The sequence below is a fragment of the Leptinotarsa decemlineata genome, unplaced genomic scaffold (genome assembly GCF_025532065.1).
Source record: "Leptinotarsa decemlineata unplaced genomic scaffold, Ldec_3_MD MMD2_tig00026282_RagTag_RagTag, whole genome shotgun sequence".
NCBI classification, from domain to species: Eukaryota; Metazoa; Arthropoda; class Insecta; order Coleoptera; family Chrysomelidae; genus Leptinotarsa; species Leptinotarsa decemlineata.
The window spans coordinates 17,097,903-17,226,898 of record NW_027412668.1 but is presented as its reverse complement, the minus strand read 5'-3'; the positions used below and the strand labels follow the sequence as shown (position 1 = coordinate 17,226,898).

Here is a 128,996-nt window from a genome sequence, read left to right as displayed (position 1 = left end):
GTGCGAGCTAATCCTATTTATGCTATACAGGTAAACCATCCAGGCATATCAACCTAAATTAATTTTACAATTTTGCCTTATCTATTATTTTACAATATATGTTTATATAAAACAATTTTCAGCTATATATAATTTGGATAGGCAATATTGTGAAATCAATTTTTTATATAGCTGAAAATTGTTTTATATAAACATATATTGTAAAATAATAGATAAGGCAAAATTGAAAAATTAATTTAGGTTGGTATGCCTGAATGGTTTACCTGTACCTATAGCATAAATAGGATTAGCTCGCACTAGTCCTTAGTTTCAATCTTCCTCTTTGAAGATGATCACTTGGTGATCGAAACACGTGTCGAGGTGTTGAAAATAACGATTTGGTGTTGGGAAAAAACTCCAGTAATATTCATCCCTATTTTAGTTGTAACAACCAAGAAACCTAGAAAATTTGTCTTTGCTAATATGACGACATTCATCAGCAAAAATGTATCGAGGATAATTTCAAACTTGGGAATCCATAGGGTGATTCGTCACAGTTATCGAAAAATGAACGGAAAGCCCTATAAATTATGATAGAAACTATTAAACGAGCAAATGGTTTACTGTGGAAGAATAAATATAGTTCAAAAAACTAAAAACACGATTTTAAAGAACATCGAACTAAAAAGTTTAAAATATTTTTTAAATAAGCTTGAAAGAATAACGAACAAAAAATACTAGTATTATTGTAAAAAAAGCGACGGGCGCTTGATATACAAGAAATATGGCACAAAGCGCCCACGCTTTTTTCACAATAATACTAGTACTTTTCGTTCGTTATTGTTTTAGGCTTATTTAAAAAAATATTTTCAACTTTTTAGTTCGATGTTCTTTAAAAGCGTGTTTATTAATTTTTTTAAACCATATTTATTTTTCATTTTTTAGTTTCGTATGCTATAAAAGCGTGTTTTTAGTCTTTTTGAACTAAATTTATTTCATCTAAACTTTGGGATCAATCAGCAGTATATTGTTTGAAAAAATGACTATTGATAGTTTTCAATTCTGGAGAGGAAGCCTGAAAATCAGCTACCTAGCCCAAGGCAGAAGGCGCGCAAAGGAGGGTTTCAAATAAGGCAGCAGTCGCGCGTGTGAATAAAAAAAATCTTCTTTCAAATGAAAAATACATGTGAAGTGAGTTTGAATTATATCAAGAAGGTTACGTACGGCGACATCTGCCTGAGAATAGATTAAGCAATAATGTCGATATATCAAGGAGATTACGTGCGGCGCCATCTACCCGCGAATAGATTAAGCAATAATATCGGTATATCAAGGAGATTACGTACAGCGCCATCTGCCTGCGAATAGATCAAGCAATAATGTCGATAATTCTGTCAAATACAGATCCCGAGCCTGAGAGTTACAACATACGTGACACATGAAACAAACATACATACATACAGGTGAAGCTTATAAAAGCGTGTTAATCAAAAAGAAGCATTATTTCCCGACTCTAAAACATTAGCAATGAAAGGGTTACTGTGTTTGAAAAAAATGAAGGGACCTCCAGTTTGCTTCCGGGTATTGTAAGAAACGAGATGAATACTTAGAAAATAGCTACACCAAAGTTGTATCCAAGGAATACATGATACGAGTAATACGAGTAATGCATAATATATTGGCTAAAAATAATACAAAAATATATCCTGAAGAATATTTATTTTAAAGTATAAAACGATTATTTCAGTAACTTCCCTGAGGTTCCTCTTTATTGTGTTCAATTATACTCATGATTGAATTGAAATCGATACATTTTCATTAATTTATTTTATTACAAACGGACACATACACTAAAATATAAGTTACAATGAATACTAATACAAATTCGGTTTTTCCCAACTACTCAAAAATGATTAAAGAATTCTATATGAATGAAAGAATGTATTTCAGCATGCTGTGCTTGGTATCTGGTGATATCTATCTCTTGAAGGATTTAAAGTATCATCATCAGAACATGTCATGTCGTAATTTTATTATACATAAAAAACTTGAGAAAAGTATTATCCTATATGTATATCAGGTTAGTGAATGATCTCAATTCATTTTTGTTTTAACCAAGAATATTATCGATAGCACTGAATCTATCAAATATGCTGCACCATTCAGGACGCAAAGGGACCCATGGCCAATCCAACCTATAAAAGGAAATCAGAATAAATTCAAAGTTTTATGAAACATATTTTGTATACAACAGAGAAATTCCACAATAATAAATATTGTGCTGTAAGTATTATACTATGACCTGTTGGTTCTACAAAGCACAGTTGAAAAAATGTTAGTTCGGTCATGAAGTAGTTAATTCTTATATTCATTTAATTTTTGGCACACAAATCAAATAAATTAAAGACTTGATGAAATAACGGGCATTATTTCAGCCATTCAAAATCCTAACGACTCATATGTCAGAAGCATATGTCGAAAATGCAATGTTTTGAAAACTTATGTCGCCTGTCTATCTGTAACAGTAAATTTTTATGAATATCGGGAAAAAACCCGTTTTCAATTTGAAACGACTACAATCGTTGTTGAAGAACCATATGTTTCTCATTGATCGTTCTTTGAAAAATATTTGAACACATTTCATAATACTAATTCTTGGGAATTATGCGAAAATAAGTTGATATCAGTGAATTTCTTCAGAAATTTCCGTCAAGAGAAAATATATACAAAAAACTGCTTCATTGAAACTCTATTTTACTTATTAAAAGTATGCCTTAACGTTTTGAAATTTGACTTTGAAAAACGCGCGTATTTTAAAATTAGAAATCGAATCATTTCTTCCAGGTTAGACGTCTTCCGGAGGATTCTCAGTGTTTGTTTCGGATATTTCAATCAATTCACACAAACATCAATGAATTATACACATAAATCGGTAGCCAAGCGGTTCGGTGTGGGTGCTTTGTTCACTCACTCGAATTGACTGCCGTGCTGGTCGGTGGTTCAAGCCCTAGTCTGAACGATCGATCTTCACTTGCTACCGACAACCCGTGTTAGGAATCACACGTTAAAAGGTAAGACCTCGTTAATCCTTGGCTCGCACAAGTTTCGACTTCTGAGGGTTGTCGTTCGTAGGGGTGCGACAGCTGGTTAACGGAAAAACAGATTTAAACTTGCATCACTCCTTCCATTGGTGGAAATGAAAGTACGACTTCATCGGGTTCAGACAGACAGATAGACGGAGCGAGGAACTTTGATAATATTTATTGATGAATCGTCTTCCAAATAAGTTTGGTAGCTTTTTTGGTTGGATGCAAGTCCGAAATCTGCTTCATTTATAAATATTTCATCAATGTGATTCCCTGTTTTCTGGTACAAACTCAATCTGGGGCAAGGGGCGACTAAATGAAGTGTATAAAGTTCTTACTCCTATAATACATAATTATCAATTCATTTGAATCAGTGTACTCATTCACAGTTGACTCAATTATAAAAACCACGAATACGATGAAATGAGTTTTTTCATGAACCATCTACGAATGGCTAACCCCATAAAATGTTCACAATTTTTGTACGGGCCAAGAAAAAACGTAAAGCGTGGTTTTCCTTTTATCATACACTTAGAATGCATGGTATTTCAAATTCGATCCTCACCATTGGGATCTCGGAAACTATGAGAGATACGAAGATGGGTAAATTGTGGCAAAGTTGCGCATTTACCTAATTAACAATATGCCGTTGAGAGAGTTCTGAAATTCCGAGTATATCCGGAGATATCTGAAAAAAACAGAAATTTCCGAAAATAGATTTTATTTTTTTCTAGCTTTATTTTTCCATGGATTCGAAAATAAATTGCACTTTCACATTGCCACTTTTTTCCTGCTACATAATGGTGTTTTCAGATTTTCTGTCCGACGTTTCATCTTCCGGCCACCATCATCAACTTTATTATTTCTTATGGGCGCTACAGTGGATTATTTCTGTTTTGAATAATTCTTATCATAATAGGCTTTGACTTTGATGTTTCTGAATTTGACTTTCAATTTTTTACACTCAATGACATTTTGTTATTGTACAAGTCATTGAATTTTTGGCAAATAAAGGTTTTCACGAATGAAGAAAATAGAGATATGATACAAATTCATTACAAATACGATAGAAACGGTGTTAGAACATCGGAAATGTATTGAAACTTGTATTCCAAAAGACGACAACCATATCGAACTATGTTCAAATTATTGGATCAAAATCTCACCGAGTTTTATTCATTTCAAAAGTCGAGGAATAAATACGGAGAGAGAACGGACCAAGAAACTAAAGAAAATTTGATGAATGAGGTATGTATGAGGTAAGTTTGACATTGTATCCTTTTCAATAAAAATTATTAATTTGCAGATAAACATGAACCCGGAAATATCTACACGTCAAATTTTCCCCGGAATGAATATTTGTCTTACAAATGCTTGGAGACATCTCAAGAAAAGCGGTTTAAAATGTTACAAAATACACATATCTCAAAAATTGCATCCAGCTGATCCCAAAAGGCGATTAGAATTTTGTAATTGGCTGATAAAAAGACATGATTTTCCTGTTTTCTTGGAAAATATAATTTGGACAGATGAAAGCACTTTTACGACTTGTGGGATATTCAACCGAAATAAGGAACACATTTGAAGCATAAACAACCCCAGGCAGTTCCGAGAAATTCGACCTCAAGTGCGATTTAGTATTAACGTGTGGGCAGGAATTTGAAAAGAAAGAATTTTGAATCCTTATTTATTTGACGGAATTCTGAATGGAGAAATCTATCACCAGTTTTTAATGTCGATTTTCCGAGACTATTTGGATGATCTACCTGGTTAACTATAACAACATCTGGTTTCAACATGATGTCTTTCCACCGCACACTACCAGACGAGTATCTAATCATCAAAGCAAATCTGAAAACACCATTATGTAACAGGGAAAAAGTGGCAATGTGGAAGTGCAATTTATTTTCGAATCTTTCGAAAAATGAAGCCAGAAAAAAATAAAAACCATTTGCCGAAATTTCTGTTTTTTCCGAATATATCCGAATATACTCGGAATTTTAAAACCATCTTCGTATGTCCCATAGTTTCCAAGATCCGAATGGTGGGGATCGAATTTGAAACACCCTGTATAATTAATTTTAACAAATATAATAAATTCATTTTCAACTCAAATATTTTTCATTTCATCAGAAACTAAGTAAACTCACCGATCTCTCCGAGTCGACGTGGGTATATTTATGTTCGGCCAAATAACCGTGCCAATAGTGGATAGCAGTTGCTCCTACTGCTACCCACAGCAAAAGACCAATTATATTCATCAGAATATCTGTGAAGTTGCTGAAAAAATAAAATCAATTTAAATCATGTTTTGAAACCAATGTTTTGTGTTTTTAATTCTCAATCTGAACACGGCGTAAAAAGTAGTTTCCAATAAAACTCTCGGGGAGATTTTTTAATATAAAAAAAGTCACGTTAGTTCAATGTTAACTCCGAAGTTTTACTATAAAGTGCACGATTATTTGACTTGTGTAGGTACAAAAATTTTACACGGTAAATATTCGATTTGAGGGCTGCCGGCGATTTTGAAAAAATTTTTGAGTGTCCTAGTTACCTACGTTGATACTTAGATTACGAATCCGAAAGAAGCGCTCTCCCTTATTGACAAAGTTACGGCCCTTCAAAGTTCAGAAATGGGCAACTTTTCAGCGTTCCTTTTCACAAGATAAACTATTTAATAACAAGCGTTTATTCACTAGGTCACCTTTACACCTTATTCCTCCTTCCTTGACACTTTTCACTTCAACAATCAATGTTTTTCCAATAAAAATGTTAAAAAATGTACGGAGCTGCGTTTTGGTTATATCTCTGTATTTTACGTTTTTAAGGTTAATGGTATCGTTGGTACGACTGATGCAAGCATTCGTTTTTAAATTGTTTTTACAGAAAAATGTTGATTTTCCTATCGAAAAGTGTCAATTAAGGAGGAATAAGATGTAAAGGTGACCTAGTGAATAAATGCTTGTGTTTTTTAATAGTTCATCTTGTGAGAAAGAAGGCTGAAAAGTTGCCCTTTTCTGAACTTTGGAGGGCCGTAACTTTGTGAATAAGGGAGAGCGCCGCTTTTTTTCTATCAGATTCGTAATCTATGCATTAAAATAGGTAAGTACACTCAAATTTTTTTTCAAAATCGCCGGTTGCCTTTTCCACAATCTGCTGATGATATAACTCATATTTTTTTGTCTCTTAGACTATTTCCATTTACTAAAATCACAATTCAGAACCTCTGGCGTAAAATAATTCTATTGAAAACGCTTATCCTTCACCAGATCAGAAATGCTGCCTCTCGACGAGTTTTTCGCTAACCAAGTTATCATTATCAGGAGATGACAAAAACTATTTCTGGAAGGTGATTTGATGTTTTTATATGTATTATTATCTAGTGTATCCCTAGTGTTTTTTTATTTTTTCTATTGTTTTTTGCCACCTGACTTTACCTTCACCTATTATCTACCTGAAATTACGTAAAAGTGCAAACTATATGCTGTTAGGAATGAGACCTTCATCATCGATCTCGTTCCACATTTTTCGATTTCTAAACTTTCGAAGTCATTCTAAAAACTTGTTGTCATGAAGGAGAACAATTTCAAGCATTTCTCACTGATACTGTAGCCATTTTCTATGGCATACTGAGCAGTACTGGACTTATCTGGTCGATGAAACTGAATATGTGAAACACGTTCCCTGTAACGAGTTATAACATTCCACTTATTTTGACCAACATATGCATGATTGCAGTTCTTTGATTTTCCGTAGTTATGTCTTTTGTCGTCTCCACGAGCAGTTTTGAAAAACATTTTGTGTAACATTTTCAAAAAAAAATTAACTAATTCGTTGATGTATTTTGGTTCGTATGTATGAAGGATATGAAAGATGCCGTTACTTTCAGCTTTCTCTTTGAGAACTTTTTTCTTGATACCATACCTTTCTTTGCTCAAGGAATACGAGACCAGCCTATGGGCAAGGAGATATAGTACATATATTTTTTGTTGTGGACAGCTGTCAGGAATATATCTGAAAATGATTGGACTATTCCTATATAAGATGAAAATCCATACCTAACGTATTAAAAAACACTTTATTGTGAAAATTTCACTAATGAGTTTTACAGAAACCCAACACGTGTTTCACCATATGATGGCTTCTTCGGGCTTGTCTTTACTAACATGATCTACAGGATCTACATGATCAATGCTTACAATTTTACAATTTGGAATGAATTAAATTGTCTGAGCTTATGTCCCAGTTTCCACAATATTCAGTAACGGGAAGTTATTCAATTCTTATTGATCATTCAGTTAATTACTCGAATAATTGAATCTATTGATTTCTAAACATTCTAGAAGATTGAGTTTCAAACGTTTCTCTTCTAAAGATGTATCACGTCGTATTCATGATTGAATTCGTGTCCTTCTGCTAAAAGGTGGTCTCTTTATTTACAAAACTTTTCAAATGCTCTTTAATTCTTTGGGAAAGTGCTCTCCTGTTTGACCAATATATAGTTTTGAGCAAGAGCCACATGTCAGCTTATATACTCCTGATCTATCCGACACCAAAGTTTCTGTCTTAATTGTTTATAATAAATTTACATAGACTATTATTCGTTCTGTAAGCTACGTTTACGCATTCTTTCTCCAAAAAACGGACAAAATTATTGGTGGATTCACCCAAATATGACAATGTCCTGTAACTGACGTTATCGCATCTTAAATTTGGGTAGATCTGGTTCATGGATTGCTTTTTTAGTTTTTTGGAAAGAATGGAGTCAATAATATCTTCGTTATAACCGTTGTTGACCGAGGTTTGTTCAATCAAACTCAACTTTCTCCAGAAATGACACTCAGACAGTGGAATATTCAATAGTCTGTGAAGCATACTATTGAATGCAGCAACTTTTTGCTGGTAAGGGTCTGTGGAGGAGTTATATATGATAATGTCCGTTTAAAATGGTTTGTGAAAATGGCAATTCATATTTATTGTTATTTTTCGTAATGGTTAAGTCAAGGTAATTTTCTGACTTATGTACCTCCCATTCAGTGGTGAATTTTTTTGACGGGTGGATGGAATTGACATATTCAACGAACTTGCCTTATTGGCTATCTATACCAGTAAAACAGACTAAGATATCATTTACGTATCTGTAGTTATAATTAATTATTATGAATTTCATATTCTATGTTATCTATTAAAATTAATTTCTGCCAGAAAAGGACTCAAAGGGTTCCCTATTATTATTCTTTCAATGCATGAATGAAAGTTGTCGTCAAACTGGAAATAATTTTAAAATAGACAAATAGTAAGTGAATCTGTAATCTGAATATCTGAAAGTCGCTTCAGATATTCAGATTGTTTTTGATATGGGGAAATAACGAAGATACGTCAAAAGATACCAAAATCCCACCATGTTGCAACCTTATATCTATTTCTTTCATTTTTTATACGATATCCCATATTTTCTGTACTGATAGAGCTACTCCATTTCAAATATGGTTACTTTGCTCAACTCATGAGAACGTATACATATCAGGGCCGGATACAGATCTGGATTTCATGTTTCGGAATTTTTGGGGGAGGAATATTTTCAGGGGGAATGATTTATATATGAAAGTATGCGTGTGTATATCACAATGCTCATTTGAAATGTATAGAATGTTCAAAACAGACACTGTTCCCAAATACTAGAACTACAATAATCTTCTCGACGCGCGTTTCACCATCCAAGTTGGCGCCTTTGGAAGATGAAGTACACTAATTTTCTAAGACTTTGGGTAGAAAATAAAATTATCAATATATTATGGAACAAGTCAGATACTGTGAGAGAATTGATAATTCAATTGAGAACGGTCCCTATAATAAAACAACAAGGAACCCATTGCCGTAGATAGATGATTTCAGTGAATTCAGTGATTTCAGAAGTGAAGAGCGTACTCAAGAGGTGTCGATTTCAGATCACACCGATTTTGAGGAGGTTTCCAATCCTGCAGTTCCTGAAATATATGATCTACCAAAAATTCACAAAATTGGCAAGTCGGTGCAATCAATTATCTCCACCCTAAGTTCCCCTGCTTATGAAATTGATAAATGGCTAACCAAACAACTTGAAATTCTCTTAATAAAATTTTGTTAATTCACATGATTTCATAGAGAAGGTTGAAGATGTAAAGTTGCAAATGGAAAGACTTTAGTAGCATATGATGTGTTCTCATTTCCAAGTGGCCCGATACCAAAAACTACTGAATATTTGAGGGATCTCCTGAGGGTCAGTGGTCGCAGTTAAGAAGTGGATCAAAAACTACATAAAACTAACAAAAATCTGTAGGGAACAGAACTGTTTCCAGTTCGACAACTGTTTTCAAAACCAGAACGAAGTCACTGCATTGGAAAACCCACTATTCACCTTTAAAGCTACTCTGTTCATAAGCAGATTTGAACTAGAACCAAAAGAGGAGTTAAATCGTTTTCCACAGATTTAGAACCAATATGGATCTAACATATTTGTATCAACTTTCAACAACAGATGCCCTAACATTAGGTCTATATATGGTGTCTATAAGCAGAATAACAGTACTTTAAGATAGTTTCCTGATGGCTCAACACAAAATGGCAGGACCACACTTTCTAGTCCATAGGCTTGATATGTTCTCCATCAGTAAAGAAATATTACATATTGAGAAAAAGTTAATCAGGGACATAGCTGAAACTAACGGGTCTCCTTCAAGTGAAGTAGATAATTCAATTATTAAAAGTGAACTCGGGGAGAATATACAACTTTTCGAAACGACATCAAGTCAAAGTTCCGTATAAATCAAGATACAGTAACGGATTTGATCGAATTTTCAAAAAGTTGAACCTGAAAGTAGCCTTCAAAACTCCTTGTCCACTCCAACAAATGTTGAGTTGGGTTAGGAGAATGGCCATAGAATGAATGAAAAAACTCTGAGGTTACTGAGATCGGTACATGACACTAGAGTTTTGGATGCTTTCGAAGCCTGACAATGGCAAAGTGTGGCATTAGAACTATGAACAGTGACAAAATTCACATTCCAAAAAGTCCATTGTTTATCTTAAGATGAATCGCTCTGTTAAAATGACTGGAAAATTTCACGATAAAAGTCCTCGCAAATTTCTAACTGAAATCATTGATGGGTATCTTATAGTTAGGTTAGGTTAAGTCCAAAGTGAGATATGAATGTAAACCGGTTCAGAGTTAAGAATTGGTGTATTTCATCTCCCGAAGATGCCAACCTGGTTAGTGGAACGCGCGTCGAGAAGAGTAATGCAGTTCGACTGTTTAGGGAAAGTGCGTGTTATGGATTCATTCTACTTTCAATTTCAGTATCAAATGTGTATGTCGGGGGGGGGGGGACAATTACAACCATTACCCCCAATAAATTTGCCCTCAGAAAAGAGAAACCTGTTAATGAGCGCACATACGATCTCATCCACATTATTTTCATTTCATTCATCTTAGATTCAACAATCTCGCAAAACATATTTTGATTGATACCGCTTGTTCATCAATAAATAATGATATACAAATGAATTGAAGAAAAATCCGTCGTCTATATCAATATTATGATTCAGATTTCAACTGTTTTCCAACAGATATAATCTACTTACGAGTATATAATAATTACCTTACGAATCTTCATAGAGTGATTCGTTTGGTCATTTTTAGAAAAAAAATTCACATGAACATTTGTTTGCAGTCTCTTCGTTTCTGAAATACAGAACGTTGAAACTGAAAAACCTTTATTTATGAAATATCATAAATATTCTTGAAACAATTCACTATCTGAAGCTTCATACCGTAGTTAGAACACACACTGTATATTGTATAGAGGGGTTCATTATTGAACCCCTCTACATCAATATTTTCTATTATTGCTTTTGTTAGTGTTATCAATTAATTTATTGGATTCTCTTCAGCTTGGTTTCGTTTTGTGACGAACTTTTCGATTTTATAATCAACACATAAAAGGAAATTTTTATTTCTTCTTTTATTTCTCTTACTTCAGTAATCCTCAAATGATGAAATGAACTAGGAAAATCGGTTCGATCTGATCGTAATTTCATATCATCACCGAAGTTCCAACAATGCTTTAACTTGGATGTAATAATCGTGTTGACACAATGTATCAATATTAACACCAATATTAATTCAATAATCATTAGGGTCATTGTGAAGAAAAAACTGTAATTACAAACAAAACTATCACAACGTGAAATAAACTCTATGAAACACTGTTTTTGTGAAAAAGATATCGGAGATATCATCATAAGGCTAATATATTCCATTTGCATGAAAGAAAAGAAACATAAAAAAAAACTCCCATCGAATTTTAATACTAGTCCTTATTCGCGTAAGTAGTGCATTTGTTCATGAAGATTGTCAAAAGAAGAGTATTATTATAATCGTAATCAACTATTACTATCTTGAAACTTCAACCAAGATATTGTTGGATTCAAAAACTTGAAGTTAATTTGATTTAATAAAGGAAAAATTGTCTTACTATTTGTGATCCAAAGTGGCGAAGCAAAAGCTGATCATACTGACAATGTTATATATTATATAACCAACAAAAACACCGGAGGCCACGATTTCTGCATCCGGATTCTTCTCTTCGTTCAAATTCCATGTTCCACCTACTCCCAAAAATTCCCCCTGGAATCCTGTTCGATATAAAATTAAAACGATTATATTGATCACCTGAAAAAATCAAATCAAAGTTAGACTATTTCTAAATGGAAGTGGAATGTTTGAAAATAATCAGTTGGAATATTTATAATTATCGTACGTTTACATAATTCAGTGTATCCGAAACACTGGAGCTAGTATCAGTTAACCTACGATATTGAATGATATTTACAGCGGAGTTATGGAAATATATATGGGACAGAAGATCCAGCAAATGAATTTCAGAAACTTGTCTGTGGAAAATTTAGCAAGGCCTCTCTCCCACGTTTGATAAAACGGAAAAAATCCAAACCTTGGATTACTGAAGGACTTGAAATTTTTTTGAAAAATCTAAGGTGCCTACTTATCATTGAAAAATTCCACTGTGACCATATATTTTTTGTCACACTTCAATAATTTTCGTCCTATCTACAAACAAACTATTAAACTAGCCAAAGATCACTATTATACTAATAGACTAAATGAAGCAGAAAATAAAGTGAGAAGAATGTGAGCTATAGTACAGGACTCGAGAGGAAATGAGAAACAGAACCATCCGGAAACGAAGATAAACCCAAATCAGTTGAATGATTCACAACACAACAAAAAAATGTTTTGAATGTTTCCTACACTGAATTAGTCAATTTCTACTAATTTTGGGGTGATAAAAACGAAAATAACAATGAAAAATTTTTATTAGCTCTGGTTTTTGAGATACACAGTACTTAATCTTAAAAGTAGTTATACTATACGTGAAAAGTGAAAGTACATAAAACAATATTGTTATGTTTCTTTTAGAATATTTTAAGTACAAAATTAATAAAAAAAACATTATTCTTAGTGTTTTGACAAATAAAAGAAGTTTGTACCACCAAATTTCAATTAAGTCCATCCGATTCATTGTAAGATCGCTGTCGTTTAGCTTGTCTTTTATAAAACACTTCTGGAGCATCCCTACACACAGACCAGCAGTAGTCTGCAAGCATTGCTTCATTCCAAGGGCCCTGATATCTCTGTTCCATTAAGGCAATGACTTGATGGAATCTTTCTCCATGTTCGTTACTCACAGCTCCACAGTTTTGTGGGAAGAAATTAAGATGAGAGTGAAGAAAATGAATTTTTAAGGACATGTTGATCCAAGTTGGTGGTAAGCTTGAAGAAGCTCTTTAACCAATGCTGTGAAGTTATCATCTCTTTTGTTACCTAAAAACCCATGAACAACCCCCTTAAAGGCTTCCCAGGCTCTTTTTTCATTTCCTGTTAAAATCATGTCAAAAGCAGGATCATTTACGATTTCACGGATTTGAGGCCCAATAAAGATGCCTTCCTTGACTTTAGCATCACTCAACCTGGGAAACTTTGCTCTCAAGTACTTAAAAACTTGTCCTTCCTGGTCCATGGCCTTCACAAAGTTTTTTATTAGTCCCAACTTAATATGTAATGGGGGAAGGAGAACATCCTTAGGATCTACAAGAGGCTCGTAAACTACATTTTTCTCATTAGGGTTCAGGTCTCGTGTAGGCCAGTTCATTTTTTTATAGTGAGATTTTCTATCCCGACTATCCCACAGACACAAAAAACAACAGTACTTGGTGAACCCTAATTGCATTCCTAGGAGTATAGCAATGACTTTCAGATCACCACAGATGTGCCACTTGTGTTGTTCATATTTGATTGATTGGAGAAGTGTTTTCATATTTATATACGTTTCCTTCATAAACAGTCTCCATTCAAATGGAGTGTGATCCACATTCAAGCAGTCCATCAAACCATTAACATCAGAACAAACTACGAGGTTTTCTTTTTTCTCAAAAAAAGGAAGCAAATCTTTTTGACGCTGTCTGTACTGAGATATTTTCACATCATGTTTTAGAAGATTCCACTGTTGTAGTCTTGACCCTAACAGCTCAGCCTTTTCCTTAGACAAGCGAAGATCTCTTATAAGGTCACTCAACTCTGCTTGACTAATTCTGTGCGGATCACTAGACCTATCGCTTACCTCAAAATCAGGGTCATAGGATGTAGAAGGATGGGTTGCTCCTTCTAAACAGTCTTCATCATCTTCCTCTAAAATTTCATAGTTTTGGGGTGGAGAAGGGACTGGCAAATTGTCTGAGTGTGGTACAGGCCGAAGAGCAGATGGGAGATTAGGGTATTTAACCGTTCCTCTTTTCTTCATAGATAAACCTTGCTTAATGGGAGGAGTTAAGCAGAAATAACAGTCGTCTGTATGATTGGTAGGCTCACGCCAAACCATAGGTACTGCAAAAGCCATTGCCCGGTTTTTATTTTTCAGCCACTCTCGCAATATGACGGAACAAGAATTACAACATATATGAGGAGCCCATGATTTATCTTGGTCCCCAACTTTCACACCAAAATAATGTTCATAGGCTGTCTTAACGATAGGTGTCATTTTACGTTTCTGAGCCTTAAATGTTATTTCACCACATATATAGCAAAAGCTATCGACAGAATTCACACACTTTCGAGGCATTTCAGATCAGCACTTAAATTAATTTAAAAATCAACTTCACACGATAATTTCAATAGCAACCACGTGCGTACAATTGACAAACTCACATAGGTTATGTTTACTACTTAAGAACAGCTGATGAGAGGGGTGTTATGTAAACAAACATGTGTACCAACTGTTGGTGATGAAATATTTCATTTGTTGAAAACTCAATATACATATATATAATATAATGATACTATATCTTGAAAACAAGAGCTAATATATAATTTTTATGGTCACTTTCGGTTTTAACACGTGGAAATACATTAAAATCATCTAATTTCAACCCCGAAACAAAAACTTTGTTGTGTTGTGTTGAACAATAATAGCCAATAGCCAACGATATCATTCCAATAGTTGATCCGCTTCAACATTTGAGTAAGGTAAGCTCTCCTATGAATTCCTTGTTTTGATATGACACAGATTTGAGTGAGTTGAATTTGGTAATGAAAGAAGTGGAGAACAAAAACCCTGCTGGTGAAGACAACCTATCAGCAAAGTTGTTTTTTCAATTGCCTGATGAAGCTCTTCAAGCTTTAGTAATAGCTATGAACTCGTCGTTTTCTACTGGTGTTTTTCTTCCTAGTTTGAAATCAGCAAAAGTAATACCGCTTTACAATGGAGGTGCCATTGATGGCCCCAGCGATTTCAGATGGATCTCAATTTTATCAACGTTATCAAAAATCATTGAAAAACTAATCGAAAGTAGGATAGTGGGATTCTTGGAACAACATTAGCTCCTGTACAATTTCGAAAACGTCTACACGACCCTAAATGATGAAGAAGTGGCTGCGGCAGTATTTATGGGCCTTTCTAAGACATTTGATTCCGTGGAACATAAAATTTGCTGCTAAAACTCTTCCATTACAGATTCCGGGGAACCGCCTTCGAATAGTTCAGATCTTATCTTACTGGTAGGAGTCAAAAAATAACATTGAGCAACAACACTCCTCAGGGGTCAGCCCTAGGCCCAATTTTATTCTTGCTATATATTAACGATATAGCAAAACTTGATATATCTAGAGCATTTACCCTGTTTGCGGATGACACCGCATTACTTTGGCATAATAAAGATCCTGGTACTTTGACTCGGTCTACCCACTCAGATTTAGGAAGAATAACAAAATGGTGTGAATCGAATATGGTATCGCTAAATGTTTCTAAAACAAATCTGATAACATTCATGTAGGACTTAGAACAAGTAATACTAGGTGAACGCATGATTGAAACTAAGCCTGTAACTAAATTTCTTGCTATATTCATTGACAGTAATTTAAAATTTGATACACAAATAACTGCTATAAGAACGAAATTATCCTCTGGTTGCGTTGCCATAAATGTCGTATCTCGTGAACTCGGATTTTCAGCAGCAATAACTGTATAATATTCACTTATGGAGCGTCATCTCCGGTATGAAATTCTTGTCTGTGGCTCAGGCAGCCAGATCCCGATGCAGATTATATTCGTTATTCAGAAAGGAGCAGTAATAAACCTTGTTTTGAGAAAGTGCTTCTGCAGTTTGGAAGAGTATACAAATTATAGTCTTTCGGTATACCACGATATATAACGATTTATATCAAGTAATTTTGAAATTGTGTTGTTTCACTGACAACATATTTGTACATTTTTTTCTTATCTTCGATGGTTATTTTATATATTTTTCTCGATAGTTTTCACTTTTGATAGTCTATATAGTATGTATCAACTGCAATAAACTACCTGGTTCAATCCCATTGTATAAATCCTCTCTGAGGGACAAAATTACCAGCTTTCATATTATTCTGATGTGAAAGGAGGGATTACACAATGAGATTAAACCAGTTATTATATTGCAGTTGATAAGCCAACACCATTTACAGTGAAACATACTGTACCAATAGTTTCCCAAAACTGTTCAGAAAAAATATTGATTTGTAAACTCTTTTGGTTCTCCCTTCCTTCCTTCCTTGACCATTTTCCATACTTTTGAAAAATTACTATCACCTATGAAACCTGTCAGGGATACTATTCAGATCCTTAAAACAAAGCATAGCAATTGACAAGCCTTGTTTATCTTTGATATTCGTGGATTGTCTGTCGAGCCCATGAGAAGAGATGTTACTGCCTTCAATTACACAGGATGATCCTTCAAGGACAGGAACCATGATGCAGCAATGCATCATGGTTCGCATACACCTGCGACTTGAGAAAACTCCATAAAAAAATCTAACGAGGTCAAATCGCACGATCTCGGTGGCCAGTTCACAACTCCTCCACGTTAGATAACCATCCCCTCAAATCACTCGTGCAGTATATGTTGGTGTCTAGATCATCCAATTCGGACCAGAAGAAGTTGGTAATCAGAGACCTGTAGTGCTCGTTGTTGACAATGATGGCCTGGGAAATGTAGTTCTCATAGAAATATGGACCGATGACGCCGCCAGCTCAAAATCCACACCAAACAGTGACTTTTTGATGTGAAACATCTATAGCCGCACATAAAACCGATTGCTGGCGTGGCGATGCATGCCGTGGCGACGGATCATCATGCATAAGCGACTGTGCGATTCTCTTCCCACTGGTTCGGCGTTACGCTATCTCTCTCGCCACACTGAGCTCGGATGCCTATGATGACAGTTATGTTAACTACAATATCAATAACTTGTGTTTACTAAATAAATATTTTTTTAATAACTAAGAATAAAAAATGTCTGAATGTGAAAGTGATAGGCGTCCTGTCATCAGTAAGTTGATTATATTTTTGTATTTTATAATTGAAATGAGTATTTATCTGTGCATTAAGCCCGTGTATGTTTGATCAGTCTCAAGAGTCAGTAACTGTAAAATCTACTTTCTTGGTAGATCAAAATTTACACAATTATCATAGCATATAATATTTTTAAATTGATTAATAATTAATTTCAATTTCATTCAGTTAACTAGTTCAGTGACATGAAACAAACGAATGTCGTTTTTATAGGTATTGTCTGGGAAATTTGGTTGTTGCAATGTTTTTTAATTTTTTTTTGAATATGTATCTAATATGTCTGATATTTTTAAAATAGTAATATTATCAACATGAAAAAACTACTTTTCGAGCCCTGAAGAAGAATTTACTTAAAAAACAATTGCTTTTTTAAGAAAAAAATGATCCTGTTACCCCACCAACCTTTTTTCAGTTCAATTTCATTCTTATGAAAAATAATGCACTAAAACATTTTTCAACCCTATAATGATTGTTCACTGTATATCATAATTTCAATATTTTTTAAAAACTTCAACATTGTTGACTTCATAAAGTTTCACTAGCTTTGTCAATAAGGATTTCTTGGACAATAAAGCATGATTGATTGATTGAAAACACTTGCTAGAAGAATACATTTCATAAAGACTGACAAAATTGTATTTCAAAATCAACTGCTGGCAAGTCGCGCCCAAATTTTTTTTCTTATTTGTTATTAACAGGAACATCAAAATATTAATTATTTGAATAATTTTTTAATGATGGTGAAATTCATATTGAATCATTAATTATTGATATTAAGGAGTATAGTTCAAGATCTTTAAAAATATATTGAAATAACTAGCTGAGATTCTTGAGTTCGCTTGTATTATAAGGCCACATTAAAATTTTTTCATGTATATTTCAATCACGCTCTTGGATCTAATGCGGAATGGTATCGTCCCAAATTCGACAATTTTGTTTGTTCACCTACCCATTCATCCATGAATGGGCCTCTTCGCTGAAGATGATTTTCTGATGAAAATTAGGGTCGTTTGCCAACTGCTCCAGATGAGCCCATTCAACAAACATACGTCGTTGTCTCTGGTCGTATACCTTCAGCTCCTGGGACAGTTGAATTTTGTACTGGACGAGGCCCAAGTCACGACGCGAAATCCGCCAAGTTGTGGTCTGTTTTTGTGAGCGACGCGAAATCGACTCGGATTATCCTGCACACTCTCACAGACAGCAGCGATGTTTTCGGCAGATCTTACGCTTCGTTGGCGTACAGGTGCTGGTAGATCGTTCACTGAACCAGCAGACTCAAATTCATCTATCACAAAGCGAATATTTCTCTCGGTACCGTAAAACGGGCGAAGCATGCCCGTATATAACACCCATTTTGATAAAAGACTTCATTAGTTGCACATCTTGTTGAATGCTATACCCATTCATGGTGATGGCGAAACAGACTGAATAAATGACAATAGATTTGACAGATGTAGCTTCAACAAGATGGCCGTTATCAATTGTCAAAGTTGGGAAGTCCTGTTGGGAGAACCTATACTTAAAAATTATCTGAATATACTTTTTCACCTATTTATTAGACCTCTTGTTTCGTTCACCAAAAGTCTTTATCACCTCATTCTTGTTATGTAAGTATCCTCGCCTTTCATTTGACAGATCAGTTTTAACGAAAAAAATGCTTGACAGTTATCATACTTTTCAATTTTGTATCTCACATGCCTGCTATTATTATCATTATTATTATTGTATCTGAAAGTAGTTTCAACATCCTACTATTCTACTAATCCCAAAAATATGTAAGTAAATATTGATACAGCAGTGTACACAGTGGATGTTACCACAACTGTACATATGTTGGATATTTAATAGTCCCAAAATTTGGATCAAGGTCAGGTTTTTTCAAGATTAAAAATCACTTTCAATACTGAGTTGATCAGTGAAGATGAAACAATTCATAGTAGGCGTCAAATTTGAAATTTTCAACTATCATTACACCGATAAACATTTCTTCTCTGCCCTCTTAAAAGTATGCATCACATAAATATATTACATTTTCATTATGAAAATGTAATATATTTATTAGTAGATTGCGTATGATTCAAAATACAATAGCCACTGTCGACTGAGAAATGTTGTACTTATGATGCACTGTTTGGAACCTTTGGTGTAATAATGAATATTACTGGAGTTTTTTACCAACACCAAATCGTTATTTTTAACACCTCGACAGGTGTTTCGATCACCAAGTGGATCACCAAAGAGGAAGATTAATCTTCCTCTTTGAAGATGATCACTTGGTGATCGAAACACGTGTCGAGGTGTTAAAAATAACGATTTGGTGTTGGGAAAAAACTCCAGTAATATTGAGAAATGTTGTTTTATTTGTAGTAGATATTGACGTCTGTTAATAGTTAGTAGTTAGTAGTTTATGGACTTCTGGCAGAATCTTCTAGGATTGGCTCACTCCAAGGCGTTTATTCATCCTTCGAAGCTTGATACCAAACAGTTGTTGGACTGCGATGTCTAACAGGCCTTCTTACAGGTCACTTTCATTTGAATCATCATATGCAGAAACTCGGACTGTCGGAAGACAGTATGTGTCGCCTCTGTTTGGAAAATGGTGAAACAGCAGAGCACATACTTTGTGCCTGCCCCGCTGGAGACCGAATCAGGTTTTTAGAGTTCGACAGAGCCGTACTCTCACAATCTGACCTGAAAGCTACTCACTATGCAAACTAATCGGCTTCGTTAAGAATCTGGGTTTATTCGTGTTAGGAATCACACGTTAAAAGGTAAGACCTCGTTAGTCCTTAGCTCGCACAAGTTTCTCAACTTCTAAGAGTTGTCGTTCGTATGAGGGCGACAGCTGATTAAATTTTAAACAGATTCAAACAGATTTTGTCGAGTGTGAATAGGTGTGAGCCACAATTAACCCTTGCGGGTTGCGATGAACGGTCGAATAGACCCACAGATTTTGGAAATAACATAACCTAACCTAGTAGTTGTAATACTTTTTTTATGCTCCATTGAAATTTGTTGAATTCTATAGATTTTCTGTACCTACATTTAAGTATACATTTATTAGCTCATTTACAGTGTGTGACCAGATTTATTCAAAACTAACATTTATTGTGCGATTTCTTCATTTCTTCCGGGACAATATGAACTGTGGAATGTATTTGCACTATTTGCAGTTTTGTCATGTTTCGATAGGAATATGTTAAGAATCATTCAGTCGTTAAAAAGATCATTTCTGATTCCGAGGTAATGGAGTCACATGTAAGACCATCCAGGAGTATGTAAGATCAGGAGTATATAAGCTGATTTGTAGCTCTTGTCCAAAACTGTATATTGGCCAAATAGGGAGAACATTTTCCCAAAGAAATAAAGAGCACAGAAGTAGTTTTGTAAATAGAAAGGCCAATTCCACATTTGCAAACCATCTCTTAGAGTTCAATGATGAATACGACGTGTTACCTTTAGAAGAGAAAAGTTTGAAACTCAATCTTCTAGAATGTTTAGAAATCAATAGATTCAGGAATTCAGGTAATTTACTGAATGATCAATTAGAATTGAATAACTCTCCATTACTAAATATTTTTTCAAATGTGGAATCTGGGATATAAGCTCAGGTACCTACTTCAAATTGTAGAATAAGTTATATCAAGCATCGAATATGTAGAATTAGTAAAGACACGCCCGAATAAGCCATTGTATGTCGAAACACGTGTTGCGTTTTTGTAAACTCATTTAGTGAAAATCTCACAATAAAGTGTTTTTTGAATACGTAAGACCATCTAAATGGTAGAAAATTATCTCAAACATTATTTTCATGGAAAAAGAATGAAAAAATTATCTTCAAATTCGTGCCGAGCTAGATCACTAGACTTATTTTAAGTCATTGACACTTGAAAAATATTGAAATGTTGCACTGATATACCTGAACAATTCTCAATAAATTTCTCAAACGTATTATTTTTATTCGCTAGTGTATAAACCTGGGTTCACTGAAATCTATACTTAGAAGACTTCATTTTCATCCATAATTTGATAATGTATTGAAAGTTTCAATTACCAAAAAGTATTACTACAAATTCAATTTCACTTAATTCAGAAACCTATTTCAAGGATTTGTTTTCTATGTTCACTTTGCAACAAGAAAATCAATAATTATACAATAAAATAAATTTAAAAAACCTGTTAAATTTTACCAAAAATGCGTAAAATTACAGAACCATTTGAATAAAATGAAGCAAAACGAATATATAACAGTTGATGACAGGTCAGAATCTACTGCAGTGAAAGTTTTCGATAGTAAAAAAAATATATGTATTTTTTACTTGTAGAAAGTCAACAGGATATAAAATGTGAATTTTCACTGTTGTATTTCAGATTATAGACAGTGCATCAACTTTTGAAAAGCTTATTCTTTTTCAGATCGATATTGAAATATTTTTTCATATGGTGTACACTTCTTGTCAGGCACTGTAAAAAATATTACTCTTACTGAACCCTTATATCTTGAATAGAGCGCAGATAAAGCAACGTTACGAATAGATGTTTACCTTATGATAAATTTTATCAAATGACTAATGAAATATTGACTCTAGTAATATTACTCCATATCACAAATATGTTGTCCGAGATTATTGCTCATCATCGAAATGTAGTTATATTCAACTAGATTCCTTTCAGTATTCAGTAAAATATCAATTTTATATACGAGGGTGGTTCAGAAAACCGGGCCCAACAATATATATATATATATATATATATATATATATATATATATATATATATATATATATATATATATATATATATATATATATATAAAAACTTCAATTCATATAAAGAAATGGTTACGACATACGGAACGATATATATTACACGATATAGTTATCAATAAATTACAATTACATTTATAATTATCCTTACTCGTATTTTTCTATGTTATTATGTGAAATGCAGATTTCATTTCCATTTAACTTTTCCAATACTTTATATTAATATTTTGTCTTATAATCTTTCAATTTCTACATTTATAATCTTATAGTGTCGTTTTAATCAGCTTTCATATTCTATACCTACTCACGTTTTCTGAAGTTTGTATTTTACTAGTTATTATTATATGATATTTTTCCAAAGTGCTCATCTACATTTAAAATCATCGTCACTCGTAATGTTATATTACGTTATTTAACTTTAACAATATTTTATATTATGTTTTATTTTATATTCATTCAACTTCTACTTTTCCACTAAGTCTATTCACCTCTCAAGTTATTTCTTCACACATTACATCAACATCTGCAATTATACATTCCACAATTATACAAAAATTCTAACATCATCACGCACAAGCTGTATCCAATTCAGCTTCAGTGATTACCCTCCAGGAGAGGAAAATATTAAGAGGAGATAGTTATTGGTTCACAGATGGATCAAAAACACATTCCGGTTCTGGTGCAGGTGTTTTCAGTCGCAGACCCAGGACAAAGTTATCTACCTGCCTAGGAATTTATGCGACTGTATTTCAAGCGGAAATTTACGCTATTGAATTGTGTGCGGAGAGATTGGATAAATCCAACCTCGCTCACAAGTCAAAAATATTCTCGGACAGTCAAGCAGTGTTGGAAGCTCTTGGCTCCTACCGAGCAACGTCTAAATTGGTAGCAAACTACCAAAAGCGACTCTCCTCGATAGAAAGGCTCAACAGATTGTCTCTGGTATGGATTCCTGGCCATACTGGCCTGGAAGGCAATGAAGTTGCTGAGTCTCTTGCAAAAGAGGGTGCTGCAAGCGGCTTCATTGGACCAGAACCTGTCATTGGCATCTCTTTGGGCTTTGCCAAACAAACACTGAACATCTGAATGGCAAGAAGATTTATGGACTTCTGGCAGAATCTTCCAGCATTGGCTCACTCCATGGCGTTTATTCACTCTTCGAAGCTTGACTCCACATAGTTGTTAGACTACAGTAGGGATGAACTACGATGTCTAACAGGCCTTCTTACAGGGCACTGTCATTTGAATCATCATATGCGGAGACTTGGACTGTCGGAAGACAGTGTGTGTCGCCTCTGTCTGGAAAATGATGAAACAGCAGAGCATATACTTTGTGCCTACCCCGCTTGGGACCGAATCAGGTTTTTTGAGTTCGACAGATCCGTACTCTCATCATCTGACCTGAAAGACAACTCACCATACAAACTAATCGGCTTCGTTAAGAAGCTGGGTTTATTTGGCCGAGTGTGAATAGGTATGAGCCACAATAAACCCTTGTGGGTTGTGGTGGAGGGTCGAATAGACCCACTCACTTTAGACCTACCTACCTACCCTTTATTCATTCATATGTATATGTAAATTTTATGTGACAAATATTTATAACTTCAATTTGTATTTGGTGAATAAACATTACATTAAATGTAATATATATAAATATATAATATAATATAATCGCTCGTTAAAATAGTCATCAACTGCCGACATCAATGGTCAATATTTGACCATTGAGTAATTTTTTCAAGTTAAGGAACGGAAAATAATCCGAAGGGGCTAAATCTGGCGAATAGGGTACATGCGGTAGCAGTTCGTTATTCGTTAATTTTCGTCATTGCTATAATGGATTTGTGAGCTGGTGCATTGTCTTGATGAAACAACCCTTTTTTCTTAGCAAAATGCAGCCATTCTTGCTTGATTTTACCACTCAAACATTGCAATAACTTGGCATAGTATACTCATTTGATAGTTTTACCTTTTTTGAGATAGTCGATGAAAATTATACCACGCTCATCCTAAAAAACCGATGCTATCACATTGCCTGCAGATGAAACGGTCTTCGCCTTCTTTGGAGCCGGTTCTCCCTCTTGAGTGCACTGTTTTGATTGTTTTTTGTCTCGGGTGTAAAGTGATAAACCCATGCTCGTACGGCCTCGTTTAAACTCTGCTACCCAATATTGTACTGTTGTGAACGAATCCAGTAGAATCCAGTTCAGCTTTTATATTAGTTGGGCTGAGGCCTTTTGAATAAAAGTATTGTATCACATAACGACGGCTAATTTTCTACATTTTCACAAATTCAACGAAAACGTTTGCTATTGATAGCTGCCAAACAAGTATTCAACAACGCAGCGTCTTCAAACTTGGAAAATATGCTTTATAGATTGTGTACTCGTACTTTCTAATACGGTTATATTTCTCAAACAACTACTGCCATCTCAAGGTCAGGCTCGGTACTTCTGGGACCCCCCTGGTATTACATCAATTTCTAAAATTTCATTGAACCAAGTAGCCTAATTTTGAATTCATCAAGGCACATGATTGTGAATTTATTTCTTTGATTTCAATTTATTATTAGTGAAGAAAACATGATCTCTTCTGCTTCTCCATCATTGAATGAAAAATGTGGGAAACTTTCAAAGATATGTAAATGTCACATATGTTTATTTCAGATACAAATTGAAACAACTACTTTCATATGAACATTGTTTTCATAACATTGCGCCAGTATGTCAAATCATTCAGTTAGTTAAATTCAATCTTAAGCGTTTTTATTGTTATTTTTCCTCTCTTTGGAAGTTTTCCAAATGTCTTATTCAATAATGGAGAAAAAGAAAGACTAAAGATATTTTCTTCCATGAACTAATCTCTTCTAAAAAAAATCGCGTTTCAATTCAAATGCATATTGATTTGTATCTTCTAGAAATTGTGTATAATTTTCCGTGAAAAAGTTTTCCAATTAATTCGCAGTGATTTCATATCCAAGTAACAATTCAGTATGAGATTTTCATTTTGTTGGATTTTGAAATCAGTTCACAAAAAATTTTACAGTTATGTGTTGAAAAACAAAATCTCTTTTCAAACCCTCGATAACTTTCCAAACTATCACGTTTATTTTGACTTTCTTGACTTATTAGGTGATAACAGTTGTCAAAAAGAATTCCATGCCATTGATATGAACAACAAATGGAGAGAAAAGAATATTTTATAAGTAATGAAATTTTTCATGATACAAAAAAAATTTAAATCGAAATGACCTGTATTTTAAAGTTTCATACTATCCTTTCATTTCACTAACCAATTCAATTCCTTCATTCCGAATAACACTGTAATATGTCCATAATTTTTCAGAAGGTGCTTAATTTATATTTTTCCTATTTTTGGAAAAAATATTAAACAATACACCAATAAATATATGGTGTTGTTTGTGTTATTACGTATCGAAAAGTTTTCAACGAAATAACATAGAAAACAATAATTTTCATGCAGTGTGAGCCCACTCAAAAATAAATAAAAATAAAATATTTCTCTCTTTATAGAAATTATTGAAACTTTCTGTATGACAAATTTAAAAGTGTGTATTTCTTCAGTTATTTTTGACTGGAGTTATTTCTGATTGAATAATCTTCTATTCATTTCTAATCTACTCATTCATTTTTGGTTTTCGTTTATATTAGGCACCATGAACCTTACTGAACATGCATAAACTGCTATCTAAATGAAATAAACAAGGTTCAGAACGAATAAAAGATGTATCTAACTATCTGATTTTGGAACTGATGATTTTCAATATATATGGGAACGAAATAAAAAATTAGAAATCACTAAATTTTGATAGATGTTTTAAAATGTTTCACTTGCGGATTGAAATATTTCAGTCTACGCCCTATTCTGGTGTAGGTACAGATAAAATTCTATACTTCTAATAAACGTTACTCACCAATTTCAGCAGTTTTATGAAAAGGGTACCCACTGTTTCCATACTAGTCATTTTGGCACAAGTTTATCTTCAGTCAACTTTGAAAAGTCACAAATATTTCTGTTAGGCACAAAGCACCTGCTATGGAACAAAATGAGGTGAGTAAGTTGGTACAGATAATCACGTTATCTCGACTGATAAGATTGTTTTGGATTTGTACAGCGTTCTGTGAAAAAACGTAATGATAACTAGGCGGGATGTATTTTCAGTCATCGTATAATAAATTTCGTGACGAATTCAATAAACATTTCTGATAAGCACCTCTACCCAACGAAGATTCTGTGAGTTCGAATGGGAAACAAAAAAGTCAGATATTGTTTGATAATTGTCATTTTGAGACTATTGTAGTCGTCCCTTATACATAATATCAACCACTCTTCAATAAAAGAGGGTGACAACATATCCCCTTACAAAGACGCCATCTATGGGATCAAAAGAGAACTCAATTCTCGCATATAAAAGATATTCGAGGATCAGGCGGTCTGGCGAGATCTGCCCGGCAAAACCTTTTACCAATAATAGGTCGAAGAAGCGTAAGGGCTGCCGTAAACGCTCCAAGATATGTACCGAATAGGTATAGTTCAAGTGAACGATATAGTGCAACCTACCTTGCAACAATAGTTAGAGAGCTAACTACTTTCGTTTGTTGTCCACATTGAACCGCACTTGGAGCCGAACACAGCAAGCATAGAGCTAGTGACGAGACTTGGGGGGCAAGGGAGATTGAGACCTCGTCCTTGAGTCATTTAAGTACAGTTCCAAGTGATTCTTGAAAATGGCTCCAAAACAGTAGCCGAAACGTCGATATATATATATATATATATATATATATATATATATATATATATATATATATATTATCAACTAGACTGTTGAAAAAACCAGACATCACCAGAAGATGGCAAATGAGACTTTGCCGAAACGTTGTGAAAATAATCCTTATGGGGAGAAAATACACAGAACACGTAGCGAAACCCGAGAAAACAGCTCATTATATATATATATATATATATATATATATATATATATATATATATATATATTTCGTCAAACAAGTGTTGCCCATCTTTATACTTGGCTGCACCGCGCTGATGAGGCCAATAGCCAGAAACACGTGTCCGCGGTTTGCCTCCCTTTTTTGGAGTGTTGTGTCCACGAATTGTTTCATTTTTTATTTATATATATATATATATATATATATATATATATATATATATATATATATATATATACAGATGGTAACACAGATGGTAGTACTGTCATCATCTGGCTCTACTCAAACTGAACGTGTCATCCTGTTGTATGTCCTTTTATACGGTCCGAACACCTCAGGTACGCCAGGTACTTTAGGAAAATTTGCCTGTATTTGGATTACATCATGTACTATTCTTTGTGTTGGATCGTCTCTATGTTTACTGTTTCTAGGAGTCTGTATTCATTTGTTTAGTATATTGAATGTTAGGTCTTGTTGAGTTTTGATTTGTACTTGTTCCTCGATAAGTGATTTATGACTTCTAAATTTATGGATGTTTAAGTTTTTCCAAATGTCCATGCGGTTTTCCTTATTTCACTTGTTTCATGAATTTTATGTTCTCTGGTGGGGGAAATTATGTTTGTTTTGTATGGCGTGTGTTGCGAGGTTTGATTTATATACTATTGGGTTTATGTATGCTTTTTTGTGCTCATCGTACCTTTGGATCAGTTTTTTTATGGTTTAACCGATATAGCATTTGTTTCAGTCCGAGCATTGTATACTGTAGATCCTGTTTTGATTTTTGTCTTCTTCTTTTCAATAATTCTTTATTTTTTGTGTTATTTCTGTGTTTGGCTTTTATGTGATATTGATGTTTATGTGATGTTGATGTTCAGTGGCTTGAAGACGTTTGTTAGTTTTTTGGTTCGGTGTCCTACGTACGTAAATGCTGTCCATCGTTGTGTTGTTTTGTCTCATGGGGTGGCTTGATCCTTGTTCTGTATTTTTCTTGATTCTGTTTTCTAATTTATCTATTGTCAAGAACTATATTACACTATTCGCATCCAAATTTGGAATCAATGTGTTTTCAAACCATTCCTCAAAAATATTAGCTTACATGTTCTTATGATAGTCAACATTGCAGTTTTTTTTCACATAATTTCAAAGAACTCGGAACCCATCCTGTACTTCTTCCGCAATGCACAATGATTATTCGCGATCTTTTGTTTGCAGACATGTTAGGCATACACATTCTTGAACCATCAGTCCACCCTTCCGTAACTGTGTCGTGAGTGTCATACCAAGTTTCGTTCAAATAGAAAATTTACCGTTGTTCTTGTCTATATGTTATTCGTTCTAATTATTCAATTTCTTCCTTATGATTTCAGTTGTAGAAATCTCATTGCTTTTTTAAAAGTGGTATATTGTTTTTTCAATGATTTTATCAGATGAACATCCAAAGGTTTTGGTAATCCCGTATCACATCGGGTTTTGTGTTCATGAGGTTTGTTTTCGACTATTTTACGTACAGTTGAGAAAGGAATTTCAGTCAAATCTGATGTTGCTTTTAATAATTTTTTACCTAGAAACCAAACTTGTGATGTAGATTCTTATATACATTGAAATATATTCTCTGAGTTTCAATATTCAAATGAATCCGAATCTTAGTCACTGGTATCTTTTTTTCGCATTGTTCACTATCGCTATTGGAATCACTTCACAGGAAAAAGTCTGCGTTGTTATCACACTCGTTATTACTATTAGTACTTGTCCAGATAACACAAATTTTAAGTATTTATAACTGCGTCAATATCGATTTTCAACATTCAGATCGCGATCAGTTCCTAAACTGAAGGCTATAACCATCCTTGCATTCTATTCAACACCGTAACATCACTTCAAATTAAATTTTATGACTCTTCAGCCAATCATAAAACTTGGTTAGTAAAAATTATCCAATACGAACCCGCCAATTCTTCAGTCCATGTGGAGTAATTGGCAGCGGCTTCATTTCTCTGTATTGGTTTTTTAGCCTTTGGGAGCGCCGACACCTTCAAGTATTCACAATACCGTTCACTTCGACTATACATATTCCGAGAACTTGACCTGAACATACACTACGTAGACGCATATATGAGACAACACGCAGAAGACGCGTTTTACAGAATTCGAGCGCACGACAATCCAGCGCTAAGCGATCTACACAATGCACTAAACAGAGATGACCCTAGATTCCGGGAGAGAGACAAGAATAGAAGGCCAACCAACCAGAATCAACGACCACCTCTCAGAGTCGCTGTCAGGCGGCTCCGGTAAGTATAAAAATTTTTCTAACAGATAACAAAGACTTTCTTTTCAGGTTCAACGAGAAACACTCGACAGCGATCTCTTTTTTAAAACATTAGTCTCCGGTTAGTTTTGGGGGACCCCATGCAAAAAGTCAGTTAGGAAAGCCAAGATAAAACAATACATTAGATCAGAAAATAAAAGCATGCATAGGCTGACTTTCGAACAAAGAAGGTCAGATGTCAATCTTGCTGAAGTGCCCATCAGTAAGTCGAGGACCGCTCCGGAGGAGCGGGAATGGATGTACGAGATGGGATGTTCTGCTCACAGTAACTGTGTGGGGAAGATTTCAACCCAGGGCACTTAACCGGGAGAGGGAATGGGGGGCTTCCAAGGCGGTCAGTTGCAAGGACAAAATTCGACATCGACCACCGACGTTATTCGGGCTTCCAGTTAAATACTGCAGCTTTCAACTAGCTGAAAGTACAATGCATTTATGATTCAGCGTTGTTTCGACCTGCCTTAGTGTTAAGACCACAAAATGATCTTGTAATTTTTTTTATGAGTGTCATATCATTACTGTTTTTGCAACTAACAATGGCAGTGATTAATGCTGGGTACAAATGTATTTTCAAATAACGATGAAAATAAAATAAAAACAACAATAAAAATAAATTGGCGCTCCGGGGCGACTTCATTGATTCCAGTGGTGCATTTGCTTTTTCAGCTGCAGGAAAACCCGGAAAAACCTGCAGCACCACATCATCTGAAGATCTTGATCTAACAATGTCTTCTCTTTTATAAAACAAAATGTAGGGTGTCTCCAGAGGCTCCAATAAATTCAATGCATCGCCAGAACACACGATTATCGTCAAACTTAAACCAGTCCGTTTCTTCTTTGACCAAGGCGTAATAATGACCACATTCAACGCCAGAACCATAGTGAACAATGACTGCATGAATATTATAATAGTGGTCTGCTAGGTTGAAATATTCATCAATTTCGAACCTTCCAAAGAGTTTCTTGCTTCCGTTAGAGGTTGAGTCTTGTTTGAAAAATGCTGATAAATTGTTTATAAAAACAAAGTTACAAGTTCGGCACATAAAAATACTTTTACCATATTGTTGTCGTGAAAAAACTGATGAATTGAAAAAAAATCTTGAAAACATTTTTTTATTTTCCATAATTCTTTTTTATATTTCCATTGTTCAAATAGACAGTTGGGGAAACACGTTTAATCCAAAAATCTTGACAGTTATTGTATAGTGTAATATAAATTTTATGTTCCAAATGATAATTCAATGGACTACAAAGTTACTGATACACCAGATATACGAAATCTGGTAGAAAAATGAGGTGAATTATCATTTTTCTCAAAAAATATGTATTTATTCATTCATAAATTTCTATTTTGTCCCTTCAAAGTAGTCCCGGTCAGATAAAATACACTTGTGCCTGCGGTTTTTTCACTCCTCGAAGCAGTTGTTATATGCACTTTTTGGTATGTCCTTGAGCAAACACAGTTTTTTCATGGGTTTTTTCAATCGTGGGAACAGTGGTTAACCGTACGTTTATGTGGCAAGAACTCCAGTAGCACTACGCTACGGTAATCGAAGAAAACAGCCTTGAAACCTTGAAATTTGATCGAACTTGGCGTGCTTCTTTTGGTCTTGGCTCTCCTGAGCTCTTCCAATGAGACGATTGGACTTGGTTTCGATGTCATAACCATATACCCATGATTCGTCACTAGCTATGATCCATTTAAGCAAATCTGTATCGCCGTTGACGTCATCCAACAACTCCTGAGCAATGCGTATGCGACGGTTTTTTTGGTCAAAATTAGGCAATTTTGAAACGAGCTCCGCTGCCACAGGCTTCATGCCCGAAATTTACAAAAAATTGCTTGGCATAAGCCATCCGATATGCCAACATCCTTAGCAATTCATCTAATAATAATATAGGAATGTAGGCTCGCACGGCATACATGGAAAAAATTGAAGAAAGAGCCATTCAAACCTCAGAAAAATTTCCAAATCACTGGTAGAGGTACGTAGTTGTCACATTCGTTGTTTGGAGCCGTGGAAGGAAACGAACTTTAGAACTTTCTAAATTATCTGAATCATCTTTCATCCAAAAATCCAGTTCACTATGGAATTAGAAGAAAATCTCCAAATCCCATTCCTCAATGTTTCAGTCATCAAGAAAGGTAATCAACTAGACTATCAGGTGTACAGGAAGAAAACACACACAGATCGATACCTACATAATGGATCCAACCATGATCCAAAACAGAAACGAACCGTCATCAACACTCTAGTGAACAGATATTTGAATATATGTGCAGAAAAGTACGTCGACAACGAAATAAAATACCTAACAACTGTGTTACGAGCGAACGGTTTCGATAGGAAAGAATAATCCGCGCTACGTGTCCAAGGGAGAATAAGAAAAACACCAGCGAAGACCATCCCCAAGACACTGTCTATCTGCCATACATAGAAGGTGTCACCAACCGAATCGGAAAAATTCTAAAGAAGGAGAAAATTAACACCGTCTTCAAACCAACGAAGAAAATATCGGAGTATCTGAGTTTACAGGATTGCATGTAACCACAGTATTTTGTATACAGTAATTTCATAAAGGCTGATTTGTGGTTTGAAGTTTCCTACGCGCAGACCCACGCGTCGATGTCTTAGGTCTGCGCAAACGACGAGTTTAAGACAGGCATGCAATCAAAGCGTTTAAACACTGCTCAACATAACAAATATTCATATAAACTGCTCAAAAAAATTCAGTCGATGAAAACCATGTTGGGCACCTAAGAAAATTGTACAAATGATAATTTTGCATTTGTGTAATATTCAAGTAACCCAGATCATTTCGACAATGATGAACTATGTTTCAAGTAGATTTTAAAAATTCATGGGATCAGATGTGACAAAATATACTTTAATTTCAACAAGAAAAAAGACAAGATGAAGAACTAGTTTTGTTATTCATGAACCATGGTATTGTGCAAGAGCTCTCTAGGAGGAATAACGAGTCCCTGTGTGTATACAACCGTGATAGCATGGTCTGCACTGATGAGGAACACTTCAAAACGGTTCGCAGTTGGTTCCTTGTTCGAATCAGGCGAAGTCCCACTATTTGTCCTAGAGAGCTCTTGCAAAGTTGTTTCTTCAAAGTGAAAATCTTTGCAATTATGTCTGAGGCGACTTGGATGCCGAAAGGTTAACAGTCGTAAGGTATTTTTGATAGTCAAATTTACATTATATAAGAAGTTGCTGACTAATAGGACATGTTTCATTTAGAATAACTGTTTTTAATCTACGCAGCAACTTTTCGGGGTTGATTAGACATCTAGACTTGTATAGATTCAAATATCAACATTTGTCAATATATGTCGAGTTATTAGCTAAAGAAGTAGTTGTTTTCTGTCGGAAAACATATATAATGGTATAGTCAAAATGCATTTGGACTTGTCAGTGATTTTATTATCAATTTTTACTTGGATAAAAGCTGGAAGCAGCAAAACAACCTATTATCTTACAGTGTAAATAATTCATTACTTCCGACTCCGAAAACTCTCACATACATTTATAGTTAGTACATACATACAAAAAAATTATTTTTGTATGATTGAACACTACATACTTAATTACTTTTTTACTTCTTCAAGTCCTGAATAGTAACTACATAATTCAGAAAGAATAGGCTCTACAGATTCCTTAATCTTGAGTGATGAATTCGATTAGGAATATTTTTAATAATTGGTCCTTAATATAATCGAATCGGCAAACTCGTCCGCCATCTTGAATTCTCCAATCAATAAATGAATATGCTATATTTGGCCCCAAAAATCACTACAAAGAAATTTCACATGGATTCGTACCATGGTTCATGAATAACAAAACACGTTCTTTATCTTGTCTTTTTTCTTGTTGAAATGAAAATATATTTTGTCACATTCGAATATGAACATCTGCCGATTCCATGAATTTTCAAAATCTACTTGAAACTTAGTTCATCATTGCCCAAATGATCTGGGTTACTTCAATATTACACAAATGCAAAATTATCATTTGTACAATTTTCTCAGGTGCCCAACATGGTTTTCATAGACTGTTTTTTTTTGAGCAGTTTATATGAATAGTTGTTATGTTGAGCAGTGTATACACGCTTTGGTTGAGATTGTAGTAGGGAGAAATGTCATTAGTGTCAAATACGTCATCATTATAAAAAATGAAACTCCTGGACACCGACATCAAAGAGACCGACGCTGAGTGAAACTACTGTATACAGAAATACTGTGATGTAACTGTGATAAAGTGTATATCAGTCAGACGAAAAGAAGCATTACTAACCGCATTAGCATTAGTCGGGTACAAGCGGAGTTGCCGATTGGGACAGACCGAGAAGTCTGCAGTCGCTGAACATGCACTGCCCGACGGGGAACAAAAGATCCTGTTCGAAAATACCAGGAGGCTAGCAACGTCGAATAATTGTTCAACAAGAATGTATTTAGAAGCCATAGAAATACACAAACGTCGAGAGAACTTCTACAGAAAGGAAGAGAGAACATATCTACCAAAGATGTAGCACACAGCATTAAAAAGCGCCAAAACGGAGCCAAGTCAACCAAATCGCGCGGGAAGTAGGCGCGAAAATTCAGCACTATAAATGATACGGCAGAAATGAGAGCTTCACTTTCAGTTGGCACGTCACGAAGAGTAATTCGTAACGCCACTGAAGAAGACTGCGGAAGTTGCAGTCGAAACTTTTGGAGATTATAACCAAAGAAGACCACATCAAAACCTGGAAACCACCCAAAACAAAACTCATCTGATAATGATCTGACGATTATCCCTAACAATTTTCTTCACTTTCTCAACATTTTCACCAGTTGCGTTGGGGTATCCAGGGCAAGCGTTGTCATTCACATTTTCTCTACTTCTGTGAAATGCTTGATCCACTTATAATCATTTTTGTGACTCAGAGTAGAATCACCGTATGCCACTGCCAACATTTCAAAATTTGATGCATATCTTTGATCTATTTTTTCGATAGCAGAAAATCGCAGAACACGTAAAACACTTCTAACTTTTATATCTTTCACCAACACAGTATAGTTCGTTCAGTATTGTCTGAGAGTAAGAGAATTTCAAGAATGCAAACATGTCGCTACATTAAAGAAAGCAACATAGTCGTCTCAAGCAAATAGCATTGCAGTTCACCAACAAAATCATTGAGATACGTCTATCCTCTATATCCCTTGAGGACGCCGCTAACGAGGCGTTAAAATAGGGATATGCGACAAAGAACGCGAAAACACCGACAAAGAATGCGAAACTACCGCCAAAAGAACCGCTCGATATTTTTTCTGATATTACCTTTAAGATAACATTAATAGGCGTCGGACTGGGGGTATTAATATAAATTTTCCATTGATATATTCTGTATGATGAGAAGATAATTAAAAACTAATTTTGTTTAAATATTTTATTTTGGGAAGGACAATTTTTGTTTGAAATAGTTTTTTATTATTTAGAATTGTTACCTTCTACAGATCTATAAAATAATCAGAATATTGAATTTACAAATAAATAGAAATGTAGAAAGGGCAAAAAGTTACTGCATTTGATAAATCAGCTTTTTGGAAAAAAAATCAAATTCGTTATTAACTTGAATTTGAAAATTTTTGCATATTAAAAGAAATATGTATCATCTGGTGACGTTTTGAAGAATCTATCCATTTTCTTTATCCAACCTATTCAAATGAAAACATTATACTTTGTAGTAATGATTCGTCTTTTGATGTAAATAAATTTGATACTATTATTATTATCATTGACACTGATAATATCAAATTGAACGTCGGTATGATAATGAAGATGGATGAAGTATTTGAAACATCACCAGATAAGTATACTAATAGAATAGGTTTCCGCGGTTAGAAATTTGAATATCTGATTTCGAGTTGAACTGCGTTGAAAAATTTGCGTTGTTCGACGTTTCGGCTTCGACTTTGACATTTTCTGGAAGTAGAAAAGTGTGGCTGCACTGAGAGATACACGGCAACCGAAGAAGCGACATTTCTTTAGTCTTCGCCATCTCATCGGTGACATACCTCACAAATTTTGACTTATGACGTTTAGCCAAGTTGGGGAGGTCCGCTTTTAACATGGTCGATTCAAAAGGAATAGCTTTCATTGGTTACCACTCAGTAATATCTGCTTTCTTCCAACACGACGTAGGCAGCTTCTCGACTCGTCTACTGTGGTGACCATTTCTGGATGATAATCCCCATTTTTCTTCGATTCAAACACCATCAATCTTTTTCCAGCTGGAATTTTCAAACCAGTGGACCAACCTTCCACAAAGGCTTGTCTTCCACTTTTGATGTTCTGATCTTGCCAAACCTTCGAGACGGTATGACCCTCACTGACCCATGTTTCATCCAAATAAAAAATAGATTTACCTAGTGCTCTGGCTTTCTTTATTTCTCTTAGTTTCTTCTCCATTCTACAATCTATGATTTTTCTATTAACATGCTCTTTCTATCTTGCTATCCAAAAGTGAAATTAGCTCATGTAATATATATATATATATATATATATATATATATATATATATATATATATATATATATATATATATATATATGATGAGCTGTTTTCTCGGGTTTCGCTCCGTGTTCTGTGTATTTTATCCCCATAAGGATTATTTTCACAACGTTTCGGCAAAGTTTCATTTGCCATCTTCTGGTGATGTCTGGTTTTTTTCAACCAGAACAAAGAACAAGACCAAACAACAAGAACAAGAACAAAATTTGAACACTCGCCTTATTTGTGAACAAACATTGTATATAAACAAATACAAGAAAATATTTTTGGATCACTTTTCAACACTTTTAAGATGGGTTGGAGACCAAATTTTGAGCTATTTATCATTTATGACCAATAACTTATGAATACACTGACCCATTAACTTGATGGAAGTTGATAACATCCTGTCCATTAAATCAACATACCTCATTTGCGGCAGATATATCGAATATTACGATACCGTAATGTGTTGCCTTGCTTTTATTTTTGAAAGCAATAAGGTTTTATCATTTTCTAAATAATATCTTTGTATTATTCAAAGATAATATTAATAGTCTGACAACCTTATGGCCAATTAATTGAATGTAATGGAGTTCATTCATAGATGACGCTGGCGTAATTGAAACCCATGTAGGGGGTAGAATATTGGAGGTTAGTGGGAGAATTCGGAAAAAGTTGATTCAAAAAGATGTTGACAGTTGACATATCATTTGTTATATAATCCGTACTAACACAGGTTTGCCAACTGTGTCATTTTCATGGTACATTCACCATAATTTGACTTGGTGTACCATGTACCATCGTAAAGTTCAATGGTACACTGATTGTACCATGACTTTGATCAACTCCAATGAAATATTGGCACAAATTACAGAATCAATAAGTTTCATGTATATTGTGGTGCCACAAAGGTAATAATAATTGTGGTACAATCACAATGGGTGAGTCTAGGACGAGTGCTACGCTGAATGCACCGAGAAGCGCTTTCTAAATTGCTTCAACTTTATTTAGCAGCTAGATTCAGCAACTATCGTCGTCTACCACATTCAGCGGTGAAACGGTTTCTAGGGCTGGAAGCTGTTGGACAGCTTGATCAATTTTGACGTAATCAAAGAGTCCATTAAGAGAGTCATAGTTACGACCGCACCGGGGGGCCTGGGGGGCCGGTTAGGCCCCCCAGACGTACCCTGACGTTGGATGCGATCGGGTGTGGAGGGGTGGATTTTCGGGAAATCCTTGCGGGTACTGCCCCTCACCCCACACCAACAGGATTTCGCAGGACTTCCTCCCGCTCACCGAACCCGGAATTGCTTCCTTACATCTACTTAGTGTGGCTAACCAAGAGACAGGACCATCGGCAGCGTTCGACCGAACGTTCGTACAAGTTAACTAAGCTCCTCTTTCGCCAGAGAGTGCTCGCGTCACACACCTGCCCCCGCCAACCATGCCAAATCAATTGGGAATATGGTCCCGGAAGTGGCCGGCCGGGGTCCTAAGCTCGGATACTAGTAGCTCCGTCCAACCGGGTTCCGACACCTCAAGCGTCTGCCTTGGTGCCCTCCAAGGCTAGACTCGGATACTAGAGCCCGGAAGGACCGCAAGCCCCGACACCTCGAACGCTTGGATCCGTACAGAAGCAGGCGAGGATCACGGAACAGCATAAACCGTCCAGTGCCTCATAATGGGGCTGCAATGCACCCATGAATGGATTACCCAGCCCTGTATCCCTTTACCCGCTAGCGGAGCCGCTGCTCCTAAGAGGCCAACGCCAGTTGGAGATGAGGCTCACTAGCCTCCAGCCGCGAGCGGGCACTCACCTCCCCCCTAGAACTCATGTTAGGAAAGTTCCCTTTCCAACGTTTGATGAGTAACCGTCGAGGACTCTCACGAGCATCCTCTACCACACATCATATGTCGAAGATGTCGCACCCATTACCCGTATAGGTGCGGGATAGGGCGGTTCATCAACAACTTTTGGGTGTACGCCGTGTGGTCTGCACCGCATACCCTTACGTTACCCCAAGGGGCACTCATGTTAGGAAAGCTACCTTTCCAGCGTTGGATGAGTAACCGCCGAGGGCTCTTGCGAGACACCTCTCCCACAAATCTAGCTTGAAATCGGCCAACGCCTGTTGCCCGCAGATGCGGGATAGGGTGGTTGACCGATAACTTTACTGGGTGAGTGCCGTGTGGTCTGCACCGGGGGACTGTCAAACACCCATAAGAGAGAGACAGTGATCCCCCGCCACTCACCCCGTGAGTAATTGAATGAAATTTTTAAATCAAGAGTGCACTGGAAAATTTAAGAAAAGTAATGTTTCTCAAATGGAATACATGTACATTTGTTTGTTTGAAAGTGATTGACAATGTTTAATGGTGAACTTTACTTGTACATCTATTTATATTTTGATGTGGCTCTACAATGCATTTGATAAATCAAAATATGGAACTGTTCTGGAAGCCATTAGTAATTAACATCACAAACTTTGCAGTTAGTGCAGTACCTACATTCACAAGTTTCTTTTTCCAGAATTCCTTTCACAAAACACACAAAATCCACTTTTAGGTTGCTTGGATTTGTAGAGTTTCCTGTATTACTGTTTATACGTGAGATGTATCATTTATCATCACTATTTTCTGTATCCCTATCAACCAACTGCGGTAAAAGAATTAGTGAATACTTGTTCAAGAACTTATAGAATTATTATTCTGGATAAAATTTATTTTAATTTTTACAAATCACAATCAAATATTCAACAAGCACCAATTACTCATAGTACAGTAAATATGGGTCACCCAACAAAAGTTGTAATGAAAAATAAAAATTAAAATTCGATAAAAATCAAATGAGATGGATATATAATTATGTCGTTTTTTGGTAGGGGTGACGCCACTTTACGGTTATGTTTTTCATTGTGTTTGACTGAATGGCTTTCAGGATTTTTTTAACCCCCCTCCACCTGGCATTAAACCGGAGTTTATTTTGCAACACAATTTTCGAATCAATCGAGTTACTACTTTTTATATTGATATTTCAGATTTAATTATAAATTTTAGAATTATGTTGTATATTTTTTCATTTAGTGTAGCTAAAAGCACTGTTATATTAGTTGGAAACGAAACATTCGAGGAAAGTAAATTATTTGAGAAATCCGTCCGGTACAATTCGAAGTTGTGACGTGTGAATAGGATGTGAAAAGCTTTCAGAATTGCATCAAATGCTATCAATTTTTAGACGATGAATTTAGTTTCGACTTTTGACCAATGCTCACTCCTAAAGGACGATTAACAATTTCACTGAAATCTGTACGAAATGTACAAGCTGTGTACACTGTTTCTGCCAAATTGACATTAAAGTAATAACCATATACAATTATTATAAAAGTAACTGTCGTGATTCGAAGTTAAAGTTTATTTTTCTCAGTCGTTATTCAGGAAGATTTATTCAAAAACAAAAATACTTTCTAATTGCCAGAGTTTGAACTGTGCAAGATGACGTATACATATTTTTATTCCAACGTCTCGTCTCCGCAAAACCATCAGCAATTTAAATTTTTATGTAAACTGTATAAGGGCCTGCACCCGTACAAAATTCAACTGAGTCATAGACAACGATGTGTGTTCGCTGAATGGGCTCTGAAGCAGTTGGCAACTGACCCTTCAGCGATGGGACCCATTTCTGTATGAATGGATACATGAACAAACAGAATTGTCGAATTTGGAACGATACCAATCCACAAGAGATTCAAGAACGTCCAATGTATCCCGAAAAATTCACTGGTGTGGATTTTGAGCTGGCTACGTCATCGGTTTATATTTCTTCGACAACGACATTGGCCAAGTTTTTGATAAGACTTTAGCACCAAACTCAAGTTGGTGCGTAGTTACGAACAATATTGATTTCAACGTACTCGTTTTTCATCAGAAGCATTGAAATGTGTCACACATTTCAAACTTCTTAGATTTCCCTCGCCAACTGCTACAACAATCAAAGTTAACATATACGTTTGATTGGAACAGATACGTCTAACAAAGGCTTTTATTTTTAAATGTATATATCTAACCTCGTACTCGTGATGCACCTTGTGATGAACCTTTGGTGTAGTAATGAATATTACTGGAGTTTTTTCCCAATACCAAACCGTTATTTTAACACCTCGACACGTGTTTTGATCACCAAGTGATCATCTTCAAAAAAAAGATGATCACTTAGTGATGGAAACAACAAAAACCAATCCCGAGGCTGGACAGAAGTGCTCACCTCAATCTGAAGCGGTGGCTGGGGATGAACAGAAATGTTCAACCCAATCTACCGCGTGGACATAGCAGATCACCTCGTGATGTAATACAAAGGCCAAAGCGTAAGCGCATTTGCGGCACCGAGGTCGAAAGGGGAAATATAGCGAAGGAGGCAGAAGTGGCAGCAACTATAAGTGCACCCTTCTCCTTCTCCACTCCACCTCCAACAGCAAGGCACTTCCTGCGGCTGGCGCCGCAGCTCCGCCTAGAATAAAGGCAAGGGCCTGGCTGCCCCTGCAGGAGAGCTCCCTCACTTGTGCACCTCCACGGAGGGAACCCCAAGAAGGTTGAAGAAGCCGCGCAACGACAGTAATGTCGCTTCACCTTCCAAAACCTTCACGGAGGCCACCGTGAGACACCTCAAGGTTGCCAAAGAGAGTGTGTGTTCGGCGAGTCTTGGCCTACACCTGCCAATGTGAAGGAGATGTCTCTTAGTGACCTGTCCATTTTCCTGGAAAGGACAGGATCGACGATAACCTAGGAGGACAACTCCTCGGGAGGATATACAATGGGTTACATGAGTGATGTGGGTCTACACTCACCCTTCCTATTCTACAGATACAGATCATATAATAATGATTCAAGTTGAATTTTTTTCATTCCAGAAATACTATGATAAAAACAAGAGCTCATTTTTATTTTTATTTTTCTTACTTATTCTGTATCATACATGTTATATTACAAATGAAATATACAAAAACCTACAATTATTCACCTAAAATATGAAAAGGCACATATATCATGAAAATTAAATATTCACTTTTGAGATGCTTCAGGAAAATATCAATGACGGAAAATGGAATAAATGAACAAATGACATATGCGAGTAATAATAAATAACTTTCTAAATCTACCAAATTTCCACCTATATTTAGTCGCTAGGAAGAAGAGTATTTTCAGCACAGGCAGGTCCTTGGCTGGGCCAGTTACAAGCACCAAGAGAATTGTCAAACGTCAAATGTACAGGGCAGTTGAATGTGTGTAATGTGTATTTATTCTTCGTGCAATCCCATCTGCAGGCGTAGAATTTGTTACATTGGTTGGGGTGTCTAAATAATCCTGCTCTTTGACATTCGATGGTGTCTCTCACGTTACCAGTTCTTGGATTATAGTTACTGATAACCTCTTCAGCGCCCTCCCTAGCGCCTTCTTTAGCAGCTTGTTTCACTAATTTCAATCCGGTTCTTACAGCTTTCGCGATTTCTCTGTCGGATGGAGTGTTATCCCCTTCATTGTATTGTCTTAGGTCTAACTTATCTTGATCATAGGAAGCAGTTGTGCTAACAGGTTGTACTCTAACTCTCTTTCTAATTTGATACGATGGTGTCGGAACGACCAAATCATTTGTAGTACTCTCAATACTCTTAATGAAGATTTGCGGACTAGGTGTGATATCCACCTCATTTTGTGGTTGGTACTGGTAATTTTCCACAACGGTCCCTACTTGGTCGTTATTTTCAACAACATATCCATCGTCATCCTCATCGTCATCCCCCACTATGATTATCTTCTGTTTTTTCTTCAAATTCAACACATTGGATAGGCATGTACACTGAGCTCCAAGCTTAGTTGACAAAAGAGGATGTAAGTCGTTTTGTTTGATGATAGTTTTAATCACAGGCCTGACCAACTTCACAATTTCTGGCCTTCGTGATGTTACATCTAGTTCACCGTATTCAGCGGGACTACCATCTGTTGTTACTCTTATCCCTGATCTACCTGGCAGATAATTTCTCGACAGAGTTGTAACTTCCACAGGAGCTTGGGTAGTACTTTTTCTCAATGTATAACCTGGAGTGGAGGTAACCACCGTCGGTGAAGATGTTGAAGTATACCGAACTCTAGATCTCACAGGCAAATACTCTCTTGGAGGGAGCGTAACTTCAGGAACAATGTAGGTTGGACTTGGAGTTGTAACTCTCACTCTTTGCTTCACTGGTAAGTATTTCCTAACAATAGAAGTAGTACCTTCAACAGGAGAGGAAACATACTGATATTGATTATCCAATGAGCTGAATGAAAATTTCGAAATTGGTCTGCTGGTAGTTGTCGATTGTGAAGGTAGATATTCCCTAGTAGGTACTGGTGAATATTTGGTTGAGACATTGGGTTCCTCGTGGAAAGTTACTTCAGGAATTACAGAAGAATAGCCTTCAACTGGAGGTCGGGGAGAAGTCGATAATCTGCTATCATGGAAATAAAATTGAGGTTCTTGAGGGGTCTGAGTCTTCACAGATAGCACTGAATCAATTGTTGACTGATAACTTGGTTCAGGAGTTGTTTGAATATAAACTTCTCGATTAGGGGCAACCGTACTGCTGACAGTCTGGAAATTATTGGAATAATATGAACTGGATGTATCTGCTGATTGACTAAATAATTTTGCTTCAACCGCTTTATAGTTTTGGTTGAGTTCCGGAGCATGATAGTTCTCTACTACAACTGGGACAGATGGATTTGAGCCAGTTATGTATGCCTTTTCTTTTACGAACAATTTTTCTTCGACAGGTTGTCTATTTTCGTAAGTTTCTACGAATGGTGTTGGTTCCTCCACGAACGATACGGAAGGTCTAGGATAGTTATATCCACTGGTCTGTTCTACTGGTTGCCTGTTTTCATAAGTCTCCACGAAGCGAACAGAAGGTTTTGGATAATCATATCCCTTGAACTCAACATTCTTCTGCGTTTGAATTACTAAAGACGGACTAGGTGTTGAAGAAATCCTTTTAAATTCAAGATGCGAATTCAGAGTCGATGGTGTATAAAGAATTGGTTTCAGTGTAGAAGTGGGAACGTAATTGTAACTTGATACTACGTCTGGTTGGAAAACGGGTTTTTCAGTAATCGACAAGTAGGTAGCTACCGGCTTCTGGTAGTTACCGGTCGCTGGTAGAATAGCCTTTTCTGTTACGGGCAGATAAGTGGAGGAAATAGACTTTGGAGTTTGTTGAATGATTGTTTTTTCTATGGCTGGCAAATATGTGTTGACGGGTTTCTTAATAACCTCATCAAAAGTATAGCGTGTTACAGAAGGTTTTTGGTAGTGGTAACTCGACACGACCGTTGGCTGTACGTATTGAATAGCTTGTTGATATGTAACAGGTGTTTCTGTTACAGGTGCATATGTTGATACAATAGGCTTGAAGGTTTGTTGAACAATTGGAGGTTTTGGTGTTGTTGATGAATATGTTGAAACCAAGTCTTTGAAAGTGTAACTCGTTGACACGATTGGTTTTTGATAAGTCGTTATGACTGGTCTAATATTCGTTTTCTGCGTGGAGTATTCATAATTCAAAATTTCTGGTTGTACTGGTTGCGAGATATAATGGGAAGTTATTACAGGCTGAATTGGTTTCTCTTCAAAACGAATTGATGGCTTCTCATAGTGATATCCGTCGTTCACAACTTCTTTTTGATAATTGTAAGTAGCAACGGTAGGTTGAACATATGTTTCTTGAACGACTGGTTTTCTAATACTGAATTTAGAAATGATAACTGGATTTTTCTTTTCTACTGGTCTTTCCTGAAAGCGTATTGCAGGCTTCGGATAATCATAGCCTCGAACGTAGCTGAAGGATGATGAAGGTTGAGATTTGACAACTGGAGCAATGGTTGATGAGACGTAAACTTGAGGTTGCTGCAATAGCACTGGCTCGGGCGTAGATACTTCATTATATGAAGATACAACCACTTGCGGTTGTGGGACTTCTTCAAATTTGATAGCGGGCTTCTCGTAGGTGTAACCATTGGCCCTAGAGTCTGATATGTGAACGTTGTAGCTAACTGGCTGTTTCACTGATACAACTGGTTGCAAAGGAGTTATGGAATCTTTGACAGATTGTATTGGCTTTGCGGTAGAAGGCGTTGCATAATCATAAGATGTAACAACCGCAGGATTTACTGTACGAATTGGAGTTTCTTCAAAATGAATATTTGGTTTGGGATATTCATATCCCCTTTCAACCGACTGTGCAACGTTCAACACGGGTTCGATTGTAGAGGAAACAGTGAAAACATTCCTATCATTATGGGCAATGTTGTTTTCTCGAACGTGGGATTGATAGTTCCAGCTGGTAGCTTCGTGGGAAGAACCGTCATACCCTTTCTGACTGTCAATATTTACCGATGGTTTCGAGTATTGGTATCCCGTAACCAAACTGGACGGAGTCGTTGAAATAAATTTAACGAAATCGGATGATTTAGTTCGTCCAAATGTTTTGAATTGCAATTGTGGAACATTAGCTATGACACCACCATCATATCTTTCAAATCCGGTAGCCGTTTTCAGAGTAGGAATGGGTACAGAAGTAACTGTTGGAATTGAAGCATGTGTGGTAACTGTGACAGGAGCCACCGTACTTTGTATATTTCCCAAATTATTATCTCCATTGTTGTAAATTTCGACCCCCGATTTAGATTCTCCAACAGCAGAGTAGCCACCACCGACTATATCAATGCTGTCACCAACACCATGATATTGGTGTGCAACATTGTTTCCGGCTTCATTGATATTTTTCAATCCAACAGTGTGGAACTGTGCATTTTGGCCAACGAATTGGTTGAATGTTTGAGTTGACTTTGCCCTTCCATCTTCCACGAAATTAGATCCAAAATTATATTGGTATCCATTATTACTCTGCCCTTGGTTCTGGATGTTGATTGAAATATCATTTGAGGACGATTTTCGCTCGTTATTCTCAGAATGATCTTGGCTCGAAACGTATTCACCTGTTTGTGCATACTCATTTCCTGCAGTTTTTGAGGCAGTGTCGGTTTGATAATGTACAGTGTACAGTCCTTGATTATTTACTGAGCCTTCATTTTGATGGTTATCTGTCTGTCCAAAGGTGTCAACCAGATTCGATGAATGTCTATTATGTGAATTCAAACCTTCCAATCCGCTATATTGGCTTTGTGAAGATTCAGATCCAAATTCGTTGGAGGCAGCTTGACTTTCATATCGTACGTTGTTTAAATTTTGGTCTGTTGATACATGTTGGAGAGTACCTATTTGTGCGGAAGAAGGGTATACGACAGAACCGTGATTCAAATTCAATGAATACTGGGTATTTACATTCGCACCCTCTTCTCCTTGGTATTGGTTTTGCGAAGACTTTGATCCGAACTCGTTTGAGCCAATATAAGTTTGAAACTGCACACCGTTCAACCCTTGATCTATTGCTATACCGTGATTTTTACTACTATCAGTCTGAGCTAAGGTTGACTGATATGAGCCCGTTTCACCAGAAGAATACTGAGTATTGGTATTGCCATTTGTTTGTATATAATATTGGTCCTGAGAAGATTTTGCTCCAAAATTATTCAAGTCAGAAATAGTCTGATATTGAATATTCAATCCTTGATTCTGCTGACCGTCTGCTTTTTGTTCTGAAGAAGACTGGTGTATTCCAAATCCATGAATATTTTGGTTTAAATCTGACGTTGATGTTTTTCTTCCTACAGAAGAATCATGTTCCAAGGAAGATTGGTATCTTCCAGATCCGTCAATATTTCCATTATTACTAAGGGTATCATGTCCACTAGCTACATTCAAGGTATTGAGTTGTGAATAGCCGAGGTTTCCGTTTGACAAATTTATATTTCCAGTTTCTACGTTGCCATTTGTTTGGTAGTTGTTGGTTAAACCGTCATATCCGGCAGCTTCAGTGTTGTACTTAACATTTCCACCGTAGATATTAGAACCACCACTGAACCCTGCTTTGAGTAATCCAGCATTTTGTAGTGATTGGGTAGCCTTGATGCCCAGCCCTCTGAAACCTCCAGTATATCCATTTTGGAATCCGTCAGAACCGATATTGCTGTAAATGATGGGCTGTTCAAGTTTGCCATTGATTCCACCTAGTTTCACTAAACCCAGAGAACCAAGACCATCGTATTGTTCCAGGACTACTCCTGATTGATGTCCCGTGGATACTCCGCCATAGTAGAATTCAGAAGCTCGGTTGATTCCAAAGCCATTTCCACATTTCGGAACCAGCCAAGGCCACTCACAGACTAAGCGATCTGAATCGAACATCAATCCAAATGGACATCGGAACTCGTAGGCAGATAAGGGTGTTTTTCCGTGATCTAAACAGGCGAAAAACCAGCGGCAGTTCTCAGGATCGGCATAGTATCCTAAAAAAAAATCGATATGTCACTCTTTGATTATGAAGGAACAGATATAACAAATGATAATCTTTATGGATCTCTTATTTCTCTTTTTCCAATTATTTAGACAGAAACCATTTATCGTCAATCCAATATGAAATAATAGAATATTTCTACATGGCCTTTCGGGGTATCTCATAAGTCAGATCCAAACTGATGAAATTGGTGTCCGATTTCTGACTGATTTCGAATAATTTTCATTTTTCTGATTTTTACAGCAAAACTTGTTTTTATTACCCATAAAAAAAGTATTTGAAAAAATCAAAGATATGTTATATTATAGCACAGTCAAAAAATTACCACTTTTGGTAAAAACTACAACACTTTTTGCTTTTTTGAAATAATATTGTAATTTATAAAAAACAACAGGAGTGGTATTTATACCAATAAAAAAGTTGATTCAATAAAAATATTATGCTTCTAATAAGAACGAAGTTGAAAGAAGTAAACAATGAATGCCCGATTTGTCTCCCTTTTGCTTTAAAGTATAGCCTGAAGCATGAAAATTGATTGTCTTTGGAGATTTCTAAATGCGGGCATATTACTTCGTCTCTCTTGCCTATAGCCTTGAAAACAATCAAGAGGTTCCAAATCCGGGGACCACAGTGATATAGTTTTTCCGTCCCTTTTTCCTATTTCTCTGATAGATATTTGTTGAAAATTACCCAATTTGGCGAGAAAAATGTGGTGAAATGATATGCAACTGAAAGTACATATTTCTGGGCGAGTTCAAAGGTATTTTTTGTAGTGAGTCTGGCAGACAGTTTTTGCAAAAAATCGTGAAAACTTTTATCCGTCCAATATTCCAGGTAGCTCGGATGGGTCAATTATTGTTATTCCATTCATTACACCACCCAATATATTAGTTTTGAACTGGTGTTGAAAGTAATTGTTGTTTACAAAAGGCAATCAAATAAAATATTTTTGACCGTTTTCCCGATAGGCTATTGAAGTGTTAATAATTCATTTGCTGCAATTTGATCAAACGTGGAAATGAAATTCCGTTCGATTATCGGATGGATTTTTTATTTACTCACGGGTCTGTGTAAACCCGTGTAGGCAGTTTCAATATTTTTTCTGAAAAAACAATCGCGATTTAATGAAAACTCAAGAACTATCAGCAACACAGATCAGATAACCCTTTGAAAAACGCCACTGGAATGAATATTTCAAATTTCATAGCATCAGATGTATTTTTTACTGTTTATTTTTACATTTCAAGAACTCATCATATTCGACATGAAGTATTTCATGTAATAAATGAAAAACTGGTTATTCTTCGAAACTTCAACTCAAAGAAAGAACTAATTAGGAACATACGTTTATATTTATACGATCTTTCCTTTCAGCAAGGCATGACCTCTTGAAATAATCAGTTATCACATCAGTCTCTGTATACAGTATATATAAATCAATAATTTTAAATTACTGAGGATAATTGTTGAAAGTATATATATATATATATATATATATATATATATATATATATATATATATATATATATATGATGAGCTGTTTTCTCGGGTTTCGCTCCGTGTTCTGTGTATTTTCTCCCCATAAGGATTATTTTCACAACGTTTCGGCAAAGTCTCATTTGCCATCTTCTGGTGATGTCTGGTTTTTTCAACTATACTTATGGGGAGAAAATACACAGAACACGGAGCGAAACCCGAGAAAACAGCTCATCATACTTTATCCGTGAGAATCTTCGAGTTAACATATATATATATATATATATATATATATATATATATATATATATATATATATATATATATATATATATAGATAAAGAAGTTTTTAAATCGGACATAGCACTCAAGGAAGTGGCAAACCATAGACACGTGTTTCGGGCTTTTGGCCCATCATCAGTATGGTGCAGCCAAGTGTAAGGATGGGCAACACTTGGTTACCAGAAGAAATAAATACAAATGCACGGAGCCACCAGCAGGAGCCAGCCGCACATTTGTGGTTTCACTTAATAGATCTTGTGTTCACAAGAAAACTATCAAAATCACCACGGAGGCAGCTATAGCTACCTGCGTGACATCCGGGTCCAGGAAATAATATAAATACGAAGGTCATCGAGTGTCTTAAGTGTCTTAAGTGAAACCACAAATGTGCGGCTGGCTCCTGCTGGTGGCTCCGTGCATTTGTATTTATTTCTTCTGGTAACCAAGTGTTGCCCATCCTTACACTTGGCTGCACCATACTGATGATGGGCCAAAAGCCCGAAACACGTGTCTATGGTTTGCCACTTCCTTGAGTGCTATGTCCGATTTAAAAACTTCTTTATCTATATCAAGACACTCGACGACCTTCGTATTATATATATATATATATATATATATATATATATATATATATATATATATATATATATATATATATATATATATATATATATAGAATAGTAGTTTTTCGGGGATTCGGTCTGATTAGAATAAATATTTACTCTTTTTAGCTGCCCGAGCTTTCGCTAATGTTTATTAGCTTTATCGAGGGCTGTAATATAAAAAGGACATGATAAATATAGATATATAAAACATAATAACGGATAAAACAGAATACCTGTGCTATTTGAGAATATTCAATTTGAAAATTTCAATTTTGAAAGAAGTCTTCAACATCAAAATGACAACTTTTTGACATTGAATAATGTGAAATACTTTTTCAAATTTTTATTCGTTCATTATGGGGATTCATACTGTGTTACTATTACAGGATGTATTCAGATTTATATTTTTTTTGTTAGTAAAAATGAATAAATTTTGCTGAGGTTGTCGATGATGTTGAAGACTTCTTTCAAAATTGAAATTTTCAAATTGAATATTCTCAAATAGCACAGGTATTCTGTTTTATCCGTTATTATGTTTTATATATCTATATTTATCATGTCCTTTTTATATTACAGCCCTCGATAAAGCTAATAAACATTAGCGAAAGCTCGGGCAGCTAAAAAGAGTAAATATTTATTCTAATCAGACCGAATCCCCGAAAAACTACTATTCTATACATACATACGGTCGTTACACTATCATATAGATATATAAAACATAATAACGACAACCTCAGCAAAATTTATTCATTTTTACTAACAAAAAAAATATAAATCTGAATACATCCTGTAATAGTAACACAGTATGAATCCCCATAATGAACGAATAAAAATTTGAAAAAATATATATATATATATATATATATATCTACAAGGATTAATATAGAAACAATTTCATTCAAATATAAATCAAATAATAATAAAATTTACACAGCCGATAAAATAAAAAAAACGTGCGATGGCCGGGAATCGAACCCGGATCAACTGCTTGGAAGGCAACTATGCTGACCATTACACCACCATCGCAACTTGTTTTATCATCTGAACTTTTGATTGCAGTACAGTCTATGTCATACGTAATTCGTAACAAGTGAAAGGAACGAGTAATTCTTGACCAAGTCTAGTAATAACTGATGATATACATTCCATGAATCGAGCAAGGCTGTTTATTTTTTCTCAAGTTAATTTTCAAGTGCGATGGTGGTGTAATGGTCAGCATAGTTGCCTTCCAAGCAGTTGATCCGGGTTCGATTCCCGGCCATCGCAATGTTTTTTTTAATTAATTATTTACTGTAAATTTAACTTTTTTATTCTTCTATAAGGTGAATTCAAGGTTTTGTAACTCTGCTGATATTTGAACTTATTTTCTATGAATGCAGAACGTGAAACAGTACATTTCAGTTTTGCAATTCATTCAATAATTCTACTCTTGCGTATTGAAATTATGTAATTCATTTCATGGAAGTATTGATTGAATATCAATAAATTTTATTGGAGTTATTTGTTCAAATCGTATTCTTATTTTGCGGTCTCAAAAAATTTGCAGTCATTATCATTAATATTGTTTTAGATTTCATCTACTCAGTTGTCTGCTTACAGAAACTGCAGAAAGCTTATAGATCTATACTAATATACAGTCTCCAGAGTAGCCAAGAAATATCGCTTTTACTAAAAACCACATTTTTTGCTAATTATAATGAGATTGTACTTTGTGAAAAACAAATTGTTACTCAAGTTTCAAACACTATTCGTATTTTCAGTCAATAATATTTTTATTTCTAACGAGGAATGTAAATTATAGAAATAGAAAATGTTGGTTCAATAAGAATATTATGCTTCCAATAAGAACTTGGAAAAATACATATTCATATACGACTAAAGAAAAATAATAAAAGTGCTCGAATTGTCTTCCTCCAGTTTGAAATAACCTGAAGCGTAAAATTCAATGTATCTCTTGCCCATAGACTCGCGCGAGTTCAAAGGTATTTTTTGTAGCAAGCCTGGCAAACAGTTTTGAAAAAAATCGTAAAAACTCCTTCCCGTCCATTACACCACCTCATAAATTATTACTCAACTGGTGCTAAAAGCGAGTTTTGTTTACAAAACAGCATTTGAATAAAATATTATAGATCCACGAAGAGTCGATAATTCATTAATTCATTTGTTGCAATTTGAACAAACGTGGAAAGGGAATTAAGTTCGATTATAAAACGGATTTTTTATTCACTCACGGGTGTGCACGAAATCACTTTCAATATTTTTTCTGAAAAACAATCGCGATTTAATCAAATCTCACGGACTATCAGCGATCCAGATAACCCTTTGAGAAACGCCACTGGAATGATCATTTCAAATTTCATAAGATCAGAAGATGTCTTTTTTACTGTAAGGTACATTCGAGTAAATAATGGAAAACTGGTTATTCATTGAAACTTTGATTGTCTGTTTCTCAAAAAACGAAATAATTCAAAACATACATTTATATTTATACGAACTTTCGTTTCAGCAAGACATGACCTCCTAAAATCATCAGTTATCGTATCCTCTATACAATATAGATAAATCTAGAATTTTAGAGTGTTATGTATAATTTTTGAAAGTACATACCTATACGCCTACAAGGATTTACTCGTACGTAAAAACAATTCCATTCAAATATAAGTCGAACAAAAATAAAATTCTCACAACCAGTAAATAGAAAAAAATACGTGCGATGGCCGGGAATCGAACCCGGATCAACTGCTTGGAAGGCAACTATGCTGACCATTACACCACCATCGCAACTTATTAAATTCTTATTCGAACTGTTACTTCAGTACAGTCTGAAAGGTGGGTAATTCTTAACAAGTGAAAGGAACATATAATTCTTCACCATGCATAGTAATTTCTGATGATATACATACTATAGATCGAGCAAGGCTTTCGAAAAATTTTCCTGTTTGGTTTTTCTCAAGTTAAACTTCAATTGCGATGGTGGTGTAATGGTCAGCATAGTTGCCTTCCAAGCAGTTGATCCGGGTTCGATTCCCGGCCATCGCAATGTTTTTTTTAAACTTGTAAATAGATTTCGAGAAATTCAAAGTATATGTTACACAACTGCAGTCTATTTCTGAGTTCATAGATATAATAAAAAATAACTATATTTTTGTAAATTAATTAGAAAAAAATCATTGCTATCAGGAAGTTAATGGTGGACATTTTGGGATAAAATAAACTGGATTTTGAATACCTTCTCTTGAAATTATGATATTTATCGTTCGTTCGCAGATTCTTAACACGAATATGTGTGGATCTGATATCCACGAGAAAAAATACCTATCATACTCCTTTCATTTGAAAAAATTAGTTAGTACTGCCCTCTTGATGACTAGTGATACAACTTTTGTCGTGTCTTCGTCCTTGATATCTTGTCCCGTTCAAATGTTAAGAGGGGTAGGGGTATAACTTTTTACGTTCGCACTGTATATTCATCGCTATTGACGACGATCCATAATAAATGTCATTTTTTCTTCGACAAAGATAAGAAAATATATTGTTTTTGTATTTTTCAAAAAAGGTGAGGATGCAAAATAGGTAGAAAAATCCGAAGTATGAGTATTCGAGCAATTATAGTTTCGCTAATTGATGTTTTGTGATGAAAATTGTGTCTGTCTGCAGGAATTTCTGAAGATGATCCCTCTATCTCCGTCTCTGTTTTCCATTTGAGGAAATATTTTGTTTGTATTGCATTTGGGAATACTGAACTAGACGCCTTCCTGAAACACATCAACAGCCTTACATCACTTTCACAATGGACACAACGACTTGCCATTCTTAGACGTATTGGTGAAGGGGATCGACACTAAGTGGGAAACATCTGTATACCTATAACCCACTCACACGGGACAGTATCTAAACCACTAATCCAACCACCATCAATTGACTAAAAGAGGAATAATCAAGACTCCATTAGACGATGCTTTCGGGCTTTGCGATACGAAGGAAGGTCTCGAGAAAGAACTAGACATCATCAAAAATGATCTTCAGCGGAATGGCTACTTCAAAGCGATGGTAGAACAGACTTTGGCTAAAAGACAGCAGGAGCCTTGTAAGGAAGAAAAGCCGTCAGAACCAGTGCTTGCACTTCTCTTCATCAGAGGATTATCGGAAAGGATAAGAAGAATTGGTCCCAAGTACAACATCAGAACCTGCTTCATATCCGGAAACACTATCCGTAGCAGCCTCACGAAAACTAGGCCACCAGACGCGGACTGCGATTCCAAGAACTGCATTTACCGGATACCCTATTAGTGCGGAAAATCCAATATTGGTGAAACTAAGAGACCATTGGATGTTCGCATGGCCGAGCACAAAAAATACACACAGAGAGGGAAAACCAGCAAATCAGGAATAGCAGAGCATGTTTTGACCTATCAACATAACATCGAGTGGTCCCAAGCTGAGATCATACACAGAGAGGAACATTAGTTAAGGAGAAAATTCAAAGAAGCCGCATACATGTTGTCCAACGACGTATTCAGCCAAGCTAGCGTAGAGATACGCAACATATGGAAACCCATCATCAAGCGAAAAATGGCCAACGGTCGTCTCCCACTAAACGAGTGGAGCGGAAAAAGAAAAGCAGAGATAAGTGATAGTACTCGAATGACCCATAAATGGTCATCTCTCGAAGGAATCAGTCCAATCATCACCCGAAGACGATTGTGGATACTAACAACCGAAACGTAGTGAAGTAACTTGGCTTGAAATCTCTTAACTTCTTATTGTTCAATTGTTTTATTTTTACTTGTATTTTATTAAACTTTTTTTCATTTCAGGTTTTTTTTGCTTAATATAATTGTTATTTTCAGCTATTCATTTTTAATTCTTCTTTTTTAGTGAAATGCATTGTTACAGTTCTCTTAACTCGACAATCCGATCAATGACTTTACTAACCTGGTTCATGGGGGCACACAAATCTCTCTTTTGGTACTGGAGCAATTTCGCTACTTCCAGCACAAGCTTGTCCTTCAGGCAAACTTCCGGGCCAAACGCACACTTCTACACGTTCGTCAAAGGCCAAACCAGCAGGACAGTCGAATTCGAACACGCTGTATTCGTCACTGAGCTGATCAAATTTCACACAACGGTAGAATCGGTTACAGGAACGGGGATGGACGAAATATCCTTGGCGGGAGCAGGAGAATTCGGTTCTCGTGTCCTAAAATAAGTAAGAAATAGGTAGGTAAGTAATAGGTAAGTATATTTGTAACGATAGTTGAAATGATTGAACTCGGTAGAATTACATACGTTCAAAAAATATGTTGATACTTGGAGTACCCTACAAAATTTAGGTATCATAAAGTAAAATAAAAATGTTCAGTCATTGTATAGAGAATTATTGAATTTTACTATGAAGCAGTAGTTTTTCTTCACTGTAATAGTACGACAGAAAAAGGTCTACATTGAATGTAAGATAGATTACTGATAAGACTTACATTTTCCATAATTCCACAAGCAATAAAAATAATGTTATAATCAAATAGATAGAATTGAAGGTTTTTTCTATTTTGAATCCCTGAAAAATCTATAGTCAATTCACCACAAAACTTCTTTGCGGTAGAAATTTTGAAAATCTGGACGTTTACAAACTTGTAACTGTCATCGAGAACAATATAGTGGTCGAAGAAAATTTACGAGGACTCTCGCCATATACGGGGAAAACCAAAAATGCTGTTTTTCGTTTTTTTCGAATGGAATTGTTATTTCGGAGAATATCAAACAATGAAAAAAAATTCATTGTATTCTAAGTGTACTATGACGATGTAATAAAAAATATTCAATGAAACGTTTCTTGTCAACATGACCACCATCAATTTTTTTTTCAAATACGAGCCTGTCTTTTTTATTACAGATATTGATAAAGCGATAAATTTACAATACAAGGGTATTTCACATTTGATATTTTTATAGCGTTTCATTTGAAATAACCACCATCATCAGTGACAACAATCAAACGGCAAAACAATTTATTTTATCGTGAACTTTTGGGAAAAATGAAACCAATACGGAAAATCAAAGCTACATGACAAACTACATTAGATGCTCGAAATGATGATATCTTTGTTGAATGCACGTAAGTTGTTAGTCTAGACAATTTCTATGGCAATTTTCTAGCATAATAGGTGTAATACTAATACATGCATCTCTTATTTTTCGTTTGAGATGGTTGATATCTGTACTTGGTGCCGAAAAAACTTCATCCTTTATGTATCACCAGACAAAAAATCTAAAGGAGTGACATCTGGGGATCGAGCTGGTCAGTTAATGGGTCCATTGTTTCCAATCCATGTTTTTGCATCTAAATGTCCCCTTACTATTACTGCATTATGGGAAGGAGAGCCTTCCTGTTGAGAATATTTCATGGTAGATATTCCAGTGGCAATTCATCTAATTCAGTAGCCATCTAATTCATTGAATAGAAAATGAAGATACATTTCACTATTCAAATGAACATCGTAAAAGAAAGGGCCAAGGATGTTTGTTCCCACAATTCCCAATCAAACATTTATTCCGAACGTTTCTTGGAAATTGGTTTCCCTATGTAAATGTTCATTTGTATTATTCCACCTAGTTCTGTTAAACCAACCATTGTTGGTGAATTTTGATTCGTCCGTCGATATAATTTTTTTACAAATATTTCCAACTTTCCTATTTCTACGTCTTAACCACTTCGCAAATCGTACTCTCCTTCCGTAATACCTTTTATTTTCGTTACTTCCAGGATTGAGAATTATAAAAATATTACGAGTCACAATTGATTAGGGAAAAATAAGCCTTGAAAGAAGGCTTACGGCAATACAAAAATTTCCAAAACGAAAAAGTACAAATTTACATTGTGTTAGGGTACCTACTTGTAGAATTTATTGGATTGTCTGAATTATATTTTGAAAAAATCGAAACAATTTACAAAAAGGAGTATCGATAGGACCGTAATTTAAAATTGTTGTCACTGATGACGGTAGTTATTTCAAATGAAACGCTATAAAAATGCTTCGAATACAATAACATTTTTTTTTCCATTTTTTGATATTCTCCGAAATAACAATTCCATTCGAAAAAAACGAAAAACAGTATTTTTGGTTTTCCCCGTATAACTCGAGAATGGCGAGAGTCCTCGTAAATTTTCTTCGACCATTATATCGTTCCCGATGACAGTTATTTTTTTCCCATTTAATCATCTTATTACAGTTTGTTACAGTTTAGAATATAGCAATGTTACAACATGATAAAAGAAACGGCCTGTAGGTATGTGTACTTGTGATGCACCGTTTGGAGCCTTTGGTATAGTAATGAATGTTACTGGAGTTTTATCCCAACAACACCTCGACACTTGTTTCAATCACCAAGTGATCATCTTCAAGAGGAAAATTAACCGTTTGATGTTGGAATAAAACTCCAGTAATGTTGCTTATATATTGTTTAGAAAATGAATTTCGACTATATATTAGATTCAAATGAATGTGTGTTATGTATAATGAAAAATTTAGTTGTTGTAAGAAATTCTTATATAGGAAAGGAGCCTACTTAATATAGTCATCAATAATTTCCGTCGTATCATTGTTGTAGAAAAAACCCTTATTGATAATAAACATCTGTTGTTGTGGCAAATAGAAATTAATGTTTTTTCACAAAGAACCCTAATTTCTAATATCAGTCACCTCTGTAGACGTATAATTTATATCACTAAACATTAAAGGCACTACTAGTTCACTGTCAACACAAGCATCTGCGATGGTGGTGTAATGGTCAGCATAGTTGCCTTCCAAGCAGTTGATCCGGGTTCGATTCCCGGCCATCGCAGCTTTTTTTTTAAACTTGTAAATAGATTTTTTTTTACAAACAATGTTCATGTTTTTAATGGAGTTTTTCGAAATTTTCAAACTTCTTCAAATCAAAAGCGGAATCATAAAATTTATAAGCAAGCTATTGAGAAGAGAAATTTTTCGTGATTAATAATTTTTGGAGATATTTTCGTGGTGTTCCGTCAAATACTGCAAATTTATAAAAAAAAGGTCATTTAGATTTTTGGGCACAATTGGGATTTTTCTTCAGTTATAAACGTCCTAAAATGTATTTCATCACATATTTTTCAATTGAATAATAAAATTCTTTGTTTCATGAAAATCATCTATGAGTGGAAAAATTCTTATCTACTTAAATTTATCGTTATCAGCTGAGATCTACATAAATCAACTTCATTATCAATGAATTCAACATACTATTGAGATTTTACATTTTTTCATATGGTTGCAATAACTTGTAAATTCTACCAAATCAAATGATAGAAAGAAGTAATAACGTGAATAACAACACTAATAAAAGTAATTCAGTTTCATTCATGAACATATTATTTTTCAGTTTTGTTGAGAAATATATTTTCTTTATAATTAGGGTACTTTTGGAATGTAATTTGGCTTTTGTTCATTATATTTTCAATGTTTTCAACAACATAGTTTTGCTAATAAAGTACCACAATTCTCATGTTGTATTAATTCATTGACGCAGGAATGAAAATTTGTGTAAGATAAATTTGAAGGAACCAATGATTGTTCAAATTCACGCAAAAAATTATTAATTTTACATCTGACAGTTTTTTTTTCCGGTACGAAAATACACGTGAATAAAATTATAAAATAAACTATATTTCATTGCATAAGAATACTGCTACCACTGCAATTATTACTGTTTATAAATGTCCAAATTGGTTCCATCAAAGGTCCAGTTTATATCCAATTTTCACTTATGGATGCTTCAAAAAGACGTTTAGAAGGTGATGCCCATTTAATGTCCAGTTTAAAGTCTTTGAAGTTCCAATCAAGGTCCACATTTTTTAGTCCAAATTCGATCCATTGGGGCTAAAAATGTTATATCCATCAAATGGCATCAATATGACTTCTCTTAGCCATCAAAGAACGCCTAATGGAAATACGTAAAGTTCATTACGGATATCAATGGGACATCCATTGGATGTTCACGTGCTTACTGGGTATATGGATATCATACAGTATTCTGCAAATTGCTAATTGCATGACACATACTTTTATGGAGCGTACTAAACTACTACATTAATTTACGTAGAGAAATATTGGCGATGTCCAAGTTGAACATTACTCTCTTAGCAAAAAAAAACCCGCTCAATAGGAAGACTCAACAAATTTTATCTGTTCTAGATTCAGGTCAACTTTGGTCTGGAAGGTAACACATCTGTCTACTTCCCTGCAACAGAAGGCGTTGCATCATTGGCATCAAGTTCAGTACTTGTCATCTAAAATGAAACATCATTCACCAAATGAACTATTGAGCTTCTTTAGTTCATTTAGTTAGTGCCTAACATAGTTGGGGAATTATTTGTTTGTTGGATGATAAAGTAGTATCAACTGTGAAGAATGAAACAATTCAAGGAAATATGGATGAATCTTGATTGATAGCATTATCTCACCTGTCTTATGATGTGGTGATGTCCCTCAACGTCAACAATCCTCGTAATTCTGTAGGGCGAAACTTGCACATTATCCAGAGGCCTGCTGGTGCTTTCTACTAGTTCTCTTTCCAATGAATGAAGAACGGCTCCTCTTGGAGCTCTGGCTTGCCTGGAAAGACCGTTATAGGCTGATTCCAGAATGGTAGCGCCGCAGTTTTGACCTCCATCCTCTGAAAGATCTTTGAGAGCTAACCCGGCTAACCCTCGAATTCTGGAGTATTTCGCTTTGATGTCAATACTGGAAGAATCTTCAAAAGCGATCCATTTGTTTTTACTGAAAATGGAAATTCAGGATGATTATGAATTTTTTGGAAATTCTTTCGGAATTTTTTGTGGGTCACTGGCAACTGGCAGTCTTAATTTAAGTTCCCGGGGTACCAGACTCCTTGCGTCATCCGCCATCTTGAATTTAAGGGGTTGATTTTTGTTCAATGAATAACTGGTTTATTTTCAATTCGAGCCGAAAAATAGTTATCACAAAAGTTGCCTGAAATTGAATTTTCTACGATTTTGGTTCGTATCATTTTTTTTGTAGGATCGATATTTTTCGATTTATACACGAAATATAAAGTTGAATTTCTTATAATTTTGGTTCCGATCAATTCAAAATGTAGATCAATTTCACCTGGTACTCAGGCTACCATATACAAAAATGTAATCTACCTTCGGGGGGTTATTTAGACTTGTGATGTTTCAAAATGATCTGCTGACTAAGGCCTTCTCATGGGAATATCTTGATCAAACTTTATACATACATATATACACGTATGTATGTATACATATATATATATATATTAATAATAATAATAATAATTATTATTATTATTCATCGTTCGATACATGGTACAGTGCATGATACATGATACAAAATACTAAATTACTACACATATAAATACAGAAGGATAAACAGTGGCATCACGGAAGTAATTGATATTACTTATGTGTGATGTTGCTGAAATTTATAAATATATACATAATAGTGATATAATCATTGATAGTACTATTATATATTATATCTATTTGATCGAATACAGTGTATTAAATTAGTTCCACCAGCATTCGATAAAATCAGAAATATCATCATCAGATAAATATATGTGAGATATACCGCATTCAGAAGGATATAAAAGTCAAAAAATCGGAAAAGTTTTTCTAAGTCTGGAGACTGAGTACAACTAAAGCATCAATTACGTGACTGGATCCTGTGGAGTAATCAGACAAAATGATCCACACCTACGAACCAATCATATATGAGCAGCTGTGTTTTGATCATTTTCAATCGTGTGTAAATTCTGAGAATTTTCGTCTTCAAAATATGTTCTTGAACGTCAAACTCTATCATCAAACTGACATTTCAGTTCGAAATTAATCGTTTCTAACGAAAAACATGAATAAAAACATGAACCCCAACTCTGGTGATTTTTCATAATATTCTGCAAACTCAGGCGTTTCTTTTCGAATATTTTAATGAAACTATATATTCTCCTTGTAATTTTTGCGTACTTTCTTCTCGAACCATTTTCCTTCACATTTAATATAGCCTTTGGATTTGAAAATTTTCTTAACACGAATCAAACCAACCTAACCTCGTAACCCAACCACAAAAGTAAGTAAACTAGCTTTCGAAAGGAGTAGATTCAATTTATTTCCTTGGTGGCAATAATATCTTAAGAAGAAAGATAGGAATCTGAAGTTTGATCAGCAAATTATTTTGAAAAATCACAAAAGTATAGGTTAGGTGAGTGGGCCTATTCGTCCCTCCACCGCAACCCGCAAAGGTTCATTGTGGCTCACACCTATTCAAACTCGACCAAATAAACCCAGCTTCTTGACAAAGTCGATAATTTTATATGGTGAGTGATCTTTCAGGTCAGATGGTGGAAGTGTGGTTCTACCAAACCCTGAAAACCTGAAAAGTATACCTAACCCTGAAGGAACTGGAAAATACTGTAAATGGAGTCATAAACTCTTTCAGAAATTGGTGCAATGCTAATAATTTGATAGTGAACATCAAAAAAATTGTATATATTCAATTGAGGTGCAGAAGAAACAGTCCCAGTTATTCTCTTGCCGTAATTCAGAACTCAGAATCGACCAAATTCTTAGGACACCACCTAGATCAATATATATATATATCATGGGACACCACCTTCAACACATACAAAAACAATAAATTCTGGATTCTTTGCTTTACTGAAGCTGAAAAAAACAATGGACAAAACCGTTCTATTGGACATGTACTATTCACTAGTATACTGCCACCTCACATACAACGTCATTCTATGGGGAGAATGCACTAATGCTGACAGAAATTTTGTCTGATAAAAACGCATCCTGAGACTTATGTTCAGTATGAATCCGAAGATAGCTGCAAGACTATATTTATTGACAACAAAATATTGACTTTTCCTTGCAAAGATATCTATAAACATTGAAGAGAAACTCATCCTTTCATAATTATCCAACAAGAACTGCAAATGAATTGAGCTTAACTCAACATAAATTAACAAAATTTGAAAAAAGTCCAGGATATGTCGGGGCTAAGTTTTTAACAAACTACCGAGCAGCATACAGAACATGAGTTTCAGAAAGTACAAACAAACAATTAAAAAAATGATGTTGGCAAAAGCATATTATTCGGTTAGAGAATTCCTCAATGACTCATTAGAATGAATCAGTCACAATGACCATTTACATTTACCATTATATATTATATTTTTTATTTTCAACTACCTGTTTCTAAGTGTATTGTCAATTTGTATGTGAGTGTAAATATGACGTGTATATCCATCTAATAAATGGCTGCTGTTGCAATTAGGAATAAATGAATTTGAATTTGAATCAACACCCCCTCATTATAAGAGTGGATTGCATTCTTATTTAAGTGACAAAAATATCAAGTAAAATTCATGTGAGTTTTCGAATATGAGCGTGTTATTCGGATTATGAATGACCTACCTATTTGGATAGTATTTTTCTGGTCAGCAACAAATTAGCATTCAACTGAATATTTCATTGAAAGACTCGAAGAACATTCCGTTGATTGATTAATTTCACAGTAGATCATTAAAATTTCAACTGTAACCTGATATTAATATCCTAATTGACCATTACGTAATTTTCTGCATAACGAAAATAATCGATAATACGACATATCCATTTTGAAATAACCAAGCCAAACCTATTTTTTCAAAGAAACCAAATAAACTAAAGTGGCGTTTGATACAAAATAGTCCCATTCAGGTATGTCTTGTCATGTCAATAAAACACCGTGTGATAAGACTTTCGCAATGTGTTCCACTTTGCTAGACGAGGACTTATTAGAAGTAGTACCGTGCGTAATTTGTATGACATTGCCCGCGGTGCTCACTATAGCGAGAAAGGCCGTGACAGTGGTCAGTAGATACAGGGTGATACTCCAGGAATTGCGTCGTTATATGTGAAAAGTACTTATGATGTACTGTTTGGAACCTTTGGTGTAGTAATGAATATTACTGGAGTTTTTACCCAACACCAAATCGTTATTTTCACACCTCGACACGTGTTTCGATCACCAAGTGATCATCACTTGGTGATCGAAACATGTGTCGAGGTATGAAATGGGATTTCATATAATTTATTTCTCGTAGAGTTCGGAATTCATTCTTGAAATTCCATAGATTTTTTGCTGGAACGATTCCAAATTAGAGAAAAAGTAGTTGTTCAGTGTTTTTTTGGGAGATCAAAGGAAAGCAAATGTCACGTAATGTTTGGAAAGCAAATGTCACGTAATGTTTTTGTGGCGTATTTTTATGTTTCTTTTCACTTCCAGTCGAAATACTGAATTTCGACTCGAAAGAAATTAATTCAAACGAGTTGGCTCTATAATTTCTTGGATCTCTGGAATGTTCTCATGGATAATTTTTTTATTGTAATATTGTAGATAGTTTTTTCAATTCTTCTAATTAGGAAGCAAGGAAAACTGAAACGTGATACTGAAAATCAAAGAGAATGATATAGGTGATTTCTTTTTCAAATAATTTATCAAGTATTGGTGCCACGTTCTGAGAGGAAAAAAAATGAAAACAGTCATGTAGATACAGGGTGAATTAGCTTTAAAAAACGTTTAGAAAGGATAGAAACTTTTCTTATTTTTTTCAATTGTGCTAATCGTCTCATAGTTTTTTGTCCTTCTATAATAGGATGGTACGTACGGGTTGTCCCACCTTAAATTAAACTGTTGATGATTTTGTTGTACATATTTTACAATGAAGATAGCTGAAATTAGTTCATTCATGTGCTACCTATAGCTATCCATACGGGGATTAAATAGTAAAGAATATCGGAATATCGTCCAAGTTTTGTTCTTGACAGATGATTATTTTCCTTGGGTTTTTTTTTGTTCGGAACTTCAATCCAGAGTTTTCGACGTTTTGGTAATCGAAGATAAATCCATATACGAGGTTATCGAAGAGTTAATCTCACCTTCATACGGAACGGTTCATGGTCATCAGCACGAAAGGAAAGAAGCTACTCGGAGACTTCGATGTTATCATTAGTCCACTTACAATTCAAGAACATTTTGCTCATCTACAACCACCGTGAGAATTCACGCAAGTTATTGCTTCTTTCTGTTGATTTATTTTAGAGCTTTCGTTTGTTTTTATTGTAAGGCGGAAATTAAATGTTTTTTTTAATGGCTTTTGAATTGCGCATACGCTTGAGCTCTCGCGACGCATTATAACTTGTTGTCGACATTTGAATTTCTGCATTAAATTCGGGTTGGTGTGTTATTTTGAATAAGTTGTGATACATGCTTTTCTTTTTTTTGCTGAATCCACATTCATTTACCGATCGTTTCTAACCGTGGTACCCACTGTTTGGTGCTTATATGTATATATGTCTTGTCTATTTGTAGAATAATCTTTTACAATCCCGATCTACGATCTACGATATCGTTTGAACGATATATATATATATATATATATATATATATATATATATATATATATATATATATATATATATATGATTTAAGTGTATAATCTACTTGCTGGATTGCTTAGACTTGTACACGAGTGGACAAGTGATTTCAAGTTTAGAATAAATTTTTAAACCGGTACCTGTTGTTTCATATCATTTGGTAAGTTAGTGATATTGACACATTTAGGGTGTTTGTGAGGCAATTTACCTGGCGCCCATTTATTTTTTTTTGAAATCTAAATCTTGAAATATCATCCAAAAACCCCCTCGTCTTCACTGAGACTAGTCACAAATACCCACCTGTCTCGGGTTAAGTTGACAGCCACGTGCTCTGGTATAATGATTGTGAATATCGGATTGTTTGCGCAGACACATTCGATTTTTGTGGATCTCGAGCAGAACCGAGAAAATGAATAATGACGGCAAAGGCAATATGCATAATTGGGTAAAAAGGGGCTGGCAGTGATCACGAAAACTCACATTGGCAAGTATCCTGATTGCTTTTTTTTGAAGTCGGAAAATATTTACAGCACTAGAGGCGTTCCCCCAGAGTACAATCCCATAAGTAATGACAGAGTGAAATAATGAAAAATATACATTTTTGAGTGTTGGAAAACTTGTAATTGGCTTCAGTTGACGAAGCAAAAAAATTGAGCTGGCCAATTTACCTCGTAGGTCATCCGTATGATTTTGCCAAGATAATTTACTATCTATGTTTATGCCTAACAATTTCACACTGTTATCACTCGACATAGTGCTAGACAAACAAAAGGTGAGATTCTTTGTTTTTTCATTATTCAGTTTTAGTTCATTAAATGAAAACCACGTTTCAGCACTTGAGAGTGAAATTTTTACAGACTGTTGCAAATCCGGCAAGGTGTCACCTGAAAAGATGAGCGTAGTATCGTCAGCAAATAAAACTGACTTATAGGGATGTAAAAAATTAGGTAGATCATTGATGTAAATGATGAACAATAGAGGGCCGAGGACTGAGCCCTGGGGCACTCCATGTTTGATAGGTTTATAATTAGATGTACAGATGTTATATGTGACAGCTTGTAAACGATTTGTTAAATATGAGGCAATGAGCGATAAATCTGCACCTCTTATTCCATAGAACTGCAGCTTATCCAGAACCTGCGACCTATCTAAGGTCTGCGACCTTAGATAGGTCGCAGAGTGTGTTGGCGGTTATCTTGCCCTCCTCAAGGCCCTCGACCACATCACTCACCACCTTGAGAACAGCTTGCGATGTTGATCTCTCTCTTCTGAATCCGAATTGTGAGTGGGTAAAAAACCTGTTTTGTTCAAAATAGTTGTATAGACGCTGTTTCAGGAGAGTCTCGATTATTTTACTGAAGATAGAGATGATAGTTATTGGTCGATAATTATTCGTATCCGAAAGGTTCCCTTTTTTATGAAGAGGTAAGACTTTTGATATTTTGAAAGCATTCGGGTAGATACCGGACAAGAAAATCAGATGATAACTTTCATTTATAATTTTCGATACTTACTTATATTTCTGGACGTGAAGCAATTTGCGTATCTACATGTGAGATGGTTTTGCAAAAACACATGTAGATTCGTGAAATGTCAAGTTTCATTATCGTATACATCAGTCAGTTTATATTTTATGAACAATGCAAGGAAGTTTCATCAAGAATATATTATGTACTTGCGATATGTGTACAAAAAAACGAAAACTACCGCCGAAGACGTTCAAGAAAATTATTTTCGGAAATATTTCACTTTTGAGTGATTTTCGCTTTGTATTCTGAAAATGCGGAGAAATTTCCATATCTAAACAGAAGTTAGATGTGTAGAAGTTGAATGTGTAGAACTTGAACTCTTCCGACATTCCGAATCTCTGCATATGATGATTCAAATGACAGTGAAGGCCCTACTGTAGTCCAATAACTGTTTGGTATCAAGCTTCGAAGAGTGGATAAACTCCTTGGAGTGAGCCAATCTTGGAAGATTCTGTCAGAAGTCTATAAAATTTCTTACCATCCAGGTGTTCAATGTTTGTTTGGCAAAGCCTAAAGCGATGCTAATAGCAGGTTCTGGTCCGATGAAGGTGCTTGGAATCTGGTCTGCAGAAATCCAGACCAGAGACAATCTGTTAAATCTTTCTATCAAGGAGAGGCGTTTTTGGCAATTTGCTACCAATTCAGACATTGCTCGGTAAGAGCCAAGAGCTTCCAACGCCGCTTGACTCTCCGAGAATATTTTTATTGACTTGTGTATGAGGTTGGATTCTTCCAGTCTCTCCGTACACAACTCAATAGCGTACATTTCCGCTTGAACTACAGTCGCATAGGTTCCTAGGCAGGTTGATATCTCTGTCCTGGATCTGCGACTGAAAACACCTGCACCAGAATCGGAAGGTGTTTTTGATCCATCTGTGAACCAACAACTATCTGCTCTTAATATTTCCTTCTCCCGTGATGTGATCAATATGATAATTATCTGAAATAGATCTAGAATTTGATGTAGAATATAAATCTGCAATAAAATATAGGATGATTCATTTAAAATAATAATTTATTTAAAATATAGAATTATCAGGAATAATTCGTTCAATATCACTTTCATTTTCATATTCACATTTTCACGTAATTTTGGAAGTCACCCTGTACATTACAAAAACACTCATCACTTTCAAATGGTTTTAATGATGAATAAGAAAAATAATGTTTTACTGGATGTGATCTCATACATAATAAGGAAATTGGCGAAAGGTATTCATCTCATATCAATGTAACAAGGCCGCGATTGTGAGGAAATCTGGATGATGTGGGTAATTATTGGCTTATGTATAGTGACCGCGCAAATAGTCAGTTAGGTATATTGCAGGTTTTTCATGCAATGAGAAATGAAATTGCTTTAATCATAGAACGGAACTGTAAAAACATGCTGCCAACCAGAGTGGCATCATCATAAAATGATCATCCTCAGATAGTGCAGATGTAAAATTTTCTGGTGAACGCCAATTGTTCTCATCAAACAATTTTCTCACTCCTCATTTATTTTTCGGGATAAAACTGCACCAATAGTTTCCGGTGTAGAATGCACATCAGAAATTAATTTTTGATTAGTTTTGAATACATGATTTTCTTTTTATTGGAAATTCGCTCGAGCTCAGCCTAAATAGATTGCATGAAAATAGTTTGAGCGAAAGAAAATACTGTGATCATCACGAAGAAAATTATCAAAGCCGATTCGAATTACGAGGGATGAAATGAGGTGAATTTTGGGAGTGTAAAATGGATTTTCAGGATTTCCACTGAAACTAGACCTCCAATTAAATAGAAAAATTCGTATAAAAAGTTGTGGGGAATATAAAGATTTACAACTTTTTTATGAAACATTTTTCCAAATAACCTGAAATTTTCCGAGAGAAAATTACGGAAATCATTTGCTTTTACCAAAATACATGGAAATTTACCTTTTGTTATTCTGAATATTCTGTTTTTTCCAATAGAAATTATCGGTATAAAATTTAATTTTAATATTAAACTTAAAAAAATACCCCATTTTCAGACTGAAATATCCATTTGCTGATATTTATTTCAAAATCAAGAGAGTTACTTTCTTGTACGACTATCTACTTTTAGATGATGTGGAAAATGGAAAGAAAAAATCAAAAGAATCAATATCTGAAAAAACTTTACCCAAAATTTAATTGAATTGAATACTGTTATCTATTATCATTTTGACAATATTTTCGGTCACATTCAATTGAGTCAATTAAGACGCTCGGCTCCTTCCAATCTGTTTCTGACTTGTAGGGAGCTGTATTAGCGTTCTCGATGAGCTAGTTTCCCACAGTAGGGCGTAGATACCCGGACACGAAGGTCACAATGACAATAAGCAGGCCGATGCTTGAGCCCGTAAAGGAGCTAAAGCCATGACAGCTCCAAAAGCTCTTTGTTGTCTGGCGAAGACAAGTTTAGTGTATGTCAATTCGTTGACGAAATGCAAACAACCAAGCAACCTGAAATGCGGCAGGAGAAAAAGTACATGAAGGAACGAAAGACCTTCTAAACCACAACCACAAGGTTGTAAGGTGTCATTGCCGGTTTAAAAAAATATAAGAGTACCATAATAAGCTTGGCATAAGCCTGGCATAAGAAACGCATAGGGAACGCAAAGCAGATTCTGTCAAAACCAAGAAGAAACCGTACCTATGTGGAGAATGTGACGCGTTAGCAAGGTTGAGACATGAGAGATGGTGGAAAGAGAAACCAGAGGATAAACGTTATATGAAGGATATATTCGTCATTACTGATGAGACCTACCAGGTTTTATCAGTGGTGCTATGGTGAACCACTGAACTGTCCTAGAACGAACAAGCCTGAAAGTAAAAGGGTTTGGTATCCGCCCCTATGAAGATACCATCTATGGTATGGTCTGCAAGGCAACTTGGCATAGGGCAGCTTCCCTAACAATATGATGTAACCACCATCACTTATCGCTTATTTCTATCTGCAACCTAGTTTCTAACGAAGTATTACTTTTTTTCTGGCCTGTTATTGTGTCAAAGTGGTCTTGCGATTGAGTATTTGCTGAAATACCATACCTGAATATATATGGTCCAGCCTGATCTTGATCTCTTTCCATCGTCCAGTTTGAACCACTTCGCATTTCCTTGCATAGTTCGTTACGAGTCAGAGATCGCAGTTCCAGAGCGGGGCTTCCTGGTGCAGAGAATTCTTCGTTTTGGAGTGTGAATTGAAATGCTTGGACAGGAGCTGTGATAACAACTTTACTCAAAGGAGCACCCAAACCACTCACCAAGTCTACCATCGAGTCCTGAAATAAGAATCGGAATATGCTTGATTATCATTCGTAAGTATCTATATTAATTGTCATTTTCACAATTCGTGATGGAAGGCGGTTGAATATTTCAAGCCTGTTATTTACATGGTGTTTTCGTACTACGGTACGAAATTTTAGAGGGTTATTCGTTATAGTCTAATCAACAAGTTCAAAAACATGAAAAATAGAGGTAAAGGTCCTAAAAATATGAGCGATAGCTCATTCGATTCGCATTTACCTCTAGAAAAATGTTTTTGAGGATTTTGGTGCAGGTAAAAAATTGCAATTGTTATTAACAATATAAGATTAAAAAAATGGTATTTAGTTTTTCGTTAATAACTCAAACAATATTAATATTTAAGCAATTTTGAAAAAAGCTTGTTAAAGAGAAGGAAATTTCCGATAAAAAAAGTACGGACTCCCGAAACTCTATCTCCATTATTTATAATTTTAATTTGACGTTGAAAATAGGGTTCCGCGCGGCAGTTACGGCATGCGCGCGCTGCCGCTAAAGAGAGTTTATCAAAAGAAATAACTTTTTATATCATAAAATGTCATTTTAAAAATTTGAAAAAAATCTAGTATCTTCTTAACACTTGAATGAATTGAGTCCCGTAGAAAAAAAATATCATCACCATTTTTCAAAAAGTTATTCATTTGTTAACTAACAAATTGTTTCCCAATCTCCGTTGGCATAAATAATGGGATTGAAGGTATAAATAATTGGCCTATGAATTTTAAACTTCGTGAAGCCCTTTTGATATATATACTTCATACGATCCTGCGATGAAAGTTCATAAAAATTTATTAATTTGTTAATTATGATTTTTTTATAACTATTGCAGAATGAAATATCTAAAATTGTTGATATATTGTTTTTTCAATTGATATATTTAGCTATGTCTGTTTTCACATTAAACAATGGCTGTTATTAACATAGGATATGAATTTTTTACGTAATTTCTTTATTAAATTGTTTTAAACAAATAGAGAAATTCAATATTTTTGAAATTTTTTTTTGCTATTTTGTTGTTTGAATGTTTGATTTTTTTTTTCTGAATTTCAATTTTTGATAGTTTATAATCGATTTTTTTATATTTCGATTGTTCAAATGATTAGTTAAGAAATAATTTTACTTTTAAAATTCATAATTTACACTTTCGAATAATTTGGCAAAAAATATTTTTCAATTCATCATTTGATTGTTCATTAGTTCTACAATTTGTTGTTATAAACAAATATTGACCAACGTTATATTTTTTTCTGAAGCAGAAAAAAATTATAAAAACAGCTATATATAAAAAAGTGCCATGAAAGAAAGTATTATAATAAATAAAAAAAAATTTATGTTTTTTTTTATATAGCTATTTTTATAATTTTTTTCTGCTTCAGAAAAAAATATAAAGTTGGTCAATATTTGTTTATAACAACAAATTGTTAAAGTAATAAAAAATTAAATAATGAATAAAAACCATTTTTTTCACCAAACTATTTGAAAGTGTAAATTATGAATTTTAAAAGCAAACTTATTTCTTAAATATTTATTTAAACAATCGAAATATAAAAAAATCAATTTTAAACAATTGAAAATTGAAATTAAAAAAAAATTAAACATAATTATCTCTAGGCAACAAAATAGCAAAAAAAATTTTCAAAAATATTGAATTTCTCTATTTGTTTAAAACAATTTAATAAACAAATTACGTAAAAAATTCATATCCTATGTTAATAACTGCCATTGTTCAATGTGGAAACAGACATAGCTGAATATCAATTAAAAAAAAATTTCAACAATTTTTAGATATTTCATTCTGTAATAGTTATAAAAAATCATATATATATATATATATATATATATATATATATATATATATATATATATATATATATATATATATAAAGGGCTCCATGAAGTTTAAAATTTATAGGCCAATTATTTATATCCCATTATTTATGCCAACGGAGATTGGGAAAAATGGTGATGATACATTTTTTTCCACGGGACTCGATTCATTCAAGTGTTAAGAAGATACTAGATTTTTTTCAAATTTTTAAAATGTCATTTCATGGTATAAAAAATTAATTCTTTTGACAAACTCTCTTTAACGGCAGCGCGCGCATGCCGTAACAGCCGCGCGGAACCCTATTTTCAACGTCAAATTAAAATTATGAATAATGGAGATAGTTTCGGGAGTCGGGAATTTTTTATCGGAAATTTCCTCCTCTTTAACGAGCTTAAATATTGATATTTTTTGAGTTATTAACGAAAAACTAAATGCCATTTTTTTAATCTTATTTTGTTAATAACAATTGCAATTTTTTACCTATTTTTAGGATCTTTATCTCTATTTTTCATGTTTTTGAACGTGTTGATTAGACTAGTTAGAACAGTACGAAAGAAGGTTTCATGAATTTATGTTCGGAGTTGTAATATTGAGGAAAAAAATACGCTACTGTATTCTTGTTTTAGTTTTTTTTTCTAGATCAAGCAACTAGAAATATATATTTCTTGTATTCACTTCATATCTTAGTTTTTGAGAGTCCATTCCATTGCATATCATGAACATGGAAAACAAATTTATTTTTTAATAAATTGAACTTACTCAGTCACTACTCCTCTTATTTAGCTAATAATTTAATTTGACTCAATCAGTTCAAAGATGTTTGGAAGGTATCTGAGTTAAAAATAAGTTCACTATTGAAATATAAAAATTAATTTCCTTTCTAAACTATTGCCAGCTGATAGTGATAGTTTTATTGTTATATCCAGTGAAATTCAGAGTTGTTAATTAGGAGTGATTCCATTTTCAAAAACTTCACCATCGCTAAAATGGCTGACATCAACATCATTTATGGGTTGACTAATAAGAAAGAATCAGGGCAGATATCCTAACAGAGTAATTCCATGTGCTAAAACATTTAGAACGCTACATACAAGATTATGTGAAACTGGGAGTTATTATAAAAATGCAGGTGGTGGATGACCATAAACACACCTGGACTAGAAGACGATAATCAATACAATAGAAGAAGATCCTTAGTACCAGGAAAATTGTACTACAGCTTCAAGTCAGCCCAAAAACCCATTGGAGAGTTCTAAGAAAAAACCTCCTATATACATATCACATACAGTGGGTCCAAGCTCTACTGCCTTGGGATTCTGACCCAAAATTATTGTTTTGCACATGGTTGATTCATAATACGGCACACAATGATAATTTCGAATCAGGCAAATTTTTCACAAGGTGCTATTATGACCTTTCACAATGACCATTTTTGGTCCGACATGCTTCATGTTTTACATAAGACAAACTGGAAGAAAATTCAGAGCAACATAAAAGAACATAAAAATAGTTTCCAGGTAATCATACTAAGGATTACTAGAGTCATATCCGGATTACAGAGTTGAGAATTACATCCGATCTTTCCAGTTATTTGATGATAGCCTAGAATTGATCATATCTGGTTGGTTGTCACTTTTCGGAAAAAAAGTAAAGAACGGATAGATCAACTCTCGCGCGACAGTTGAAATTTCTAGTTAGATTTTTTCTAAAATTCTTATGCAATAGTTCGTTGATCGTTGACGATGATTCAGTCACATTAAACTTGAAAGTTCAGCACACCACTTCGTCGCTTCCAATGAAGAGAAGTGAACTGAGCGAAGGTTAACAAAAAAAACGTAATAAAACTGTAATTAGCGAACATCATTCGAAATAGACTTAATAATTATGGTAACACTTCGAAAAGAATCTGAAAAATGTGGTTCTGATGAAACATATTGAACATTGAGAATTGGCTTTCACGCTATTGAATGTCAACGGGTCTTTACCAAAAATAATTGAACAGGTATAATTTCGATAAGTGTATGCATGAGGGTTGGATATGAAAACTAAACGGCGCGGCGGTGAAATTCAAGGCAATTGAACGTGCGTCTATCTCTCAATAATAACTTTGTACTTGATTTATCATAGACCAAGTAATTGCTTGTTTTGGTTTTGAACTCAATTGGGAAGATTGTCAATGACAATTTTAATTGGCATTTATATTATTGGCCGTAATCTGGCCACCAGAATGGTATTTTGTTCACCAGTAAACTGAATTTCAATAAAACTCAAAGGTGATCTCTGGTCACTTGGAATAAATTAAAATTGACCTGCTTTTGAAAATTTAATTGATATGAAACTGCAACGATTTCAACTCAGTGCATACTCATATTCTTCGATGAACTCAAAGAATACAGCCTCAAGTTCCTTCCATTCATATCTAGGTTCAAAAATGCATGCTGTTTACTTAAATGAGATCTCATCAGATGAACAAATAGTTTCTTCACGGGGATCCATTCTAGGGCCTACTCTCTTTGTAATATATGTAAACGGACTTTATTCTAAATATTCACTGCCTAGCCCAGTATAGCAGTTATATACTATTTGAAAGGAAGGCAAAAAGTGGTTTACTTCCGATGTGCTCAACAAACTCTGGTATCCTTCAATAATAAGCACATTGCGCAAGAGAATAAAAGGCAAGTGGAGATCACAATTGATTTGATAGCTCATTTAAATGGAATTCTCACATTTACAATATGTACAAAAAACTTTCTCAGTGGCCACATATTGAAAACTTTCTATTACTGGTTATTCCACTCTTGCCTAAGTTATGGAACTCAATTTTATTTTTTCTCTATTTTCTTTCTTTTGTAAATCAAACTGAAACTTCTTGCAAACCTCCGTTCATGTTTATAAGGTTGTTTCGTTGCCTTACATTTTATCATATCCAGTTTAGTTGGGATAAATAGATAAAATCCACAATTCTACCATTAACACAAGCAGATGGTTCAATTGCAACAACAACCATAGAACAAGCAAATCTACTAGCTGAACAATATGTGTCCCACTCCACTGTCGATTTTCTGGGAAAGGCACAACCCACTATTCCCACACTAGAATCCACAATGCCGGAAATTACTTTTCGACGGCGTCTAGTCAGGAGAATTTTGAAACAGCTCAATAGATTCAGATAGATATATCAATAGATATCAACAATACAAGGCGTCTGGCCTGATGAAGTGCCCGTCATCGAACTTAAAAAGTGCGCCAATGAACTTGCATTAGTATTTTGCAGACTTTTCAACCTGCCTTACAAGAAAGTAGTTTTTCCTTCTCGTTGGAAGATTATTCGCTTTCAGCCTATTCGCAAAATGGGCAACTAACTATAGACCAGTCGCTTTACTAATCAGTGATATCAAAAATTATGGAGAAAGTCCCCAAATATTTGGAAGGCTTCAACATCTTGAGCGATCATCAATATGGCTTTCGGAAACCAAGATTAACAGGCGACCTTCTATCGTATGTCACTTATACTTGGAATAACGCAATCGAGAAACATGGAGAATCAAGAGCTGTTGCGCTTGATATATCTAAGGCCTTGTGTGTGGCATGAAGGTTTGCTGGCCAAACTCCAATGCTATGGTTTGTCGGATCATTTTTGTGTATGGCTCTTCAGCTTCCTGGAAAAACGTTCCCTGCAAGTGGCCGTAGATGGATATCTCTCGAATTTCATCATCAACGCTGGTATTCCCCAGGGATCCATATTGTCTCTAACCATCTTTTTATTGTATATCAACGACTTATTGGAAAAAAAACATGAATCCAATATATTGCTTTGCTGACGACAGCACATTTGTCTCGTTAATTCCCTTTGGATTCCAGGACATCGGCTACGGACGCACATCTTCACCGGAAGCAGGAGATTGCATATCTCAATGAGAATCTAGAGGTGATTTCGAATTGTGCTGAAAGTAATCAGGTTCCATTCAGTGCCACAAAAACCCAGGCATCGGTTTCCTCCAAGAAGATAAATGTCTCCAAACCGGATATAACAATGTCGGGTCAGAAAATTCCGCTTTCTGCTTTGATAAGTTTGTTGGTGGTTGAATTGGACACCAATATGTCTTGGCACAATCATGACGCTGGAATTGTAAAGGCTGCTTCTCAAAAGCTTGGAACTCTGTTTCGAACCAGAAAACTACACACACCTCAGCAACTTTTGACGCTTTATAAGGCTCAGATCATACCTTCTTCAGAGTATTGTATTAATGTATGGATCTCTGTCCCCATACCCATACTCCATATCCATATCCATACCCTGAAGTTGCTGGATTCCATCCAGAAAAGAGCTATCCGCCTGATTGGAGACGCCAACATCACGTGCAACTTTGATAACCTGGAACATCGAAGAAAGATTGTCTGTCTTGTAGATATACTTTCACAGGAGGTGTTCAAGTGACTTGGCACATTTGATTCCACCAAGAGCGGTACATATTAGAAATACGCGACGGACTGTGGCTGCTCATCGTTTTGAGGCTCAACTCAGTACTCCTCGAACTTCACTGTTTAAAAACTCTTTCATCTGGAGAACTGCGTTTATGTGGAATAAAATTCCTGAGAACGTTTTTCCAAATGGATTTAATCCCCAGCGATTCAAATCCAATGTGAATCGCTGCTTTCGCACAGGCACTGCTCTGAGAGCGCCTTAAGGAGTTTCCTGTAGTGCCTGTGTTTTGTCCTTAAAAAAAGTAAAGGTACACTACCAGACTAATCAGACATTCACAATTATCTCACCAGAAATGAAGGAAATCTTTTGAAATACTGTTTTTATTCAACGCAGGATTTTATGAACTCATCCTGATATCTCTCAAGCTTTTGTTTTCAAATTTGAATTTATACTCGTTTTATCATGATCCAATTGATTTTCTCTCACTTCACTAGCATTATTACTAGTCAAACCTCTGACTTGTTATGAATGGGTGTATTGTGTGCCTAATATGATCGAATGCATTCTAGCTCTATCCGATCGTCGGTGTCTTTGCGAAAAAAAAAACCCAAGCCAAAATCAACTTATCTTTTCAACTTCAATGGAGGTAAGGTTACTTCAAAAAAAAATATTATCTTACTTGAATCTGTTTCCAAAGACATATAAGGACGGATTAGTAGTTGGGCGAAATGAATTAATTTACGGTGCAACTGCTTTGTTTAGTATTGAGACACGAATCTTGGTTTATGAAAAAAATGAGTGTTATGTAGGTGATATAAATGAAAGTGAACCTGAGTGGACGCCCTTTTAAGGCAACTCGTGTTGCATTATGTCCGTTATATGCATACCACGCAAACTGCAATTATACTGAGTGAGTTGATAAGTCGTACGAGTTTTATAGCCTTGTTAATACCCATGAATACTGATAAAAAACGAAACGGTAGTTTTCGAAAAGGCTTTTCACAAAAATAAAGTAATTTATTTGTTCCTGAAAATGAAGACAATGCTATTCAGTTCCAGAAACTAAAATTATCTCGTTCATTCAAAAGGTTTCATCAATAATTCAGTTAACCCTTCAGGAATGAATACGTTTTGTTTGAGTCCCTAATAAATTATTCAGTCTTTAATTTCCATCGCTGACTGTCAATAGAATGACACTTTGTGTATATCGTTTTTATGCATCAACGAAACACCTATTTTCGAGATGTCAGATATTAGTGGTTCAAAAAACAATTCAAAAGTTTTTGAGATGCGATATGATTTTTTATAAGCTGGAGTTGAGAATGATTCAAATGAACGTAGAAAAATTGGGGATGATGAAGACTCCAAACTTTTGAAAACGCACAAGGGCTAACGAGAAGAAAGCAAGTTATAATAACAGGACATAGAATGGGTCATATCAACTTAACATCCTCTTATATACTGAAAAGGTAAAAACAACTATGCTGTGCAAATTGCCAAACCATTATGATGGTCAAACACCAATATCAATTTGATCGACAACGCTCTTGAAAGGGTTTTCATCTTTGCCCAATAAGATATCAAAAATACCAATTTTTTTTATATTTGATTTTACAGTTTTGTTCATATCATCAATTCAGTTACTTATTTCAAATAACCTTTCGGAGTAATGTGAAAAAATTTGAAAAAAATTGATCATACCAACTAATTTCAAGATATAATAGAAATGAAATCATATAACAGGAAACAATAAAACATTATATATACAGGGTATTCATTAAAGCTGCGGCAAAAATTTAAGAGACTAACCCTTGGACTATTCTAAGGATATTTTGTTTTTATAGGGCTTTGTTTCGAAGATAATTTTTCCAGTTGTAGAAATAATTAATATAGGACAATAGTTTAGAGCCCACATCTCCTTTTATATGAAATGGAATGATTTTAGATATTTCAAAAATGTCAGGAAAAATACCATCAGTAAAACATTACAGAATATGGAAACAAGTTCGGCAAGACTAAATTTCATCTTTTTAGTAAAATAATTCTCATGTCATATGTCTCATAGCTACTAGACCTTTTCATGTCAGTTATAACCTCAAGTGCTTAATTGGGTGTGGCAGGAAAAAAAAGGACTCTGGATTCGAAGGCAAAGATTTTAGAAAATCCGTTGCTGACGCTGTGTTTGCAAGTTATTGCTCTAGGAGTATACCTGCGGTCCTCGAAAAATATTTGGTGAAATCGTTTGCGGACAATTTACATGGAGTTGAGAGTAAACCTCCAAATATCCTTGGATCTATTTTCCGACTCAATGAGATAGTTGTCATATACAGTTTTTTTTTCAAAATTTCTTTATGTCTGTCTGAATTTGAAGCGTTGCTTACTATTTTTGGTACTGGTAAGGTATTGCTTGAATTGATTGATTGAGACAACTTTCAATGGAACGTTTGTTACGGAATTATTTCAGAATTAATTTCTTGATAGGCAAGCTCTGAAATGTCTCAAATTACTCTGCATGTTTATTATTTTGCGAGACATATGGAATCCGATTACAAACGCCAATTAAAGGTGACATTGACAATTATTCCAATTGAGTTGGTAACCTGAATTGGCAGTTGCGGAGTTTAATGAAATGAGAACGTAGTTTTATTGACCCATTATAAGAGATAGTTGTAGAATTCATTACCACGTTTTTATCATTTATTGATTATTTTTTATTTTGATAGCATCCCTGTTAACATGCTTTCAATTAAAAATTAAAACTTGATCACCCATTTTCGGAATGATGCCGGTTAATTATGTGAAAGTTATTTTTTCAATAAATTCCATCATTAACACATGTTTCGATAAGTGTTATTACAATTATAATGATCAAATCGATTGAAATACGATATGATTGGCAGGAATTTCTATAAACATTTTTCAACTGATCTTTATTCATTTCAGTTGCAGTTGTAGATTCTTCTCAATTGAAAAAATATAATGAGTTTTGACAAAATATAGTGACTTTATAATTCGTTACATAGAGGAAACACATAACAAATTAGAGGTATTGAGGTATTGGACATCGTCAGTACCGCAATTCACATTTTGTCTTCAATCGATGCCCAATAGGCTGAAAGAGCTGTCTACCGGTGTCTCTTAAATGGAAATCAATATGGGAATGATCAGAATAGTACTTATCTTGTTATTTTTTGAGTTTCATGGAATTATTTTCCAGCAGCTTGACTGCATCAACCTCTTTTGATTACATAATTCGTGACTGTATATATTATATGAAGGACATTATTTTGGGATTGCAGTCAGGTTTTGAGGGCTACTCAAAGAAAATCCTTTGTTTTTGTCAAGCTTTCGGTGGTACTTACTACCTTCCTCAAGACAACTGTACTATATTTATTATCAATGTTTTTTATATCACAAACGGAACTACTTACTAACGTGAGATTGAAGAAGAAAATAACTATTTGTACAAAAGGTTGAACATTTCTTTTTTGATGGAAGTGACTGACAGTGACTGACAGCTTCTTGGCCATCGTTAGTACCGGGCAGGCGGTCCTCGATTAAAAACAAAATGTGAATAACCAAGAAAAGTACTTGATAAAAATAACTGCGTGAACATCTGTCTACCGGTGGCTCTTAAATGAAAATCAATATGAGAATGTTCAGAAGTGTACTTATCTATTTATCTTTTGATTTTCATTGAATTATTTTCCAGCAGCTTGACTGCATTGACCTTTTTCGATTTCATATAATTTCTAGAAACATGTGGATTCGTTTTCCGATGGCATTTTAAGTTACCTTCTCAAATTTCTGCTACCGCAGTTATCGGTTGATTAATCAAACCATCAACACTGACATGAAAACTTGGCAAGTTGACTTGGGTGTCACACCATTAGGTGGTTCCACTTATGTCTCGCTTGTGTTTACGCAGCTATTTTCATTAAGTACTTTTCTTCGCAACTCAGATTTTGTCCTATTAGTCAGGAAAGCTATGGATTATACTGTAGACGACCCCTCCCGATATAGAAGGCCCCGACACTCTATCGAATAAGGCCCCTATACCTTCCGTTGAAAGATGAACAACTTTTTCATCCAACTCACCCCAGCCAGACAGGGGTACACGGTGAAGGGCGGTAATGATGTCTGAGGACACTCATGCCGCCATACCATCAACATCTACATCAGTTATGATCCGTTTGTCCTTCTGGCAAACATCAGCCCAAAGGGTAAGGGAGCCAGGCTCCAACCTGTCTGAAATCAAGATGACCTTCCGTCAGATTTTATCCGAAAGGGTAAGGTAGCTGGGCTCCATCCCGATTGAACTCAAGACGTTGGTCAGTCAGATTTTGTCTTCAATCGAGGACTGCCTGCCCAATAGGCTGAAACAGCTATCTACCGGTGGCTCTCAAATTGAAATCAATATGGAAATGATCAAAATAGTACTTATCTTATCTTATATATAGTTTTTACTATTTGCCTATACAATTTTGTATTGGTTTGAAAATGTTCTTGTAGGAAGAAACTGCAGTAAGGTTAGTTACAAATACAAGTGGTAATGGTGGCGTAATGAGAATATTTAGCGGACAAGGAAGGCATATAATATGGATAATATATAAATGAAAGATATGGAAGTAAATGAAAAAAACAAGGAAACAAAAAAAATAATTTAAAAATTGACTTCAAATAATTACCAAGCCAAAGAGATGGAAAAAAACAGAGAAGAGGAAGCTCAAGAAAGAAAAAGCTGTTGTACGGCGAAATACCTGCCATGTTTAAATTTGTATAGTGAAAATCTTACAGCACGCTGTATTAGTAAGTTTTGACACAGATTTTTGACAAGTTTCAGCCAGTATTTGGTTAGAATGAATGACAACAATTCGTGATATAGTTCAGGGTTCATATATATAGGGGGTTCATGAAATGTCAACGATTCTGGTTGCTTCGTTTGTGATGTACCTAGGTATAAACCTTGATATATATTTTCTACTTCCTCACTATGCCATATAGAAAATATAAATGCTTCAAATGCCCTTCATTTGCTTGGAGAAGGTACGGTAAACTGAGCATATATTCATTTTACCTTTCAACGTGTTCCTAACACGTACCCTGGCGTTGGATGCGATCGGGCGTGGAGGGGTGGATTTTCGGGAAATCCTTGCGGGTACCGCCCCTCACCCCACACCAACAGGATTTCGCAGGGCTTCCTCCCGCTCACCGAACCCGGAATTGCTTCCTTACATCTACTTAGTGTGGCTAACCAAGAGACAGGACCATCGGCAGCGTTCGACCGAACGTTCGTACAAGTTAACTACGCTCTTCTTTCGCCAGAGAGTGCTCGCGTCGCACACCTGCCCCCGCCAGCCATGCCAAATCAGTTGGGAATATGGTCCCGGAAGTGGCCGGCCGGGGTCCTAAGCTCGGATACTAGTAGCTCCTCCATCCGGGTTCCGACACCTCAAGCGTCTGCCTTGGTGCCCTCCAAGGCTAGACTCGGATACTAGATCCCGGAAGGACCGCAAGCCCCGACACCTCGAACGCTTGGATCCGTACAGAAGCAGGCGAGGATCACGGAACAGCATAAGCCGTCCAGTGCCTCATAATGGGGCTGCAATGCACCCATGAATGGATTACCGCAGCCCTGTATCCCTTTACCCGCTAGCGGAGCCGCTGCCCCTAAGAGGCCAACGCCAGTTGGAGATGAGGCTCACTAGCCTCCAGCCGCGAGCGGGCACTCACCTCCCCCCTAGAACTCATGTTAGGAAAGTTCCCTTTCCAACGTTTGATGAGTAACCGTCGAGGACTCTCACGAGCATCCTCTACCACACATCATATGTCGAAGATGTCGCGCCCATTACCCGTATAGGTGCGGGATAGGGCGGTTCATCAACGACTTTTGGGTGTACGCCGTGTGGTCTGCACCGCATACCCTTACGTTACCCCGAGGGGCACTCGTGTTAGGAAAGCTACCTTTCCAGCGTTGGATGAGTAACCGCCGAGGGCTCTTGCGAGACACCTCTACCACACATCTAGCTTGAAATCGGCCAACGCCTGTTACCCGCAGATGCGGGATAGGGTAGTTGACCGATAACTTTACTGGGTGAGTGCCGTGTGGTCTGCACCGGAGGACTGTCAAACACCCATAAGAGAGAGACAGTGACCCCCCGCCACTCACCCCTAACACGAATTGAATGAATTGACAAAAACTGAAAATGTATTGAAACATTTTTATTAAACGCGGATGTGTCGGTAGATGATGAAAGTCAATCAAAAAAGTTACATTGCTGAACAAATAATACATATATTTGTAAAAAACAGTAGTGCAGCTAAAAAAGTAGAGAATCTATTTTTCAAATTTGTTGTCAACCATCATCGTGACTTATAAACTTCCTTATATGCCTTTCAATAATTATTATTGAGCTACCAACTGTACCTATAAACAGAGCTGCTTTACTGATTACTGACAATTTTACGTCAACTACTGATGATACCAAACGCTAATCAAGAAAACAAAAACATTTTGAAGTTATATTTGACGGTTTTTTTGTTCATGGAAAATGAGAAATAATACTTTCTGTGTTTTTTACCAGTTGTATACAAAGGTATACAATAACCTGAAATAATTATTAATGTTATCCCTAATATATCTATGCACCACTGTAGATAATAACAAACGGTCCTCAACTCAACTAAGTACCTGAATTTTATTTACCTGTGACAATAGGTCAATTTGGTCAATTAACAGGTTAAGCCGGTTTGTTTCTTTGTGTGTTCGAAAAAACGCCGAAATCTGGAAGAAAGTCTCTTATTTGGCCGAATCACCAATTAGTGGATTCGTTCTCAGCTTCATCCTGCCAATTCACGTTACATAACTCGAGTAATATTTATCTGGAGTTGGCACAGCTCACCTAACATGGCAAACCTGTTTGCTGTATCCTCTTGGGTCATTGATCAAATGAAGTACTTGTAAGATATTGATGAGAATCCTTTTCAATTGTTGTGGACAGATGTTTTCTCAAAATGTTTTAGTTTGAATGGCCATACTATTCGAAAAACATTAGAGATCGGATCCGCTCTCTTATATTCATTAATTCCCACTTTCGGATTCGAAATTCGCCGAAACCCCTTCACCAGCAGCAGGCCTCAAAGATTGATAACGATCGTTCGAAAATTGCATTACTTTCAACTTTCATTCATTAGATATAACATTCAGCACATATCGCCTCCTACGTACCATGAAAGAGTAAGTGAGCGAGTACAAGGCAATTTTGCGACAAGGTCTATTACCTCTCATAAATCTCGTCAAGTTTTGTAACCTTGACTCATATAAGATTCGATCGCAGATGAAAGAGATGATATAATGAAATGGAATGCTATGAGTTAGATACAGGGTTCGTTTACTTTGTAACGTAACACATGTGACCCATTGTACAATCACTCCGAGGAGTTGTCTTCCTAGGTCATCGTCCATGCCTGACAGTTTCATCTTCTTGTTCACACATCCTGCATAGAGGTTTGTCAACTAGTCCAATATTATGGAGGTGTTTCCTTAGTTGACAGTGGCCAGTCAGAAATCCTACTGTTAAGCGAAGATTTTTCCTGGTCATCGCCAGATATTTCTTCGGTACCAGCTTTCCACGGTCGCCCAGGGTGATCCCAGCAAAACTGCATCCCTTTGATACCGTCACACCCATGGGTGTGACGTTTGGTCAGTTCCGCAATTGTCGAAATCAGGCCGGAAGTGTCACTGGGTCCAGCCGCTGCCTTGGCTAAAGAGTTGGCAATGCGATTACCTTCACTCCTGTCGGACCCTTCAACCCACCTCAGGATGATGTTATTATATACCGAGGCTTTGGCTAAATCTTGTTGTCACTCTGCCACACAATCATTTCAGCGCCGCTATAACATTTCAATACCATTTTTGTGGTATTGAAACCTAGGGCAAAGTTATCTACCTGCCTAGGAACTTATGCGACTGTATTTCAAGCGGAAATTTACGCTATTGAATTGTGTGCGGATTGGATAAATCCAACCTCACTCCCAAGTTAATAAAAATATTCTCAGACAGTCAAGCAGTCTTGGAAGCTCTTGGCTCCTACCGAGCAACGTTTAAATTGGTAGCAAACTGCCAAAAACGACTCTCCTCGATAGAAAGACTTAACAGATAGTCTCTGGTCTGGATTCCTGGTCATACTGGCCTAAAAGGCAATGAAGCTGCAAAGAAGGGCGCTGCAAGCGGCTTCATTGGACCAGAACCTGTCATTGGTATCGCTTTGGGCTTTGCCAAACAAACACTGAACACCTGGATAGCAAGAAGATTTATGGACTTCTGGCAGAATCTTCCAGGATTGGCTCACTCTAAGGCGTTTATTAACCCTTCGAAACTTGATTTCAAACAGTTGTTGGACTACAGTAGGGATGAACTACAATGTCTAACAGGCCTTCTTACAGGGAACTGTCATTTAAATCATCATATGCAGAGACTTGAACTATCGGAAGACAGTGTGTGTCGACTCTGTCTGGAAAATGATGAAACAGCAGAGCATATACTTTGTGCCTGTCCCGCTGGGGACCGAATTAGGTTTTTTGAGTTCGGCAGATCCGTATTTTCACCATCTGACCTAAAAGACCACTCACCATACAAACAAATCGGCTTCGTTGAGAAGCTGGGTTTATTTGGCCGAGTGTGAATAGGTCTGAGCCACAATAAACCCTTGCGGGTTGCGGTGGAGTGTCGAATAGACCCACTCACATTAGACCTACTTACTAACCTAACTACCACTTTTATAGAACGATTTATCTTTTTCCTCAAAATAAGCCTCACTTTCAGCAATAGCCTCTTCATTCGAGCGAAATTTCTTACCAGTGAGGTCTGCGAACAGCCAGTAGTCGCTGGGAGACAAATCTGACGAATAAGGTGGATGTGGTAGCAATTCGAAGTTCAATTCATTCAGTTTTGTTATTGTTTTAATTGACTTGTGACACAGCGTGTTACCTTGATGAAATATTTTTTTTGCCATATGCGGTCGATATCTTTGCAATTTTGGCCCTCAAACGCTCGAATAAATGTAATATTGATTGTATTTTTCTGCTCAAATTAATCGATGAATATTACACCACGCATATCCCAAAATACCAAGGCCAAAACCTTTACAGCCTTTCGGGCGCTTTAGACGTGTTTCACCAGTTGCTCTACACTCAGACGACGATCGTTTTGATTCCGGAGTGAAGTAATGGATCCATGTTCTGTATGAACATGGCCAATTGCTGCTCAGAATCAATAAGACGTTCTCGTTTTTGGTCAACAGTGAGCTCGCGCGGCACTCACTTTGAACAGAGTCAAATGCTCATGCAATATGAAGCTAACAAGTTTTTTTAATATCTTTACAATGACAGCTAACTGACGCAAATTCTCTTTTCCGATCATTCAAAACGGTTTTGTTATGTTTTCTGGTGTTAGTGCCTCATTTGAACGTCTACTGCATTCTGCATCATCGGTGTCTCTACGATTGTCAGCAAACCAACGTTAAATTGTTGTTTCTGATGGAGAAGCAAGAAGCAGTGTGAAATTAAAACACGAAATTGTTTTTGATCCATTATTTTTAAAATAACAAAAGTAGTGCCACTCTTACCCCTATGACTCTACAGCTTTCTTTTGAAGGTTAGTACTTACTGAAAAAGCGGTGAATGCTATAAGAATATCGCCATCTATGTGTTAGACTGTTAAGTAAAATTCACATGATTCGCAATTGTTGCAGCTGTGATGATCCATCATTATGTGTTTCTGAAGTCACTGAGGTTAATCTATCAAGCATGGATGCATATTCTTTTTCAATAAAGCTTCCTCTATAATTGTTATTATAACTATTTGTATTAACACGGAATATAAGTGTAGTTCTAAGTGAAGTGTTTGTATTTATGAATACAATACATCCCAAAATACAATATTACAATTCTGGTATGTGGTCACACGCCAGAAGTTTAGCTTTCGCCTCAAAATTTTGCCTATCAACAGTGGTAAAAGTCTATGAGGTTTGTCAATGCTCGCAACACTATGGAGTAAGAAGCCGCACAACTCGATAATTAGGAATATACGGCTACAATGTCACCATAATCATAATGGACGAATATAAATTTTCTTTCAACGCATTCTGAAACAGGTCAGTATTAACAAAGTATCTGGTCTTGGTAAGGTCATCAAAATATGCACCAACAATTTACACCACTGCTATAGACTCTAATATGTCTTATAAAATTCGGACTTATTGTTTTCTTTTTCATAGTAGAATATCTCGAGAAAAATGTTTCGAATAAATATAGACTATATAACTTCTTCTTGGTGCTTCAATCATGAGAATTTCAGCTAAGGCACGTAATTTTCAGATAACTTTTCAAAATGTTGATGAATTCATTTTTCTTTTTATTGTAAAAAGCGGATGTAGTGCCACAGCCACTGAATGAATAAATGAAGAAGAGACGATTTGTTATAACACTGAAATATTTTGAGTGGTTTGGAACACCATTTATTTTTGAACGACTGAACCATCAATGGTATTAACCTTTCATTATCTGTGCTATAACAACTACATCAAGGAAGATTACTCATTTAGAGATAATGGGAATGCAAGTTTGAACAAAATAAATTTGAGTTTATTTCATGTGTTTTTTAAATTCACTTCGAAAAGTATTCAAATTGTGTTTCAAATGTTGGGTTTTAATTTTTAAAGGGATTTGTTTCTAATTCACATATTGGCAACAGCTCCTATATCAAGTTGAAATAATTTATACGTACCTAGATATTCTACTTTAAAAAAGGAAAATTATCTTTATAAATCAACAATTGGGGCAAAATATAAATTATATTTCAATACCACCTCCACTAGCCACATAAACAACAGTTGTTTTGTTATTTATTTATATAGAGGAAGATAGGTTAGGTGCACAAAATGTCATATGTCAGAAAACAGAACAGCACGCCTCTGAAATTTGTCATCTTTGTTTGTCTCATACAGGTAACAGATTCATTGTCCTTTATTAGCTATAACCGATGTTGCCAAATGGTGAAATAGAAACGAATCCATTTAAATGTTGAATGCATTATTTCGTTCCTATTTTTTAAGTATTTAAATAATTTTTTAAAGAAAAAGGTTGAAATGCGTTGTTTTACAGCTCTTTTATGAAAACTACTTGATTTTCGTCGGGAGGAACATTCCCCATTGTACGATTGCCTGTGAACAATATTCTTTTCGGAATGATTTTTGCAAAGAAATATGATAGACCTGTTTTTATCGTTTCCCGAAAATTTTTCCACTGTTGTATTTGGAAGCATGTATTCTTTAAATGAGTGATCGATTGGATCAATTACAATTTCTCACAGATGCTTGAGTTCCTTCGAAATTAAATTTCGAAACTTTCATCTCTCCTAACGTTTCTACACAGTAGAATCTGCTGAATGCCTGCCGGAAAACTACTTCCCCAGCCAAAAACACGATGGACACTTAATTATAATGATACAGTTACAGACCTAGTTGATTTCTGTCAGTGTTGGTACATGGAATGATTTTTCCTCGTTTTTGAGAATTCTTTCACGAGATGAAGTTGTTCTTTGTTGAGAACTATTTCATATATGCAGTTTCATACATGCAGTCGAGCCGCGTTGAAGACAGCCAACCACCAGGTACACTGCTATTTGGGTCGGATATTTCCTTCACTGATGAGCGGTAATACATCGTAATACGAAGCACAGCTTATTAAATCTAGGAAGAGACTTGAGAAACATTTCTCTTTCTTCTTTTTCTCTCTCATTCTCACTGTCTTTTAACGAACGCATAACTAGTGGGTGGGACTATAACAAAATTCAGAAAGCTGTTACTACATTTGACAAGCTATAGGTATTTTTCAGCAGCAGTTCATCACGTCCCTACTTTGTAATAAGTTGAAAAAGATGACTGTCAGAATTTTATTCAAAAATATTTATTTTCTCAGTCATCAGACTTATGTGATCACTATTAAATTTGGAATTAATCGATAGATCTTGAACAGTTTCATTGTTTGGTAACATTTTTCATTTCCAATATATCTTTTATATCTACAATGATAACGACATTGAATAATGGATCTATCCATTACAATCTCTGTTTATGTATATCCGATTCGATTGGAGCAGAAAATAGACATGGAATTGGACTTTCTCTGTATCAACATTGTCGTGAACATATAATTGCACTTACTGATATCATGAATGAAAATTTTATCTTAACAAATTTCAACAAAAATAACCCATAATAGAGGGTCTTTCAATCTTACTCTTTATTCATTTATATAACTTATCCCAAAAAACTTATTGGTTAATGAATACCCTCAAGAATAATGGATACTTGAAAGTGCCTTCAGCATTCAACTACGTTTCAGCTATAACAGCGATCTTCAACTCTGATTCATAGCATTCACCTCGTACAAACCGAAGAAATAGTTATTCTATTGGAATTAAAGAGGTATATTTTCAGGAGAGAATAATTTTCAGGAAAGGAAGGTTTTGGCTTTCTACTTCTCCATCTTTATACAAAAATTGAATTGAGTGTTACCCAGATTGGTACTAAAGAGGCAAGTGTCTTATTTCGAAATATCGATGTCTGCCATTGAGGATAACAATTCCTCGAATTTTTTTCATAAGTGTCACAAAATTCAATACATTACCAGTTTTAAAAACAAACCATTAATGTTAAAGTCAACATCAATCACGAAGATCCGTTAATAATAATACTTTTCCGCTATATGAAGCTTCCATTCACTTTCATTTTTCAATAATCATTCATGATTCGAATGTTAGTAATAAATTAAAATGATATACTTCAGAGCTCATAGTAAATGAATTAACATTCTCCTATTACCATGCCAAAAATTGCTTTACTAAAATTAATTTCCTAAGAGAATGGGACAAGTAAGATAAATCGCTCAGTAAAAGTGAATTGAATTATCATTTTTGACTATGCAGCTGTATACATTCCGAGAGAGGAAACTGGCGGAAATATTCCTGATGGATCTTTACCTACCTCACCCAAATGTTGAAGAATGATGTGTCTCAAGAAGTACTGACATACAAAGTTGAAAACATTTCTATATGTTGCCGATATTCACTTCTGTTGTACACTTCTTCTCAGGTACACATTTTTGATGGTAACAGAATTCTTCTCAGATATAAATAAAGATTTTGATTGAGGCAGTTAGTTTTCCTTTATTTTCAAAGTTTTAATATTTATAACATTCCTTCACAAAGAGGATTTGTAGCTTCAATAACTTCTAATTATTATATGCGAGCGCTTTCGACAGCAGACTGTGCTATCATCTTCATGGATCTACTCAAACTGAACGTTTTATCTTCTTGTTTGTTCTATTATACATAAGTCAAAGTTATTTTCCTGATGCATGGAAATGTGCAAAAATTATACCCCTACAAAAAATAATCAACCATAAAATTTTAATTATTTAAGGTCAATAAGTATTCTCCCGACATGTTCCAAAATTATAGAGAGAGTAATGGAAAATCAAATGCGACATTTCATTAATCGTTACAATATTTTGCCTCATAAACAGTCAGTTTTTAGAAAAGGTCACAGTTGTGCAACATCATTATTAGAGATCGTAGATGACATAAACAAAGCTATAGATGAAAATGAGGCCACCATTATGATTATTTTGGATTATTCAAAAGCATTTGACACCAATCATAAAATACTTTGTGCTATATTACATTTTTTTAGGTTCAGTGATGCATCAGTGATGTTGATATCATCTTATCTAGATAATATATTACAGAAAGTACAGATTCATAACCTTTCTTCTACTTGGAGAGAAGTTAAAACAGGAGTACCATAAGGCAATATTTCAGGCTCAATTTTCTATACCCTTTATACTGCCACATTTATCAAGAAGATGATGTCCTGTAAATATCACTTTTATGCAGATGACTCTCAACTATATTTATCTTTCAAATCTTCAGATATATAGGTCAAGCAGTAACGGATATAAATTTTGATTTAAATACGATTCTAGAAGTGTCCATTGACCATATGTTGAAAATCAATCCAAACAAATCAGTAGCTATCATTTTTGGAAGTGATTGCATCGAGGAAAAAGTAAAAAACTACAGCTTGAAAATGGGAAACTCTAAGATACAATCTAGACCGTATTCAAAAAATTTGGGGTTGATTTTAGGTCATAAACTAAGATTTCATGAACATATAACCTACAAACTTAAAATTGCTTATTCATCATTGAAACTCTTACATCCCCATAGACAATATTTGGATGTAGATATCAAGAAAATACTATGTGATTCATTAGTTTTATCTCATTTCAACCACTGTGACGCTGTTTATCATTCATGTTTAGACAAGAACGACAGGTGTCGCATACTCTTGTATCAGGTTAATGTTTAGTTTCAGAAGAATTTCACACAAATTAGCAGATTTGAAGTGGTTGAATATGTTCAATCGTAGATTTTTTCATGCAACATGAATATTCTTTAAAATATTCAAATATAGGAATCCTCCCTACTTACGTATTTTACCTTACATTCCTGTACATAAAAAGGAAATATTCAAACGATCTTTTTCCTATAATATCTCCTTCACAATAAATTATCTCCATAAATGGGAAAACAATTGTTTAAACATGTCAGAAACTGTTTTTAAAAGTAGGTTTGAACAACATCTGTTCAGCATTCAGAATAACTAGGTCCGCGGCGAGAATCCTAAAAAAGGTTTCAGCTTAATATTACCTTCTCTTTACTTTTTATTTCTTTCGTTCTTCTTTTCTTCTCTTCAAACCATTATTTATTTCTTTCTATACATTTTCGGCATTAGTGGATGAGCAGATGCGAATGCAAATTCGCGATCTGAACAAAAAGCCATTTGCAATCAAATACAAAGTGTTTTTATTTTTCTCTCTTTTATTTTGTTTTTTATTATTATCTTGTTATTTGATGGACAAAAAACTCATTATTATTATAATTACTATTATTATTATTATTCGGGTAGAACGCCTTAGTGCAGGTATCTGTCCTCTCCTTTCATCCGGATGTCTCTTGAAATTTTCCTGTTCTTGGTTCTTAGGTTCATTGTTTCTAGGAATGTGTATTGTTTTGTGGAGTTTAACACCTAAAATTCAATATACTTCACAAAACAATACATATTCCTAGAAACAATGAGCCTCGATAAACACACCAACACAAAGGATATTACCAGTTGTAACCTAAGTACAGAAAAATCTAAAGAGACATCCGGATGGAAGGAAAGGACAAACACTAAGGTGTTCTAACCCTATAAAAGAACAAATAAGAAGATAAAACGTTCAGTTTGAGTAGAGTCATGTAAATGATAGTGCAGCCTGCTATCGAAAGCGCTCGCATATAATTATTGGAAGTTATTAAAGCTACAAATCCTTTTCGTGAACAAATGTTAATTTGAAGAAATAAATAAAGATGTACGTATTTCTATGAGCAGAATTTTACATGTCATAACTGAATACTATTTGACTATTGAAAAAAATAGAATTTCGTAGCAATCCTGTGAATAATATCAGAGTCAATTCCATAACGATGTTTGGAGTGCAAACAGAATAGGAAAAAGTGTTTTTTTTTTGTATAATTCAATGATAATATGAAAGATGGCTTTTTTCCAGTTCATGTTTGAAAGTTGATTTTTTGCATGATCTACACTCCTTTGTAAAAATTTCATTTTGGAATTGATTTTTTTTCTCCGGAAGATGATCACATTCTTTGTAAAAAGATGGAGGGTAAGAAAGGCAAAACTTTTCTTTACCAATAATTAGTCTCTCGTAAAAACACATCCCTATCAATTTAAAGAAATTCCACCTGTTTCACTGTTATTCAATATATATATATATATATATATATATATATATATATATATATATATATATATATATTCAGTGCTGACATGAATCTAAGCGTGCATGGGAAGATACACATAGAAATACACATTGATTGGCAATAAAGAAGGTTGCATTTCTTATCTTTTCAATACTCATATGAATTTGAAAACAACGTATTAATTTCTTGTTTATTTTCGTAACACTGCTAAGAGAACCAATGATAAAGTACTTTCTAGAAGTGGCATTTGGTTACATAGAAAATTGAGAAGTAGTTTGTTGCAAGAAAAGAAGAAAATGCAATAAGTTCCTATCAATCCATAAGTTTTACCGTATTTCAATAACTCAATAAAAATATTATCTCCAACGGAAATATTCACAGGCAAACTGAAGTTGCCATTGACTTTTCTTCAGATTATGTATGAGCAATTATGCAGCAGACAATGTGGCTCCTTGTCGTTATATTCTATATGCTCTTTCGAATCACAGTGGGACTACTTACAACGGGCATTACACAGCATATTGCAGACACCCATATAGTGGCACGTGGCATGAATACAACGATTCAAACGTGTCCCCAATTTCACCAAAATCGCTTGTGAGTGAGAAGGCATATGTCCTCTTATATGAACAAGACGGAACGAAGCAGCACCTTTGAGGTGTTTCTTTTTTATTTTGTGAATTTTGTGAATTGATTTGTATTTCCTGATGCTTCTGCTTCAATTATTGTATCAACAATGAATAAATTGTCGATGTTGATATATTATAGATACAAAAAAATTATTAGGATACCAAATGTTTTTCAATGGAATGAAAATATATATGGCTAGGATCACCCTGCCCGGCCCTGGAAAGCTGGCGCCGAAAAAATATCTGGCGATGACCAGGATAAATTTACGCTTACAGTAGGATTTTTGACTGGCCACTGCAACTAAGAAAACACCTCCATAATATAGGGCTAGTGGACATACCTCTATGCAAGATGTGTGAACAGGAAGATGTAACTGTCAGGCATGTCATATGCGAGTGTCCGGAGTTATCGTCAAAAGGATAGTGTGTGTTCGGCTAGTCTTGGCCTACACCTGCCGATATAAAGGATTTGTCTCCTAGTGACCTGCCCACCTTCCTGGGAAGGACAGGACAACTCCTTGGGAGGATGCACAATGGGTCACATGTGGACTTAGTGCTGTGTGCCTACACTCATCCTCCCTACTCTACAGATACAGATATATCGCAAATGAATGAAAGTGCAGAGTATGCGATATTAAAACGAAGCATTTTACGAGCGCTAAGTTTTAACTCGACAGACAAAAATGCACAATACCAATCATTTTTACTCGAAATAAGCGCGAGCAGTGTTATCAATCAAATAATTACCCCCTGTGAAAATGTCTTTTGGTTTACAAATATTCTGACAAAAGGCAATGTAATACAAGTACTATATTTCAATTTTAACACTAGCACTTACCGTGTTTTGCATGTCCCACAATCCGGAAAGTCTACTTGGGTGGAAAGTAACATTTTTGGATGCTCCCAGAAACGCTGTTTGCAGAATGAAAACATCGGCGTGTTTACTGAGTGCTTTGAAGTCGTAGTATTTCGCCAAAGTTTCGGCTCTGCTGGGTACTGAAAGGGCCAAATAAAGGTTTGATCCGAGTTTACTTCTGACTGTTGAGATGAAGTCGCTGATATCGCTTTTGGAATCTAGTTTTTTCAGGTTTATTTCTAAACCATCTATTTTGCTCGTTTTCAGGATGTCGATCAAACCCTGGAAAATGAAATGTTTGTTGAGTTTATAGTGGAAAGGAATATTCATTCATGTTTTTTAAAAGTATGTATCCAAATGGGTTACCATATGGGTTCAGTGATTTTCATTTATTCACTTAAGGAAAGATATAATGAAATAGAAAATTTGGATAATACAAAACTATTCAGAGCATTGCACCAAGTGAAGTTATAATCAATAAAAACTAGTGAACCTCATACTATATTGAATTCAGAAGAACCGTAGATTCATTTTTGGGACGTGTTCTTAAGAACAGGTCTGAGGAAACTATTGTATGGTGAAACGCGTATTGCTGTTTTGTAAATCACTTTGTGATTTTTTTGACAATTTGCGAATATTGTTATTCTATCCGAGATTGGAGTCGATCATTAAGCCTGAATAATTGGACTTTTCGCACAGGCACCGCTCTAAGAGCGCCTTAAGGATTTTTCTGTAGTGCTTGTGTTCCTTAAAGGAAAGAGTTGGCAGGTAATATTAAATATGCTGAGAGATTATTCGAATAATGGAAAAATTTGTGAGATCAGTTTTTTTAAACCCTCCCCCCTTACATCAAACCGGAGTTTATTTTGCCACAGAATTTTCAAGTCAATCGAGTTACAACGTTTTATATTGATAATGTAGATTTAATTATTAATGATAGAATTAGGTTGTATATTTTTTCATTGAGTGTAGCTAAAAAGACTGTTATATTGGTTGGAAACGAAACATTCGACGAAAGCAAATTATTTAAGAAATCCGTCCGGTACAGTTCGAAGTTGGGACATATGAATAGGATGAGATTTATATCCGCTACAAAAATTGTTACATGAGCATCAATGTGCACATCATTGTGGAGATGTGCAGGAAACTCACCATGGTTCATTTTCATTCGTGTGATGGTGGTGGCGTAAAATCTTAAAAAGTTGAAGTTTTCTCTATGGGGGATACTTTTGGGGATAGTGGGGTGGTTAGGTTAGGTCTAAAGTAAGTTGGTCTATTCGACCCTCCACCGCAACCCGCAAGGGTTTATTGTGGCTCACACCTATTCACACTCGGACAAATAAACCCAGCTTCCTAACCAAGGCGATTCGTTTGTGTGGTAAGTTGTCTTTCAGGTCAGATGAAAAGAGTACGGATCTGCCGAATTCTAAGAACCTGATTCAGTCCCCAGCACGGCAGACACAAATTGTATGTTCTGCTGTTTCATCATTTTCCAAACAGAAGCGACACACACTGTCTTCAGACAGTCCAAGTCTCTGCATATGATGATTCAAATGACACTGACCAGTAAGAAGGCCTGTTAAACATCGTAGTTCATCCCTGCTGTAGTTCAACAACTGTTTGGTATCAAGCTTCGAAGGGTGGATAAACGCCTTGGAGTGAGCCAATCCTGGAACATTCTGCCAGAAGTCCATAAATCTTCTTGCCATCCAGGTGTTCAATGTTTGTTTGGCAAAGCCCAAAGCGATGCCAATGACAGGTTCTAGTCCGATGAAGCCGCTTGCAGCACCCTCATTTGCAAGAGAGTCAGCAGCTTCATTACCTTCCAGGCCGGTATGGCTAGGAATCCAGACCAGAGACAATCTGTTAAGTCTTCCTATCGAGGAGAGTCTTTTAAAGCAATTTGCTACCAATTGAGACGTTGCTCGGTAGGAGCCAAGAGCTTCCAACGCCGTTTTGCTGTCCGAGAATATTTTTATTGACTTGTGTGTGAGATTGGATTTATCCGATCTCTCTCTGATTCAGTAGCGTAAATTTTCGCTTGAAATACAGTCATATAAGTTCCTAGGCAGATTGATATCTCTGTGCTGGGTCTGCGACTAAAACACCTGCACCAGAACCGGAAGGTGTTTTTGATCCATCTGTGAACCAATAACTATCTACTCTTGATATTTCCTTCTCCCGGAGGATCCAGTCCTCTCTACTCGGGAATAGTACTTTATAAGACATTTCGTAGTTGACAGTTGGAGGCATGAAGTCAGAGGTCATTTCCAGAATGCTGTGACTTCCAGTGTCAACCAACAGTCTGTTACACTCTGCACTTAATTGATTTGTGCAATTGGCAATATGGGCAAGTATATATGCAGTCCATCTAGCCTCTCTCCCCAGAAAAATGTGGAAAGGGGGTAGATCTAGAAGGATCTCCATGGCCGCTGACGGTGTGGTACTGATGGCACCAGTGATAGCCAGACAAGCCTGTCTCTGTAAGCCAGAGAGCTTCGCTTGGGCCGTTTTTTGTAAAGCCTTCGGCCACAACCCCACCAACTAGTGGGGTGGATTATTGAATATTGATTTTTTTATTTAAAAGAGAATTATTTCCAGAGTCTCCCCCAATTTAGTCGGGTTTCATATCTAACGTCTGAGATTATATCTTGCGGGAAGCTGATATCAGTTATCAATTAGATGTGGCAGCTTCTTTCGCTGCCACATCTACGTTTCCATTTCCGGCAATACCCGAGTGGCGAGATCAAGAGTTTTCACACTGAATTTCAATCAAACCACGCTTTTATTCAGGGAAATCTGCGCAAATTTTATGGAATCGTTCTGCCCAAATTTCAAAGTTATATGTGATCGCGCTATAATCATCAATATTAGAACTATTTGGCCTTGAATATCTGTAGAGATTAGATTCTTGAGGACAGTGAAAAAGCAGAGACTCAATATTATACCTAGAGGCACCTCAAACTTGATTGTTTTAAATTTACTCAAAATCTCTTGAAATCCAACGCATTGTCTTCTATTGGTTGGATAACACTTTATTAGCTTCAAGCTTCAAACACGATGATTTACTCATTTCAATTTATTCCATAGTTCTTCAATATTTTTCATTTACTAAAGTTTTTAAATGGTCTAAAAAATATGAAAAACATAATTTGTAGTCTTTTTTATAATAACTAGGGTTGTTTGAAGAGTAGTTGGGCATACGAGGTATATTCTGAAAATAAAGTAGATTTTTATTTCTCAAAAAATATTGATTTAATCATCATCTCCCCAAACGTCGAAAAATGCAGTCCTTTCATGGATCTCTTCAATCTCGGGAACAGGAAAAAGTCGCAGGGGGGCAAATCTCGTGAATACGGCGGCTGATGCATAATTACTTTGTTGGTTTTGGCCAAAAAATCACGAACGAGCAAGAATGAGTTATCGTTGTGTAAAAGTCATGATTTGTTTTTCCACAATACCGGACATTTCCTTCGTATTGCTTCCCACTAGCGGCGTATAAGTTAAAGATAATACTCCTTATTGAGTATACGATCATGTGGCAAGAACTCCTATGAACTACGCCACGGTAATCAAAGAAGCCAGTGAGCAAAATCTTGACATTTAATCGAACTTGGCGTGCTTTTTTCAGTCTCGACTCTCGTAGGCTCTTACATTTAACGATTGGACGTTGGTTTCGATGTCATTACCATATACCCATGATTCTTCACCAGTTATGACCCTTTTGAGCAAGACTGGATTGCCATTAACGTCATTCAACAACTCCTGAGAGGTGTTCATGCGACGGTTTTTTTTTGTCAAAATTAAACAATTTTGGAGCGAACTCTGCTGCCACACGCTTTACGCCGATATGCCGACATCCTCAACAACTTCTCTAATAGTGAGTCGACGATTCTCCATAGCAATTTTCTTCACTTTTTCAACATTTTCATCGGTTGTTGATGTGCTGGGGTATCCAGGACGAGCGTCGTTATTCTCATCTTCTCGACTATCTATGAAAAGCTTGTACTACTTGTAAACATTTTTCAGAGTACAATAACCGTATGTCACTGTCAACATTTCAAGTGTTTTTGAGTACGAAATTCCATTTTCCACACAAAATTTGATACAAATTCTCTCGATCTATTTTTTTGATAGCAGAAAATTACCAAACACGCAGACCACTTATAACTTTTATGCCTCTCACCAACTAACCGAACATGCTAAACAGCTAAAACTGTGAACATATGTTCGAGTCGGGGGTACCAAAATGAAACAAATTAAAAAATTGCCAATTGAATGTACATAGCCCAAAAAACTTGAACACAACCTTATTTTTTTAACTGGCTTCGTATGTAGGTACATGTATATGTACACAGCTTGTATATTTCGTACATATTTAAGTGGAATTTCCTATTAACTTTTTCGAATGAGAACTAGTCAGAAGTCAAAATTCAAACGTCATTGCTTTAAAAAACAAAAAGTGTTGCTAGGCTACACAATACGATATCAAATGCCGTAAGGTTCTATTCACCGAAGGCAAATGAGTGAAGAATAAGTTGATGTAATCACTCCTAAAAAAAATATAACCCCTTCAATTCAAATAAGATTCCTCTTGGCTGGGATTAAATCAAATAGGTGAATGAATGTCATTACGATGTCATCGATGACATAAGCAGATCAAGCTTATTCCGTGACATTAAAAAATCGTAATTCATGAATGAAGTGTGTGTATTTTCCATAATGTTATCCAATTTGGTACTGAAGAGCCTTGGGGCAAGTGTCTTAAGGCGAAACATCGGTGTATACCAGTGAGGATAGCAGTGTTCTATGTTAGTGCAATTTGTTACCATTCATTTAAAGTAGAACTCATGTGAATGATATCTGATTTTTATTCCACAACGAATGTTTGGAATACAAACTGAGTAGAGAAAAATATCTTCTGTATAATTCAGTGTTCATATAGAAGTATTTGTTTCGAAAGAATTTTTTCTTTCGTATAATTCAATGTTTATATGAAAGTAGCTGTTTCAGGAGGACTTTTTTTCAGTTTGTGTCTGAAAGTTACTTCTTTGCATGATCTTCACATCCATGTATAGAGTTACTTCCTTCCTTTCTTTGGAAGACTCCTTCTTTTTTTTTGTATCAAGATGGAGTAGTAGAAAGCCAAAAACTTTCTTTCCCAAGAATGGAACAATTCTTCACTAAAAAACAGCTTCACAAAATAATTTTTTTATACGAAAATCATACATATTCTTGGAATCGGAGTCTCGTTCAACTTTGATATTCATGGATTGGAACTGTTTATCCAATGTACGCTATGAAGTGATTTGAACAAAACTCACCTGAAAATCTTAACTATTCATCTCATCCCCAGTCACCATACAGATATAACATAACTTATGAACAGTATGTAAGATAGTATGTGAAACCACTAATGTGCTTCGAAATTGTTGCGGCTGTTTTTGTAAAAAAGAAAACTTCTTTCAAATATTTTTTTTGAAAGAGTCAATGTTTAAAAGTATTCCGTCGCCAGACTCACGAATTATCAGAGATCTCCCACATAATTTTACTACTTTTCATTCGTTCTAGCATTTTTCACATTGAATTCAAAAAATGATATAAATTTACAGGTTCGATTTGGCAAGTAATTATTGTCAGGTTTGAAATCTCTCTTTTAATAACACTAGTTTACAGTCAATTTACGGCTGTAATGCCAAAAGCAGGTCTTTGCGAAAATGATAGTAAAAATTTCCTAACACGTAAGATTTTTGAGTTATTATTTTTTTTCACAAAAATTTAATGAACACGACATTCGAAATTTGCTTTTCCCCTAAATTGAGAAAATTGTTCAAAATCTGGCAACACAGAGTTTAAAACAAGTTTAAAAGCCGTTCTGCTCCATAAAGGTAACAGACCGTTAGTTAGGGATGCCACAGATTATGCTGTAGACGACCCCTCCCGATATAGAAGGCCCCGACACTCTGTCGAATGAGGCCCTCATGTCCCCCGTTAACGCATGAACAACTTTCTCATCCATCCCACCCCAACCAGGTAAAGGTATCCCGTGAAGGGCGGCACTGATGTCTAAGGACTTCATGCCGTCATACCATCAGCCATGAACCCATTGGTCCTTCTTGAGACCAATAATTAGCCGAAAGGTTAGGGGAGCTGGACTCCAAGCCTGAACGAAACGAGGATGACCTTCTGAAAGGTAACAGAAGACCCTCTATTCCTCTTGCACATGCAGTTGCCATGAAAAAAACACACGAATGTTTGCCACGTATTCTAAATGCAATAAGATGTAATACGTATAAGTGGCAAATATGTGGTGACCTAAAAGTCATAGGACTATTACTAGGTCTTCAGGACGGATTTACGAAGTTTTACTGTTTTCTTTGCCTTTGGTAGTAGGGCAACACAGAGCCATTATCAAGTAAAAGAATGGCCTCCGAGAGATAAATATATTTCCAGGTCAAGCTAACGTAAAGAATATACTTCTTGTTAATCCCAAAAACGTTATTTTACCTACATTACACATTAAACTGGGGTTAATGCATTAGATAAAGAAGGTGATGCGTTTAAATACCTCAAGCATGTTTTTCCAAAATTAAGTGATGCAAAGCTCAAGGAACGTATATTTGTTGGACCACAAATTAGAAAACTACAAAGTGATCAACAGTTTGATCAAAAGTTAAGTGATGTTCAATTAGCTGCGCGGAGTTCTTTCAAAATAATTGTTTCGGAGTTTTTAGGGAACAGAAAGTAGAAAATTACGAAACACTTGTATATGAACTACTTGGAAACTACTGCAGAATAGGATGTCGCATGTAACTCAAAATCCATTTCTTGCACTCCCGTTTGAATTTTTTCCCAGAAAATTTGGGTGCTGTCAGTGACGAACAAGGGGAAAGGTTCCACCAAGACAAAATGACAATGGAGCAACAATGGGAGATTATTGTTGGTTCCTTATGAGGTGAAACGATAAAACAAAATGCAAAATGGTTATGCACAAAATACTTTATTTGAATGTTTTTTCATGTGTATTGTAAATAAAGTCTGTTATCCTCAAATTATATTGTTTTTTTCTTGTTTTGATCTTATATTTCCATATAATATGTGAAAATTTTCGTATAAAATGAAAATAACTATAACTGAAAATCTTTACGTGATGGAAAATTTTTAATGTCAGGATGCTTTGAACTCTCATGTATAACCATTATAATATTAGTCGCAATTTTTTTTCTTATTTGTTAGCTAGTGTAATCGAACTTCACCATACATTCACAGCGTTGGTGTATTCTTCAAACAAGAATATTTAATGTCTTGTTAACCAATCGCTAAATTAACAATGAGTCATGCTCGTCGCTCATCATGATTCGGAAATGTTAATAATACGTTATTTCATTTGAATCGACACCTCAATGATTTATTGGATGTAATCGACATTGACCAGCAACATCATTTTATTGCATTTGTTAAGGTCACGCCAAATATGTATTTTGCCGGGGGCGCAACTATGCTTAGATGAGTTATGCTAAAATTAAGATCGAATTTATGATTCTAAGGACATAAGACGATCTCCTTGAAAAGTGGATTTAGGAGAAGTATTTTAATGTTATCATAAGAAATATCTATTAAATCTACTTTTGACCATATGATCAGGTGCAGAAACTGTTTTATTTAAGATTATTCAATATCAGCAAGACATATTTGCTTTGGGATACTAATGATCTTTAGAAGGATATAGTTAATACAGTTTTCCATCGTATTCGTCGGCTTTTTAGCCAGAAAATTTTTCTGAAACCAAATTGTGTCTGAAAGTTACTTCTTTGCATGGAGTACAGTTTACAGTTTATTTTGAAATCGATTGCTTTCTTCCTTCCTATCCATTTTAAACAGAATTCCTATGGCTGGGATTTAATCAAATAAACGAATGAATGAGTTAAATCTACTCATGTTATCGATGAAATGAATAGATTTAACTTATTCGTGACATGAAGTCGTAATTTTATGAATGGATCTTATAATATTATTCAGATTGGTGCTGGAGAGGCAATAAGACAAGTGCCTTATTTCGAAACATCGAATTTCCGCCATTGAGGATGACAGTGTTCCATGTATGTAAAATTTCAACTCTTTCATATACTATATTGTGTAATAATGTGAATGATATCTGATTCATTTCCATAATGAATGTTTGGAGTACAAACTGAATAGAAAAAAGTGTTTTTGTATACTTCAATATTCATATAGAAGTAGTTGTTTCGAAAGCATTTTTTCTTTCGTGTAATTTATTGTTAATATGAGAGAAATTGTTTCGAGATGCTTTTTCTTCCATTTTATGTCTGAAAGTTAATTCTTTGCATGAAGTACACATCTTTGTAAAGGGTTTATTTTGAAATCAATTGCTGTCTTCCTTGCTTTGGTACATTCACACTTTTTTTGGAGAAATAGAAAGCCAAAACCTTTCCTCCCCTAAAAAAACCCCTTCCAATTTACAATCTTCTATATTTACTAATGCTATCAAATGCATCAATAATTTTTTTGATACCTGCTGCAAATTTATTCAGATTACATTAGCTCCTCAATACAATTTCTAATGAAATAAAATGTCACCTGTAATCTAACCCACCTACATTGAATGAAGAAAAATTACAGAAATTGGATATAGATTATATATTACTACCTGTTTTCGCACGAGTTCCTACATTTTTTCGTCAAAGTGTCGCATCAACTCGTGAATAATAATAAAGACCAATATGTTTATAGCTACCAATTTCAATTCTCAGAGAGGTGAGTACCTATATATCTGAGAACACAACAAAACAAAACGGCGACCTCAAACTTCAAAATTGTACAGTACGTAAAACAAAACCAACGCACTCACAACCTTTCCTCATCAAGCGTGTCGCACCGGTTTGTGCGGCTGGTGGAATTTATTTTGTTGTTTCAATTTTGCGATAACTTCTGAAACATTAATTTAAATCGTTTGGTGTGAAAAATTCTTGAAATGTGCGTGAAATGCTTGAAGTAACTACCGTATTCAGTGCGATAAGGTTTAATATAGTATACGTCCGAATAGTTTTTTGATTACTACATCACATGTGATCATTATTTCAACATCCGCCTTCGCGAACTTTCTTGTTGACTTATAAAAGAACCACAATATGTAATGAACTGTTTTGTTATATCTCAAAGGAATTATACAGGGTTTTCGATGAAAGCTCGCACGGGTAACATCGCCGTCCCAACTTCGTATGGATAACATCATCATATTTGAACAAATTTATACAAAATATTAGTGAATTATACAGTTTATATGTAGGTCTATATGATGAATCTTCCTTTCGAATCACTCCGTCATTTGGTAAAAACCATATAAAAATCCATTCAGTAGTTTTTGAGTTTGCCGAGTCCTGATTGAACCAGATAAAGTCCCGGATCAGGGCTGTTTTTCAGCATAAATATGCTGCCGGTTCAAAATGACTTCAAAACCCCAGAAGACTGTCAAAATCCTATGAATTAATATGGATGTTCATTTTTTACTTCAACTTGTGTCATCAGTTATGATCTCCGATAAACGGAGCTCAGGAAGAGATTCCAAAAATAGGCGGCCTTCAAATTCGAATAAAAATAGTGACACTGAAATTCTCAACCACGAAAGCCTTAACCATTTTGTCACAAACCAATTTTGAATTCAAACTACGCCAGAGATTATCATAAGAGACTACTTCAAATGCAATTTGTTACGATAAAATACATCAGAGATATAAATAGAAATGCAATAAGACAGTGATAATGAAAGAGAAACTGTACTGGTTACATCGCCAAAACTTTCGTTCGGCAAAGACTTTGTGAAGTCTAGTCATGAACACGGACTGCTTTGAATTCTAGGTGTGTATAATGGGAAAAGTGTTTCATTTACGAACAAATTGCAATATTTAGGAACTCAACATATACTTCATATTTCACTACTGTTACCCACAACACCCAGAAAATATTCCAAATATACAATAATTCCTCGCTGAAATCAGAGACCTAAAATTACTCATCTGAGCATGAGAATTCAATTTAATCAAGAGCACCAATTTCAAACTTTCAGTGCACCATATTTCTCAACGAACAGAATCATGTTTTTTGATATCACTCACTCCCTTTAACTTCGCTCTTCACCTCTTCACTTTTCATCATTTCATTTTTGTTACAAGACTATAAAATTCATTGAATATTTCGTATCACACTCTTTTACTCAATTTTTGAAACTCTGCCTCCAAATTTTTCAATTTTATGTATTCCTTGAGAAATATCTACCAGAAACATCATCTCCAATTTTACAATTTTTTCTTTCACGAATTCCGTACATTAATTGAGGCCCCAACTCTTTATGATGAGTGAGAAATTTTCCTCAATAGCCCACCAACGAAATTTTCTATGGTTGCAAGTTTGACTAAATCCTACCAATAGTACGTAGCAATGAATTCATCAAATTCCAAAATATAGTCATGGCACTAGAAAAACCATATGAAAGGCTTTATTGTATAATAATGGCCAATTATGAGCTAACCAACGTCAACCAACTTAAATTTTTCATGACAGAGGCGAATCGAGAAATTACTTCATCCTCTTTTATTCATTCAGCTATAAGAAATCTCTATAGGCAGAAAACCAATGTTTCACGATAATCCCACAGTATTATGAATATAACACGCTCGAATCCAATTCAAAATAATATAGAACAGTTCAGAAATAATTTTTGAATATTTCACTTTTCACATATTGACAGTGAAAGCGTATGTTACTCATATTTGCGCTCGATACTTCTAAAGCCTTTGACATTGTCTGACATGAGGGTTTTGCTGGCCAAACTATGGTGATATGGCTTGTCAGATCATTTTTGTGTATGGCTCTCTAGCTTCTTGAAAGAACGTTTCCTGGATATCTCTCGAATACATTCACCATCACACACTTGTATCGTCTGAATTCCAAAACATCTGCTGCGGATGCACATCTTCACCGGCAGCAGGAGGTACATATCTTAATGAGGATCTAGAGGTGATTCCGAATTTGGGTGAAAGTAACCAGGTGAAAAATATGGATGTCTTAGAACCGCATATAATAATGTCAGGACAGACAATTCCGCTTTCTTCTTCGATAAGTTTGATGGGGGTTGAAATGGACACAAATATGTCTTGGCACAATAATGTCGCTGGAATTGCAAAGGTTGCTTCTCAAAAACTTGAAATACTCGAAGAAAGGTTAGAGATTTCTCTCTCTCTCTTATAGATACTTTCACGGGAGGTGTTCAAATGACTTGGCACATTTGATTCTATACGAAGAGCGGTACATATCAGAAATACGTGAGAAACTGTGGCTGCTTATCGTTTTGAGGTTCAACTCAGTACACCTCAAACTGCACTATTTAAGGAATTCCTCCATTTGGAGAATTGCGTTCATGTGGAGTAAACTTCCTGAGAACGTTTTCCCAAATGTATTTGATCTCCAGCGATTCAAATCCAAATAAAAAAGGTAGTTTTTATATTATGTCATATTGAAGCGCCGCCACCCATGCCGATGTCGCTTTTCACCGAAGTTAAAGAGTATATTGTTCTGCAACCAATCTTACATTACAGTGAATTGTATAAAAGAAGTGTTATTTTTAGACTGTAACACTACAGAGATGATAGACGTCGAGTAAATGACCTCAGCTCCTTATTCTGTTAGCAAACTCAAGAGGGTAGATGGTGCAGCCCAAAAAGCGACTCGATCACCTCCTCAAAAGCAGAGTACCTATTGCATCAATCTGCCTTACATCGAATTCTTGAGCATCAGAAGCAGAATCTGCAACATTAAATTTGTTCAGATTGGCTAAATGACTGCCGTAGAGGATAATCCAGAAGGGCGCCTCCTCAAATTGTGTCACAGGAGATCTATTTTCCAAACCACACTTTTGTGTTTCTCTCTTCTACGTAATGTTGTAGCAGACTGATCTTCGATCAGGTCCTGAATAGAATGACGAAAATGTACCATGATCTGTAAGTCTTGAAGTGGACTATTTCTCAGTGTTTGGCAGATTCTCACTCTTATCAGCTGACCTGGAATAGACCCACTCGCCTTTGATCTTTCTACGTACCTATGAAATTGACGATAAAAATGAATGAAATAAGTAAAAAAAACTATGATAAACGGTTTTAATAAAAAAAGTAATAATGTCGATAATGCACTAAAAACTCAATAATAATTCGGAAGATCCTAGGTAGCAGTCATCACACCACTCTCCCCATCAATCAACAGATTAATCTGTTGAGAGAAATGGGGTCAAACGTCAATTACTAAATTTGACCCAAACAGACAAAGAAATAAAAACGTTTAAAAAAGAAATAATAAGGAGGGTATGCACAGACGATGAGAACAGAATGATGTAACCAGGAAAGAAAAGTGAAAACAATAATTTTAAAATATAAATATCAAATAAATATAATAGACTGAAGAGAAGCTAATAAGATTGAGGACATGGTGAAAAAGGAAAAAGTGATTGATAGAGGAATAACTTTTAAAAACCGATATTGACGTGAAAGGATTCACAATGAGAAGAATAATATATTCATATTTTTCGATAATACCCATTGCGAATCCACCTCTTGAAAATACTGTGTTAAATGGCAGAATCGAATTTCCCGTCCTCATTATATAAACTGTCTCAAGTTTTACATTTTGCATTGAATAACATATCACAGCAACGAAAGTTATTTGGGACAAGATTTATCAAAATTGATTACCACGAGTATTCAGAATGTTGAGCAACTGGTCAATTGATCTTTAAAAGTCTTGACCATAAATTACTGCATCGAAATGTTATAAAAGAGTATTTTATTTACCTCAATTTGCTAAACTAGTTTGAAACCATCATTTACACAATTTATATCTATACTATTGTTAATGTGTGAAGATGGAGTTGAGGAAAAATGGAATGGAATGGATTTTTTAAATGCAAGAGAATGTAGATCACTATATACCGTTTATGTGTATTGTATACTCATCTTTCAGTTTATCAAAAATAAAAAATGTTCTATTCAAAGGAAAAACCCAATAAAGAAATTCAACTGGAAACATTAACTTTTTCTTTTCTTTACTGATAAGGTGGTAAAATGACAAAAGGGACATTTTGTAATATATTGAAGTTTGTGTTGTTTTTTACTGTGAACAGTTATTGTGTCATCGTCACTGTTAAGAATGGCTGTAGATTTCGAATTATTTTTACATTTATTTTTCAACATTGAGATAATGAGAAATCAATTTTTACCACCACAGAAAAACATTTTCGTCAATATTTTAACATTTTTAAAATACAAAAACATAAGGCTTTCGGAAGCAAAAAATCATTTTGGCGCACATAGAAAAACAAAATTCTTTAGCTTCTCTGTCATGATATGCAAAAGACGAATCTACCAAAATAAACAGGAAACTAAACTTGTATTGTGACGCTATTGTATAGCGAAACACGCGTTTTGTAACACTATTTTGTAAACTGTCGAGTTGAAATCTCACATTGAAGTGTTTTGAATAAACTTGTATTGATGTTTATTCTATAAGAAAAAGTATTGATTTCGAGAAGCAATGTTTTTCACTCCTGTATTGTGTGAAATTCAGTGAAATTATGTCTGAATGATGTGATGAAACTAACAGAATGAAAAATAAGTGGCAATGTGGTCGTGTAGAAATAATTGAAATGACCAAACTTTTTTAAAAACTTCAACTTTTCCGTTCAATCTCTACATTTATGAATAGAAAAGGAGATTAGATTATTATATGAATCGATAAAATAGGTAAAAAAATTATGTTGAACGGTTTTATTGAAAAAAAGGATGATGATGATATAGATAATGTACTTAAAACTAAAAAATTATGCGGAAGGTCCTAGATAGCAGTCATCACACCACTCTCCTCGGCAATCTTTCGTATTGATCAGATGTAAAATTAATAAAATCGTTGGGCGTAGTATTCACATATTTACCTGGGTATATTACTGAGGAGAGTGATGTGATGAGTGCTACCTAGGACCTTCCAAATTATTTTTTAGTTTTCGGTATATTATCTACATCATTATTATCTTTCTTTTTTCAATAAAACCGATGAATATAAAAAATGTTTTTTACTTTTTCAAGTTTTCAGTTTCTAATTTGTTACTCAATTCTTCTCATTCTGTTTAGTTCATTTAGTGCCTCAGTATTACAAGGAAAAGGAATATCTATCAAACGACAGGACCTTTTTCTATTTAAACAAAAAGTCAGATAGCGCCCTCTGGGTGACGAGTTATACAAACAACTCTATTATACAGGTTGTCTCCTAGCTGGTACGAAACTTCAGAGGGTGATTCGTTAGGTCGTTTTAAGAAAAAAGTTCCCATGAACATATTTCCGGAGTTGTTTTGTTTCTGAGATTCAGGGCATTGAAGTTAAAAAAAAACGGTATTTATAAAATATCATAAATATCCTCAGATCAATTTGGTTGAGAATTGCTACAATTATTTGAAGTGATGAGGCGCTTATTTTGCACTAACTAGATTGAAATTATTAGGTCCAGTGGAGTCTCAGCCAACGATATTGAGAAAATAGAGTACGCCACTGACTTCTTGTTATATTTTTTCATTTTTTTTAAGGTAATCAACTGAAAATACAACTTTTTTGTCGCTTGTGTTTTCTTCATATCTACCTTCGTTTTCGAGAAAAAAAATTGAAGCCACTTTGCATATCATGAACACCTGTTTTGGAGACCAGTTGATAGTGATAGAGTTGTCATATCAGTGAAAGTTAGACTAGTCATCCATCAACTGTAACAACGTCTGAACTAGAAGAAGCCATACTTGATTCGATAGAAAAAGATCCTTCAAATAGTACCAGGAAGATTACACCGCAGCTGAAAGTCAGCCCAAAAACCGTATGGACAATTCTAAAACGAAACCTCCTGTACAGCGGGTCCAAACTCTACTGCCTCAGGATTTTTACCCAAGAATAATGTTTTGCAGGTGGTTGATTCATACGATGGCACAAAATAATAATTTCTCACGAAATATTTCATTTACCAATGAAGCAAATTTTTCACGAGATGCTATTATGAACTTTCACAATGACCATTTTTGAGCCGACGAAAATCCCCAAGTTATTAGAGAAAGTCATTTTCAGCAACAATTTTTGCTGATCGTTTGGATGGGAATCATTGGTGACCACCTAATTGGCCAATTTTTTTCTACCAGCAAGATTAACAGGTGAATTCTACACGTGCTCTTTGCGAGATCATTTACCCATTTCGTTAGAAGAAGTGCCGGTACTTGTAATAGGCAACATGTGGTTTTTACACAACGGGCTTCAGTTTATTTTGGTGTTCTTCCTCGTCAGCATCTTGACATCACCAACCCTAATCGCTGAAGCAAATTTCAACCAAATCATTGTAAATGTATTTATGATATTTCATAAATACCGTTTTTTAAACTTCAACGCTCTGAATCTCAGAGCGTTGAAAATATGTTCATAAAAACTTTTTTTCTCAAAACGACCTAACGAATCACCCTCTGAAGTTTTGTACCGTAGTTAGGGAACATCCTGTATTTATCACCAAAAAAAACTGAAAACAATGCATTTTCACGTAAATTTTGTTAGAACGTGATGAATGCCAAGTAGACCAATAAAGGAAAAACATTCATGTTGAAAATACTTTTCTGATTATTGGTACATTTTGTCAGGTTCATATCAGAAATAATAAATATATGCTTTCTCTTTCAACTTTCTCATAACTCGAAATTTCGATTTCAATTGCGAAATTTCAACTTTTAACTCGAGATTAAAGTCGATTCGAAATGAAGCAATGCCTGATGGGATTGAAAATTGAATACACAAGATTCCCCTTTTCGCTTGAAAAAAGTTGGTAGTGCCTTCTCGGCGATGAGTGATACTATCATCTTTCTAATAGAAACGTACTTAAAATGGTGGTAAATTTTGTATGACCTTCATATTTTGTTCCTTTGAAAACTTGAGACTTTTGAAAGGGGCTTCTTACTTCCGCACTGTATAAATATCACATTATCAAAATACACCTGGTGTATTAGCATTGTAAATACTGTCAATCTCATATGTTAGTCAGGAGAGTTGGGTTAATGAATTTTAAACTTTTGTATATGTTAGTTTTTTTGTTAAAATTCTCATGGTCACTAAACTCTTCATTCGATTTGCTTTTACTCATTTTTCAAATAACTCATTTCGCATTCAACATCTGGACATTCTAATAAAGATGATCGGCAGAACTTGATGTGATTTCAATACATGATGCATGAAGGACGAATTTTTTTTTCACCAACGCAGTGTTACTCATAAATCTTATATTTGAGCATGTCGGGGGCGTTTTACTTCTAAATTATAATAGTGATTGCTTCACGTCTGATGATAGACTTTATGGTAATTATATCTAATGAACTTTCGTTCATTATGTACGAACATTTGTATGGACAATAAGAAAAAAATCTGGTTAGAAGGGATTTTCATTCACGAAATTTCAACGAAAATATTTCTACAGTGTTATGCAAATTTAGTGGCACCAGTGGTAACTTTATTAGTAATAGAGATGAAAAAACATATAATTTGTCAAAGTAGTAACTTCTTTTGCCCATCATTGAGATTCAAGAAATAAAAAACAATTCTAATAAATCCTTTGAACCTCTTTATTTTTCACCCGATTTTTCATTTCACTAAAAATTTGTCATATGCTTTCATAATTTTTTGTTGTCAGGGGAAAATGAATTGTCATATTTCTTACCAAAACAGTCAACAGAGATATTCTCGATCATTATCATGTACTAGCGACCAGAACCAGCTTCTTTCTCAATGACCTTAGTTGAAAACAACTCAAATAAAATAATATTTACAACTATAAAACTTAATACCGAAGCAGGTCTGTACCTATCTATCTGAAGACAACATAAAATGGCAATGTGACCATAACCTAAATAATCACAACAGGTTTGTTTTGGTACTGGATTTTGAAGTGTTAGAGCACCGATCCGAATTGATGCAGAATCAAGTAGTAGAACACTAGCCACGTTACAGATGAGTTCTGTGATAGTTGTCACAAATAAATAAACAAAACATATAAATGCAATTATTTCTAAGTTGTTTCGTAAATGTTATTCCAATTATAAAAATAGAAATATTAGATGAAATATAGGTGAAAAATGAGGTTATGTAAACAAAAAGGACTGCACATTCATACCCAACACAACGAAAAACATCTAATAATGTGCATGTGTGAAATGGAAGTCGCAATCACACCCCGCTGAAATGTCTGATAACCGTCATTCTGCAATAGTTCCGAATCAGTTAAAAAAAGCGAAACACTTTGAGGACGATTCCCAAACTATTCTCAATGAAACAAAACAAATTTCAATAACTGTACATCTTCGACCTGTACCAAACTGGGAATCGAAACAAAACTCACGTGAAATAACACTAACGCAATTGCAACCTTTTTTCATCATGCGTGTCAGGTCGGTATGTGAGGCCTCTTGAATTGGTTTTGTCGCAAGATAATTTTGAGTTTACAATAACTTTCAAGGTATTCATTTGAACTGTACATCGTAAGGGGCAATTATAGTACATGAAACGCTCAAGGTAACGAACGTATGCATTTCAATAAGGATCATTATCGCAAATAGCTTTATAATTACCAGTATCATATGTGACCATTGACATGTGCCAATGCGACCTCTCTGAAGACTTATAAAAGTAGAACAAAATGTGGTGATTTGTTTTGTTGTGTTGAATGGATCAGGCAGAGTTTTCGATGAAAGCCCCCCCCGCTGTACCCGAGTCACTCTACCGCCCCGACTCAGCAAGGATAACATTTTCATGGATTATTATACTCAGCGATGTTTCGTAAATTATTTCAACCGTTCTAACTTGGTGCAATTGAGTTACAACCCTGGAATAAATTCGGAATCTATAGCCAAAATTTTAAAATTACTGATATTTAAAATTTTAGTAATTTATTTCCACTGATCTAGGAAGATTGATATCAATATTACCCAATATCCCACCCGTAACGCATAAGAATGACTCATTGGCGTGGGAACAATGAATATTTATAACAATCTTGAAATTAGCATATACATTTTCAGCCTTCCTTTACCAGCTCCTATCAGTAGGATATGAATAGAGTGTGGTGCTTCAGCTTTTATTATATTTAATATTTTATGGAAGTTTCCAATCACTTTTCTCAGTCAAGATGTTGTTAGCAATGATTCGAATTGATACTTTTATGTAACCTCAAGTGGTTCCATATAAGAAATATAGAATGCTCACATTGCTCACCTCTTACTTTTGAGAGCTGAAATGATATTGACAATTGGAAAATTGGCATTCATTTCATCATTACAAGCATCAAATTCTAAGTACTAAATTGTAATAAGTAATAGTTCCAAATACACAGTGTTCAAAAGTGAAAAATACATAATATTTGCTTTCTGGTAGATTTTCTTTATAAACTCATTCTTCGAAATCTACTGCCTCAATTAAAAAATGAACTGTTGAAAAGTAAAATTGACGATACAAATAACAGCAATATCTTTAGAACGGAAACGGAATACTTGTTTGCGACAAAACTCAATTCGTCAATTCCTGTATTCAGAAGCTTATAAATTTTAAACAATTTGTAACAGTGACCTGTAATGTGTATGTAGGGTATATGTAGGGTCCACATTATATGTAGGTATTGATATGCAGGGTGTTTTCTAACTACGGTACGAAACTTCAGAGGGTGATTCGTTAGGTCATTTCAAAAAAAGTTCTCATAAACATATGTCCTAGCTGAGTAGCTTTGTTTCAGGGATTCAGGGCGATGAAGTTGAAAGCCCTGAAGCCCTAACTAGATTGAAATTATTAGGTCCAATGGAGTCTCAGTGGGCACCACAGTCAACTATATTAAGAAAATAAAGTAGGCCACTGACCTGTTATTTTTTTATTTTTTCAGAATAACCAATTAAAAATAAAACTTTTTCAACGCTTGTGACTTCTTCATATCTAGCTTCGTTTTCGAGAAAAAAAAATTGAAGCCCCTTCGTATATCTTGAACACCTGCTTTGGAGACCAGCTGACAGTGATAGTGTTGTCATACCAGTAAAAGTCAGAGTTGTCAAGTAGTAGTGATTCCATCACGAATAATTTTAGTAACGCTGAAATGTGAAACTGGGAGTTTTAATAAAAGTGCAGGTTGAGGATGAACAGAAACTCTAACAACGCCTGAACTAGAAGAAACTATATTTGATTCGATAGAAAAAGATCCTTCGAATAGTACCAGAAAGATTGAACTGCAGCTGGAAGTCAGCCCAAAAATCGTATGAACAGTTCTAAAAAGAAACCTCTTATACATTTATATATATTTTATATTATTAAAGAGTTATCGGTCCGTATTTTTTGGATGGGCATCTCACTAGAAAAAAATATGTGAGATTTCTTCGGCATGAGTTTTAGAATTTATTGGACGGGGTTCCATATGAAACAAGACTCAGAACGTGGCTACAACAAGAAAGTGCACCATCACATTTTAAAACTGAGGTAAGGAAATACCTCAATGATCATTTCAATCAAATATGGATAGGTAGGGGTGGGCCTTTGGCGTGGCCACCCAGATCACCTGACCTGACCAAAATAGTTTTTTTTATGGAGGTATATCAAATGGATTATCTACCAAACTCCTCCAACATCTATAGAAGACATGAAACGAAGAATCACTAGAGAATCACAGGAAAATCCCAGAGGATATGCTGAAACGTGTAGAGAATTTGTTTGAAAAAAGACTGAAATTATGTGTTGCAGAAAATGGTCGCCATTCTGAACATCTTTTGGACTCCTCTATTCAATAAAAAATTTAGGCGTTATAGTTCATTCTGAAAAATTTTTTGAGTAAGTGAACGTAAATAAATAAAACTATGATTTGTAAAATATCTGTTTCTCGTTAACATAACTCTGATAAAAAATGTAGTGACATGTTGAAATATTTCATACATATGAAAAAATACAGGGTGTTCCACTCGAAAGAGTTGAATTCTGTCTGTTTGAAAACGAATGAAACTTGACCGGTTTCACCGAGCATCCTATTTATTGTTTTCGAAAGTTGAAATTTCAGAAATTACCATAGTGATGTTAACTAACTATTCCTTAATTGCTTTTGACATGCGGGTGATGAATTAAAAAAATATTGTCTGCAAAAAAGGTTTTTCTGGAATAACTTGGCAATGCCACAATGGAAATTCGAAGACAGAAATTCTTTATAGAGCTAAAAAAATATGGAATCGAATGACGTATTCAGGTACTGGATGTTCTATTTGAAAAAATATAACTTTGGTTGGCCACGCTCGGCTGAATCACCCAGTATATCAGAAAATAATTTTAAAAAAATAGTATTTTTCGAAATAACTGCGGAAAATTTGAGCAATTTGAAAAATTATTTTCCCTGTTAGCAATGGACCGAAGGAATCTTGTTGACTCACCCTGTACATGATTGTTTCTGAAAAAATTATCATGTCCCATTCCAACCTGAGTGGTTGTATTCTATTCATGATGACCTAACTTAATTAAGTCTGAAAAATAATAAATGAATGACCGAAACGAGAAGTAGAATCTCCAAGCGTCCAAAATACTTCAAAAATTTTGGGAAAAAACGTTTTTGACTTACTACACCCCAATCTCAATATAAAAAATTGTAGGAAAACCTTCAAAGGAAGGAAGAAAGCAACTTGGTATGTATGATCAACACATCTTTGTGAAGAGTTCATTTTGATATTATTGCTTTCTTTTTTCCTTTGGAAGTTTTCTCACTATTTTCTGTGAAAAGCCAAAATATCTTACAAAAATGGACACTTTTCAATTCGAACTCAAAACTTTATACTTTCCATGATAACAATTACATAGTTTTCACACTAAGTATAAATTAAATTGATGAAGGTACAGTGTCATGAAACGCGTCTTGTGATGAATTTAAAGTGGTAAAAGCATGCAATTATTATCATATATAGTGTTATTAATTTCCATCAAGTAACGGGTCCATATAATCATAATTTAAAGCTTCTATTCTCTGGCTGAATTTAATACTATTATTGCTGCATACCTGATTGAACTCGTTCACGGTGATGAGAATCTTCATCCCTTTCATTTGTTGTCTGGCCCTTTCAACAGACTTGACATCTGAGTTAGCCGGCAGGATAACATGGGAACAGTAGCAACCATCGATTTCAGTCAGTTTGCTAAAGTAGCAAAACAGTTTCGAATTCGATTTTCTGCTGGGGCAATCTTTGGCAAGCGCGCTCCCAAAAACAGCCAAAATGATGACACCCAATAGTCTCATTTTGCAAAATTAATTCTCGAACTGTTCAACAACTATTCTTCATTGCGTGACCACTCGGTAGTTCACGAATCGCGTGTGCTCTGCCCAAGCACCTCACTTGAAATCGAAAGTGTTTCAGTTTTTTAAGAGGTCGATCTGTTCGATTCGATCACCTGAGATTAACTGAAGTTTATCTGGTCTCTTGGTCAACAAGTAGGGTTGTCTCCCTGAGAATCGGTAAAAGGAAAAAGTGATCTGGATTACATATCGAAGGTGTATTTATCTAACGTTCTGAAATTTTATACGTCATAATTGTTTTCTTCAAAACGACTTGCATAATTCATGACTCTATTTATAGGGAGAAACCGGCGTTTCCTGATGAATTCTGAGCAGGTGACTCATTCATTCCATATGTGAACAAATATTCTCAATAGTTTAATTGAGGCTCGCTGAAGATCATACGATTGTGTAAAAATATGCGTAGTTTGGTTCTGAAGTGACGATAAGATATTTTTCACGACCGCACATTAATGGACAGTTTTCGGTGATAGTACATCCACAACACAAACGTCATTTTCATCTCTATACACCAGGAATATTAAGGGTTTCACCTAAGAATGAGATATAGTCAGCTATAAACTTGTTAGAACCTTTATTTTGACACCTTAAAACTTGTCTAATAACCTACTTATCCGTGACTACAGATATTCCAAGGTTCAAGGTCAGAAAATTGATTTTTTACACAATCATTACAATATCTCATTTCCAATGGGTTTAATGTTATTTGTATTCGCCTTAAATATTGTAGAGTGTAGAGGATTAAATTATCTACAATTTTTGTTTAAACATTTTTTTTATATCTTGAACCATTTTTGAGATATAGGGAGAGCACGCACAGTGTTTAACTATTTAGAGTATCATTCAAGGTCAACCTGTAGTCCCGATTAGAAAAACGCCATATAAATTATTGATAAATATGGAATTTTGAATAATTTACATTTTTTTATCAACCATTACGTTAAATTTATTAGTTTTTAATAATTCAGTATCTATTTATTTAATAACACCTACTAAGTTATAGAGGAGAATACCTTAATTATTTTTCAATTCAGATTTTATTTATATTAATTACTTCCTAATCGTTTTCATTAAAAATAACATTTCATACAATTATAAAAGTTGAAATTGAAAAAACTTAATAATAATAAGAACTGCAAGTTCTGATTTCAATTATCTTCTTATTCTTCATCATGGTCTTCCAGTCGCTGTGAAATTTCAAATTCCTCTGTGTTCTCATTTTCAACAACATTTCTCTCCAGTTCTTCAAGGATTTCGGGATCAAAAGTTCCGTGAAACATTGAAACAAGCTTGCCCATTACACTGGCCGCAAGCTAATGAGCACTGCAACCATGCTTTCATGCATCCACATTGCGAACAACAACCATTTTTGCAGTTGCAGTGTTAAGCAATTCCTCCAGAACTAGTAGATTAATTGCCATAACAGGTTCCAGGAATGCATCACGCATTATCTAACCTCAATCGTGGAGTTCTGAATCATGCCCTAACAAAATCTGAACTTGATAATAAACACGGTTAAAATGTTGGTGAGCTGCTGCTCTAGTTGGTGGACCATTTGATAACTGCACAGGTTTATTCAGTTTTGTTAACACGAAGACGATCGATCGATAATGTCCTCAGATTTTGGTGCATTATTGATTAAGAACAAGGTTCGCGCTGCATTGTCGAATAATTATTGAACCGGGCAGTTTTCTTTTCCAAATGCTATAACAATTTGATCGAAATCTGGGAGTTTCTCAAGTGCTTTTACAAAAGTCTTTTTCCTTTTCTGAAGATCGCAGAAGTCGTGTCACTGCCACTTTCTTCGTGAAGAAACAAAATGCGTTTTTCATAACGAGAATATTTATCAAAACTTTTGGAAGAGTATCTGTATCTCTGTATCTGTAGAGAAGGGAGGGTGAGTGTAGGCCCACAGCACTCAAGCCACATGTGACCTATTGTACATCCTCCCGAGGAGTTGTCCTCCTAGGTCATTGTTCATCCTTTTCTTTCCATGAAGGTGGACAGGTCACTAGGAGACATCTACTTTATATCGACACACATCCTCTTTGGTAACCTTGAGGTGTCTCACGACGGCCTCCGCGAAGGTTTTGGGAGATGCAGCGACATTACTGTCGCTGCATGTCGCTGTAATCTTGAGATCCCCTCCATGGAGGTGCACACGTAAGGGCGCTTTCCTGCAGAGGCAGCCGGTTCCTTGCCTTCATTGAATGCGGAGCTCTTAGCGCCCGCCGCAGGAGGTGCTTTTGCTGTTGGAGGTGAAGTGGGGGAGGAGGAGGGTGCACTTATAGTTGCTTCCACTCCTACCTCTTTCACTCTCTTTCTCCTTTTGGCTTCGGCGCCATAAATGCGCTTACGCCTTGGGCTTTATATTACATCACGAGGTGATCTGCTATATCCGGTCTCATTCCGAGCGGTATATTGGGGTGAACATTTCTATTCTTCCCCAACCACCTCAGATTGAGGTGAGCACTTCTGTCCAGTCTCGGGATTGGTTTTTGTTTTTGTGTTTGTTTCATTCATGTGTGTTCCCACGAGTAGCAGGGGAAGAGTTTTTCACCTCTGCAGAGCCTCGCATTACCAGAGGTAGGCTGATTACAATGAGGTTTAGCCCGGTTCCCCAATGGGAACCGGGCACGCTGTCGGTACGATTTCTTACACCTTAGCTTGGGTAGGCTGATCCACGGTGGCATGTTTCGCAAAGGCTTTAGGGGAGTTTTACGTCCCCTCACCCAACTTATTTCTGCCACTGACCAGGAGTCGACGACCCCTTTCGTAAGGCTTCCCGGACAGGACCCCCAGTCCCCTGGACGTTCCCCTATCCGCCACCTGGGGACTCGCCCGATAGGTAGCCCAACCCACGGGTTTGGAAAAGTATATTTCAGTTATTACATTTCCTTTGCCAACTTTTTCAAGAAAATTTTTTGATGATGGGATAGGGTATGCCCAAATAAAATGACAAGTAAATCTATATCTTCTTCTATCAAACCAGCACTTTTTTGCCGTTTAGATTCATCAATAGCTGTTTCAATAATAAGAACAGCCGCATCATCTTTGGCAGCAGTTCTTCTCCGTTGCTCCATTACCTTCACGTTTTTATTATAGTCTGAATATCAAACAATATACAAGAATTCCTACATCATAATTATTCAGAATTACATATTCATTAATAATTTATATACTTTATATGGCGTATTTTTAATCGAGACTACAGGTTGGCCTGTTCTAAATAGTTAAACACTGCGCACGCTCTGCTCTCTATCTCGAAAATGGTTCAAGATTTTAAAAAATGTTTAAACAAAAATTATAGATAATTCAATTATCTATAATATTTATAGTAAATACAAACAGCATAGAATCCATAGAAAACGAGATATTTGCAATACAATAGAAGTAATTGTAAGGAATATACACAACATGTTGTTCATTCCACTAAAATTGTGCTGTTTCACTAATTAACGAAATTAATTTCACTCAATTTTGTTTGATATACTGCATATTACGAAGAATAAGAATAATTTTCATTCTGTAGCTAGGTATATTCTTACAAAATTTGAATTAAGGACAATTGTGGGATTAACCAACTCGTGTCAGTACAATTTAGCTGAAAATGCCTTGCTATTATTCAAAATATTCAGTCACAAAGCAAAAGAAAAAATTTCCATCCAGTAAATTTACATGAATTTTTCAAAAATCCTGACAAATTGATCAGTTTTAGAGAAAATCAATTCATTTTATATAATACTTCATAGTAGAAAAAATAGAATATTTGAAATACGAGTCACTATCAAAATGATTCTAGTAGATATGAAGTTGTCAAAAATGTTCTTTTAAAGTGCCATTAGAAGTGATACATTCTCGAATATGATGCATTTGGTAAATGAAATTGAAAATTGATATATTTCACTGATTGCAAAAATTAAAATTATTAATGAAATTGTCAATTATCTTGTGACCAATGAAAGTAGAAGAAGTCAAGAGATATAAATCTGGTATTGCTCAACACTCTTCAGAAAACAGTCATGGAATGAATGAAAACTGCCTGAAATTGTTGAGATCGGTTCATGAATACTTTCAAAAATATGGAAATAGCAATGTGTGACATGAATCAAATCACATTATCATTTATGATTTCACTTCTTTCATATATTTGAATAACTGTCAAAGTTTTTCCATGAAACATTGTTGGTAATAAAAATAGACTTTCGTTTGTCTGAAAACATAGCAAATTAACTTCCCATACTAAATATTTTTCTATGAATATTAAAGATTGTTATATTTCAATTTAATTGAAAGTGTTGAATATTTCCAACATTCACTTTAATGCATTCAATTTAAAATTTGGTTACAACTTTTGTGCAGAACATTCTCAAGCAAGTATCATTTTATTTCATAAATCTTTTTAAAAACCTAATTTTGGACAGAGAATTAAATTTTTTGATGATTTAAAAAGTTTGTTCTATTTGAAAGATACATTCAAAACTATTGTTGATAATTTTAATTCGGCGCTGGTATCGAGCGGATTTGTCAAGAACTTCAAGTGTTACATATGGCAACATGCTAGTTCATTTAAATACGACAAAACGCCGTTCGACCGTGGCGCCGAATAAAAATTATCAACAATCAATTCAATTCATGTATCACTGAAAGTCAACAAACAAAATAAGTCAGCTCATTTCAAAGGAACATTAATAATTGGCATTTTGTAAAAATGAATTGTTTTGACTGTTGCATTCAGGTGATACATGAATTAAATTGATTGTTGGTGATTTTTATCCGTCGCTGCGGTCGAACGGATTATTACCGTACTATTACCAACGCCATACCTATATGCAGTTGAGTAGTTCCACAAAAATACGCCCGACGTCAGCGCCGAATAAAAATTATCAACAATCAATATAATTCATGTATCACTGAAATTCAACAAACAAAATAATTCAATTCTTTTCAAAGGAATATTAATAAAAAGTAAAAACGGCGTGCCACGCCGTTTTGGTATTTTGTAAAAATGAATTGTTTTGATTGTTGCTTTTAGGTGATACATGAGTTATATTGATTGTTGATAATTTTTATTCGGCGCTGCGGTCGGACGGAATATTGTGTTACTATCACTAGACTATCATGTTGCCAGATTTAAAAATTCTGCTTCTGCAAGAATCCGCTCGACGCTAGCGCCGAATTAAAATTATCAACAATCGTTTTAATTTATGTAACTATAATTATCAACAAACAATTTTATTCATGTTTCACAAAAATTGTAGTAAATTATTCGATAGTTACAAAATAGTATACCGGATGTCCCACATTTTATGTGACAGGCAATATCTGGTTTGTTGAAGGAGATACACAAAAATGTTTCATACAAAAGTTTTAGGAGTTCATGAGAGCTATATTTTGATATAATTTTTAAATATACAGGGTGTTTGGTGTAGGTGCTACAGACCAAAATTCCATTTTTTAAAATAGAACGCCCTGTATATCATTACATATTCAGATGCTACGTTAAATTCTGATATCATTTCATGTTTGGTTTTTGAAATTCGGTTACGGCGTTGTTGAGTTATTGCACTTTTCCTTAAATATAAAGTTTCAAAAAAACTTATTTACTCGTACACGAATCCAGTCTATATCTTTTATTAAATTGAACTAGACTACTACTGAATACAAACCATTGTTCTCACCTCTACGATACGATATCAATATCAGTTGAATATAATATTGAAATTCTTGAGAATGTGACTAACTTGAGGGTGAATTGCTTTATATTGCACAATTTCATCAAGTAGCTTATGCTTGTTGATGCCATAGTAACAAATGTTGTTGAATTGTATCTACTTGTCAGTTCGATTCAGTGATTCTTTGCAAAACAGTAACTGTGTTCTTTGTGCGAAAACTCCAGTATGCCTTTCGCGTTTAGTCCAAGTGATTGCATTGATATGTTATTAATTTTTGGGTATTGTCAGAAAAACTGCCGTCAAGCACAACGTCTATACCTAGAACGTTTTCCAGACAGACCCATTCCGTCACGAATGACTTTTTCGAGAGTTGTAGAAAAATTGCGAACTGGGTCATTTCCTTCTACTATAAAGCATCGTCATCATACAAGATCTGTTAGAACTGAATATTTAGAGATCAATCATAGGACCTTACTTTTTCAATGAAAATCTCAATGGATTGCGATATTTACATTTTCTAAAAAATGATTTGATCCAGTTGATGGAAGATATTCCCATAGCAGAACGACAAGGAATTTGGTGGCAACAAGATGGTACTCCTCCTCACAATTCACAGGTTGTTACTGAATATCTGGATAGAACGTACCCAAATAGATGGATTGGTAATAAGGGTCCAATTCGGTGGCCGGCTAGTTCCCCAGATTTATCACCGCTTGATTTTTTCCTATGGGGTTATTTAAAAGATATTGTTTTCACTACTCCCCCTTTGAATGTGGATGATCTGAAAATGAAAATTCGACTAGCGTGTAGTGATATTACGCCTGATATTATAAGAGCGACTTGTACGAGATAAGTGATTCGACGTTTCGAAGCCTGTATAATATCTAATGGGCATCACTTTGAACAATTTTTATGACTTATTTCTAGGTACCTACCATTCTTATGAAATGATTTATCAAGTTATATTATTTATATTGTTATTAATTAAAGATTTGTTTTCGAATACACCTCTTTCAATTTCGCAATTGTTTCATATTCAAAATGATTCCTGACTGAATTCCATAACTCAAAATTGAAACCATTACTTCGAACACCCAAAATTTTGACTAATTTTCATGTGATCTGATGCAGAGAGAATAATTGTATGAGATATTTTTTAAAATAATAGTCGTTCTCAAGACTTTACATTTTAAGCAATAACTCAACAACGCCGTAACCGAATTTCAAAAACCAAACATGAAATGATATCAGAATTTAACGTAGCATCTGAATATGTAATGATATACAGGGCGTTCTATTTAAAAAAATGGAATTTTGGTCTGTAGCACCTACACCAAACACCCTGTATATTTAAAAATTGTATCAAAATATAGCTCTCATGAACTCCTGAAACTTTTGTATGGAACATTTTTGTGTATCTCCTTCAACAAACCAGATATTGCCTGTCACATAAAATGTGGGACACCCGGTATATGACAAATATTTATTTCCAAAAATTTCAAAAATTGAATCTATATTATAACTGTTCGCAACTTTTCATCGAACAAATTAATTCATGTAACATTTTAAATCAAGTGTCATTTAAAAAAGAACAAATTTTGCGAACAATCGTTTTTAATGCTCCATATTCGGTGTTCCATATTCTACTACAATTGATGTGTATATTAAAGTAAAAGTGTATCCTGATAGATATGAGACCAGTTTAAGTTAGGAATTAGTTTTCTTCACCTCCTGAAAACGTCCACTTGGTTGATGAAACGCGCGTCAAGATTGGCAAAAATGCTTTTTTCCAAGTACAAAACACAAGCACTACAGGAAAATCCACAAAGCGCTCTCAGAGCGGTGCCTGTGCGGAAATAGCGATTCGAATCACTGGAGATTAAATCCATTTGGAAAAACGTTCTCAGGAAGTTTATTCCACATCAACGCAGTTCTTCAGATGAAAGAGTTCTTAAACAGTGAAGTTCGAGGTGTACTGAGGTGAAGCTCAAAACGGTGAACAGCTTCAGTCCGTCGCGTATTTCTGATGTGTACCGCTCTTGGTGTAGTCAAATGTGCCAAGTCACTTGAATATTTCCCGAAGACAAATCTCCAACCTTTCTTCGATATTCCAGGCTATCAAGGTAGCACGTGATGTTCGCGTCTCCAATCAGGCGGATGGCTCTTATCTGGATGGAATCCAGCAACTTCGGGATATGTTTGGGGGCAAAGTTTAATACATGAGAACAATACTCCAAAGACGGTTTTATCTGAGCTTTATCATCATCAGAGTTTCCTGAGGTGTATACATTCTTCTGATTCAGAACAGTGTTCCAACCTATTGATCTTTTTTACTTTTATTTATCCTTCATAAAAAATTATACTTACATAGTTACGATACTAATGGGTTCCTCCTGTATATTCTCAAAGTCGTCATTCCATAATATGATATAATTACTGTAGTAAATCTTTTTTACTTGTCATAAACTATATTTGAGAAAAAATATAAAAAATATGTTTGGATTCTCGAATAAAAATATTTATGAGGGAATAAAATTATATGCGCGACTCATACATACATATATAACCACGAAGCTAATTTGAACGACTATTCTCGTAAATCTCATAAACCCCACACATATTTCTGAAGATTGATCGTAGGATGCCGCTTATTGACAGAATCAATATTGAATGATGTTTCTACAAGAAATAATCAAAGAACTCAAGAAACACTTCATTGTTAGATTTTCACTAAATAGTTTTACAAAAATGCAACACATGTTTCGCTGTGGAATAGCTTCTTCAGGCGTGTCACTGAAGTTTTTTTCCAATACCGAACTATTTTAACACCTCGACACGTGTTTCGATCAAACTGGTTTGATCTTCCTCTTTAAGATGATCACTTGGTGATCGAAACACGTGTCGAGGTGTTAAAATAACAGTTTAGTGTTGGGAAAAAACTCCAGTAATATTCATTACCACACCAAAGGTTACAAACAATACATCACAAGGTATTTTATAGTGAAACACGTGTTGCGTTTTAACACTGCTTAGTACAAATCTCACAATAAACTGTTTCCTGAATACGTTATGGATTTTCTTCAAGTATCAGCCAATTCCATCACATAACAATCATATAATTAATATAATAAAATCGAGTATCTTAAAAAATCAATAATGCAACCTGTAACTGATATAAGTTTTCATTGAAGTGTTGAACAAAAAACTCTAAATACCAGTAATAATAAAAAGTGAGCACAGATGGCGTCTTCATAGTAGACGCTCACTCTTTACTCAAGATTTTACTCATTCGTATTCTGATCAAATGGAAGATCGAAAAGTGCGTCATGACTTGCTGGAAGGGTGTCTATGATGGTACAATTAGAACGACGTGATGGGTAGAGAGGGTGTGACAGTGCATGTAGGGCATGCAGTGAAGTGGCAACTCAACAGCTTCATGGCTACATGACTGACAGTTTTGACAGCCATGAAATTATCATCTAGGTTTGATTATTCTCGAATCATGCGTGAGTCTTGGGCTCTGTTGTGCATCATTATCAGAATTTCAGTCAGTGTCCTAATCAAATTGAACCACTGAAATCAAATATTCAAATATGATCGTGAATAAATAATCAAACTTTGCATAAATGCTTTAACAGACATTCACAGGTTCATGATATTATGATTATGCCAGTAACTTGACCCTAACTCTACAGAGACAACTCAAATTAATGTCGAAACCGAATAAAAATCATCAATTCAATGATACAAGAGACCACTGGTTCGCATAACCTAATGAAAATAATACAACAATCCGTCAAATAAAACTCCTATTTGAATACCAACAATTCATACATATAATCCTGAATTCTCAAGATCACAATCGAAACATCTTCATATAATAAAACCGTCAAGAAGGTTGGCTATTGTTGACAAATACGATTCTATTCATTCACGTACTTTGTTCATATATTTGATCATTGTACTTTCAAACAAATATTCCTGTTGAAATTTTTTGTTATTCATTTAATAACATTAATTAAATTAGAGAATCGCCATTTTGTTCTTATTTTTTTAAGACAAAACACACGCACTACAGAAAAATCTAAAAAAAACAATAGAAGTAGCAATTCACGTTGAATTTCAATCGCTGGTGAACGTTCTTAGGAAGTTTATTCCACACAAACGCAGTTCTCCAAATGAAACAGTTCTTAAACAGTGAAGTTCGAGATGTACTTTCTTTGACGTTCCAGACTATCAAAGTTGCAAGTAATGTTCGTTCTCCAATCAGGAGGATGGCTCTTTTTTGGATGGAATCCAGCACCTTCAGAAGGTCTTATCTGAGCTTAATGAAGCATCAAAATTTGCTGAGGTGTGTATGGAGCAGTGTGCATGAAAGAGCCAGTTTTGAAAAACATCAAAAAAAGTTAACGTCAGGTGATGGTTTTTGAATAAAATTGCTTTTTGTAAATAATTAGTTCAATAGTCATGGTCATCCAGTCAAAATATAATGAGATACTATAACAGAAATTAGTAATATGGCAACTTAAAGAAAAAAGGGAAATCGACTCTTTCAAAGCAACATGTGTATGAAAGAGCTAGGCATGTGCTATAGAAGAACCGAGTTTACCAAAAAAAAAACAGTCTTTCAGCAAGTAAAGATCACTAAATAAACTATTTATCTGTTATATAAATCTTATCAAACTGTAAAATTGCTCATTTCTGTGAAAATCAGTTATTTATCAGTCTTGAATCACAATCCACTCGTTCATAACTATTCAATATCTTGTTTTGAAAGGCCCGTAAACCGCAACATCCAGAGGTTGGAGTCTATGGCTAAAATGAGATGAAAATATCAGCAGAAGTACTTCGTCCAATTTGTTTTTACCCTTTTTAGCGATGATTTTAGGAGAACCTTAAACAGTGGAGCCTCTTTCAAAACCTTTTGTCATTTGAGTTGTAACCTCAAAATACAGCTATTTCGCGTAAACATTATAACTTCAATATTATCGTGAAATAATGCTCTAAATATATGCCTAACAATACAACATATCAATTTTATCAACCCATGCTGCACTTTTCTTTGTAAAACAAATTGAGAGAACGCAAAAAAAAAACTTTTTGGTCTTTGGTCTTTGATGTGGTCTTCCGACGCCATTCGTTTTCGCAGAATTGTTAAATGTTTGTGGATGACAGCTATTCAGTGTTGCCATTCAAACATTAAAATCAAATTATGGTAAGATTCTGGTAAGTGGTAGAAAATCACATCGGCTCTTTCAAAGCCTGGCTCTTTCATACACACTCTCTCCTAGAGTTTTCTGGTTTGGAACAGTGTTCAAAGCTTTTGAGAAGCATGATTTTCACTATAAAGGGTTTTACAAAAACCGCAACAAGTGTTTCGCTATACAATAGCTGACACACGGTCAAAGGCCTTAGAAATATCAAACGCATGCATTCAGCTGTGAATATTTTAGGAAATGATCTTTACGAATAACACTCGACCTAAAAAGTTTCTCAGATAAATGCCCTTTTTTAAAAAAAAAACATCGTTTTTTAGCAATACCAATAGAAAAGGAAAAGTCTCAACTACCGTAAGTCTTCATAACATTGAATATCATTTTTTAACATTTGAATGAATTATTCTGTAATCGCTTCTTCTTCTGACGATCTCATCTTTGAGAGAGGGGGAGAGAGGAAGAAAGAGAAAAAATTAGTCATTGTAGTTATTCCTGAAACTGCCAACGAAACATTGAGAAACTCGCTCAGAATAAAAGACGGTCACCCATGAAAATGAAACCGGATCGCGAAAGTTTGGGAATTTACTTAAAAAGAAAAATTGAAATGCTCTGACTGGCAAGTTATTTTCTTTAGTGATTCAGATAACATGACATATATTACTCGTTGAAAGGGCCTAGTGGAAATATGTGGAACATTATTCATTTCACTTTCAAGAAATCTATCGATAAATTAGCTATTTCTCCGAGTGATTCTATTAAGTTTATGTCGTTTACGTTGCCGAGCAAATCAAATATTACTTTCACTAACTGAGTGAACCTACATTTCCAAAGTTCATTTCTCGTATTATATCCATATGAAAATGTTCGGTGTGTGGAAATACGAAAAAAAGAAATGGAAATTGACAAATTTGTCATACTTTTACGACTCTTATTGGGAATTGAATCAGTTCAAACAAATATTTCTAATCAAAACTGCTAAATTAAAATGATAGATATTACGGCAATGCATCAATAAAAAATATATGTCTTGTGTAAACGCTTGACTACATCAGCAAATGTCTTCATTTGCATTATACAATGTCTATAAATATCAAAGTTTGGATTAGTTACAAATTGCCTTTTCCTAACATTTTTTTTCAATCGTCTTCATTCAGTATTTTGAACACTTACTTTTCATCAATTCAAAGACTATTGCTTCCCTATCTTACTATGAACAAAACTTGAATATGGAATGTAATAACGCCGGTCGATACTTCATGAAAATCCATTCATTATAACGTATTCAAATCACACTCTATTGTAGAATTGAACACACCTGAAAAAGCTATTGTCTAATGAAACACGTACATTGAAAGTGAAATATATCAAATACTATCTATTTCTTTGGTTTGCAATAACCATCAAATTTTTCAATTATCATTTCAAAATTATTTTTGTTTCCACTTTTTGAAAAAGTGAAAGTATCGTAAATGTTTTCTGCTTGGTCACACATTTTATTTATCAGGAGTGCTCCTTTGTCAACGTTTCTGCTTTTTAATTTTTTCTGAATCTTTCAAGTGCAATAGGAAGCTTGGATTGAATTGTTGATAATTTTTGGCCATAATTAGACGAAAAAAGACTGGTTATTGAATTATTGAGCTTACACCTGCATTCGGTTTGGTATTGATTTATATTCAAGACCAGTGAGACTTAGAAAACACGTTTCATTAAAAAAAAACTTCACTTCCAGTCTTTTACAACTTTGTGGCGACTAACACGGGGTATCCAGAAGAAGAAAGCACTCATACAAAGACTGATACTCTGACTATAGTCATCTCAACAGCTTAAATCTGCTCTAAAACAGAAATAGTTTGATTAAATCAAAATCAGTTTGATGACTGTATCAAGGGGAAAAACAGACGTAATGAAATACATAAAATCCAAAACATTTATTTCTACCATCATTCCTACAATGTAGGAAATAACTTGAATTTTCTTTTCAATTAAATCGATGTCAGCGATATAAAGTTGAATATTATGGTAAAATATATTTTCAAATACAACTACCATCTGTACTGAACTAGAATCTATTCGAAAATGATTAAAAATAAAAATATCAGTGATCTGACAAAATGGAAAATAGATGTTGTAGAAGATTTTTCAAATGTGAATAAAATCTCGGAATTGTTAAACAACCTACCAAGTGAATCCTGAAAATGCTTCAAAGCTAGTAGAAGAGGAACATTCGAATATTGATATCACAGACAAAGAAGTAGATGCAGAACTTTCTGGGATTGATTTGTCTCTTCCTAACAGACTGTTAGACTTTCTCGTTCAGAATATTTCTCTAGTCGACCCGGCGAACTTCACACCGCCTTAGATCTAATAAATGTTAAGTTATTTGTCCAGCTATATTAACTTTTTATATTAAATTGAAGTGCTTTCAAGAGAGATCATTTTTCGTGAAAAAAAATTGTGCTTTCTACTATTTTTTTATTGACATGGAATAACTATAGAGTCGTCAGTAAATTTGAACTCTCAGACAGTAGAACAGTAGCTCGAGTTTCAAAAAAGGAGCTCTACTTCAAAAACAGTAGACCTGGCATCACTGAACACGGCGCTTCTCTCGTGCGATTTCTTCTTTATCTCCATTTTGGCAGGTGATTTAATGAATATTTGTAAGGAAACATATAGAAGATGATTACAGAAGCAGTAAATATGAATGGAATAAAAGTTGTAAATTATTTAATCAGTTGTCTCTTAGATGATGAAAATTATACTGCATTTTCGAAGTCAGAAATTCTGGAAACTATCACCATTTCAATAAGACGATTTTGGTTTGTTTCCAGTTGAATATATAAACTAAAAACCGAATCATCACCTCTCTTCTTCACATGATCTGAATTCGAATCGACATGGCCAGATAGAGAGGCTAAACAGAACACCCATTATCAAAATTTGCCTCAACGTGTAAAAAAAACACAGGATCTAGTCGATGTTTCATGACAGTGCGGCATTCTTTCTCGGTATACAGGGTATGTATGTAAGTATGTACCATAAATTTAACAGACGATTCTTTAGGTAATTTTAAGACGAAATGTTTATATAAACATGGGTCCGCAAATCCGTCGTTCTCAAGATACAGGGTGTTAAAATAAAAAAAAGTTATTCGTAAATATCTTAAATATCCTTCACCTAATTTTGTTGTGATTTGGCAATGCTATTCATAAAATTAAGGAGCTAAATTAGCAATTTATTGAGTCCAGTGGCGTCTCGAGCGGGATTTGAACGAATATTTTTGACTTAAAAATGTACGCCACTGACTTTTATGCAATTTTTATTATTTCTTTGGATTGAGCAATTAGAAATACAACTTTTTTATCTCTTGAATTTTTTTCGTATCTTGCTTAGTTTTTAAGAAAAAAAGTCGACTTAATTGCATATCCCTGGACCTCACAAAGAATAATATGGAAAATTAAATGTTTCTTTTGAAATATATCATATTTACAATTTTTCATTTCTAATTATGTAACAATAACAACAAATATAAAATAAAATTAACATCTAGACTAATGAATTGCACTATATTTAGTATTGGAAATGGCTTCCTTCGGCTTCAATACAATCGTATAGCCGCCGCATCATTGAATTTCGCACTCTTCTGAAAATACCATTAATAATAATCAGAGGTTGCCTTGGAAAACGTGCAGCATTTAATAAACAACTTGACAGTTGTTGTCAACTTTATAAGCTTTTAATTTATAATTGTTACGAAAAGTGTGCTTAGTGTTTATTTTTCGAACCATTTTTGTAAAACATGGTTCAATTTATTAATAGTGAAATGGCAGATATGCATTTCTGTTATGGAATGGCTCACGGAAACTGGAATGCTGCAAGCCGCAATAACAATGAAAGATTTCCTCAGCGTGTAGTGCCTAATAAAAGAACTTTTGTACGTCTCCATGCACGACTTACTGAAACAGGCAGCTTTAAAAGATCGACGGTTGTCATTGGGAGGCCTGCAACGGTACGAACAGTTCAAATTGAAGAAGCTGTTTCAAATGAGATTGAAGTGAATCCTCATACCAGTACTCGGAAAATAGCTGAAGAACTGAATATTACCCATGTCCACAGGAGCCCAGCAGCTACATATATCCCTATCACATGCAACGTGTGCAAGCTCTATTGCCCAGAGATTTGCCTGTAAGACTAGCTTTTCTAATTGGTTACGTAGTAAAATAAGAAGAAATCCAGGTTTCCTAAGTCGAATATTGTTTACAGATGAAGCTTGTTTTTCTCGCAATTCAATTATTAACTTCCACAACAATCACATTGGGGCCGAAAACAATCCACGCGCCTTGATAGAAAATAATTTTCAAGAACGGTATTCTTTTAATATTTGTGTTGGATTTGTCGGTGACCATCTCATTGGGCCTTACTTCCTTCCACCTAAACGTAATGGAGAAGAATACCGAAGGTCTTTAGAATTTGTTTTACCTGGACTTTTAGAAGAAGTTCCAGTCATGGAAAGATTCCGAATGTGGTACATGCACAATGGTGCTTCACCACATTTCACAACCATTTTTGGATGAAAATTACCATAATCGCTGTATTGGGAGAGCAGGCCCACATCCATGGCCACCTCGCTCGCCCGAAATGAATCCCTTAGATTATTTTCTCTGGGGACACCTTAAAGCGTTGGTATACAAAATTGATATTCAAAGTGAAGAGGATTTACGGAATAAAATCATTAATTCATGTGACATAATAAAAAATACACCAGGTATTTTCAGAAGAGTGCGAAATTCAATGATGCGGCGGCTAGACGGTTGTATTGAAGCCGAAGGAGGCCATTTCCAATACTTAATTTAGTGCAATTCATTAGTCTAGATCTTAATGTTATTCAATATTTGTTGTTATTGTTACATAATTAGTAAAGAAAAATTGTAAAAATAATAATTTCCATAAGAAACAATCAGTTCCCCATATTATTCTTTGATATATAATTAGGTCGACTTTTTTTCTTGAAAACTAAGCAAGATACGAAAAAAATTCAAGAGACAAAAAAGTTGTATTTCTAATTGCCTAATCCAAAGATATAATAAAAATTGCAGAAAAGTTGGTGGCGTACATTTTTAAGTCAGAAATATTCGTTCAAATCCCGCTCGAGACGCCACTGGACTTGGATTGAATCACGTTCGGACTAAATTAGCTCCTTAATGTTATGATGATTATGATAAAAAAATCCAAATTTTAATTTTCAATTGTTTAAAATCGATTTTTTTATATTTCGATTGTTTAAATAATTAGTCAAGAAATAATTTTGCTTTCAAA

The 128,996-nt window shown here is 35.0% G+C and overlaps 2 protein-coding genes and 5 non-coding genes across 7 annotated transcripts; 3 read left to right on the top strand and 4 right to left on the bottom strand.

Moving 5' to 3' along the window:
• Positions 1-1,681: 1,681 nt before the first annotated feature.
• On the bottom strand, positions 1,682-25,908 carry Ssk (smooth septate junction protein snakeskin). The gene is made up of 4 exons (XM_074179928.1): positions 25,710-25,908; positions 11,579-11,775; positions 5,216-5,345; positions 1,682-2,174 (listed from the first exon to the last, which is right to left on the bottom strand). Exons 1-4 carry the CDS (start codon positions 25,758-25,760, stop codon positions 2,142-2,144), a joined length of 411 nt encoding a protein of 136 aa, XP_074036029.1. The 5' UTR covers positions 25,761-25,908; the 3' UTR covers positions 1,682-2,141.
• A 14,633-nt stretch (positions 25,909-40,541) lies between these two features.
• LOC111509648 (uncharacterized) lies at positions 40,542-112,949 on the bottom strand. Its single transcript, XM_074179927.1, has 6 exons — positions 112,499-112,949; positions 91,352-91,651; positions 67,490-67,722; positions 57,904-58,219; positions 53,358-53,622; positions 40,542-46,050 (listed from the first exon to the last, which is right to left on the bottom strand). Exons 1-6 carry the CDS (start codon positions 112,733-112,735, stop codon positions 40,784-40,786), a joined length of 6,618 nt encoding a protein of 2,205 aa, XP_074036028.1. The 5' UTR covers positions 112,736-112,949; the 3' UTR covers positions 40,542-40,783.
• TRNAG-UCC (transfer RNA glycine (anticodon UCC)) lies at positions 49,377-49,448 on the bottom strand. The gene has a single exon. It is a non-coding gene; the product is annotated as a tRNA-Gly (tRNA).
• TRNAG-UCC (transfer RNA glycine (anticodon UCC)) lies at positions 49,617-49,688 on the top strand. Its single transcript has one exon. It is a non-coding gene; the product is annotated as a tRNA-Gly (tRNA).
• Positions 51,132-51,203, bottom strand: TRNAG-UCC (transfer RNA glycine (anticodon UCC)). Its single transcript has one exon. It is a non-coding gene; the product is annotated as a tRNA-Gly (tRNA).
• On the top strand, positions 51,390-51,461 carry TRNAG-UCC (transfer RNA glycine (anticodon UCC)). Its single transcript has one exon. It is a non-coding gene; the product is annotated as a tRNA-Gly (tRNA).
• Positions 56,193-56,264, top strand: TRNAG-UCC (transfer RNA glycine (anticodon UCC)). Its single transcript has one exon. It is a non-coding gene; the product is annotated as a tRNA-Gly (tRNA).
• Positions 112,950-128,996: the final 16,047 nt, after the last annotated feature.

Bases quoted from the DNA above. Each gene is read 5' to 3' on its own strand.
- Ssk (XM_074179928.1), bottom strand. From the start codon at position 25,760: ATGACTAGTATGGAAACAGTGGGTACCCTTTTCATAAAACTGCTGAAA. The intron at 5,346-11,578 runs GTAAGACAATTT...TTATTTTTTCAG, and splicing joins GCCACTTTGGATCACAAATA to CAACTTCACAGATATTCTGA. The intron at 2,175-5,215 runs GTGAGTTTACTT...TTCCTTTTATAG, and splicing joins ACGTCGACTCGGAGAGATCG to GTTGGATTGGCCATGGGTCC.
- LOC111509648 (XM_074179927.1), bottom strand. From the start codon at position 112,735: ATGAGACTATTGGGTGTCATCATTTTGGCTGTTTTTGGGAGCGCGCTT. The intron at 91,652-112,498 runs GTATGCAGCAAT...TTCATTTTCCAG, and splicing joins CCGTGAACGAGTTCAATCAG to GGTTTGATCGACATCCTGAA. The intron at 46,051-53,357 runs GTTAGTAAAGTC...ATTTTTTTTTAG, and splicing joins TGTGTGCCCCCATGAACCAG to GATACTATGCCGATCCTGAG.